Source organism: Gavia stellata, chromosome 1, assembly GCF_030936135.1.
Source record: "Gavia stellata isolate bGavSte3 chromosome 1, bGavSte3.hap2, whole genome shotgun sequence".
Lineage (NCBI taxonomy): Eukaryota > Metazoa > Chordata > Aves > Gaviiformes > Gaviidae > Gavia > Gavia stellata.
Window position 1 is genome coordinate 32269812 of NC_082594.1, and position 111672 is coordinate 32381483.

At 41.0% G+C, this 111672-nt stretch overlaps 3 protein-coding genes across 5 annotated transcripts in view; all 3 read left to right on the top strand.

The window, feature by feature from the left end:
* The window catches only part of LCP1 (lymphocyte cytosolic protein 1), a 21272-nt gene extending 15470 nt beyond the window's left edge, over positions 1–5802 (top strand). For both annotated transcript variants that reach the window (XM_059835958.1, XM_059835967.1), the window contains exons 13-15: positions 1–119; positions 2764–2888; positions 4325–5802. The exon at positions 1–119 is cut by the window's left edge and continues 5 nt beyond it. In XM_059835958.1, the coding sequence (XP_059691941.1) occupies positions 1–119; positions 2764–2888; positions 4325–4457 (377 nt within the window). In that variant the 3' untranslated portion in view covers positions 4458–5802. The remainder of the gene's footprint in view (positions 120–2763; positions 2889–4324) is intronic.
* An 11693-nt stretch (positions 5803–17495) lies between these two features.
* CPB2 (carboxypeptidase B2) lies at positions 17496–35558 on the top strand. The gene is made up of 11 exons (XM_009812616.2): positions 17496–17566; positions 21457–21532; positions 24166–24290; positions 24382–24490; positions 25023–25124; positions 25681–25785; positions 28373–28489; positions 29475–29565; positions 33089–33291; positions 35162–35246; positions 35374–35558. The coding sequence occupies exons 1-11, from the start codon at positions 17496–17498 to the stop codon at positions 35556–35558; spliced, it is 1269 nt and encodes a 422-aa protein (XP_009810918.1).
* Positions 35559–37069: 1511 nt separating this feature from the next.
* On the top strand, positions 37070–85518 carry ZC3H13 (zinc finger CCCH-type containing 13). 2 transcript variants are annotated; one of them, XM_059822655.1, is made up of 19 exons: positions 37070–37093; positions 43058–43183; positions 43622–43731; positions 49083–49194; positions 55820–55928; positions 58201–58340; positions 59086–59246; positions 60563–60760; positions 66091–66401; positions 67462–67926; positions 68900–69082; positions 72232–72775; positions 73777–73880; positions 74233–75252; positions 76328–76837; positions 79818–79964; positions 80861–81061; positions 84266–84429; positions 85028–85518. In XM_059822655.1, the coding sequence occupies exons 2-19, from the start codon at positions 43067–43069 to the stop codon at positions 85196–85198; spliced, it is 4767 nt and encodes a 1588-aa protein (XP_059678638.1). In that variant the 5' UTR covers positions 37070–37093; positions 43058–43066; the 3' UTR covers positions 85199–85518. The 2 variants fall into 2 exon arrangements, with proteins under 2 accessions (XP_059678638.1, XP_009812645.2); XM_009814343.2 differs by lacking the exons at positions 37070–37093; positions 43058–43183; positions 43622–43731 and adding an exon at positions 62161–62334 and having other exon boundaries at positions 49089–49194; positions 79815–79970.
* Positions 85519–111672: the final 26154 nt, after the last annotated feature.

The following is a 111672-nucleotide window of genomic DNA, read 5'->3' on the forward strand; positions in this document are numbered from 1 at the left end:
CCCTGAATATCCTTGAAGACATTGGTGGTGGAGAGAAGGTCAATGATGAAATCATTGTCGGCTGGGTCAATGAAACACTGACTGCAGCCGGGAAGGATTCAGCTATCTCCAGTTTCAAGGTATATATTTTTGTTAGAAGTCTCTGCTTAGGAATATCTTATTCAGTGTGTTTGTCTGTATGTTATATATGTTGGCTGTATATAGAATCATAGAATCATAGAATCATGGAATCATAGAATTGTTTAGGTTGGAAAAGACCTTTAAAATCATCAAGTCCAACCATAAAACTAACCCTGCCAAGTCCACCACTAAACCATGTCCCTAACAGCCTCATCCACACGTCTTTTAAATACTTCCAGGGGTGGTGACTCAACCACCTCCCTGGGCAGCCTGTTCCAGTGTCTGACAACCCTTTCCATGAAGAAGTTTTTCCTAACATCCAGTCTAAACCTCCCCTGGCACAACTTGCGGCCATTTCCTCTTGTCCTGTCACTTGTCACTTGGGAGAAGAGACCAACACCCACCTCTCTGCAACCCCCTTTCAGGTAATTGTAGAGAGCGATAAGGTCACCCCTCAGCTTTCTCTTCTCCAGACTGAACAACCCCAGTTCCCTCAGCCGCTCCTCACAAGACTTGTGCTCCAGACCCCTCACCAGCTTTGTCGCCCTTCTCTGGACACACTCCAGCACCTCAGTGTCCTTCTTGTAGTGAGGGGCCCAAAACTGAACACAGTGTTCAAGGTGCGGCCTCACCAGCGCCGAGTACAGGGGCACGATCACCTCCCTGCTCCTGCTGGCCACACTATTTCTGATACAGGCCAGGATGCCGTTGGCCTTCTTGGCCACCTGGGCACACTGCTGGCTCATATTCAGCCGGCCGTCGACCAACACCCCCAGGTCCTTTCTGCAGGGCAACTTTCCAGCCACTCGTCCCCAAGCCTGTAGCGTTGCATGGGGTTGTTGTGACCAAAGTGCAGGACCCGGCACTTGGCCTTGTTGAACTTCATACAATTGGCCTGGGCCCATCGATCCAGCCTGTCCAGATCCCTCTGCAGAGCCTTCCCACCCTCGAGCAGATCAACACTCCCGCCCAACTTGGTGTTGTCTGCAAACTTGCTGAGGGAGCACTCAATCCCCTCATCCAGATCATCAATAAATATATTAAACAAGACCAGCCCCAACACTGAGCCCTGGGGGACTCCGCTTGTGACCGGCCGCCAACTGGATTTCACTCCATTCACCACGACTCTCTGGGCTCGGCCATCCAGCCAGTTTTTTACCCAGCGAAGAGTGCACCTGTCTGAGCCATAAGCAGTCAGTTTGTCCAGGAGAATGCTGTGGGAAACAGTGTCAAAGGCTTTACTAAAGTCTAGGTAGACTATATCCACAGCCTTTCCCTCATTCACTAAGCGGGTCACCTGGTCATAGAAAGAGATTAGGTTAGTCAGGCAGGACCTGCCTTTCATAAACCCACGCTGACTGGGCCTGATCACCTGATTGTCCTGTACGTGCCGCGTGATGGCACTCAAGGTGATCTGCTCCATAACCTTCCCCGGCACCGAGGTCAGACTGACAGGCCTGTAGTTCCCCGGATCCTCCTTCCGGCCCTTCTTGAAGAAGGGCATCACATTTGTTAACCTCCAGTCCACTGGGACCTCCCCGGTTAGGCAGGGCTGCTGGTAGATGATGGAAAGTGCCTTGGTGAGCACTTCCTCCAGCTCCCTCAGTACCCTTGGGTGGATCCCATCCTGTCCCATAGACTTGTGGGTGTCTAAGTGGTGTAGCAGGTCGCTAACCATTTCCCGTTGGCTTGTGGAGACTTCATTCTGCTCCCCAGCCCTGTCTTCCAGCTCAGGGGCTTGGATACCCAGAGAACAACTGTTCTTACTATTAAAGACTGAGGCAAAGACGGCATTAGGTGTCTCAGCCTTATATAGCCGTATATAGACCTGTATATGCATATACGTGCACATACTACGTTATGATATAATTAACTACACAGTTTGATTATTTTTTATTCTCTTTTAAAGGCATGTTCAGATATACAGATTTTATTCAAGGGGCTTTATTATGAGAAGGTAACAGAAAAATGATATAAACATAACAGGAAACACCTTGAATGCCAGTTTGACACAGGAAATCAAAGTACGGAACCAGGAATGATGACTGGAATTAAGCAAGAACTGCTGTGCTGTTGGTTATTAAACAACAGCAATTACAAATGACAGTATTAAAAAGAACAACAGCAATATGTTTATAACCCGGTAGTACCATTCAGGGGTACCTTGCCCTATTTTGCAAGGTACCATATAAATACAGAGACGGACCAATTTCAGAGAGCTTCCAATTTTGCTAACGCATCTGCAACACTTCCTAAGCTGGGGAACACTCAGTGGATGGAAATCAGCAGTTTGCACCAGGTGAGGACAGATCCATCAGACTTTACATAATGAGCTCAGGAGTCACACAGCTGGTCCCCCTCGCACCTCCCATCAGTAGACGTGTATCAGTGTCATCTGCCCACAGGAGGCAAATTCACTAGCCCAGCACATTTTGCTTTAATGATGTCTCAACCACTGGGGGGAAAAAAAATCCTTGAAAGGGTTCTTAGTCTGCCTTAGATGAAAAATGATGCTAAGCAGCCCTTTGTGAAGATCTAAATGGTATTTGACTGAGCTGTCCCTTGCTCTTGAGCCTAGACTCTGGCTTTGTGGGAGATCTGTCACCCTGTTCTTGCATCTAATTGTATTTTTCATCTGTGCAGGACAGCAAAATCAGCACCAGCATGCCAGTCCTGGATCTCATTGATGCCATTCAACCAGGATCAATCAAATATGACCTCCTGAAAACAGAGGACCTGAATGATGAGGAGAAACTAAACAATGCTAAGTACGTTCGTGCCAAGTGACATTTAACACAAGTTACCGGCTCAGGCTTGCCCGACTCTGTCTTTGAAAACTGCTCTGCTATCATTCTCATCTGGCACAACCTCAACTGAGAAATACCTCCAGAGTTAGAAGCATGAGGCTAGGAGTTAGGCAGTAAAAAAGACTATTAATGGAAATGAAGTGTGTAATGTTGTAATTCGTGTTTTATAATTCCCTTGAAGGGATCAAAATCACTTGGCTTCACAAGCTCCTATTTTCTCTTATTAAATTTAAAATTCTTTCAGAGATCAGGGAACAATGCCAACAATAGTGAGCCATGGAAACCAGTGATTAGAGGTCATGATACTTCTTTAGTCACATACAGGTGGAACAAGGGCATATTTAAGAGAGAAGGGGGAGGACAGGATTCATGCCTGAAAAAATGGTTTTATGGATGTGGGTATTGATTTTTTTTTTCCTGAGTGCAAACCATTTCCTAGCAGAGAGCCAATCCTGGGGGCATCCCCCTTTCCTTTCAGAGTTATACCGATCACCTTCTGGTCTGATCATCAGTTTAGCTTCTCCTTTGCTATGTGGCAACTACAAAAGAGAAAAGGATGACTGTAAGGCAATCAGAGCTGCCATCACTTTCATAAAGACTTTTTCGACCGTTCTTTTTCCCTTCCATTTCCTACCATCTGTTCTCTTTCTTTCCTTAAAATTCTGTGTGCTTCTCTCCATACTTAATTTCTTCATCTCTCTGCTGATGTTTTCCTCTTTTCCTCTCCCGTTCTTCCCCACACCCAACATGTTTCTCTGCATTTTGGGGATAATTTCACAAATGTATGTGCTCTGCAGTGGGAAGAACCCGGGATTTTCTAGCTTTTTTCATGACAATATAGAGAGAAGAGACACTCACTGGAGAACAGCCAGTAGCCATGCAACAGTGCACTTTGAGCAGTGAGATGGGAAGGTCAGCTTGCAAATTCAGGGTATGACTCAGGCAGAAGAGAAGTCCCTGAATGTTGATTTCCAACAACACTGATCTCCACTAACATCAGCCTTCTGCTTTCCAACCTTGTGAATTTGTTTATGTGCAAAGACTGAGTCACAGAGTTTGAGGGGGAGCAAGACCAGAATGGCTGGTTGTAAGGATAATCTTTCAGGGGATGGGAGACTAAGTGTTTCGAGCCAGAGTTCGACCTGCAGTCTCCCATGCTGCAGGTAATCAGTGCTCTAACCATCAGGGAACACACTGTCCCTTTTACTAGAAATATAGTTCTCTATGAACCTGTCTCATACATTCCTATAGAAAAGTTTAATTTTGATGAATCAGTAAGAAAGTTCCCAACCCACTCTGGTACTGATCATGTAAAAAACTTCTTAATAGAGGGAAAATTAATGCTACTGCACTAATTTATTTCTTTGTTTGTTTGTTTTTTTCACCCTGCAATGCAGATATGCCATCTCTATGGCAAGAAAAATTGGAGCAAGAGTCTATGCCCTTCCAGAAGACCTGGTTGAAGTAAAACCCAAAATGGTCATGACAGTGTTTGCTTGCCTTATGGGAAAAGGCATGAAGAAAGTTTAAAGCACAAAAGACTTGTACTGATGCCTGGTATTCACCCTTTTGATTCCCTCAAACTGGATGCTCTTCTCCGTACCAAGGAAATATGCAGGGTGCTCATGCTTTTAAGGCATGAATATTATACACAGTTCCAGATCATAGAAAAGTTGTGTATCCACGTGTATCCAGGAAATGTTTTGTTTTGAACAGTAATATGGGCTTGATTTCTTTGCCTTATTTTCCACTTCGCTAGATATAACCATTTCATATTCCTGAATAAGTTTTCAATAGTGAGGCCTATACATATCCTTTTATTAATAGATACTAGACTTATCTCTCAGAGGTGACCTGAGAGATCTTTGTCTTGGGAGGTACAGACAGCTTTTAGGATTATGAAATGTTATATACTGCTTCTGCCTGAAATTGTCTTCATGCTTCTCGTAGCATTTCTGCCATACTTTCCTTCAGTTTGCACCTGGGACAACAAAAGGGGTTCCCCCAAGCCAATGCAAGTATTAGTGACTATATTTTCGGAACGGTAGGATCCTTTTAGGAAATTCTTGTGGACTGAGAGAAGTGTTTGGGGTCTGCTATGTGTTGCTGGTATATGAACTGAGCAGTACCTTTCCCTGCAAGTTATGCCTCTGCCATCAGTGGCATTACTCACAGAGTACGTTACTACTCACTGGAAAAAATGTACCGTAACGTGGTCCTCCAAGAGCGTCCAAACTCTGGAACCTTTGCAAGAAATGCTCTCCAAAGGATAATTCATTTATATGTCATAATACACTTAAAATATAAGCAGGTTGCAAAGCATGATAGAAATGAAAACCATGTTAAAGAAACTAACGGGATACACTCAGTTAGTAGCAATAAGATACAAGTGAACCGAAGGGACACAGAATGACATATTTATGTAGTGAATAAAAATTAAATTCTGTTACCTTTACAGAGTTGCACTCAAAGGGCTGTGGCCCTGATTCACGAGAGCATTTCAATGTGTGCTTGCATATGAAGCACAACTAAAATGCTTCCCTGAACCCAGGCTGGGATCCTTGATGGAGCTAAATCAGCATAGCTTTGCAGCTAACAAGGCGCTGTCCATTTGCCTCAGTCAAGGACCTAGCCCTGTCTGCAGATAATCAGTGGGATATATTTGCACTGAATCTCTTCCTTGGCATGAGTCATTTACTGTTCTGGCCTTTACGTGGAATTTACTGTGGTGAAATGCAGAAGGAGGGAATTTTGCCTTAATGCAATCCCATTGACACTGTCTCAGTTCCCTCCCTCTCCCCCTCCCTCGCCTCCAGCCCCTTCAGAATTGCCTTAATAAAGAACCAATATTCAATGATGCAAGAAGTCTCTCCAAATAAAAAATTCTATACAGCCAAATGTGTAATCTTTGCTTTTAGTAATGCATGTGCTAATGGGGAAGCGTGTATCATATAGCTCAAATAGGGACAGATTTTAAAAAAAAAACCACTGTGTGCTTGCTAAGGATGTGTCTTCCATATTGTTATTGAAACCGCAGATTGCAGAAAGTGGGAAGAATTATTTCCTAGGTTTTTTCTTTACATGCCACTCTGAGATAAGACAGGACACTGTGCTGGCTGGACCTGCAGCCTGACCCGGTACAATTTTCCCCATTCAGCGCAATACCTGTCATCCTCTTCCTTTGCTCATATACACATAACCTTTGCTTTTTTATGTATTCTGCAAATGTGCCACTGGGTTTTTGTACCAAAGGTCAGATCCTGTTCCTGATCAGATCTGGCTGCCCCGTTCCTCTCATGAACGAATGTATTTAATAGAGGGTGGGAAGGGTACAGTGTCCTAAGATCCCTCCCGTCTGGTCATAATATTTCCCAGTGCTGGCAGAGGAGGAGAACATCTCGAGTGTTAGACAATGGAGATGTCACCCCAGCTTATTGCCCAGCAAGGGGGAGTTACCAGAACATGACCCCTATGCTGTTCCTCCTCTTTTCAGGTGTAGGACCCACTGTTGCTATACAAGAGGGGCAGCACTGAAAAGGCAGCTGCTCTTCCCTTATGTTGTTTGACTTGGGAGTCTAGCACAGGTAAACCAGAGAGAGGAAACTGCAGGCAGTTCCTTCGGGTGGGATGACCGTGTATTTTGTGTGTGCTGCACGCATGCGTATATGTTCACAAACTGCAGGGGCCATTTTCAGCTGGATAGACAGTGTAGATCTGAAAGGGCCAAGTAATCCTGCCTGAAGACAGCCCTGCTCCAGGTTCCCTGTCTCAGGGAGATGCCCTCACCCCAGACTCAGGGGTGGACATGAGGGATGAAGTAGATGACAGAAGGGAGATGGTAGCAGCACCCAGGGACACACACACACACGCTTTTCCCTTGGTCCCAAATGAATGCTGGCACTTGCCATCCTCAGAGAGAAGATGGGATTTTCAGGCATTTTCCATTCACCAGCCCTGAGCAACTCAGTTTTTTGCAGGGGAGAGGATTTTTAGAGGAGCCTGCTGAGGGAGGCAGGGAGAGGAAGCGTTCACACATCATGCATGTCCCATAGGCAAGACGTAGGACTTCTGTGGCCCTGGAGATCGAAACCTGCCTCTAGCTCAGGCTCTGGAGAGGGGCCAGTTGATGTACGCTGTTATTCGAAGCACGTTTTGTGAAAGGGGCTTCTTTTCCTCTTCCTTAGCATCCCAGCACTGGAGCCAGGCACCCTGCCATACAGCCCTCCCCGTTGCTAGTCCCCTGCCCCCAGGCTGCATTTTGGGGCACTATCTCTGAACCCCAACCTGCAGCTCTGCACCAGCAGTGAGCCCTGGCACCAGCCCTGGCACCAGTGCAGCAGGGAGAGCTAACCACGAGATGGCAGTCACTCTATCTGGAGTTTTAGAGGCTGGCATGTGTGAGCTCCGAAAATGCTCTCCTCTGGGAAATGGAAAAAAATTGGGATATTTAACTCTAGGCAAAATGCTAGCACCTGTCAGTGTGCAAAAGGGAATAGGCAGGGATACTGTAGTAAATGCCTTACCAGATCTTCATCCCTATCTCTATTATCTTCCATGGAAAATAAAGCTGTTATGGACCCGAAGGTGTGGGAATAGCCACATTCTGGTACAGGACTATAAACATTTTCACTTTTCAATGCACCAGTGTTTTAATTGGGTATTCTTGGTTTTTTGTTGGACTTGAGGTTTTGCTTTCATGAGCTGGTAATAGTAACCTGTAATAAAGCTCCCAGAAATTGCTGAAGGGGTTAAAACCATGACAAACATCACAAAAACACAGGATCTGGCATTTTTTGCTGTTGCTTTTCTCCAACTTTTTCCATCACTCTTAGAGAAAGCAGCTGTCTTTAGGATTCATTCCCAAATCAAGCTGGCTTTGTAAGCACTTCCATTATTGATTTTCATTGCACAATTAATCATAATTTTCAAGGCTTCAAAAAGGCTTAGACATTCATATGAATAAAAATAAAGCATCAGCAGTTAGACTAACTAGGAGAAAAAACCATGAGGGCAATCAATCCACATGCGTCAGGGAACAGTCTGATCACCAGATGGACTCAGAAGGAAATATTCCCCCATAGTGTAATAGACCATAATTAGGTGCATCATGAGGATTTTACACCTTCTTGTAAATCATCTATCCTGGCTAGAAATCATCTGTCCAGGCTTTAGAAAAGGGATAGCAAGCAGTATAGCTGACTGCTGTGCTTTTGTACAGAAAAAGTCATGTTCTACTTCCTCCAGAGATGGAATTGAACCAAAAACCCAACCTGACATCACTCCTTCTTCCAAGTGCAGCTTAATTCTGCTGTAAGCCTGATCATAAACTTCAGGTCTTGGTGTCCATTGCTGCCTAACCATGCAGCAGCTTCGATTTGGCTCCTGCTTGGAAAAGAGGACCCTGTCTTTGGTAGACGGCTGCAAAAAACACACAAGCAGCACTGGTCCTACAGCAAGTACTCAGCTACCGCTGCTTTCAGCGTGATGGAGAAATGGATCCTGGTGCCTCCCCGATCTTGCAAACCCATTTGTTGAGTTGCTGCTGAGACTCTCCAGCTCCCTATCTTCTGCCACTTCTGGCAGCCTCCTCCACCATCTGGAGAATGGACTTGTCAAGAATTTGGGAGCATTTTCCGCCAAGCTGCTCAGCCACTTTAAGTCCAATACTTTTCAGGCAAGCAGACAAAGCGAGCAGCAAGAGAGTAGCATCACTGAATGCCTGAGCCTCACTGCCTGCTGTGTGGTGAGCAACGTCAGAGTTAAAATTTATACACAAACCTAAGAAGCTGTTCAGTAAGCAAGTCAGTAAACAGGGGAGCTCTGTGCACTGGTAAGGTGATAGACTTTATATAGCTTATTGCAGGCAAACTGTGAATTAGGACCAAAATAACGTAATAGCGTTCTCATTTTGTTCATATATTTTACATATATCAGTGCTCGGTGGCAGTCCTCTTCGGCCACCAGGAAAACCATGTTGTTCTCCTGATGGTTCATTTGCTGCTCAGGAAGTAACACACAACTCTGAAGTAAAATTACTATTTTTAAAGGGTTGTTTTTCATCACACCTTACTTACTTTTTGTGCCCTGATCACTTTTTAAAGGTAACAGTATCTTACAGAAAACCTAACTTGCTCCCAGGGTGCAAGCTACTATTGCTATTACAGATCCATGATAAATTGTCCAAAGCTAAGAAGGGCCAGAATTCCCACAGGCCATGTGCTCACAGGTCTGAAATTTGTGAAAAGGGCAGAAAGCTACATAACAGGTCATGCATATAAGCACTGAACTCCCACAGGGCAAGCACTCATTTAGTGCACGTGTTAAGGATCTAAAGGAATACAGCAATGAATATCTGTCAACACACAAAGCATGGGAAGAAACCCCACACATCCACCTGGGAAATCTCCTAGGAGGTGACTGACGTGCAGAGAGCTGCTTTGATTCACGCAGGCAGAAAAGCAATGTCCCATTGCCAGGCACCTCTGGCAGCCTATGAAGTTGTGCTGGCTCTTCAATGCAGTTAAGCAAACCGGACACCTCAGAGCACGTGTTGGTTTGTCACTGAAGTGGGGAGATGTCTTCTGACCAGCCTCTCAGTAAGATGTCCTCCCTTGATTTTGTAGCCCTGAAGCAGAACACCCTGCACGTCTGAGAGGTGGTGGATAAGCTTTAGGTGCATCAACCTCTCCCTGCCTTCTCCTCAAGCCCAGTGTGTGCTTGGGTGCTGGTGAAATAGTCCTGTGGTTAAGTAACGTGCCAGTGAAAGGGTCAATCAGCCACATCAGTGAAAAGTAATAGAGATCTCTGAGGAGGGGTGCAGGCCTTCACCACCAGCCCTACCTCCACTGCTTGCTGTGCTGTCAAATTCACATTAGGGAAACATGGCTGCAGTGCCCCGTAATGCTTCAGTCACAATCCTTCTCAGACCAACATGGGGTGATGCTGCCCGTGAGGTGCTCAGACCTTGCAGAACAGTCAAATGCCTCTAGAAACTTCCCAAATTCACTGCTGGAGCCAAATTCTAGGAATATAGGTTCTGCTAATTGTAGAGGTTGTGAACTGTGCTAATGGGACCTGTACTGTCAGAAACCTCCTTGGCTTGCCAAGCTTTACCACATGTGGGAACAACCTACTAATACAGGTTCAGCCTCTGCTGACCTGGTGGCATCCATTCGGGAGCACCTGGAGGCTTTGAGCTTAGTAGAGGAACAAATTCTCATAAGGTCGTTTCACTCCACACTTCTCATACAAGCTCTGGGCAGGGGTATACCCAGCACTGTGACATAAATCCCTCTCTAACCTACAGTGATCTCCTAAAGGTCTGGAAATGACACCCCAAAGAGGAATCGCAGGGCTCTCGGAGCATGGTCCTTGGGCGCAGATTGCAGAAGCTTTCGGCACAGATGCCCTCAGCTGCCAGAGCAGTCGCACCATGCTGGGCTGGAGCAGCCATACAATGGTGTCACTGCTTTGCTGGGGGTCTGCAACCGCGAGTACACTGAGAGTATACTGTAGGAAAGCTCACCTCTCCCCTTCCCCATCACTGGATGGATAGAAGAAAAGTCAAGTGCCTACTTGGATGCATTTGTACAAGAGCTGTTCCACTGGGACAGTGATGAGTCTCTCCGCAATGTGGATCTGCTTGCGCAGACTGATGGTCAGCATGGGCTGACCTCTCCGAGGTGGGGACCACACCAGCTGAGAGGGGTGAACGAAAGGGGGCAGGAGCTTTTCTCCATGGAGCTTCTCTTCACCAGCATCCTAAAACAGGTCCCAGCATCCTCCAAATAGGTCCCAGCATCCTCCAAAAGCTCAAAGGACAGGCCCACTCTTCTAACCTCTGCCAGATGCCATGCAAGCAATGTGAGCAAGTGCAAGCAGTGCACAGAAGAGCAGCAAATACTGTTGATGCACTCAAAGACAGGCAGAATGCATCACTACTCCAGGGCTAATTGCATTCTTGATATCTACATACATACCTATGTACATAGAGAGTGGGACAGGTGTGCATCCATTCGCTTGCACCTTAGCCAATGTGTGCTCTCTGTAGGTGGTACTTGGAGCACCTTTCTCAAGTGCTCAGTAGCTCTGCCGGGAGTGCTCCTGTGGCTCCCTTTGATATCCTCTGTTTAACAAAGTTAAACTTGCTTTGCAAGTGCTCCTTGTTAAGATACTGGCAAATAAATCAATATCTATTGACAATAAGAAAACATGAGTCACTTGGACAACATGTTGTTTGGGTGGGAGTTGCTAACAGACCTTCAGGAAACAGAGCTCATGAGGAAAGTGTTTAACCGGTACAGACACCTCCTCACCTCCCCAAAACAGCACACAGACTACAGCATCTTTCTCTCTGCTGACCCTGGAAAGCTGAACAGCAAGGAGAGTAGAATAAAAAATTAATAAAGTAGGTTAGCATAACTGAGCACTCAAAAACGAGAGTGAACATGTATTTTCAGCCTCTGCTCATACCTATCAGCCATGATTGAAACATACTGCCTGTACAGCACTCACCCAGGGATGAGAGGTCTGTTTCTTCCCAGGTTAACCCATCATCTTCTAGCACGGATAGCACCTGATTTTGGTATTTGGTAATGACATGAGAGAGAAATGCCAGAACCACAGAAATTTAGACATAGTCCAGATTTCCCCCTCCTGGTGGTTTCATGGGCTGCAAAATTGTTTCCAGAATGAAATGACAGAGGTTGGTGACATTGACCATGTATGTAAATGATCACAGTGTCCTACGGAGATTAATTGGTTCATGAATAAAGATGAGGAGCTGAGGTGTGCAGGGAGAAATCATTTATCAATTATATGCCTTGGAAAACTGAAAGATGATGCGGCCTTAACGGCTGAATGGGTTTGAAAGGGACACTTGTAAATTGAGTTCTAATTCTGTTCTGCTGCATTCATAATAAAGAACTGTTAAACTAATTGCATACTGTGTGGTTCATGAACAATGGCACTCAGCTGCATCGCACAGCAAGCAACAGAGATCAGAGTTTAGTTAGATTTTAGTCGTCCTTTGCCTCATGTAGGAAGGATGCTAACCAGTTCCCTTTGGCCTCATCAGTAGTGATAACGCACAACAAAAAGGGCAAGAGTCTGTAAATATTTTTCAGGAGACTAATTTTGCATTTGAACCTGAATTTAAATAACCAAGAAGGACAGCACAGACTCACTTGGCTTTTATGCTCTGCTTCAGTCACATGGATCCATTGGAGTGATTACCCATCCCTGGAGGGACTCCTTGCTGATTAACTGGAAAAAAGAGGATTCTGGAGGATCAAAACAATAGCAGAATACGCTAATCCCAAACAGGGAAAAGGATCTGAGGGATGTGGCTGCTGATAACAGCTGACCTCCCCTCCTCCTGCTCTTTCTGTGTGCTTGTTAAGAGGTTTACTGTTATTGACAGACAGTACCAACCTAGCATGGGCTCTGGCACATACTGAAATACAGACTCAGATCTGAGAATCTCGTTGCAGAATGAGGCTTGTTATTTAAAATCTTGCTGCTGGATACTGTGCAAGCCCCAGGATCAAAGAGGACAGCCACACTTGGGTCCTGGCTGAGTTTAGAGGAAATCTCGTGACACTTGGTTGCCGAAAGCCAAGGCTACCAGTAATGGGAGTCACTGGAGATTACTCAGCAGCACACTGCAACTGCTTGAGACCGTTTGGCTGCAGCAGTTCAAGCAGTTCCTCCTTTGACTTGTTATATCTGACCACTTTCTGTGGTCTGGCTCTCCTCCTTTGACTTGTTATATCTGACCACTTTCTGTGGTCTGGCTCTCCTTCACCAGCAAGAGCAGCTACAGGAGCCCAGCACAATGGCCGGGCACAGCTGAGCATCTCAGAGTCTGCTGGTGCAGGGGGTGCTTGAGCAATGATACCCTGACTTAGCTGGGACACAGGTGCCTGGCCGATTCTGCTGCCACCTTTTTGGGCACTGACATCTTAACCCACCACACAAAGATGTGCCAGAGCCTGGTCTGGGTGAGGTACACCACCTATGCAACACCGGGAGGGCACGGGTGTTACTACATGTCAATGTGGAGGAGGAGGGGAGAGACAGCAGGTTCAGCCAAGAGTGGAAATACCTCTTTAGAATTGCCTTTAAAGTGTGATTATACTTTAAAAAGTGATGTAGTAATGGCACCAGGAGGCTTTATATAGTGTCAGTCCTAATTCCCATATCCGTGGTCTTCAACAAAGAAATCAAGAGACTACTTTGTTAATTATTTGCACTAAAAACTAGGACCTGATCATCCCTTTTTAAATAAAAGCCCATGTATGTCTCAAAGATACTCTAAAAGTTAACAGAAACCAACACAGATCAAACTGTCTGCCATTACTGCAAGGCTTCTGACCATATCTGCTACAGTAAAACTTGCAGGCACCAGTTCAGCATAGCCCATCGTCTACTCAGTGTAGAAGTAATAATTAATCCAGACGCAGCAAAACCTTTGAACTTAGCCAGAATTTTCGACCAAGCAGCTCTTCATCAGGGAATGATGATTTATCAAAAGCAAAAAGGGTTGCTGGAAAGGCTCAGTTCTGATGAATTTCCCAATTACAGAAATATACATTTGTTCAAGAAAGGAAGCTTTCAAACGGCTGAAATCTCCCCTTGCAACAGCTCCTAAATTCAATCTTACTTCCTCCAGGTCTTAAAAAAATGCATAGAAATGTGAGTTAATTTTCAATAAAATTAAGAAAAAGCTTTTAAAAGTAAAAATCAAAAAACAGTTGACATTATCAAAATGAAATATTTTGATTAACCCAATTGTTTTTACAGTTGCCTTTCACGGTGTTTTTTAAGATGGCATTTTTCTTCCCAGCTTAGCTGGGAAATTCTTCCCAGGTTCTCAGACATTCTCAGAAAGGTTAAGAAACAATTTACTGTTGTAGGTAGAGCAAGTATTTCTTAATTTATGACTTTTGTTGCCCAGAACACAGCAAATTGCTTCTGACCATAACAAGCACCTGAAGTGTCCAAGCTGAGGGAGGGAGGTAGACAGTATCCATAGGATTCACTGGAAGAAACACAGCCTCCTACCTCTGAGCAAGTCATCCCAGCTCCAGTGGCCATCGGTAGGACCAGGCATTTCATTACCCTCCGAGATGTCTACAGGAGGTCACAGATGAATTGCTCCCAACAAGTGCCCATTTCTCTGCAGTGCCTATGCAAGCAGCACGAGATGGCTCGCTCAGGTATAGTGGTCTGCACTGGGAAGGGCTAATGTTAGAGGAGACGATTCTCTCCTCCTAACTGGATGAGACGAGCAGATAGGGGGAATGTCAACATAAGTCAAAGGACAAATGATAACCCCTAATAGCTGGGTGGAAGCAGGGAAGTTAATGCTTAAGTTTGGTGTCTAAATACATTCCCATCCCTTTCTGTTATGTCAGTAGTTTTTTTTTTACTGATGTTCTGCCTGGGCAGGGCTAAAGCGTGCCTCAGCAGCTCACAAGGCTTTGAGGGTAATCAATGTATAGCTGGTTGCTCATTAGAGCAAACCACAGCAACGCAGTATAAATAGATCATATTAGAAAAGGAAATCTGACCGACTTGGAGACTGAACTGTCATGGAAATTGGTTTTGTGTGTGAAACGTGTGTTATACAGTAGAACTATCTTTGCAATGGGAGGCTCCATGCCTTCAAAAATCAGCCCACTTCACGGAGGTGCTTACTGACCAGGAACCTCACTTTAGGCACCCAGATCCGAACAGCTTGGCGGCTGCTGGTGAGGTGGTGGTGCTGGGATGGAGCTAGGGGCTGTAGTGGGTGTGGAGCTGCCATTTAGTCACCCAAGGACGGTGACCAGTGACATTGGTTTTGAACACTGTGCGTGACCTTGTTCCTGAGACAGGCTGTGTAAGCGGAGGAGGATGTAGTCTGCGTTGTCTGTTTAGAGACTAATGGAAGGGAAAAAAGCTGAAAGATGATTGATCCAAATAAGCAATGTCCAGCACATGCTTGAAAGGCAATGGGTTTGTGTCCTACCTTGAGCCATGAGACCTCTGAGGCTTTCAGACACGCAAAAGGCGTGGGGATATACATCTCTGCCTCCTGGTCAGCCACATCTTCTATTTTATTTTTTGTTTATTTTTTTTTATCTTTAATCCTACATTTACTTTTCTGTTTATTGTGTTTTAACCTGTGCAATGCCTTAACCACCACAAGACTCTGGTTTGCCCTTCCCTCAGAATTTCCTCTAGTGCCTTTAGTTTCCCCAAACACCAATTTTTTTGTTTTTTGTGTGTGAAATATTTCCAGTGGATATCAGAAACAAAAAAGCATGTAGGAAAAAGGCAGTTTTCAAACAGTGTGTGGACCATCTCTTTGCAGACGAGCCACAGAACCCACATACAATCAACATACAAAAATGTCTGACACCTACCATTTGACCAAAACTTTCTTTTCAGGTAGAAAGCCGGAAGTGTTCCCTTTACCCATTTAATTAACACTTTAAGACATCAAGAAATATGATCCTTTTCTTTCCTTTGTTACCAGCAACTCCACTCCATCAGCTTTTCAATCTCCTCTGTTACACCTCTCTCAGTAGATCCAAGTTTTCTTTATATCTGTGCATCAGACATTTCCAGACAAAAGCGTGCCTGGATGACCAAGTTTTTTATTCTCTGTTGGCAGCTTCCTTTTGCCTACATGAGGGAAGGGCATCTGAACCATCAGTTTAAAAATCAACCCCTGGGGCAGAGAGCTGCCCACTGCCCTTGCCGGGAATGGCCTCTGTACCTGACCAGAACTTCCTCTTTGTTTGATCAACATCTGGAAAAGATAAAATAGGAACTAAAAAATCTAGGTAAGGTGTCAGTGGTTTAGCTTCCTATCAGCCTTTTTTTTTTTCTTTCCCTTTGGTGTCCAGTTTATGCTCAACTCCAGTTTGAGGATTTTCAGTGTTTGCATATTTTCACAAAGACAGTAACAGCAGGTTACTCATTGGGGAGCGTTATTCACCTCTGCTGACTTCAGCCATCTAAAACTTATCTGTCTGGCTTCTTAGGGCAGGTCTGCCTTCCTAAATAAAAACCAGCCAGGACTGAATTTGAGCTCTGAAGCCCCAACTGCCTGCCTAACTGGAGCACTGGCTCTGATCCGGACCACCCCAGAGCTCTTTCAGAGAAGGTTGGTGGATGCAGCTGAGTCCATGTTACCAAACGTTAGCTCCAAGGCTTGCTCCCAGGCATTTTTCACCCACTTGTATAGCTATATGCCTAAGCTACACCTACAGCATCAAATAATTTTGTTCCCCCATTTACTCCCAGGTCTTGGCTCCCTGGTGTCCCCATTGCACGTACGTTGATCCACTCCTCAGTCCTCTTCTGGAATGAACTCCCTGTGGAACAAAACCATGTTGTGTTTCTGGGGACCACTCACCTGAAAAACCTTTTGTATCAGACAGCATGGATGAAACTGCCCCAGGTTTGGTTCCCTCATTCTGCACCTACATGACATGCTCAGCCAAAAGCTTAACATTAGGGTGGGTCTGATGCTGGAGATGTAAATGAGCAGTTCTCCTCTGCATGAGGCTGCCATGGGGTCTTCTCTAACCTGTGCCATGACTTGAACCGCTATGTTGGTGCATGGAAGAAGAGGACTTGGACCACGTACTAAGCCTGCCGTGTCCCAGCCAAGTTGAATTTACTGTTCAAGCACAGAACGTATATGGAGATCATCTGTTCTGGACATGTCAAATTCATTCAGCTTTTCAACATGTCCTGTCTGGACAACCGTGGATAGAAATATGGGAGGAAAATCTTGGGGCATGCAAAACTTAATAATAATGTGATGAAGAATCACTGGTACTTTTTCTTGAAAAGCTAACCCAGTGTGGCATGTGGCAAATACATGTATGTCAGAACATCACAGAAAAGAGGGCATGGAGCAACACAAGCAATCTGAAGTCCTTGGACGGGTCGGGTGTTAACCAAAGAGGTAGAGGCCAGCTGTGGAGGATGGAGACCCAGTCGATATGTTCCATTCTGAACTAGAGGAACAGCCCTCAATAGCAAGAGTATCACGTCCCACTTGCTCCTTGTATTCTCCGCAAGCAAATGCCAGCAAAATAAGCTTTCCTGCTCAGGATTTTTCCATTTGGACTTAATTACCTTACTCCCACTCTTCTCACCCACCTTCACACTTGGCTGTGATGTGCTATAGGAGTGCTGAATGCAGAGCATGCTGATGGGCCTCCGTAAATACTACAGGATCACAAAAACTTTGCGCTTGGTGTTCTTTCTTATGTCTGTGGTTTGTAGCATTATGAAATGACACAAAGGCTGAGATGACTAAGTGACTTGTCAATATGAAAATGTCCAAAATGCACCTTATCCTTTCGTGGATGGGCGACATTAATATGAGAAGGACCTCCCCAGCGAGCTCTGTCATATTGACTTAGCCACCAGGAGCTTGGGGTTGAGGCGAGAGAGAGTATTAAATTTTAACCATTCTTTAAATAACATTTTTGAAATCAATAATGTGGGTCCTGAACCCTTGGCTTTCCAATTGCATTTGGTTTCATTGTGGATGCTGTGAAGATGAAGTTTTACCTGCTCTTTTTTACCCTATTTATCCGGATTCAAGAGAAGCATGTCTTCACTCTTCCAAGGTAAATATCTGATGGTGCTACTAGGCTTTTAGTGTGTGGTGAGTGGGACAGGGAAAGTATTGAAGAAAAATAACTCAAAGTTGCAGAAGAAAACATTTGGCAAAGGTTGACATTTATTTATTGCTCTTGTAATTGGATATGTGGTTCAATTTAACATATAGATGGTGGAGGAAATGAAATTATTCTAAGTCTTCTTTGCATCCATAAATCCTATGTTTTTAATCATATTAAAACTATTCTTTTCGGTCTAAGTGCAAATCAATTCTGTTCATTCAGTGCTTTTGAATGCCAATAAAGGGCATTCTGAAACATAATGGGAAAAAATAATTTGCTTCATTTGCCTTAAAACAAGACCTTAAATGAATTACTTCTTAAGGTAGAGAGAGAAACCATTTCAGAAAGTACTAACAATCTGTTTTCTTTCTAAAGTAGCTTTTATGATTGTTTTCCCAGTCATAAATCATTTTTGAATAACCATTTGGTATTTGTACAATGTTTCAGAAGCAGCTTTATTGTTACGTATCGATAAACTTCAGAAATGCCCTGAAACCAAATGCTTTGTTACAACATGAGAACATATGTCAGAGATGAAGACAGCCAAAGTGCTTTTATTTTGTACATGTACAGCTGCTTTAAAAACCTGAAATGTTTTAATAGTAGAACTAAAAGGATAAGCCCCTCATGTGGTGATATTAAGCAAGATGAACAACCTACAGGAATCATGATTAAACACAGCCTGCTCCCAGGACTGAAACATCTACACAAATACTAGTGAATTATGTCTCACAGCCCTTCTACGACTCCGCACCACAAGCCAGTGGGCAGACCTGTGACAGGTGAACACCTCTTGAGTTCATGCCTTAAAAAAAGGATCTTTCATCTCCATCTGTGTTGCAATCATATTTTGTTGTGGATTGCTATGGAAGTGTGAGGGTTAAAGTAGGGGGACAGTTAAACATGTTTTTAGGTGAATTCAGTGCAGCAATATTGCTCTGTGCTACTTGAAGGTTCATTTATTTCATGTTTAAATATCTGACTCTTACAGAAGAATATGGCATTTCCCACTGGAAAGCATGAGTCTAACCCTCCCAGCCCCGGTTACGAAAATAGCTGAAATAATAATGAGATTTTAAAGGTGACATATTATAACTGACTTTTTACTTTTATTTGAGTGCTAGTGTTGGAGGGTTTAACCGTCATGTATTAAAGCTTCCCTTTGCAAGGTTATAGTGTGATTGCTGCATCTGAACTGCTAAGAAAAATACCAAACATTGTTGGACTTGCTGATAAGACTGGAAAGACACCTAGCTCACTTGTAGGGAAAGGGTAAGGCTGGAGGCTGTTTGAGAGCCAGCAAGGTGGGAGAAAAGAGAGGCCACAGGCAGACGTCTGTGCTCCAGGCAGACGAACAGCTTACATGGTCCAGGAGAACAGGAGAAGATGCTGGCAGCACTCCTCTAGTGACACTACCTGCTAGACGCAGGGTAAGACATTCAGCCGGAGACAAGTAGGCAGGCCTTCCTGCTGGAGATGTTAGTCAGAAAGAACATGCAAGGTTTAAATTAAGCTAGGCTATGAGGACAGAGAGACACATCCATGGTTTTTTTGTGGGCCTGTGTGATATGTGATGCTGACGACCTTCCTAGTGACTGAGAAATGCAATGGAGAGGAAGGATGAAAAGACTGAGATGCCTCCAGAGAGCCGGCACTCATTTATGTATACCTGTGAGATGGTGGCCAGGGTCCCTGAATGGGATTCATCTGACTACCTGGGATTTCTACACAGTTCTGAATGGGAACAAGTCCCCTTCACCTTCCTGTACAGCTAGTGGAGAAAAATATGTGTATTTAGGTTACAATTCGTTCCAGTTTAGCACAGTTTAGCAAATTAGCTCAGGTTAACTGGGCCCTGAAAGTGCCTGTTTATTTATTAAGAGAATAACTAGCTCAGATGAAGATATCAAAACCTTCTAAAATGAACTGTAAAGCATCCCACTCACTCTGACATAGCTACAGGATAAGACCTGAGCATTGTAGTGTGGGGATGGCAGCTGGACTTCTATTTACCCAGAAGTAAAAGGGAGAGGAAAAGGAGATGGGGAACAGTGATAAAGTCCAGTGGGACCCTGGCAGAAAGTTGGAGGAGGGGAATAAGAGGGATCCTTTTAAGGACAAACTCAAAGAGCAACCAGGGAAGCAGGGCATGAGGACAGAAAGTTAAAGAAAAGAAGTGTGTTCAAGATGAATATGTTCAGCCATACCAGGGCAGCAGGCAGGGCAGGAAGAGGCAGAGGGTTGTTTCTGAGATTGGTATAAAGGTAATAATTAGAGCTTTTGTCTGGGTGTTTTCTAAAAGGACTGGGGCAGAAGACAGATGAAAGAGGGTATAATGCGAAATTGAAGCAGAGGAACTGAGAAGCCCAACGACTACAATTTCGGCTGTTAATACTACCCCTGTTAAACTTGACTACAAGAGCAAGGGCAGAACTTGGATCAGCTTGTTCAGTGTATTCAGGTCCTACCAACAAGAGCTATAGAGGAATCGCTGCTAGCTACCACCTGTCCAGTACTTATCACACTCAGCTGAAATATCTGTGCAACAAATGGTGGGGTGAAAAGTCTTCCCTGGAAACGAGAAGGCAAATTAACTTTTAAAGTAGCCCCAAACACACACTTTGGAGTGCACTTGCCTAAAGAAATAGGCAAACTGCCAACCCTGCCTATCCCTGATTGCTTTTTGATGTTCTGTCAAATGAGGTTGGAGGCAAAAATAGGGCTGGCATATTGTTGGTTCTGCGTGAGAAACAACAGTGATTGCTTGGAGCCTGGCTAAAAGTAGAAAAGATGAATCACCTGGTTGCCAGATGCTGTCAGACCTCAGTTTGAAATCAGTCACAACAACGAGTTGTGACAATCATGTTACGCAGCTTGAAAACACTAGTTTTGAGAGCCCTGCCTGTTTCCTGTTCTGAAAAGTCTTTGCAGACAGGGTTGGCAGGGACTTCCACAGTACCTGGGTTATGCACTGCCACCAACTCCACACAATTAGAGGGCCGAGAGCCACTCCAGCCCAGAAAATGGAAATAGGGGTCTGACATTCTCCTGAGCCTCCTCCTTCTACACACACAAATTATTTTCATTATCTATCCAATGCAATTTTGAACTACATGGCTTGCAGGGCACTGAAGATCAGGTCTGGATTTACAATGCAAAGTATTCTTTCTTTCCAGAAAGTGAATTTCACTTCTGTCACCGATGGTGGGGTCAGGCATGGAGCAGCTGGGAAACACCATCTCTCATGTACAGCGTGTCTGGACCATGGGTTTCAAGTAGAAGGGGAATATAATTTACCAGGCAGGGAGGGGGAGGACAGTGGTATGGACGAACTGAAACCATACCTGGCAGAGGGACAGAAATGAGGAGATCAGAAAAACTGAACTGGAGTAGGAATGATGACGATAAGAGCCTCTGCACATCTACAGAACATCACGTTTGGCTTTTGCCAGACTGGGAGGGCTCATGTCTCTGCTGAACAGTGACTCAGACCGAGAAACTCAAGGGAGAACAGGAGCGCTGTCTTCCTGGTCTAGGCTAGTTTTCCACTGGTGCTCCAGCACTCCATATTAGCTGGTGCCAGCTTGCAGGAGCGATCACAGAGTCCAGCAGTAGATATTGGTTACCAAAGCCCCGCACCACCTCTTTCACAGATTTTACTGATTGGAAGAAGCAGAGGCTGGAATAGGGCTCAGCATCTTCACTATAGAATCTTCTCTGAGGTCACGGCAGCCAAGCCAGGGAAGACGAGAAAGGCCGAGCCTGCTTCTCTACTTTTGTGTGACCTAGAGTAGTTCCAAGTACCTGTGCTTTAACAAAATACCCTTGTTTTTCAGGGACGAAGTTTTGTGGGCTCTCCCACAAACACAGAAACAGGTTGAAGTCCTTCAGGATTTACTGAACACCACCGAGGTAAACAGATCCCTCTGTCTCTCTGGTCTCTAGGCCAAATTCTTCCCCGAAGTGCACTAATACTATTTCCCCCCCTGGAGAAAGATTTAGCCCGCTTTCCTTCATTTGTCCGAATACAGCAACTCAGAAAACGCTTGGTTTTCATTGCTCCAATACCTTCTGATTTACATCAGAAGACCCCTCCTTCACAAGATTATAGTAGTTTCTGCAATTGATTTTGTGTATTAAGACACTCCACAATTGGCAAAGCACCAACACACAGCAAGTAGAAATACATTTGCTAGGGAACTTCAGCACTTTAAACCAATGCAATCTTGACCTATATGATTTGAACATCAGGACTGGATTTTTGTGGTATTTTTCTTAAGGCAGCATTTAGAAAATAAAAATCTCTTAAGCAAAACTTTTTTTTTTAAATTATTTCTATCTTTCATTAAAGAATAAAGTATTTAATTAAAATGAGGCATCTCTTCCTCTTCAAAAGCATTTGCCCAATCACACTCTCCAGTTTGAAACCAACACTCTGCAACAAAGGTGTAACCATTCCCTCAACCAACATAATTTATAGGATGATTGAGGATGTGTCTCAGATGACTGAGAGCTTTTAATGGTGCCTATGCCCAGTCTTTCTCTGTCTTTCTTAGCTCCTATTCATTTTACGCCCACCCCAAAATCCTACTAGTCTTCTGCTATCCCTACTAGCATCTTCTGATCCTTCCCTTCAATTCTCACACACCTTGATAACCTTCCTTGCTCCTTTCTACCTCCACAAGTCAACTCACATATCCATCTGCTTTGCTGTACCAAAATAAATCTCCCCTCCTCCATCTGTTCCTCACCACTGTCATTCTTCACTTTCTTGAACACAGGAGCCCCAAGAAGTCATGAAGAACAACTGCAGTACATTCAGTGTAGAGAGAGCATGCGGTGGTTTCTACCAAGTCACTTACATGAATACGCAAACTGAGCACTTTTCAAAGGTTATAAACTGGCCATTTTTTCCCCATGACTATAAATCGGGCAAGTTATAAGAAGAAAAGGGAAAGGGAATGGGAAAGGGAAAGGGAAAGGGAAGACACAAACAGTACCTCCCAATGGATTTTAATGGTTACAATCTAGAAAAAAGAAGCAACTGAAAACTAGCAACTTACAAGAACAATTATCAGGCTAATTATAGGTGCTACTCCTGCAAAAGTTGGAAAGCAAAAACCTAAAACAAAGGAAATGCTTTGTTATTACAACACAAACATTGCATGTAGCATCCAGTGGAAGACTCAGACACAGGAACACCTACAACAAAGTCTTTTGTAGCTGCCCCTGGGGCAGTATTGACCATTGCTGATGATGGGTAAAGAGATCAATAATTACATACATCATCAAAGTTTCCCATTTACCCCCATTCATTGCTCCTCTGCCACCTCAGCTGTGTCAATCCAGAGCTCCTTAGTTTTCCTTACTCTCAATGCGAAGAATGCCTGCACCAAAGAGAAACTAAATCTGAGCTGGTGCACATCAGTGCAGACAGCAGGCTAGCCAGGGCAACAGGGAAATCAGTGCTGGGGAGCTAAGCATCCAGCTTGCTTCTTGGATGGGTTTTCCAAACAATGCTGAGCCATGCGATGCTGTCGCTACCCTGCCAATAATGTCTGAGATGGCTACACTTAGACTAGCTCAGTGATTTGTATAGCACATTACAGTAATATATACAGGGGCCAAACGTTTTACCATTTATTGCTCCAAAGTCTTGATTAAAAGCATGGATGACTTTTCAGTATGATTTTGCAGATACGTTCTCTCTGAGAAATGAGTGAGGTAAACAGTTGAGGGCTGATACATGCCTGGAAACATGGTGCCTAAGTTGAATATAATATTCCTGGTGCAACTGCATCAGAAAGGGAAAAAATAAACCCTATTGTCTGGCGACTCCATGCTGTATGTCTTCAAAAATGCATCCAAGAATTATGTTGACCTTTTTCATATTGTAAATTCATGCCTAATTTTCTGCTTACTGTCACCCCTACATCTTTTGGTATTATTGGTTCTAAAGTTTCAGTCTTTTACTGAATATGTTGGCTTTTGATTTTATTATTGTAAAAGATTTAATTTTACCAAGAAGAATCTAATTTTCTTGTTTTCCTCCCATTTCTAATCTCTGTATTGCTGCTTCAACTTGACTTATATTCAAACCCCTTCTGGCATTTATTTCCTTCGTGATCAAAGTCATCAGCGAATACAATAACTACAAAGACTGGTCTGATCTTCATTAATTCTCCAAATACCCTCAGGGAAAATAACTCTCAGCAGACTTCAAAACACGTAACATAATAACCAGCTAAACATATCTATTATACTAGAAATACTATCTCAGAAAAGGTTATGTTCCTGTCTTTGTTCCTGATTTATGAATTTATGTGCAGAAGTCATTATAAACATTCCTTAAATACATATGTTTCATTTCCAGCAGTAGCACAATGCTGTAACACAACACAGGGAACATTAAACTGCTTGTTACAACTGGTCTCTTAAATTGAAAACATACGCTTTGATTCTTTTCAAAATACTTATTAAATGTTAGCAAGGATATTTCTTCTTTCCTCAGTAAAAAAAATAAAATGCTTTTGGAAACTTTACAGGTCCTTCTCTGGCAACCCGTTGTGGTTGAAAACATCAAGAAGAACAGAGAAGTCCATTTCTATGTCAGGGCATCCAGCATAAATAGCATAAAAGCTCAGTTAAGGCAACTGACCATCCAACACAAGTACGTATTTATTATTTGTTGTCATGAATGTTTCTGTAAAGTTGTTTGTCATTTATTTAACAGGAGGTTGTGTTCTTTCTTTGTTGTTCAGAGTCTTGATGGGAGATGTTCAAGGACTTATTGAAAAACAGACTATCAATGACACAGTCAACCCACGCAGATCTTCATCATATTATGAAAACTACCATTCAATGAAAGAAGTAAGACATTTTTGTTGTAATCCTCTGTAGATTCAAGGGGCGAAATTTGTCTCAGGTTGAGAATGGAGATAGGGAAAGAAATCATCAACAGGCAAATAATTACCATTGTGTTGCTCAACCACTGACAGTTGTATTTACTGTAATGCCTTCATAGAGAAAGAAAGAAACACCAGACAAAATCTCTCATATGTATGTTGCCTCAAACTGCCACTCAAATGCAGACAATACAGAAGCAAAATGAAGTCGCAATACAACATATAAATATTTAAAACATGAAATTAATAGCAATTTAACCAAATAGAACTAAAGAGGAATTTCAGGGCTATACTTAGACTGTGTTGTGACTGTGTCTTACTGTTTGTTTTAAGAGAAGTTAGAGTCAGGCAAGCGGTAAGTGGGCTGAATTGCTGGTTTTTCTTTCCCATCAGCTAAAGAGGATTTTGGGAGGAAGAAAGAATTTAAGTCTAGACCACTTTCAGGGATGAAGGAAAACAATAGGAAGAAGATCTATTTACTAACTTCATCCTTGCAGATATATCATTGGATGGAAGAAGTAGTGAAAGTCCATTCTGACCTCCTCCAGAAAATATATATTGGATCATCATATGAAAAACGACCACTTTATGTTCTGAAGGTACAGCTGTGACTTACTGCAAAAACTTTCCATGTACTAATGTAAGCAAGTGATGGGGTTTGGCCAGAACACTTTCCTAAACCTATACTTCTATGCATATTTCTGTGGTTTTTAGAAGTCTCCAGAGTTCTTCTAGTAAGATGCATTACTTTTGCAAAGGCGTTTGACCACTTTAGGTGCCTTGTTGGGTCACAAAGAAGTTACCATATCTAGGCCACCATCCAAAGGCATGAAATACTGGCACGGTAGATACCCTCCTCTGTTGACTATGAAGCTAGTCTAGTTTGTTGCCCTGCATAGTTGGTGATCTACTCACTTGACCTCAGGTCTTGCTGTAGTCTTGGTGTCTATGTTACAAGCTTTCTGCAAGCAGTCTGAATATGGCTCTCTGACTGTATGCAAACGTAACTGATAGTAGTATCCTGGCCCAGGATCAGTCTAAGTTCTCCCTACAAGACAGGTGCTTCTTCTTCCATCTTGGTTACCCTTTTCACTTCCACTTTTCTGTGGTACACTTTACAATGGCGACATTTTAATGCAATTTCTCTTTTGTCAGCTTTCTAAAAGCCCGGAAAAATCCAAAAGTGCCATATGGATTGACTGTGGTATCCACGCTAGAGAATGGATTTCTCCTGCTTTTTGCCTGTGGTTCATAGGCCATGTGAGTAGATAATCACATCTGATTACCATTTTCAAGGCAAAGCAAAAAATCTTGATTCCATTTACCTTCTCTGTCCAATTGCGCTCTAAGCTCCATAAAGTCTTAATCCATTTACTTCCACAACACCAACACATGAGATTTATGTTGAAGCTGCATACGTAGCAGTGACTGTGTATGCATGTATGTGTGTGTCAGTAGATGGAGGGGTCTGTGTGTAAGAGAGACAGAAACTCATATGGATCAAATGCAAAAGAGCTCTGATGTATTCTCAAGTATGAAAGACACTTCAAAGTATGTGCAGCAAATTCAACAGAGACTTTTACAGTTATGAACAGTCAGGGATGTAGAGGGCATGCCAGGAAAAGCAAGTATCTGGCAATCTACTAGGGCTATGTCTGTACTGCCACATGGATCCAAGGAATGATCTTGGCTCTGGGTCACGCAGCACACGGTGGCTCATACCCGTATTACTCCAGCTGGCACTGCCTGGCGTAGAACAGAGGACACCCAGAGCGAGCTCAAGCTGTCCTACAACCCTTGGCTCTTCCCTAAGTGTCTTCCTAGAGCAATAGGTACCCCACACTTGCCAGCTCCAGGCATTGCATAGCTCCACACCAGCATGCACACCAGCAATCTCTACTTAGCACTTGCTGTGATGTGTCACCTGCTGCTGCGTCTGCTGCTACTGCTCCTCCGCCTCCTGCCTCTGTATTTTCTATTTGTGCTCCTGCTTTTTTCTGGATCTGCGTCATTCAGAGAATGAGGCCACACAAGACACCTTCTTCTGAAGGTATCATCCCTGCTAGAGACACCCTCATTTCAGACCTCCAGAACATGACCAACAACTGCCAGCCACACGCATTGTACCAGTCCATGGAAACTAGTAAACCACTGATGAGATGAGGCTGTAGTATGGGCTTAGCCCGACCAGCCTTGACGTGCAGCTGCAGACCAGTGGTCACATCTGATCTTTAATATCTTTACTATCTATACCGCTCAGGACAGTGAACAAAGGTACGCCAAAAGATACAACATCCATGGTTTGCACCTGGATCTTAACATATGTTGCCTTGGTCTTTTTGAATTTAAGGCATCTCTGCTCAACTCATTCTGCTGAGATGCTGGCCCAGTTCCTAGCATGGACCGGGAAAAGGCTCCTAAGGCCTTTCTGGCCCAGACAAGTCTGCCCAGCTTGCTCAGTTAATGTCCTGAGATATTATTTATTGCTACTTTTTCACAAAAGCAAAGTTCACAGTAAAAATAAGCTAGATAAGAGTGAGACTTCGCAATCACCAGTAGTGTAGCCGGAGAAACAACATAGATGAGTCCTTGAAACATGAATTATGGTTTGGCCGTGATGAACTAAATTATCATAATGATAATAATAACAAAAAATGTGTTTATTCCTGTCCTCAGTCACAACTATAAAACCTCAGTGACTGTAACATTTGAAAGGAGATTGTAGGAGTTAGGAACAGATACAGCTGAATGTACCTTGTGACCCACTGATAATCCCAGCCTTCAAGGTTCCCTTGGAGAGAAATGCATTTGCCCTTTTCATGCTGCTCCAAATAATTACCAGCTGTGCTGTCACTTTGCCAGTGACATGCCCCTGCAGCATTTTTCAGAAGTAACAAGCTGAACATTTAGGTTCTCCATGCCCTTGATCTAATTTACATGTTTTAAATTCAAATTTTATTTCTCTATCTCTTCATGAAGTAACATTTTAAAATCTGACACTAACACATGTCTGCACACACACATTAAAATCACTAGCTCTCTCTAGCAAATCCTAGGCATTCTTTATAATGGGTCCACTCTTTATCATTTAATTTTGTTGTTAAGATTGTAGAAAGATTGACATTTCTCATTTAGTCAGAGAAAGTCCATTGCCTGAGGAAAACTAGGAAGAATTTAAAATGAAAGAAGGTGGTTTAAGTAAGGCATAAAGAAAAAAAAAAAGATATGATTAAGGACATCATAGTCTATTCTAATAGTAACAAAACCACTTATCTTGGTTAAAATTTATCCCTGTGTTGTGGACCAACAACCAGGTTAGGTATCACTAAAGCCTTCAAAATAGGCTGTGAGGCAAAATTAGCAACGTGGATCTTACCGGCGCTTGGCATACAAGTGCATTGAACTCGTAATGCAACCAGAAGAAACAATGTTAAAGCACAGCAGCCATTTGAAATGTTACTTGTTATTTTTGGGCTTGCTTTATTTTATGCTACTTTTGTGGTATTTTGGGTCGGAGGGAGGGTTCCTGTCATTTATACAGGAAGCAAAAGCTCAGACCTTCTTATTAATAGGCTTCAACTCTATCTCATGACCACCCGTTACCATTAAAGGAGTGCAGTGTATCTGACCCACTGTACCAGTTTGATTCCTACCCCTCTCCCTGGCACTTCTAACCAAAAAGCTCCTTTGCTATTTAGCAATTTCTGTGATGTGATGCGCCTCTATCAGAAGGTAGACTGGTCTGATATTGCACAATTATTTTACATACACCATCAGGTGCCTTTCTAGGAAGATAACAAAACCACTATTACAAATGCTTTTAATAAGTTTCCCCTGTGCTTTATAGGCAATCCGCATGCGTGAGAGAGATCAGACCATGACAACGCTTCTGGAGCACTTTGATTTCTACGTCATGCCTGTGATGAATGTGGATGGCTATGAGTACACGTGGAGCCATCCCTCTGTACGTAGAGCTTTTCTGACAGGCTGTGCAACATACTGATGTGCTATTTATGGGAACTATCAGTGTGCATGCTTAGGGCATAATTTCCGTCCTAGAACTGCATGCCCCAAACTCTTAATCTGTGCTTGGAATTTCTGCATCTCTGTCCTATTTAAACCACAACAAATACTGCAACTAATTGGCATTTGACCCACAGTACCTTTGTGTCTTTCAAGCTGCTGGAAACGCATTTGCAAACGACAGACTCTTATCCTGGGATTTTAATACTTCCAGATGTCAGGGAATGCCTGCGTCAGCCTGCAGCAGCAAGGTTACAAATACTGGCACAACCCAGCATAAGCTGAATAGTGTGCTGCATCACACAGAGCGCAGCCAGTAACTCCCTTCTTCCTCCTGCAAGGTAGCCCCATTCTCTGAGTACTTTTTGTTTCAGATAAATGAAGGTACAACAGGTGTCTTTTGTCCAGGATTTTATTTATCAGTTGGAGATTCCAAGCCGTTGAGATTGTTCTTTGATTTTTAGATCCTTCACTCAAGTTAAAAAAAATCTCCTCCACTCTTTTACTCATTCAATCTTCAACCCAGCTCTGCTCACATTTGGATAACTATGCATATACACCTCAACAGCTGCACACCAAACTTCCAATTTTGCACATGCTGCCAGCAATGCCTACAGAAAGGTTGGACTTGGACTCCTAAACTCACATACCTGGCCAAACTGTATGTTTTCTCCCCTCCTTCCACAGTCCACATCCTTTGAAATCAGACAAAATGTGACCACTTCTTACTCTACCCAACATTTCCTTGTATCATCCAGCCTCGCTGGCAATTGGATTGTGGTTTTATGATCTTCCTCTGTCTTTTGCCTCTTCATTGGCACGACCTGTAGAGGCACAAGTGGGAAGTCACATTTAACTAACCAGTGCGATGGTGCATGGCTTTTCTCAGCTTTTTCCCTGAATGTGGCTTGTGTGTCTTTCCATAGAATCGGCTGTGGAGAAAGAGCCGCTCATCGCATGGTAACAGCAAGTGCATCGGTACTGACATGAACAGGAATTTTGATGCGCACTGGTGTGGTATGACATACTTTCCTTCCTATTATACCCCTGCCTCACTTTTAGCCTTTAAAATTCTTTATTTTGAAAACATTTTCATTTACCATTTCACAAAGTTGATATCAAGACAAATGCAGCTGAATATCTGTTATGAACCGGTGAACACTTCACCAACTTGAGACACTTTTTGTTGGGACTCAGGCTTTTTCCTCCCCAGATGCCACACCGGGGACTAACCTCTTTCCAGCACAATGACAAGAGAGAGGGGGACCAGGACCCTGGATCCTGCCCCTTGCATCACACCATAACACACCTGGTGTAGGCTGTTGGTGGGAAGGAAGAAAGAGGGAAGAGGTGGCCTTTGCCATGTCACCCAAGGCCTGTTGCACCATCCAGTTGAGTAGATGCTCCACCATGTTGTATGAAGTGCTCACCTCAGTCATCCTTCAGTAATGCCTAGCTGACCAAGATTTTTTGGTTCTCAGTGTTTGTTGTCAAGGCTTTATCACATTTAGTTACCTGCAGGCATGTTAGTACATGACAGGTTTTTAATAGTCTGCAGAATAGCTATCTTAAAATTAACCCTACAGATCAGATCTGGCTTCACTCAGTACTGACACTAATGTCCTATATGACTTTCAGTCACTTTAGTCCATTGCTAAACTGGGAATAAAGATGTTTATTTAACATCCATGGCTATGAAATGGAGAAAAGCATACATTTTTCCAGGCACAAAATTATGAAGATAGGGGCCAAATACATAGATTTAAAAGTGATATTCAGTATAAATACGTCATAAAAACAGAACTTGGAGAACTCTGAAGGAGTAACAACAAAAAACTATGTGATACAGATACTAGTTTCAGGGAAAGGTTATGTAACGTAGTGCATTCAACTTGTCAAGCACTTTTGGTGGTGAACAACTTCTGAAGCAGAGAAATGATTCTACTGTACAAAGAGCAGAAGAATACAGGTAGATTAGAAAGTGCTTCCTCTCTAAGTCAGTCTTTGGACAAAATGTACACCTTCTTACAGGGCAAAACCACAACACCTTAGTTGAGTAACTGGGGAAGTATTCATACTGTTTTCAGCCATGCTACGCTCCTCTCTTAGATATGGTTGAAAACATAGAAGAGAGAAGCCTCAGCACCTTGCAGGGTCATTGGAGAGAAAAAACTGTACAGATGAATCTAAGCACCGAAGTCAGGTGCTTATAACAACTTAAACAGATGATCATAAGGATCTTCATAGGTTTCTACTTCTTTTAGTTATATGCTGAAAAACAAAATCCTGTTTTTCTTAGTTAGCATAAAAATATTGTTTATACTGATTCCAATACATTAGCAACTGATCGGAATGGTTGAACAGATTTGATCCATAACATATTAACTGTAGAATCTCCATTATTGCTGTAGCTGTGTGAAACACCAGGAGTTCAACAGGATCCTCAGAAGAACCAAGCTGGAGCTTTATCACTTTGCAATACTGTTGTAATTATTATTAGCTGTGTCAATTGAATACAATAACACAATTGTGTTCATGGGAAATTATCACAAATTCATGGGAACCTGCAATTTAATCTTTACTCACACACTTTCAAACAGAGAAGAGTTCTTGTCAGGGGTGCCAAATGTTCAGACTTCCACTGGCTTCACATTTGCTTGTGAATACACTTTGTGCCACTGCAAAATTCCAGGTTTTAGGTCTACACATTTAATGAGAAATGTACTGCTATGTTTACCTGTTCTTCTTCAGCTGCTCAGATAACACCTTTATGAACTTTATGAGCAAAGCCTTCATGGTTTAGCAAAGTATATTTTAGCAAAGTATATTTTAGCAAAATATACTAAATGCACTGATACCTTACGCTTTTCCTTTATACCAATAAAAAGCAAAATTACTCCACTAAAAGCAATGCACTAACTTGGAATTTGCTCTGTGGAACTAATTTTTTCTCCACATTTTCTGTATCGTTTCCTTAGCTGGTTTCCTCAGTATAATCAAGAATTTAGGAAAGCAGACAGAACGTTCATCCAAGATTTCCAGCCAACAGATTCTTCATTGCCTTTTTCCTTGGACAGTACTCACTTCTGTGCAAAACAGAACAGTGTAAAATTTAACATCCTCATTTTGCCACTTTTGCTTGTTTTCACATAGATGCCAGGAATTGTTTGTGTTTTCATGTGCATGAATTTTCATGGACTGTCTGTGAAATGACCCTTGATTCAGAAACATTAAGGCTTATACGTATATCCCAGAACATAAGCATACCACAGCCTGCTCTGCCGCAGTACCCTTGTTTCTGACCTCCCAGCCTCCTGCATCTCCCAGACTCTGTGTCTCTGTCGCCACTTCTCCCCCACAGCCTGCTCTCTTCACTACATTATTTCTGCTTCTTCTGCTGTGTCATGTAAGGGTGTAGGCCATCTGAGGATTTATTTTCAGCCATTGATATTATAAAGAGGATTGCAGTATCTGTGGAACAGTCGAATTCATGAAAATACAGGTTTATTCTTAACATTGACAGACAGGTACACCATATCACCTCGTCTTTCTGTCTACCACAACTACACTTCACCCAAATACACCTGTATGGAGCCTTGCAACTTTTAATTAACTAAAACATATATATCTCTCTCAAAATTTTTAAGTGTTTTTCGGGTCCAGATATGCTCCCCACTACTTTGTGGCTTGCTATAGATCTTTCCTAGATATCACTGGTACCAGAAGATGTTTCCTTCTCTCTTGTACTGTATGATAATAGCTTGTGTTGCTTCTACAGGGCTGCTACTCTGCAGATGTAACTCGCATTATTGATTTCTGGAAGATGGACATCTGTTAAAGTGTCCCAATGCCCAGGGATGAAGAAAGTCTTGTGGGTGTTAAAGTACTCAGTGAGCTTTATTCCTGCATAAGATTTCAGAATAAAATGTCCATTTGAACTACAAAGAGTAGCAAAGGGGAAAATCCACAAAATTTATTAAGACATGAAGAGCTGACATTTAACACTAAAGATCCTGGCTGCTTCCAGAAAGTTATTTGGTCTTATTCTGAAGATTGCAAAAATGGTGAATTCTAGTTGTCTTCTCGGTAACTTGTCCCAGTGCCTAGTTTTCCTCATTCCTAAAAACCACCATTTTGATTTGTGTTTCTTCGACTTCCAATTGGCAGTTTGTTTTCCCCTGAGATTAAATAAGCACTTAGAACTGCCTTTTTCCTGCAGTACTTCAGATTTTAAGAGGGACCTCACAATCTTGTTCTTGATTAATTTAAATGGAGCATATTCAGCCTCTCCTCTAAAACTTTTTATCCAGCCTTTGAATATTTTTTTTCCTTCACCTTCTCCAATTTTTTTCAAGGGTATAGTAGGTGAGAAATCCTAATAGGCTCGCGCTGATTTCTACAAGCATGAGAGTTCTTTCAATAGCATGGCAGAGTCCACGATTTCTTGTGTATTAGCATCATGCTCTGCTCTTTCATTAAATGAACAGAAATACAGAAGGGAAGAAGTTAAGGAGTAACACCGTGCGCTTTTTTGTTACAGGGGAAGGAGCATCTCCCTATGAATGTCATGAGATATACTGTGGACCTTACCCAGAGTCTGAGCCTGAAGTGAAAGCAGTGGCTCGCTTTGTCAGAGATCACAAAGACATCATTAAAGCCTACATAACCATGCACTCTTACTCCCAGATGGTATTGTTTCCATATTCTTACACTATGGACAAAAGCAAAGACCATGACGAGCTGGTAAGTCTCTCCATTTCCTCAAGTTTCACATTCATTTCAGAATTTCCTACCCTGCTTGGTTAGGCTTGTAATAAGGGAGTCACAGTGCTCTGAGGATCAAGAATTAGGAAATGAGATTTCTCTTGATGTTCTTAAGAACTTAAAGAAGTCTGGGCTGGTCTAGCAGTGTGTAAGTCAGCAAGCTTCTTCTGAAGACTACGGAAAATTGAAAATATTTATTTCAGATTGATAACACACCAACAACCCCTGATATGCTGAAGATGCTGCTAAAAGAGCAGAGTCTCGGTTTTTTGGACACCTTGAAAAGACATTTGTGCAAAATCCTGATTATGTTGTATGGTTTACACAAACTCTGAAATTACTTGGGTGTGTAACTCTGAAAAATACCCTCCACATAGCTAAGCAATGAGGTATTCTGGTGGACACTTGCTATTTTTATTAAGGTTTTTGCTAGAGATACTTACTTAAAATGGTCCTAATGGTAGGATGGAAAACATATCCTGCTCATGTAGAATTTTACATTCTTGAGCCACCAAATCACACAGTAAAAACTCTCCTAGAAGACAGGCAGAGTTCAAAACAGAAAAAGTCGCCACTGCTTTTTCCCACTGACCATAAAACTCTGGGTTTGTCTGGATCTGGAAAGGATATCCAGGCTAAAATGGGATTTGCTAACACAGAGTAATCAAGTCCTACGAGTAGGTGGACAGCTTAGTCATATTCTTCTTATGTAAAGACATAAAATTCCCTACAGCAAGGAAGTGCCTTTCCTGCACTTCCTAGCCCACTTTTGGTGTTTCCTAAGCTCCAAGCGCTGAGGCAACAAATTCTTTTATTTGCAACAAGGGCTCCTGTCTAGCAGTAAGAAAGGAGCAGAAATCATTTAAAGGTGACCAGAAAGCAGGTTTGCAGGATTTGGGATTTGCCATATGGGAATACAGCACATGTCTGAAGTGGACAGGTCATTTCATATGCTATATGACATAAGGACAGACAGTAAGAGAGTTTATAAAGATACAGGCTTGACATTTGCACACACTGCTGTCATTTTTACCGCTTTTCAATTTCATGCATCTCCCATGTCACTTAACATATTTTATTTTCAAAAACCTTAGTTTAAAAAACATTTTATTTTAAAAAATGAATGTTGCATAGATAAGAGGACTGTAAAAAGTACACGATCAATGCATTGGAAGCATCCTACTTCATTAAACGAAACCCCAGACAGTCCAATATAGCATTTCCATTGGTAACTAGTGCCAGTGTCTTCAGACGAAGAAATGAAAAAAAATCCAGTAATGTAAATACAGAACAAGCTAACTCCAAACAACATATATTCTTATGCTATCTTGGTTACTGTTTAATTTCCTGAAACAAACTTTTATATACTGCAATAAAAAAAGATGCTTTGTTGTGAGTGAACAGTAATAATGCATTTGTGACTCCTTCCCTGTAAAGCAGAGAGAGATGCACTAATGCTGGGCATTTAAGTCATCTTCAGGGCTTAAGAGTAGAATTCCCTCAAGGATAACATTTTTCTGCTGTTTTGGTCAATACTACAAAAATCAGCAATGACTTAAATACTGTGGTGGAAAGGGAAAAACATGAGACAAGTGGGAACAAATGGTTTGACAACAGTTTGCTGCCTGAAGTGGTGGTAAGGTGCCATGTATATTTTTTATCTAGCTACAGCAGAAATGCAATCTGTAGCATGGGCACATGCTGAAAATTTTAACCACATTCTGTGGGGTTTCTAGAGCCTTTTATAAGAGTATTTAACTAATGCGAGATCCAGAGCACAGTGTAAGTAAAGTACAGATTAACTATCATCACAAGGCTATAAAGCTAATAATGTTTTGTTTAATTTCAGGAAAGTCTGGCAAAGAAAGCAGCTACAGCTATAAAGAGGACAACAAAGAAAACTTACAGACTTGGTGCTGGTGCACAAACAATTTGTAAGTATGACTTTACTACAACAATGGGCATGACAGCATATCATTGCTAGTATCAAAAGACAGCTTTTGAACAGAAAACTGAAGTTCTGATTTCAGGTAACTTACCTATTTTCCCTTCCTCACATAGATTTAGCTCCTGGAGGTTCAGATGACTGGGCTTACGATCTTGGCATTAAATATTCTTTTACCATTGAGCTTCGGGACACCGGAACTTACGGATTTTTGCTTCCTCCACAAGAAATTAAACCAACTTGCTTAGAAGCACTTTCTGCTGTGAAAGAGATTTCTCAACACATTCTTCAAAATTTGTAATGTTGAATATAACGTATTCCAGCATGATTGCACTTAGCTCAAATAATAATAAAAAATTTTGCTGCTTTATTACAATTGTTTTCATATAGGCAAAAAAAAAAAAGAACGAACTGCAACTCCTATACTTCATTTCAGAATACATCAATCAGTTTTATTCAACCATACTTACATACCTATACCTACAAGGGTAGTTCAGTCCACTACTCTGACTGACATGTGGCATGCTGGGCAGACCCCATTCGAGCTATTACAGGATTTCCTTACAAGAAAACAACCCTATTTATCATCTCCAATGTCAAACAGAAAGGATGCTCACATGAGAACTTCTTGCTGCACATTTAGATAAAGGCAATGACATACAGGTGGCCAAATCATTGATAGCCAAGTGAGAGCTGCCTACAGGCTCCTCCACTACAACTAGCTGTGTAAGTTTATTTATCTTGCGGCCAAGGGCTTGTGCAGCACAAAATAGGCCTGAAGAATTTATACCAAGGCCTGTAGCGACAGGACAAGGGGCAATGGTTTTTGATTGGAAGAGGGTAGGTTTAGATTGGACATAAGGAAAAAATTTTTTACGATGAGGGTGGTGAACACTGGCACAGTTTGCCCAGAGAGGTGGTAGATGCCCAGACCCTGGAAACATTCAAGGTCAGGTTGGACGGGGCTCTGACCAACCTGATCTAGTGCAAGATGTCCCTGCCCCTGACAGAGAAGTTGGACTAGATGATCTTAAAGGTCCTTTCGGACCCAAGCCATTCTCTGATTCTTTCTTGCACCTCAGCCACACTGTTTATCATCCCCACAATCCTGATCGGCCCAGGCCAAGAAACTGGACTGCCCAACCCACGGAGTCCGGGCAAACGCCTGGGGCATGCCCTGAGCTCCCGGTCAACCCACCGACGGGCCGGCCTGCCCGAAGTCCCGTGAAAAGGCGCGGGCCGGGCTGGCGGGCAGGCAGCTCCCGCCCGGGGCGGCCGGCCCGCCTTCCCCACCCTCTCCCAACATGGCGGCGCTGCCGCTTCCGCCCGCCCGGCCCGGCCCGGCCCGCTGCCGCTGCCCTCCCCCTTTGACGTCATCACCAGCGGCGGCGCGGCGGGTGGCGCGAGGGCCGCCGGGAAGGGTGCGCGCGGCTGTGGTGGTAGCGGTTACCCAGCGGCCCTGGCGCGCGGGAGCAGGGTGGGAGCGGCGTGCGCCGTTCGATTGCGGGAGCGGGTGGCGCTCCTCGTTTTCCTCTCCGTGTCGCTCCGCGCTCAGGCCCGGGAGGACGGACTCCCCCCTCGCCCCCTCCCACCCTCTCCGCCCCGGGCGGCGGCGGAGGAGGCGGCGGGGAGCGGCGCGGCAGCGGAAGGAGCAGGTGAGTGCGGCCGGGGGCGCGGAGGGTGGGGGAGGGGAGGGCCGTGAGGGGGAGGAGAGGCGGGAGAGGGCGGGCCGGGCCGGGCCGGGCCTCCGCGCCCCCTTTCCCTCGCTCCGCCCTGGCCCGGGAGACCGGGGGCGACGGGGCTCGGGGGCGCTCGGCCTTCGGAGCTGCGCCGCGGGTAAGGGCCGCGCTTCCGCCCGCGCCGGCAGCCCAGCATGGTGCGAGGCTTGGGAGGCACCCTGGAGGAGGGTCCCCGAGGAGGGTGGCGCGGCCGGGAGGGCTGGGGGCGGCCCGCCGGGGGGCCACGGGTGAGTGCCTGGCGGTGCCGGCCATCCAGCCGTTTGCTCGGGGTGCAGTTCCATCAGTCGGTGGCCGTACTGGAGCCTGCCTCCCAGATACTTGTATCTTCCCTGTTCGTGGGTTTTTTTCCACTTCAATGGGGCTCTTCTCCCGCTTTCTGGCAGTAAAATAGTTTCTGCTTTATGCGCATAGAGGAACTACTAAATTCCCTCGTATAAATTCACTCATCACCATTTCTTTAGATAGCGGCTACAGCTAACTCCCATCTCTTCCAGAACTTGTAGACTGGGCATGTTGGGTTAGTGTTATGGGTGATCTGCTTACCTCCTCACCTTTGACTTCTCTGCTGGCTTCTCACTCCACCATTGATTTCTTGTCAACCTTCTGCAAGACTGTTTGAAGAACAGGTTTTGACAGATAGTGGGTTAGCAACCAGGACCTTACAGCATCTTACTCTGGCGGTGAAACACAGTGCCTTTGTGCAGACAGGAGTGGACAGACTCAGCCCGTGAACTGCGTGTATCTGAAAACCATGGAAGTGTGGCTATACGTGTCTGTGCCCGAGATAATACGCCCCGCTTCTCAGCATGTTTGCTTGAGTGTGACAACATGCTCATGTAGTGATCCAGTTTACAGATTGGAGATAACATGTATCCAACAAACTTGATATGAAGGCACAGTGAGCTTGGATCTGTCCGCACCAATCTGTGTAGAATGTCCCTTAGTCTGGTAAAACATCTTCTTTGAGTGTGAGGACTTCGTTAAACAAGATATGGAATACTGTATACTTTCTTTTGTGATATTGGGGTCTGATTTTTTACTTTATTTATTTACATGTAGAAAGCCAACCATGATTTTATACTTGTGAAAACATAATTAGCAGTTGCTTATCACTAATGGAGAAATACCATATGTTAAATTACAGGGATAGGTTCAAGTTAATATGGTGATGGGTTAACAGCATGGAGTTTTTAAATTAAACTTGGAATAATTTCTAGTTTTCTGTCAAACAGGCTTCTTTGTGTGAGTTGGAGTGCTAGACTGACATCACGTGAATGTGCAACCAGTATTTGACTACTTTTTTGAAAGTTAGTTAACAACGCATTTTACTGTTTTTAGCATTATTTTTAGGTAGTAAACCTGTGGAGCTCCTTCAAATATCGCTATTTTATTAGTACTGTGACATGGAAACATTAACATTGTAATGAGAATCAAAACCTTTTCAGGCTAAAGCTCTTCATTTGGAAAAGTGAAGGGGAGCACTGACATTTTCCTCTTTCCAAGCTGTTATTTAGTTGCCAACAGGTATTTAGTTTATCCTAGAGTGTTTATAATCAGTTTGTATCTGAACTTCTGTAGGATTTTAAAATTAAAATTTTGCTTGTTATTTTAAATGGCATATTATTTATCACTTCACAGGTAGGATTTTCTTAAGCGACGTAATGTTTAGCCTGTGTGTGGTGTGCACGTATGCATGCACAGACATTGACATGCTTACTAGTGATGTCTTGGACTTCTTAAAGAGAATTTTATCTCCTTATAGTTTTTTGTGAACTTTTGCTTTTATTCTGTTACATCTCAGTGTCTAGTTTTCCTGTAGAAGCAGGATTAATTTTTGCAGAGGACTGGATTAGGTTTTTCTATAAGAAAAGCGGGTGTTTCAGATGTGTTTCTCTTGATGGTGGCTTATGTAATATCATACTTCTATTGAAGAAAAATGTTAAGCGTGCCTGACATAAAAATGTAGAAGTACTGGTAATAAAAATACAGAATTTCACTGAATATTGTGTCAATCATATCATACTTCATTGATTTCGGTTACTTGCTTAGTGCCCACTAGGTATACTCCTCTGAAGGCTGTCTACATTTTAGATTTATTCATGTAGTAACACCCTGAGATATATTTTACTTCAAATGATAGTATAATTAATGTCATTAACAGATTGTCTCTCACCCTGGAAAAGTTGCCTCATTTAAAGAATAACATAGAATAACATCTGTGAGTGAGTTACCGTAGTGTTAAAATATTTCTAATTTATTATTAAAGATTCCCCTGGATCTTATTTATATACGGAAAAGTGATACTTTACAGTTAAAACCTTAGCTATAGAATTTATTTTAGGAGTATAAAGTTAATTTCACGTAGTGGTAGCAAGCTGTTTCAGAAGTTGCAGACACTGCAATGCCCTTAAGTAGATTTAGTAATGCAATGTCGTACCTGAAGTAGAGAGGTACAGCATTTTCTACTTTGAAACTTTTTTTAACAAAAATCATGCTAGTAATTATTTGAAATGTTGAAATATGAGTGTTTAAAGCTCAGTCCACACTGATACTCAGTGCTGTCTAATCCATGTGAGTGTTTGATAAGGAGATGGTAGTTCAGAGACACAGGAATTTGATGGAAAGGAAAATCATTGCACTGGCCATCAGTGTGGGATTGATAGCAGGTGTGCGATCATCAAGGGTAAAGCAGTGTAAGATGAAAATGTGGGAGAATTGAGCAAGTTATGGGAGTTTTTATGGGATGTCCCATTTAAATTGTTCTTGATAATCCATTAATTTGCAGTCTGAAAAATCTGGAAATGAAACACTTAATTTTTTTTTCCCTTCACAGTACTTGTTTATAAGCAAGGACGCTTGTCAGTAATATAAAACTGCTGTTATGCATCTGAGATTTCAACTGCAATATTGTTTTAATAGTGTCTTTATTTATACAACTTGCTTGGTCTTTGAAGAATGAAAGTGGGAGTGACTGCATACTCAGATACAGTCTCTCAAATGTAATGTTTGACATAGTGAAAATTCCTCAGTTTGTCTCTGAATAATGTGTCTGGACTCTAGTCCTGCAACCTGTATAACAGCTATAGGTGCTTAACAGTGAAATTTCATGCAGTTCTGGTTTCAGGAGTGAGAGCCTCATGTGGTAATATGTACCTACAGAAAGTAATATGCTGTGCAGTCACAGCATGCTGTTTTTGTTTGCTTGGAATGATTTCTCATGAAATATCTCTTCTGTTAATAAAGTATCTGTTTTTAATTGCAAACTGGTGGATATGGGCCAGAATGTAAGGACAGAATTGATAGAATGCCACCTGAAATAGTACGTTTTTTCTTTTCACATTCCAAGTTTTTATTTTATTTAAAATAGTGGTTTTACAGACCTTGGAAGATTCAGGGTTAGATGGTGTTATCTTAATTTCCTTTTAGGAAATTATTGGCCAAAATATAGGGAAGTAGGTAGTTGGAATGAAATAATCTGTTCAGTTATGATGATGTTACCCCCTTCATCCTCTCCATGTTTCTAACTATCCTTTTAAGCCTAGGCATCATCATAACTTCCTACAGAAGGTAATTAATTCCAAGAGGGTACTATTTGCTGGGTAAAAAGTAACATTTAAAAAAAGACTTTTTGCCTCTGTTTCTTTGAAAATAGAAGAGCATTCAAATTAAGAGGCAAAATGAATGTAAATTTTTTTGTATTTGTATACTGCTATCATGTCAGTGTGTACTGTACTTATGTATTAGATGCACTCATTTTATCTGTCCTTCATGTGTTGAACCCTGTCCCTATGCCATTGCCAGTGCCGTTCTTCTAACCTTTTTTGTTTCAGATATGGCTCTTTTTACTGTAAATATTTAAACCAAATTCAGTATTTGGTATATGATCGCCTTATTAAAAATGCTTTTGCATATGTCAGTCAATTTTTGTATCTTCTATTAAAGGGTGTAGCTGCATGAAACCTTACAAATTCAGTGGGTTTTTTTCTGAAATACAGTGGGAAACAGTCCTGAAATAGAAGGGTGCTCAGCTAGGTGAGAGGTGGTATTGTTTTGCTTTCTAACTTTAATGGTTTATCCTGTCAGACTTTATAACTACTGCTGCACATTGAGCTGTCCACAATGACTCCTAATTATTTTTCTCAGAAGACTGGACTAATTTGAACTCATCAAGTATTTAGATAAAATCATTTCTCTTTGTGTGCATTACATTATATTTATTTGCATTTCATCTGCTGCTGTATTACTCAATTTTCTAACTCGGTTAGATCTTTCTGGAAATCTCTATTCTCCACAGTTTTCACTAACCCAAATAATTTCCTACTACTGGCAAATTCTACTATTTCACTGTCTGCTTCCACTAATTGATGTTAACCATTGTTTTTAATGTCTGGTATACGCCTCATGGTTAACTTCTACCCTCTCTGAGCATCTCAGTTAATGTCTTGGTTATCTGAACCTTACTTGTGAGATAAAATTCTTCAGATAATCAAAGGCTTAGAGAAGCAGTCACTAGAGCCAAGCTGAGAAATACCTCAGGTACATAGCGCAAGCTTTCTTTCTTCTGTTGTTTATAAAGAAGCTAAAGACTTTAGCAAGAGCTTCCGCACAGACTTTTGTTTGTAGAAAGTGCACAGGTGTCAGACTTCTGGGGATGTCTTGTCATTGAAGTATTCAGATAATGGAAGTTTCACCAAGGTTTAAGGCAGAAAACCAGGTATTATGAAAGTATCAAGTGTAAAATATGTTACAGCAGTATTACGTTTTATGTACATTTGTCCACATTCATACATTATACATTTATTTTCCTGTAGAATGGAACCTTACAATCTGAGTGCTATGGGAACATATTGCTGATCAAATCAGTGAAAATTTGTATTAATTCAGTCTGGTGTGGGTTAGTTTAAATTTGTATTACTCTGACTTTATGGAGGAGCTTTTCGTCATTTGTAACTTGTTTGTATATGAGAAATCAGCTTAAGTGTGTGTGTTCTAAATGCAGTGACATGTAGATAGGAGCAGAAGAGACAACAGAATGGTAGATTAGTGTTTGGCTAAACATGTTATATTGACTAATGAGCTCTAAAATGGCACTTTGCAATACAACAAAGAGTTGGGTTTTTAAGCTGTATATAAATTGTCCAGCATCTGGCAGATTTTCCCAAATTGATTTTTTCTGTGTTGATCAAGTAGCACTTAAAGAATGGACAGTAGTTTTTGGAGCTCATTTCGCCCTTTTTCTACAACCTGTCTCAGTGTCCAATATATATCTTCCTTTTTTTAATATGGTTTTCTTTCTATATTCAATAACTCCTTCCTTTATCAGGTAAGATAAATTGTGACCTCTTATTTATCAAACTTATTCTGTATTTGCTTCAAAATCTGTTTTTCATAATGAAAAGGAGTTACTTCTTGAGAAGCTTAAGAAGTGTATCACTGTTGTAGGTTTTTTGGGGTTTTTTTGGGTTTTTTTTTTCCCCCTAAACTCAGGTGGTTTCAAATAGTTGTAGAATACAAACCAGTAACAAACACAGACTGTGGATGATACCAAGGTTGTTTTCAATAGGTTGTCACACACAACAAAGGGGGGAAAAAATGGAGCTCTTGTTTTGGACATTTGTTTCTAAAAATGGGAGCTGTTTGTAGTGGTCAGAACCTGTTTCTGAGAGGTTGGTGAAGTAACACTAAAGGTTCTTTTCACTTGAAGTCACTTGAGTTGATGCACAAAAAGTACATGATGAAGGAAAGCATCTATTCTGTGTGGTGTTCGCTACCTAAATGAATAACATATCATATGATCTTTCCCAAAGGGATGCTGAAGAATCCAAAGCAAGTCATAAAATAAAATGAAAAATTGTCATTACTGGTGTTCAGCTGACTAGTTCAAATCAGAGGCATTCCTTGTTATTAGATACATTTCATTCATTTATGACTTCTTTTTCTTTCTTCATCACCTCTGCAGCAACTCTTACAACGTATATCATACTATTTTATTCATGTGAGTTCAGCGTCAATAGCCCCAAACTGAAGGATTTTACAGTTTTGCTTTTTTTTTTGGTTGAAGTAGTACAAAATGTCAAAAATTAGAAGGAAGGTCACAGTGGAAAATACCAAGACCATATCCGATAGCACATCCCGAAGACCCAGTGTGTTTGAAAGGCTTGGACCCAGCACTGGAAGTACTGCAGAGGTGAGTTGTAAAAGTGTTCTTCTTTTCCTCCCCACCCCAGCATCTTCTTTTCCAGGATTTAGGTGGTGGGAAAGAGTAGCTCACAAGTACCAAATTCTCAGATGTCACTGATGTTAGTAAAGGTGAAAAGAACTCCTTAACGTATGGACGTTCAACATACTAATACTAGAATTTTCAAATAACGTGTGTTGTCGCAGCTTCTGGAGAGGTGCAGTAGTACTGTACATATTAATAGTATTTCCACCAACCTAAATTTTTCTCTGCCAGACCTGATGCTCATTGTTGAATTTTTTTTTTTAATTAGTTATTATTACTGGTGGACAGAAATTACAGATAAATGGGAGTTAATGTGGAGTCATTTGTTTGTTCTGCCACACTCACACCAATGGTATTTCCAGAAATGAGTGTGAAATTCACCCAGTAATGTCTGTCTCTTAGACACAGTGCCGTAACTGGCTGAAGACTGGCAACTGCCTCTATGGGAACACATGTAGATTCGTACATGGCCCTTCACCACGAGGTAAAGGCTATAGCAGCAGTTATAGAAGGTAAATCAAGAACTCACTTTGAATTCTTCACGTGCTGTAGGAAAATAGCTTTTGCAACTATGTCTTCTGTTTTTTGGGTTTTTTTTTTAAAGTGAAATGCTGTGGTGTGCCTAATGGTATGTTTGATCGATAACTAATTGCGTTGTGAAGCTGCTCAAAACAATTAATTTTGCAACCTGCAGTGGGTGTTCCTAGGATTTTTGTGTGTATGTAGCTTTACAAAATGAATGGAATCCACTGGATGCAGATTAACTTCTTATATTACTTGAAATGGGAAGTTCAAGTACTTTAATACATTATTTTTTGGGGCCTAGTGTCACTGCAGCTTCTGATGTGCCTTTCTGTCCTTTCCTGAAATGCTGTTTTGCAACTACTTACAGCCGTACTCACATACTTGCAGCCCTTCTGCTTTCGCTATATTGTTTGATGAATAAGGTGTCTATCCTTTCTCTCCTGTTGTGAGTAAACACGTCTCTTCAAAACATAGTTTTGTGACTTTATCTGTCAGATATAGAACAGATATCCTGTATCATAGGAAGAGATCCAAAAAGTTACCTCATTTTTCAGAAAACAATATTTTTTTATCTGCCTCTTCATATGTTACTGTAATTTAAAAATATTTTTTTGACTGTCCTTTGTGTGGCGTAACACCTTACTTAATTGAAACTAAATGTGGCAGTAAGTTTGTAATATTCTTGCTATAAAGGACAAAAAGATAGTACAGTTTTAGCATAGTACCTCTTTGTATGAAGGCTTCACATTTTACAAACAACTGTGCTTCATAATGCTACAGTAATACCAATGTTACCTCTAGATTATGGATGGGCACACTGAAGCATCGAAGTGTAAAGCAACAACAGGAAGGTTGGCATGAGGTTAGAGTTCCGTTTCTGATTCTTTTTCCTATTCCTGTGGCATACTCTCAGGATGATCTTGACTTTGCTTGTTTGATCTTCTGTTGCTTCTGAGGTGGTAGCAGCTGGGATGCAAAATATATCACTGAGTTTAACGTTTCTTCCGTTGTGTAAAAGATTTTACTCTGTTCTGTACTGAATGTTCCAAATGGGAAAAGGAGTGATTTACTGGTAGAGATTAAATTTAAAAACTGTTAGTATGCCACTTTCTCCTTGATTTCAGTGTTTGGAACACTCAGTGCATAGTTCTGCTTGGTTGTTTGCAGAAAAGTCACATTTCTTTTAATGATTAAAGCTTTGTTTCTGCTTTACTCTCACCACTGACATTTAAGAACAATGTTGATTTATTTCTTTTTATTACTAACTGTTTTTTACTAGGACTATATGAAAAAGTCAAAGGACAGATCTTGCTGCTTATTTGATACATTCAATGTTTAATAAAGATGTTCTTAAAAATAAAAAGGGGGAGGAAGCCCCTACTTACCCACCCACACACACCAAAACAGACAAATGAAAAAAGCATACTTGTCTTCAGAAGTTTCTACTGATAGCTCTTGACTAGGCACAGGGAAAGCTGTTTTATGTAAGTAATGAAGTGTTGGCATTTTCATGCCATTTAGCATTACAGAGATTTTTACAAAAGTTATCCAGGTATTTTGAATCCAATTTTACTGGCTTCTTGCAAGCCAAGCTAATGCTGCTTCCACATCAGTTCAGTTCAAGCAGTATTCTTGTTAAACTATCTGGTACAACGTAATGGTGGTGTGTCTACGTGTGTCTTTTGTCTGCTTTGCAAGCAGTTTGGTAGGACAAAGCACATCTTACTGCCTTTCTGTCTTGCCCCTCCAATTTCATACCTGTCTTAATTAAATCTCATTGTTAATGGTTTTATGACCATAATGCCTCCCATAGTTCAGAACATCACCAGACAGCAGGAGAACTTGACTCTAAAGCGTGAAAAAGACTCTTAAATCTAGTTTCATTATAACTCTGTTTCAGCATTAATGCTGTGTCTCACAGCATGAATTTTAATCTTGCTTTTATAAAAATAAAACCTAGCATGTTTTTACATATAAAGCTTTCCTGATGATGATATTAAGAATTCAGTAATAGACCTGCCAGTCTTCCAGGCATCTGAAGTAAGGAGAAGCTAACGAGGAAAGAGCTGTGTGTAAACATGCTACCCCATAAGGAATTTTGCTCTCTTGCACCACTCATAGATTGTTGGCTAGTTGCTTGGCAGCTTCCTGCTGGTTCTCTTATACTATTAGGATCTGTGCCATTGTAGTGTCCCTCTCTTAGCCTGTCTGATCCTCTTCATTTTGGATCATTACACGGGATTTAAAAACCAAACCAGCAGTAATATTAAGTAAGAACGTATGGATTTTGCAAGATTCAAACATTGTTGTATGGGAAACTGAAAAACGGGACAATGTTTCATGAGCATTCAATTATAATACATACATTATACACTAATAATAGTCATCTGCATATACACACACATGTGCATGCACACGCATGCACAGATATTCTTAGATAGGTGTGTTGTAATGTGCGCCTGTTGTTACAGAGTTGTTCCTGATGTTATAAGAGGTACAGAAGTAAATGGAGGCGCTGTTATGAATGTGCATTTCCTAACTAAGCCGCTGAATATGGCGAACTGAACTGTTGCAGGAAGTAGTGCTTTTTAAAATCACTTAACTGCACTGCTTAAAATTTGAAAAGAATAAATTCTTTATTTTAGGCCTTATTTAAAGGATCGGCCCATCACAAAATATTAAGTCATTAAAGAGAAATTTTTCATTGAGTAGTTTTCTTCTTTTGTTCTTCAGGGATAATGCAATGGAGCCTTTTGTGTGTAAGGTTCTTCCATTTGCAGTCTAGCCACATTATCTTAACTACAATTTTACTGCTACAGTTTATCTGTTGAAATTCAGCAGTGTTCATTACCTGGAATAACCAAAGGCCCCCTTTGGAGGGGAGGAAAAAAAAGTTATCTAGAAAAGAAGCCATTGTGTAAAAATTAAAATTGTAGGACATCTGAAAGAAAAGTCAGCTGGTAGGCCAGCTTGTTTTTCTGTGGGTTAAGCAAAAGTATCTGAAAACAGTCACATCTTCCTGAGTAATCATTTCTTAAATATTTGAAAAATTTTCAATCTTATTTTATTTGACTTTGGGGGGTGATTATGATGTTTTTTGGGGAGGAGGGGTAGGATGGTTACCACGAGTTTGCTTCTGTGTTCTCCTAAAGCTGAAATTAAAAAAAAAAAACCAAACCAACAAAACAAAAAACCACCAACAAACCCCAACCCTGAAACTATAGCTTTTTTCATTTCTGTAATCTTTAAGTAGATTTGAATAATGTTTTAACAAAATAAGTTTTTTTCTTCCCTCCTATACTGAAAAAAGTATTAACTGAGGGTGAAATGGTTTGAATGTTTTTTCACTCCAGCATATAACTTTAAAGAAAAAAAAAAGTATTAAAATATCAGATGTGTCTCTAGAAGTACATGAGCTGCATTCAGTGTAAGTTTTCTTGCTCTCTCCTTCAGCTACTGTTTTTTTTCTTGAAATTGCTCCTTTTGAGGAACAATGTCCCTAGTACATTATCTATAATATTTTTGGTTTTTAAATTAATTTTCAGTTTCACAAATCCAAATCCTTCGTGCCATAGCTGAAGTATTATTAAAAATTAAGGCATTAAATTGCCACTTTAATGTTGAAAAACAGTTCATTTGTTGAGGTAGCTGATGGTTGGAATGCTTCAGAGAGTTTTGGTAATGCAAAGGAATTATCTTTCTAAGATGGGGGAGGGGAAAAAAAAAAAACCTTGAATCATAACCTTTGCTAAAGCCAGACACTTTAAAGATGATATAATCATGCATGCAAAGAAGATAACTTGTTTATATTTGTATGCTGGATATTATTTGATCCTTCTTAGTGCTGAAAGAAGCAGCATGCTACTGTTTTGTACCTTTCGTCTCATCTAGAGTGACGTTTATTTACAACTTCATGAAGAATTAAATGCATTTAAAAATCAGAGCAGTCACTGGTCTTTTTCTTCTTAGATCCTAAGGCACTTAAATATAGGTAACATTGCAAAAGAGGAAGTGGAAACCAATTACTGTTTTTCAAGTAGCACAGGTTGAAAATTAAATCATACTAATTTAGATTTTTGTATGCATAATCTGTGAAAGACAGTTTACCCTTTGTGAATTATGTGACAGAGGAAGGGTGGGAGGAACAACGCTTTCTAAATGGAACCCCTAATTCAGTCTGAAAAACAAAACAAATGCAAATGTCATTATTCAGATAATAACTTCTAATCAACTAAGGCAGCATCAGTATCTTTTTATGATTCTTTAGTGTAAACTGATGGGTACAGATCCAGTACTTTTCGTACAACCATTTCACAGAAGAATCGGTAATTACGGCTAACAGCCATCACAGAAGTACCAAACTCAGTATCAAGCAAAATTTATATGAAGAAAAAATCAGTTTTCTTTAACTGAAAGATCATTTGAAGCAGCTCCTACATCCCCTTTGCTTAGGAACTTGTTTAAATGCAAGGGTTGTTCTCTTTTAATCCATAAGGGATAAATGAACTTGTGAATCCACGCTAAGAGGTGACAAAATTATATAGATGTCTTGTAGTGCTGAAGGATGTTCCCCCTCCCTTCCCACATCACAGTAATAACTTTTACAGAAAATATACCTTAAAGTTGCATGACTAGTAGAGTTCATAAATATTTTGTGATTAAATAATGAAATAATTATGTTACTGCAAGATGGAAAATGGAGGACACCTCCAAGAGTGAATTTCTGGTGCATTGTCTTGCAACAGTATTTTGTTGTGCTGCAGTCTCGCCAAGGTTGTGGGAGGATGGCACCTAGGTCAGATTATCTCCCCTTGTGGACTTCATCTGTATTCGGAGTTGTGCTTCTGTGTGACTGTCATTGCTAGTCTACAGTAGTTTGACTCTGCATTAATTTTACTTTCATATATATATATATATATATATAAAATATACATTAAAATTGGTGCAGCTTAAAATATGGAGAAGGCTAAAGATATCTCTAAAGACTTGGTAGGAGTGATTGTGAAGCACATTTGCATGATGGTCAGAAAAAGAAGATTTGTTCTGGATAGGATCACCTGAAGCTGATCTAGGGTAGTAACTGAGCCATGCCATATATACATACAAGCAATTTTTCTTCTTAGAGTCAAGTCTTCCTTGATGTTCTGAAAGAGTTTTTGGGTTTTTTTAGAATGCTTAAGCCCATTAGAACTCAGTATTTTTTTATTCATCCACTTTTGCTTCTGGGTGGGAGGTTTAGATCTTTCTGTAAATACTAATAAAAAAGAAATTAGACAGATTGTATTCCTTTAAAAATAATCCCATAGAACTGGTTATATTATGTTTCTGTATTATACAGGTCACCAGAAAGACCCACTGGAGATCTTCGGGAAAGAATGAAGAACAAACGTCAAGACATTGAAGCAGAGCCACAGAAACGAAGTACAGAGGAATCGTCCTCTCCTGTTAGGGTAAGAATGGAGTTTGCAGAACTCCAGAATCCCTCAGTAGCACTTGGGCAGTGTGTCCTAGAAACCTGATTGTGGTGACTTGTAATATTTAAAATGTTTTAATGACTTGATCATTTTGTACAAAGTATGTGGCGATTTTATTATGAAGTGTCTTAACAAATGTACTATTTTGCAGTTTTGTAGCACTTCCTGATCCTTTGATTCCCAAAGATTTTATAAATTCTGCAGACTAAAATATGTTATAAATACTGATAAACAGGTATTTAATAAGAGTACAGACTCTTTGATTATTACCAAGAAAGTGTATTAACCATTGTTCCAATCATCCACTGTTTTTCCCCTGACACTTATTTGTATCCATTGTTTACATGCATCCTGACTCCAGTTGTTCATCCCAAATTTGCTTTTGATGAGACCATGCAGTTACTGTTGTGCTAGTTCATTTCACCTTCCTCCTCACATACTCATCAGCCATCCCAACTGCTCACTTTTGGATTTTGCAAAAAATTCATTCATTATCGTTCTTATTTTCTAAGCATCTTTCTGCAACCCTATACCCTTCAAATATCAGAAGTTACTTATTTTTAAATTGTGTTGTCTGTTCCTGATGTTACAAACAAGTAGGGGCAGAGTTGGTAGTGTGACCCTGCACCTGTGTTACAATAACACCAGTGTATTCCTGCGTCATGTTTTTTAAGACCATCTTCATATGAATAATGATTAAAAGTTTTTATTTGTGAAAAATCAGTTTTGCTTCTGCAGGTATTAACAGCATTCTTTTTTTTCCTCTCGGTCTGTTCCTACTTGCTGTGTAAAATGAATTTTTATGTCAGGTGTAAAGAAATCAACAGCAGCTGCTATCATTAAATTAACAGAATGGCTTACTTTCCAATCACGTTTTCAGTTGCTGTTAATTTGTGTAAGCTTTCAATCTTTTTACTCATTTATTTAAATGTGTTTATTTTCTAATAGTTTGAATAAACTGTTCAGTTATTGAGTACATGGTTGGTGGGAAAAGTGTTTTTTCCAACCGTTATTAAAAATTTACTGTAACTTCTCTTCTGGTACAACTCTAATTTTGATGTAATTCTTACTTTTGGTTAGTTAACCCTGCTTTTTATAGTGTTCTATTAATGTAATAATAAAATACTCTTGAACAACTAAACCCCAAGTAAAGGTGAACTGGAAGCAGGAATCAAAAGGAATTGGAGTAAAGTACCAAAGAATTATTTACAGGATAAGCACACTGCAGAGAAAAAAATACTCTGCTTCAATCTCGTAAAACAGAAGGCTGAGGAAACTACTGAGCTTTTGTATTAGTTGCATGGAGGCAACTCTCAAAATATGGGATATCCAAAGAAAATATTCTGGAACAAATAGATGAAGAGGGACAGTCGTCAAGAGTTGCATTGCAGAGAACGAGGATATCTAAAAGAACAGAAGACTGAAGTGACTGAACAGCTAACAAAAATCTTGCTCCATCCTTAGAGCTACTATTATGGTGGAGATCCATTATCTGACGTTTCTATCTCTTATTAAAGCTTTTGGGATAACAGAGGAGCTGGATAAGAAATCTTAACCTTGTTTTGAAATAACAAAAAGTAGCTTGTTCCATAAAAAGTTTTATAATTGTGTTTTTAAAAAAAAAAAAGCAAGCAGCACTGTCCCCACAGACAAAATTTGTGCTTCACTAGTCTACTAGCCTGAAACTTTAACAGAGACTGGTGGCTAAGAGAGAACTGTCTGATACAGGTGAAACCTTAAATAGCTTCTTTTGAAACAAGGCTTTTGAGGCATATAGATAGTAAAAGGATAGCAGGTATAATATTGTCAGGTTTAGAAGCCAGCTAAGGGGAAAATTGTAGATTAATTTCAAATGATGAAGTTACAGAGGATGCTATGGTGCTTCATCTAAAGAGCTATAACTTTTTAAGAATGCGGAAAAAATGTTGGACATCCCAAATGTCAAACTTTGCAGAAGATACGAAAGCAGTAGTTGAGATTACTAAAGTCTGAGGAATGCCATAGGGGTTGGGGAAGGATAGTTTTTGGCAGTACAATGGCAGCTGGAAGTTGGTGGGGGCAAGTGCGAGGTAATGCACAATGGAGAAAGTATTTAAAACAAAAAATCATGGATTACTTTTAAAATATTAACTGAAACCATCCAGTAGAGAAATAAGTTATTGTGGACAGCTCAATGAAACCATCTGTTCAAAGTGCAGTCACAGTTGCAGAAGCAAACACTCAGGTATATAAAAATGGAATAGAAAATGATCAATATTATGCTGTAGAAATGGTCCAGTTTTATTTGAAATGCTGTTTGGTTGTGGTCACCTGTATGCAAGAAAATACAGTCAAAGGTCTTTTTGAAGTGGGCAAGGAGGCGAGAAAGAGACTGGAGAGAAGAAAGGATATGTGGCGAATGCATATAATGTATGGTTGAGAGAATGTAAATTACATGCGTCATATTCATACTCTATCCCAGTAGAAAGAGTGGCAAATTTGAAAATGACAAGGGGAAATGCTATTTACGTTATATATGACAATTCTACCTGATTGCCAGAAGATACAGTCAAAAAACCTGAATAGGTTCCACAAAAAGTTGAGACAGTATAACCAGTATAAAATCTTTTTAGAAGAGATTTCTTGTTCTTTGCAGACATAAGATAACTAGTACAATCTTTATGTATTTAGGAAGAAACTTCCTATATGGACAGCTTATAGAATATATCCCTTATTATTTCTTCATGTCTTGTACTATTATTTTCAGAGACAGTATGCTGTGTTACATGGACAACTACATTGAACTCAGTTGTTTCTGTGTTTCTCAGATTTGTGTTTGGGATTATTTCAGCACTGTATGTTAGTGTATCAATTATTATACAAATAATTAGATAAGGTTCCTGCTGTTACTGTATTTAGCTGGAAAATTTTATGTTGAATTTTTCTTTATATTATGAGAAGACAGTTACGTTGGAATATATGAAGTATTATCTAAAGTGTTACCTGGGACGTGTGTGTGATTTGGGAGAAGCAGTGGGAAGAACTTAATGTACATTTAGGAAAGGTTTTTGTAAGGAATGTGTATTACTTGTTTCATATCTGTGCTTTTTGTCACTGTGGTGTTTGAATATCTCCACTGGAAACAGAAGTCGGCATTGTCTTCCATCTCTGAAATGGAAACAATACCGGTTCATTTCAGGGAAACTTCAGATTCATTTTCTTGTATGTTGGTGTAGTGTGCTAGTAGTTTACACTATAAAGGTATTATACCTAGAGCAAAATAGTACTGTGCTTGCCCAAAATATTCTAGCTGTAATACATGTTAGCTGATTCTAGATTTAAAGGAACCTGTGCTTTTGAATTAGTTTATATTGCTGCTACATGTACATATGCTGGTAAGGCTGAAACTGAAGATTCTGCCTTGTAAGAACTGTAGGTTGTAAGAGTCTTACAAATATTCTGTCCATAGGTGTTGGCAAAATAACACTTCTTGGCTAGAAGCATGTTTTGCAGACTGGATGAGTCCTTTTGTGCTTGGCCAAGCTCTTATGGCTTTAGTGGGAAATTTATTCAAGTAGGCATTAAGTCTTGTGCTGTAGAGTGCTGATCATATGTTATGGGGTGTGGACCTTCAACTTAAGTAGACATTAAATTAAATAAAATCTCACAGAATTCAGCCATAATGTCATATTTTTTTTCCTTAAGTAGCATTTCTCCTGAACATCAACATTAAACTGTAATCATCTATCCAACACATGTAAATAGTTTAACTGTGAGCAGACACCTGAAAACAGCATAGACAAAGTCTACTAAGTTGTTGTTTCCTCTTAGGACAATCGACAATAGGGTTTTTTTTAGTAAATAATTATATTATTATGAAAGTTTGTTTCTTGTCTAGTAAATGGCATTTTTTCAGAGTCTGCAGAGAAATAGTATACAAGTGTGGCTGAAGTGGATACAGCATCTTCAAGTACAAGTGAAAGACATGCCATTGCCCTTTAGGAGCTTGACTTATTTTATTCTTGGCTTATTAAAAAAAAAAACCTGTGTAAAGTACAAGAGGGTCTATAAGGGTATGAAGTAAATACTCCCCATAGTATGAGGAAATTAAATACATTGTAAATGGAACAAGTACAATAAAAGGAATATGTTGAAGACTTTTCAATGAGAAAATTCAAATATGTGTTCTAAACAATCATAACTTAAATTCTTGATTTGTGTGCCCCAGGAAAATATACTCACTTTCTAAACTGAGATTTGTTTTTCAAGATGCAATGTTACCAGAATTTTTTTTCCTGACAACTAAACTGAAGTCATTTAGTGTATGAACGGGCTCGGATCAAGTTGTCCTGACTTGTAAAACAGCATGCTTGCATAAAAATTGTCTATTCCCTTCCCCTGTATGCAGTAATTCAATAAAATTCCTTTCATAGATGTTTTTGTTCTCAGTTCTTCTGTAGAAGTATGGTTGTGCCACTACTGAATCTCTCCACTGAAAGGAGAAAATACAGGCTGTTTCAAGATGCTTGTGTTTCATTGTAAGTTTGGAGATGTAGGCGAGATACATATAGGTTGTGTAGTATTTTTAACAGGGGTTGTTAAATTGGTCTTGAAGCATTCTGACTTATCTGCATGTTCTCTGCTGACAAGTTATTTGGGGAATTGGCTTGGAGAATTTTTTTGAAATCAGTATATAGAGGATGTCCTAACATGCGTATTTCAGTTTGCTAGTAACAAAGAGTGTTGAATTAATAGAAACTAGTATTTGTATTTAAGAAATTATGTTCATTGTTTGTTTATATTGTAGCGATTAGTTGGAGTATATAGCAGAAGTACACAGCTTAATAGAACAGATGCAGCCTTCAAGGAGGGCAGTCTAGAAAAATTAAGATACTCCAGGAAAAAAGAAGAATGTTTGCAGGAGGGGCTTGTTGATAAAGTTACAGATTTTCAGATCTCATCAGAGTAATTTGCTTTTAAAGTAACTGGCTTTGGAGCGTAGTACAATTCTTGCTCTTAGACTGAAATGCCTTTATTGCATGTTGTGATGATGACTTAGTTGATGTAGACTTGTCTGCAGCTGATGTCAGCAATCAACACGACTTGATAGGTTAGGATCTTGTGCATCGTTTTAGAGATCCTGTCATGAAATGGAGAATTCTACAAGCTGCTTTGACTTAAACATGACACAAATTAGTTCTTTAATGTGAAGTTCCTTTGTGTTATCTAGTGACCGGTCAGTTTTTTCCAAACCTAAGGCTTTGAGTATGATATACCAAATGCATCAAGATGAGAGGCTTGGAGATAACTGCTTTGAAGCATCTGTTTTAGTTCACTAGGTAGAATAAATGCAGTATTTGTTCTGTCATCATTTACATCATTAAACTAGAGATAAGATTTTTACATTGTTAGTAATTAAAAAGGAGTAGTTGAATTTTACCCACTTGGGAGTGACTATCCACAATGTTATGTTATTTCCTACTGTGTTTTCTAAGTTGATGTTAAGGATTTAAATTAAGTCAAGATCTAAGTCCCAGTAAGGAATAGCTAGAGAAATTGTCAGGCATCTCGTTTTCTTGGCATAAAGACAAAGGTTCCTACATATCAACACTGAAGAATCCCCAAAAGACAAAAGAAGGCACTATGGGAGGTGAGAACAAAAGGGATATGGGACAGACTTTCATTATTTGCTCTTTCTGGTTTCCTACTTAATAAATTAACCTGAGATACTTCTAAGCTTGAATGTTCTTTTTCTGCAAATAGTGAAAAATCTTTGTCCTGTACTCCACTTGAGCTCAGGTGGATTATTTAGAGAAAGTCAATTCAGCAGAGGCAATGATGCAGCTATGCAGATTTACTACTGGAATTTAGCAGGGGGAGGAGAGCAGCACAGGTTCAGTTGCCTTTTGAAATTATCTTCTTTCCTGTAAGAATAGGCTCTGGCTTCCTTAGGTGTCCCCAGGGCCATCTGCCACATGCAAAATGGGTGCTACTGCAATAGTTAGACTTGTCTAATACCTCGGGGCCAGTGAAAGTTCAAATGTAAAGCTATCAACAAAACTTGATCCCAGGGTGTTGCTTTAGACTTTTTTCCTTCCTTCTGCCAGTCAAGGGTCTCTGGTTTTTTTAATTTTTTATCTCCCCCCATTCTTTATCCTCTGGAGAGTTAAATGGTTCAGCTTCTGAGGCTCATCTGCCTTGCCTATAAATATTCTTATTTACAGCTGAGAGCTCTCACTCAAGCTGTTAAAATTATACTCTTTAAATGTTCATTAAACTTCTGGTCTTAAGAACCTGATCTGTTCTTTCGGTTCCGTTTTAAACTATTCTTGGATACACGCTCAATTCTTGCCCTTCCTTTAAACCTTCTTATTTTATGAATCCTTTCTTCTCTTTTCCCCATCTGCTATTTGCATACTGATTATATGAAATTGCATTAGAACATGTTGCCTGTGGAGTCTCTGCTTATTTAAGAAGGTATTTGTTCAACAGGCTAAAGGGGAAAATGCTTTTTGTACTATAAAAAAGAAACAGCCAAAAAACCATGTAAAATATACCTGCTTCTTCAGGCTTCTTTTAAAATAAAGTTGTTTACTCTAATGCGGCATCTTTCCCTTTATAGAAAGAGTCTTCACGAGGAAGACATAGAGAAAAGGAGGATATCAAAATTACAAAGGAGAGAACACCAGAAAGTGAAGAGGAAAATGGGGATTGGGAAACAAATAGAGAAGGTAAGTATCATTAAACTAATGGTCCCCCTACAGCTCAAAGAGTTGCAAGATTACTGGGCTGTATGTAAAGCAGAACGCTTAAAGATTTGGTCTCTAAGCAGAATACTTTTATGCCGTAGCCATTAATATTTATTTTTGGAGGAGAGCAAAGAAGCAATCTGCGTTGGACTGCTACAATGTTAAAACCAACTTACTTTAAAAACACATGCTTTTTTTTTTCTTTTTTGACTCCTCAGACAACAAGGAACTTGGCTGTAGGCTACTCCGTGGCTGAACCTTTCACATTTAGATCACTAGTTGAATCCTAGTTACATCCAAAGTAATTTTGAAACTGGTCAGAGCATAACTCCTTTGAATTCAAGTCAGCAGGTTTTTGTTGCGTAATTTGTAATGGTGTGAACTGTCTCATTAACAAGGGCTCCATTAGAATGTATAATAACAGCTGAAGTTAGCAATGGGTGGACTATTTATATACTGAAAACACTCGAAGAGTGGTAAGAGTCTTGCATTACCTTCTGTAGTCATTTTTGTTTGGGTGGGGTTGGGGTTTTTTTTGTTTGATTGGGGGTTTTTTAATGGTTAAAAGGTGATTTCATTGTCCTTGTTGATAATACTCATCTGTTTAATATGTGGACAGTTGAGGAAAAGATTGTCTTTGTTTTCTGCTCTCCCTCCCGAGTTTCACTTTCATTAGAGACCAAATTCACCTGACAGTGAAATTATGGCAGTTTCTAATGAACTGTGCTGTTTATGTAGTTTTTTAAGTGTCACTGTTTCAGAAGTAGTTACAATATTGCAAGAGAAGATGGGATCCTGATCCATTCTGAATGAATTCAGATATAATGAATGTATTTTCAGTACAGTATACTACAAGTTGTTTGTGAGATGGAGCTCCTCTGTAAATTTCATTAAGTAGGTGGCTTTTCTATAGGATGTGCTATAAGTGTTGCAAATATTGTTTTGCTGTGTCTTAAGCACAATACATGAATAGAAAAGTAGCCATAATGTATTTTCACTCCTTTCTAAATTTCTGTTTTCGGCGTGGTTTAAAAAACATTGACCTATGACACGTGTGCATGGAAATAGACTCTAAGTCAAAAGAGTAGACTCTAAGTCAAGAGTTTGGAACATAAAAACCTCAAGTTCTATATAAATATATAGTATGAATGTCATAAGTCTTAGACACTGAGGCTTTCAGGTTGAGAATTATGATTTTTTTTCAAAACAGTGTTGATCATAGTTATGTGGATGAAGTAATATTACTGCCTGTTAAGTTATAGTGAGTGCTATATAAGCAGACAGATGGACTGGGAAAGAACCTATGCTGTTAGGAACTGCACGTCTCTAAGCTGTTCCCATGCATTCATGACACATGAAGGGAATTTGTAGACTGCGTTTAGTTATTGCAAAACCTTTTGTATAGTTCCTGTGTGTAGGAAGGGGAGTGAAAGCTAATGACTTTTTAATGAAGTCATCTTTTCTCTGACAGTTATTTTCCTAAACTGCTTTTTGAGCCTTAGACTTAAATAGCCATGAACAAAATAAGAAATGTAAACAGAGCGAGTAAAACTGCTTTAATTTTCAGTAAGATTTCAGTTGCAAGGCCTGAAGCATGTGATATTAACTAGCCATGACTTAATGAAATAGTGAGAGAAATAACACCTTTTCTGATGCGAAAACCAAACAGTAATAATGTTTTAAAAGCAGAAATAAACTCTTGAAGTGTGCATTTATCCAGTGAAGGAGGTCATATAGACCTTTACTTTTATTTTAAAATCAATTTGTAGATGTAATTAAATAAGTGTATCAGTTGATTTGTGGGATACTCTATTAAACAAAATCCTCTAGTATCATCTATTACTATTCAAATCCATTTCATGTGAGATTTCCCAATTAAGTAGTGCTCTGCACATTTTTTGGTCTTTGTGAAGACGCATGCTTTCATTTTTTTGTTGTTGTTTAAATATAAATAAATGGTTTACTGGGTTTCCCGTGCTATCTCAGCTTAATAATTGATGCAAGTCTCTGAAAGAAGTAAAGTTGTTTTTATAATGAAGCTTAAGAACTTAACTGCAGGTTGTATGGAACTAACTAGAGTTCTTTCATGTTTACACACATAATTGGAGAAGATATTTGGCTTAGCTTCATTGATCCATTTATGCAGTGCTTAAAAGTCACAGAAATATTTATGCTTGGCATCCAGTACGCTAAATATTATTGTTTATTTCATATGTAATTTTTTACTAATCTATTTACTTTTTTTTAAATAAAGACTCTGATAATGGAGATGTTAATTATGATTATGATCACGAGCTGTCTTTGGAAATGAAACGCCAAAAGATTCAGAGAGAACTCATGAAGTTGGAACAGGAAAACATGGAGAAACGAGAGGAAATAGTCATTAAAAAAGAGGTTTGTGTTACATAAATGTGAAATTAAAAAAATAAGTCATCAGCCACTTCATAGGCTTCTAATTGTTTCCTGGAAGACTTCAGCTTTCTGGGCTACAAACGCACTATTGTGTTACATAGTAGTAAATAACTGGCATGTGTATAACTTAGTGAGTCGGTTATTAGTTGTGAATATCTGGTCAGTCATCCAGCACCATAACCAAATTTTCTGCTTTATGAAGTCAGCTATTAAATGAGTAGGATTTAGTGCATTTTAATGATATAAAACTATTAAGACCTTTAACAGAGAAGACATGCAGAAGAAAACCCAAGGCATTTGCCAAGCTCCTTTTCCAACATGTCTTGTAGTAACAGAGTAAAGTAGACTGACAGAGGCAAAGTTGTAAGTGTTAGAAGCCCTAAAATTTTGGGGAAGATTAAAAAAAAAAAAAGGCCTGAAAGGAGGTATTTCTTTTTCAGACAAACTTGAGTGCTAACTGGGAACGTACTGATTTTAAACTTTTAGTTACAGTTTTTGTAATGTATTACAGGGTGCGTCATCACCTCTTCCCCCACCCTTTTTCTGTCATCTTCCTTTTATGGTATTTTTTGAAAAAATGTGTTTAGTTTATTTGAGGTAGATGCGTATGTAGTTAAGGTCTCAGATGTAGACTGTTACGGAAATTACATATTTGACACATATATCAGCATACAGGTAAGCTTTTGAGCATCAGTTTCTTATCAGTTAATATATTCTTTTCCTCAAGATTTCTCCAGAGGTGGGTAGATCTAAATTATCACCATCGCCATCACCAAGAAAGTCTAGCAAATCTCCAAAACGAAGATCCAGTCCCAAATCATCATCTTCAGCTAGTAAGAAAGAGAAGAAAGCATCTACCGTATCTTCCCCACTTTTGGATCAGCAGAGGTCAGTATGTAGATGTGTCTTGTGAGAAAGTGAGAACAGATAATGACGCTGATTTTTATTACTGGGGTTTTCATAATTAATAAGGTTTTTCATTTTCCTTGCTTTCAGGACTTTTGATTATTTAACTTTAGGGGAAGGTCTCTAAATTGTGCGCTGTGAATCATCATCTGCAGAAAATTGTTACACGCATGTATTTGTCAGTTGATTTAATGGTTTACTATCAGTTCTTTTCTCTGTGAATGTCCAGAGTCTCTGGGAGGTGATAAGGAAATATAAAACATTAAAAAGTGTGAAGCAGTTTTATTTGAGATGCTGCAGCCTATGAAGTAGCTCCTTTAGACTGAAGTGAAATGTTTAAAATTTGACCAACTGCACAGTCTGTTGGTACTGCATATTGCTGTTCAGCACATAATGTTTGACTTTCAAGGCAGGGAATTTCTCAGAATTCAGGAGGGGAAAAGAAGTAGGGGATGTGGGGGAGGGGAAAAAAGTAAGGACAAGCTATGTGAAAATCACAGGAAGTTCAAACTGGGCACCTTGCCACAAAAAGTCAGAAACAGGTTTTGCAGACTTCAGTTCTTGCTGGCTGCACGATGTTTTGAATCACTGTTTGCAGCTTTTAGATAGGAAAGAAATTACTGCAACAGTATAAGCAGACACATCTGTATTTACTAAACAAAAATCCCCTTTAAAATAGGGACAAAACAATGTTGTTGCTACTACGAGAATGTACAGCATGGGCTAGTATGCTACTGACATTCAGTATGCAGTGATACCTGGTTTATAGGGTTTATGTCAGTGGTAGTTTATATGGAAAAATATATACTATTTCATATTGTGAGATGCATATACAAAAATATTTGGATGCTTTATTCTGCGTCAGGTAGTTAACATTAGATCGAAGGCATGAGTTGTTGAAGTCATTCTGTGTATGTGATTGGGGTATTGCATTGCAGACATGGGAGTCTAAACAGACAAGGTACTCTGTATAGAGAGTTCTGGTCCTCTGATGTGTGCAGTTCATGCAAGGACATTTTAACTTGGAAAATTGGTTCTGTCTGAATGGGAGCAATTGCTATTTTTGTTCACTTGCTTCAGAAATAGAGGTTATAAATGAAAGAGCTCAATGTGAATTTTTACCAACTGCATTCACCCTTCAGTCAAGTGCAATTATTGAGCACTGCTTGCTAATGGAGTGGTGAATCCTATCCTAAAGCTTCAAGGCCCTTTAGGTTACAACTTTCCTGCCAACATATGAGAAATCATCATTTGAAATAGTTGGCAGTCTTTCATTTTTTTTTTCCCCTCCTCTCTAGGAGTTCTAAAAGTAACCAGAGTAAAAAGAAAGGTCCTCGTACCCCTAGTCCTCCTCCTCCAGTACAAGAGGAAACTCCCCTGGGGAAAAAACACAAAGAAAAACATAAAGCAAAAGAACGTTCAGAAGAAAAGGCGAGGGAGGTAAAAGAGAGAGGGCGTGACTTTGAAAGGCACAAGGAGAAAAAAGAGAAGCAGAGGTAAGATACATTGCATTATTAACTTTTAACATTAATGTAACCTTGCTTTTAAAGTTATCTTTTATAGAACACTGAATAATAAGGGATTTTTACCTGCTTTGCCAACAACCTTTTCAGTACTCATTAACTATTTTAAGTGGTTATATAGATGGATTGATAGACTATAACTAACAGATTGGTAGGTTTTAATTACATAACTTAATAAGATTGTAAAATGCCCTTTTGAAAGACTCATTACTTTTCAGTAAGTTGGACCTTCACCAATGGAGCAATTCATTTGCCAAAAATCTTTGTCAAAGTCGTTTGCTTGTCTGCTTGCCTGCTCTTCTGAAATCTTAGAGGACTAATATCTTTCTAAATTGGTAGTGGCACGTTTAAACTTTCCCTAATCTTCAGTAGCTTAAAAGTATTTTTGAAGTAGTCAAAGACTACTGCAATTTTAGAATTACTTTACTTTTGTGTATATATGTATCTCAAGTGGTGGACTAATATGACTATTCGCGTTATTTTCTGAAGCATAGGTGTCCATTTAAGTTGCAAAATATAACATCTGCATTTTTAAGTCCTGTATTGCCTTGATGAAAATAAGATACATGTTCGTAAGTGTTTACTTTGTAACTGGCATAGCAAAGACCATAGGGGTGGAAGACCAGTGCATTGTGTATTTTAAATTGATTAAATAAATTACACCATTCTTACTCTAAAATATATTATTTCCCTCATGCTTGCACACTCCATTACTGGAAGAAGGTCGTAAGCAGTAGAAAAGAACATTCTAGGTAGTGCTGAAAGGATCAAGAGAGTACTTGACTTATCGTTGTACTATAATCAGTATTGCTGCGGTGACTACAGCCTTTTATTTCAGTGTTGGATTTCTTTCTTTTTTTTCATAAATAATAAAAATCAAGAAATAATGTCAAATCTTCATGAGGTACAGTAAGTTAAATAGTTGAAGCTTCTGACAGATCTTTCGTTCATTTGCAACTGTGATTAGTGTTTGAAAATGTCTGTGAGCTTGAGGCTTCTTAAATAAAGTTCTGACATTACAGAACTTTTTAAATAGGGTAGCAAGATAATTCTCCATTGATAGGAATTCGGTTTCACCACCACATGAAATATTAGGGAAAATTACAAGAAAATATTTTTGCTTTTACCATATTCTAGTTTTGTATTTTACAGGCCAGGGATTAGCATGAAATTTAGTTCATATCTTGCATTCTTGAGTTTTGCTAGCTTAAGGTAATTTCGTATATGAAATTATAGATGGAACAAATGATTCTATAAGATAGCTCTTGATCTTGTAAGGCACAAGGTTCTGTCTTGGAGTTGTTTGTAATTTCTTAGAAATGCACTGATGCCATGTTATACCTGTTAAACAAGCTGCTATTTATGTTTCCCAGGGATCCCTCTGAAAGTTCCCATAGACAGAAGCGTTCTCCTAGTCCTGCAGATCATTCTGGCAGTAATTCTTCCCCTTCCAGGGAGTATTCACCACCTGCTGCAAGGCGAAGACAAACCTCCCGAGCTCCAGCCAAGTCAACCACTCACAAACATAACTTCTCACCCTCTCGCAGGTGGGAGGTCAATTGTATGGATTTTATTTCCATGAAAAGTTCCAGTTTAGAAACTTCCTTTGTTGGTTTGACTACTTGTTCATATGTGTCTGTTCTGGGTATGTGTGTGCCTCAAACACTTGAGCTCTGAGACTTTTTTTTGCCAAGTTCCTACATTGAGAGTACCTGTCATGTCAAGAACACAAGCCATGGTGCAGGCTTCCATTTATCAGTTCCTCTCAAATGTTTTGGCTTCAGGTGGAACTTCAGAAGTCTGATATAAGACATAGTCAGTCTGTGATCCTTTGGGAACTCTTTTTTTCTTCCTCACCTTTCCCCTTCTTAAAAAGTAGAAAATGTGAGAAGTCCTCCTATCTTGGAGGTGGGGAAGGAGCAGAGTTTCTCTGTTCTGAAATGGGTAAGGTGGTACACAGATCCTGGCTCTACACATCTTTCCTGAAAAGCAAGCATGACTGGCTAAACACTATGATACGAGGACAATTTCAGAGACCCTTCTTGCAGAAAGCTTCAGGGAAGATATCATCCTGCTAGTTCTAGGGACCTTAGAAAAAAAATCTTTTACTACCCTTTAAAAAGAAAGGAGGAGGCTTCTTTCTTTGGTCTGAAGGAGTCTGTAAGCTTAGGTTTAGAATGACAGGGCTAAATACTGTTGCAGTCCTGTGTTTGTGTAATGGAGAGGGAGGCATACTTATTTTCTGCACTTCTGTTGAAGGTTGGTGGGAACACACCAGATGTCATAACTGCATGGTGATAAAACAAGCAGAATAAAATCCATCCATTCAGCAATCCTCAGCAAGCTCTTTTGCTGCTGTGGTGACTCAGTTCAGCTGGAACAATGTTGTATTGTATTAAGCTAGATGTCGCTGATGGACATTTTCTCTAAATTGGATTTTTTATAGGGAAGGGAGTAGAACAGCCCATTCCCCCTGCAGCTGGCAGTAGTAAGGAGACTGAAAAATACCTTTTCAGTACCCTTTTCCCCATTTTTTTCTAACCTACTCCAGTATTTTGCTCATCACTGCCTGCTTGGGGGTTCTATGCAGACATATCAAGTGTTGTGCAAGGGAATGTTAGGCAGGGAAAATAAATGGGCCTTCTGCTAGAAGCAGGGAAGGATATTTGAAATCGTTTTTTTGTCTCCAAACCATTGATAGCCTTCCATGCAAGCCAATTTTGGTAACCCGTGTGTTTCATAATAATGGTTTAATGGTGAAAAGTAAATGTAGTCTTAGTTTAAAGACAGTAGGTCATGAAATTATATTAGATTGTCAGTCATTTCTGATCCTGACAGAATTTTACTTTGAGTGCTTTGAAAATTTTACTACTAATTCCAGGCCATTTGTTTCATTGGTATATGATAATGTCTAGAAATTGTCATCTTGGAGGCATTCAGGCTACTTGTTTCCTCAGGAATAGTCATTGGTCAGACCTTCCCTCTTGTGATGGAAAGCTGTGGCAAGCGTGAGTATATATCTATGGAGACAGAAAAACTGAGTTTCCTCTTCCCTGCCATCCATGAGGAATATCTACTGGTAGCATGCACAAGGGGACCTTGAGGCTTTTTAATTTTCTAGACAAAAGAAGCTCTGCATAAACATCTTGGAGGTCAGACTGTGTGTAGAAGTTACAGGCACCCCTAAGCCACATCAGGAGCACATCAGCTGGATCCCATGCACTTCCAGGTCTTCAAGGAGATACAGAATCTTAGTCTGTGTCCAAATATTCTCTGGCATTGATCATCATAAACACATCTCAGTGGTATAGTGTTCAGACCTGGCAATATCTGAGTGTACAAGCTTACAGACACAGTCTGAATTAAATCAAAAAACCAGATACAGCCTGTTCTTCAGAATGTCCTAGTTAAGTGTGTTCCAAAGGCTGGTTTTACTTATTTTTCTATCTCACCCCTTTCTGCCACTTTTCTGGGCATATTTTCTAGTAGAGATAAAGTGGCTCGGTTCAAGTATTGTTTCAGCCTGTCCTGCAAAAATTGTGTTTGACTTCTGTCAATTAACAAGTCTGAATTACCTCAACAATCAAACCAAGATGCTTCCTTTAGTGAATATATCTGGTTCTGTGATGGAATCTGGCTGTAAAACCACAATCTTCGTGAGATTGATCCTCTGGTAATCAGCATACTACTCCATGGGGCTCTGAAGACAGTTTTCTTGAGTCACTGACATTGACTAGAAGGAAGGATGAAATGCTGATATTAACAAAAGATTTCCACCATGTTGTCTTTTATCCAAAAAGGACTTCCTTACAGACTTGAGTTCCTGCCTCAGATTGCCAGTGATTTCACTTTGCATTCCGTTCCCAAAGCTTTTGCTGCTTGGATGCTGAGTCATTGCTCTGTGTTCTTGAGATGAGGAGAATCTTTTTGACTCCAGACTTTGGGTCTTTAAGAAGCCTTAGCCAGGAGATCCACTGCTGAGTAGCACTGGCTGGGCAACTGTCCATTTGGCTCTTGGATAGTGTCATGACAGGCTGTAAGCCTGCTAACCTGAATTATTCCAGAGCTCATTCTCTTCAGAGCCCAACTGACATCAGCTATCTCACTGAGAAGAGTTTGTTGTGACTTTTGCAAGATATTCAGTGAAAGCTGTGTTACATATATATCTTTACCAACTGCTGGGCTATTGCAGAAGATTGCAGGGAGGTACTACTGCGTTTGGTAAAGTAGCCCCTTATTTGTGAGTCACCTGAAACTGAGAGCTTCATCTGTATGATCTGGATGTTTATTTGAAGTCACCAACACTATACGGACATTCAAAAGCGAGAACTAAATTACTTAATTTTAAGTGGGATTTTTGAAGATGTATTGTCCATGTGTGGTTTTTCTGACTCCTGCTCTTCTCTTTGGAGTCTCTGGAATTTTCTGAAGTGAAAGGGAGTTGCGAGTTAAGGGCAATGCACATTTTGTGGGAAAAGATACTTGCAAGTTGCTTTGATGCTGATAAGGGAAAAAAACCACTACTGAGCTCAAAGGCTTGAAGCTTGTGTTTGTCCACGTTAGGCTGTGCATGGGATAATGTATTATGAGGAAATTTGTTTACTGTTGTGTAAATGATCTTTAGTTAAGTGATGGGATTTTGACGATGAGAGACGCTTTGTATACTTCTTCTTATTATATTAGATATGAGTTTTCCCTGTTTGTGTAAACTTTCATGTTTGCTAAAATTTTAAGTAGATATGCATATGGGTTTTCAGGATCCAGGCCTAAATTGTTTAAAGATCAATGCTTATAATAAAAGAAAGACGTTTTAAGTGCATGAGAAGGAGACACTGTTGCTTTCTAAAAAAATTGAATGCTGTTGAAAACAAAAGAAGAAAAATTCCCTTTCAGTAACACTGTGTAAAAGTTACCTGTCTAATTTTACCATGAACTCCAAAAAGCATTTTATATTGAAGAAAACAATTGTTCTTGCTTTGGGGGTGGGTGGGGAACATCATGTTTTTTTCTGACTCCTGCCTCCTTTCCTCCAGGAAAGCATTCTGGTAGCTGTGTAATATAGTTTATTTAATATCCAAGAATAAATTGTCCAATCAAAATTATAACCATTTAAAGAGAAGCATACTTTGAAAGGATATCGTTGGTACCCTTGAGGGAAAGCTAGTTTGATATTTTATAGAAGTGGCACTTACTTTCAGCAGACAGAGGGTAGAGAATGCACAAATTATGGGTATGGTAGGGTATGGTAAGAACCTTTCAAATCAAGTTATTACATGTGTGCCTGTTCTAACTCTTCCTTGCAGGTCTGCTTCCCCATCAGGTCACCATCATTCTCCCATATCGTCCAGACATCACTCCTCTTCATCACAGTCAGGGTCCTCTGTTCAAAGACATTCTCCTTCCCCACACCGCAAAAGAACTCCTTCTCCATCCTATCAAAGGACAGCTTCCCCGCCTGCAAGGCGATCATCTTCTCCCTATCCCCCACATTCTTCCTCTTCTCCTCAGAGGAAGCGAAGCCCTTCGAGACACCGATCTCCTGGAAGAGAAAAGGGAAGACATGATCGTGATCGGACTTCACAGTCTCATGATAGACGCCATGAAAGGCGGGATGGTATGAATAAAAAATAGCTATTCAGAATACTTTTTATTTGTTTGCAAATTGCATTTTGAAACTTGATTTTCAAATTGTGGCATTGTCTGCACCTGTCCCAATGGCTAGGGGGTGAAGAAAATACTGGCTGTATTATTATTCCTGTGCTGGTGGTGCTGTTTTCAGGGACTGTGCAATGGGGTATTCCTGATAGGACTGCTTATGTACGCTCAGCTGATTGTAAAGATCCTGTAGGCATCTGTCTAGGTGTTTCTTGTGTAATGCAATGGTGGTGTCAGTAGGTAAGTGATCTTCTCTTGGTATCAGGCATATACTAGTGGATCATCTGAGTGACAGCAGGATACTTGTAAGTAACTGTTACTCTTTTCTGTGAGGTGTCCAAATGCTAATCCAGTCCTCTCCAATTACTCTGTCTATTGTCTTTTTAATTGACATTAAGTGAGGTGTATGCAAAGAAACAGTTATTCCCTCTGGAAATCCGTAAAGCTGGTTGAGCAGTTTGTGATGGGCAAACATGCTCTTTCTCTCAAGAGACAGATTACAAAGAGTACATATGTCAGCTTTTTTTAGACTGGCTGTAAACTTACCTTCTTGTAGCAGTAACATTATAAATACGTAATATAAAAAAAAAAGGAAAAAGACTTTAGCAGGGCACTGAGGTCTTAAAAGCAAGTGGTCTTAAATATAGCACAGATTTCCTGAAAATATGTGTATGTGGAGAAAAAAAGGAATCTGATTGGAGGAGAAATGATCCTACCTTAAAATTATTGAAGTATGCTTGCTCTCTAATGTTTGAAATTGATTTATTATACTTATTGTCTTTTGAACAGGTAAATATTTGTAAAGTACAGATTCAGATTCACAAAAAGATCTTTAAAGCTCACTGAATGTATAGGTAGATACCCAACATGATCTTTTCCTACTTACATATTAATTTTTATTTTCTGTTTGTATGTCAGAAGTATATTTTTGACTGTATTATTTTAGTGTTATTTGTGTGCTAAATTTTTGCTTGCTCTGATTAAGCTAGGTGTATAACATTCTTTCAAACATTTTACAGAAACTAGAGGGAAAAGGGAAAAAGAAAGAGAAACAAGAGACGATCGTGATTATGACCAGGAGCAGAGTACCTCCAGAGATCATAGAGATGACAGAGAATCTCGTGATGGAAGAGATCGGAGGGAGACAAGAGAAAACAGAGATCGGAGGGAACCAAGGGAATCCAGAGACACCCGAGACTCCAGAGATACAAGGGATTATAGCAGAGATACAAAAGATAGTCGTGATCAGAGAGACTCGCGCTCCACACGAGATTCCCATGACTACAGAGACAGAGAGAGTCGCGATACCCATAAAAAGGATGATCAGTATCAGGAGGACTCGCGCAGCTATGGAAGATCCCATGGTAGAGAAGAGAGCTCTCGTGCTGAAACAAGGAATGACTCCAGAAGTGACTCCAGAAATGAAAGCAGAAGTGATAGAACTGGCAGAAGTCGAGGCAGAGGTCCAGAATTATCTGACAAGGGTATTGCGTGATTTAAAAAATCAATAAGTGTCCCTGTCATTGGAGATTGAATATTGACATTCATACTATCTTTTGATATTTGATATGGAAGTGCTGCCAAATAGTTCATGCTTTTAAAGCTATGTTCAATTCTATTGTCGTTAAATTAGAACAGTTGCTTAAATTTATAGCACTTTGGTGTTCTCCATTCATTAAAGTTGGCATAACATTGGTATTCTGCCATCCCATTTTAAAACAAACCCTAACCTTTACATCACTCTATTTAATGTTTCTGCAACCCTAGGTTTTCCCATGGGCTACAAACACAAGAGGCTGATGTGTAGTGGAAGATTCGTAGGGGGCAGTGTGTCTCAAAGTACTGGGCAGCAGGTTTTTTATTTTCTCTCAAAAGGAACTGCATGTCTTAGGTACCTGAAGCTATCTTTCACCTCCCCACCCTTCCTGATTGACCAAAAAAAGTGGGATTTTAACCTTTGGCAGTATTTTTGAAAGGCTGATGCACTTTATAGAACAGCTTCACTTACCACCTTTTAATCATCTGTAGTAAATATATTTTGGCTTTCTTGGGCTTATTGTGATGTTTTCATTAGGAAAATGCCATACAGTTTTTACAGGAAAAAAATATTTCTGCTTTCTCTGCTTATTCCTGCTGCACTGTCTGTAAGTTTACATCCTACTCAGAACAAATGTGAACTGGCTTTTGGACTGTTACATTCCTGGTCAGGAGACCTCATGCTATGACCAGTGGATGGCGATTTAGAAAGTCTTGAGTTTGCAGTTTGAAAACAATAACTTTACAATTAAAATGTGAAATTTGAGAGTTGTTGGTTAAGTAGAGCTTGACACTACAATTTCTATTTCCATGAACAGTTAATTCAAGTTTATTAAAAGTCACTACTTTAGTTGGTATAAAATATCAGTGGATTTCATTACATGTGGAAACTCATCTTTTGTATTGATACATCTCTATTAGGAAGTCGGGGGACCAGAGGATCCCAGGTTGATGGTCACAGCAGTAGTGGAAACTACCATGACAGCTGGGAATCAAGGAGTAGCTACCCTGATCGGGATCGCTATGATAGTCGAGAACAAGCAAGGGATTCCTCCTTTGAAAGAAGACATGGTGAACGGGACAGGCGTGACAACAGAGAAAGAGGTATTTTAATGTATATTTTTACACATACATATGTAGTCAAATACGTATGTATGTGTCTCCTTTTTTTTCCTTTTTCCACGTCCATAACACTAATTCATAAATAACTCATTTGACATGGCACACTGACACTAGTCCTATCCTTGAAGTAAGTTAGCTTTTGTAGCAAGGTCTCTCATTGGCAGTGTATGCATGAATGCTATGCCCTTTCTCCCTTCCTGTGGCTGGATTTTGGCACCTGCATTTTTTATTCATCCAAGTAGTCTTTAAACAAACTAAACTTCTTCAAGAGATTTCATTGTACAACTTCAATATAAAAAGTTTTTTCTGCCTCTTCCTCCACTTCAGGTACGTACACATGTGAGCTTAGAGTCATGACTGCATTTCATTACTGGTTCTGTTTGTCTGTATAGAAACATAGTACTTTTTCACTGTAAATTAGTTGAGCATGTTTTGGGGAAGGCCTGGCTACTAGACTGACCAACTTACTGATGACTACTACTACTAAAACAAGTGACAATTTAAATTTCCCAGGCAATAAATTTTTGAATTAACCATAAATTTAATATTGATGAATGCTTTGTTGTGGTCGATAATAATTGGCTATTAAGTGTTGGCACAGATACCAGTAGTCATAGAAAGAGTATTCAAGACTTTTCTTTTAGACATGGTATGCAGAATGGCACACTTCTGCACCTGAAAGAGTAGTGTGTTGTCTCTAAGGAATTTAGTACCAACTTTCACTCTGGAAAATATTTGTATTGCTCACCAATTAAGAGAACAGGAGGTGTCAGGCAAATGAAAATAGCATGGAAATTAAATGAGGAGCTGTGAGGAATAACTGTAAAATTACAGTGGCTTTTTTTTCCCTCTTGAGTTTTGATTTGGAGGTGACAGATATGTTCTAACTGTTGTTTAACTTCGGTTTTTCAAAGAGGTGTTTTGTATGTTACTTTGTGAGGTGCTCTTTGGTCCATTGAAATGTATATTATTGCTTGTTCTTGTGACAGGTTCTGCTTTAGATTCTGTCTCATCTTCAAGGCAGGACTTCAACAAACCTAATCTCCAGGCTTCCTTTTTCTTGTCAGCTGAAAAATCCTGCAGTCTGAATGTGTCCTGGGGGTTGGCTTTTGCAGACTAGCTTTCATCTTTTCTACCTCCCCACCCCCAATAAATCCTAGATACTTTATAATGTAATTTGTGCTTTTCATATCATACAGAGTACTTAATAAATTAAGAAAAAAATTTAAAAAAAAAAAAAAAAAAACCAGAAAAAAAAACCCTTGGAAGTAAAAATATGTCATCACAACAAAATAGATTTCCAGAAGGGAAGTTACTTTGAAAGGGTTGTGTTTCCCTTTGGGGGGAAAAAATGTAAAGAGCTTGAATGGAGATAAGATTTGCTGTTTTCTTCCTTAAAAATGTAGATCTCTTTTTGTAATAGTAAATCCTCCTCAGAGTTAGAATTCAAGACATAGTTTCCATAATTAGACCACAGTTTTAACATTGTCGTTCAGGGAAAAATGGAGATAGATTTTTGGTTGGTACTTAGTTCTATGATATGTAAGGAATCTTAGTATGGTTTTAAAATGTAAGCTTGCAAATTTGGGCTGTCTTTGTTCAACTAAAGCAAATATGTAGGTGTTCCAAACAAGCACTGGAACAGTGCTTCAAATAATGAAATCACATAAGAACTGCTGACTATCCATGTTCAATTATCTAATACACTTCCAGTATCTTGATTCATGTAAGAGTTTCATGTAGATGTTTTTTCACCAAAACTGACATAACAAACACAAGTTACAGAACTTCTGTATAAAATCTAATACTTAGTATGCACAATAAATCGTATTATAATGTTATAGGCACTGTTAAAAGAATGTGAAACCTGTTCATGGAACCAATTGCATGGACTGATGTTTTGCCTTTTTAAAAAAAGAAGTGTTACATCCGTGGCAGAAATGTCACTCAAGTTTGCTTTTAATTTTACCTGGTAACAGGGGAGCATTAAGTCATTGTTAATTCACTCAGAGATGAAAATTGATTAAACTGATGGAAATGCATGTTTTATTGATTTAGTCCTGTTCAAACTCTGCTGTAAATTGAGACAAGGGGCGAGCAGGCAAAGTGCACTTTCAGCCCCAGAGTAATGGACTGAAAAATACCAACCTCTGTTCGTGCCATTTTTTGCTCTTTTGTATAGTGCTTTTAATATATGTTGTGGAAAAACAGTTTTATTGATTTGTTGTGATTCAAATACTACTAACATCAGCATAGAAATTGTTATAAAGTGGTCAAAATTTATAGAAATATTTAAAAACAATCCAAAATATAACTAACAAAATGCAGCTAAGTCTGTAGAGGGTAAATGCCATTAGATAAATCAGGTTTCACTGTCGTTCTGGATCAGTCATTTTCTATATAAATTTAGTTTTCTCCATGACGCTAATCCACTGTCTGAGCGTGGAAAAACTCAGCTTCTAAAACTGTAAGGCTCTGCAGGGAATACATATGGAAACTTCCAGCAGTTCTGCTTCCTGTATTGCATCATTGCCTCTCCCTTTCTCATGGATTTGGTTATGTATTTCTGTGCAGGGTTCTCTTCTTCTGTGATGAGACAGGATAGTATTTCTTATTTTGCAGTAACTTTTACTATGTATTACAAATAGTGTGAGTTCTTGTAAAGCCCATGACTCTTAACAGTTTGAGGAAATAAAATTTTTGTACAAAAGTCTTAACATTTCATTTTCATATGTATGTCATTCAGAACTTTTTCAAGACCTTATACCAGATTTTGAATCATTGAGTAATGCAATAGTAATAGCTAAGCTGGGAGGCATAGAATTATCTTTTGAAGCCATTCAGAAAAATCTGGTAGAAAATAAAATTTTTGTAGTAACTTTTGGCTAAAATAAGGAAAGCCCACTCCCTAAATATTGAAAAAATCTTTCAAAATTAGGATTGCTTTTTGTCTTTTTCCCTCCCTAAAGAGAATTTCCATCTTTTCATTTAATGCAAACCAATGCTGCTTTTCATTTAATGCAAACCAATGTCTAGATTGTCAAAACTAAAGCTCTTGTGTTTTTACCGGTGTAGTGGAAGTTGTGTATGTCCCTTTAGCACTTGGTAATCAAACCTGCCTCTCTTCACAGATCAGAGAGCAAGCTCACCAGTACGACATCAAGGACGAAGCGATGACCTTGAACGTGATGAAAGAAGAGAAGAGCGAAGGGTAGATCGGTCTGATGATAGGAGAGATGAAAGGGCCCGGGAGAGAGAGCGAGAAAGGGAGAGGGACCGAGAGCGGGAAAGAGAGAGAGACCGGGAAAGAGAAAGAGAGAAGGAAAGAGAGTTGGAACGAGATCGTGCTCGGGAACGGGAAAGGGAGAGAGAGCGGGACAAAGACAGGGACCGTGAGCGTGACCGAGACAGGGACCATGACAGGGAAAGGGAACGGGAGAGGGAGAGGGAGAAGGAGCGAGAGCGAGAACGGGAGGAACGAGAAAGGGAGCGGGAGCGTGAAAGAGATCGAGAGCGGGAACGAGAAAGGGAGAGAGGTCGGGACAGGGATAAAGAAAGAGACCGCCAGAGAGACTGGGATGACAAAGAAAAAGGAAGGGAAGACCGTAGGGATAAGAGAGAAGATATCCGAGAAGAAAGAAGTTCAAGAGATGTCCATGAGGAAAGAAAATCCAAGTGAGTTGATCTGAGTGTTACTTTGGTAAAAAAAAAAAAAAGGGTAGTCTTTTACTGTTGATTTCAGCAAGTTAGTAAGCAGGGGAGTATCATAAGAAGAAAGATACCCTGTTTATGCAGACACCCAGTCTTGACCCATGTCTCCCCTGCATCTGTGTGGCACATACTGGTGGCCACAAAACCAGTACTAGGCTAGTGAAGTTAAACTCATGCTTTGTTAGTGCAGAATCATGGAACTACTCAGGAACTAACAATTGAGTCAGACCATGTAATTTTCCTTTCTAAGTATACTTGCGTTGCCTTGTCTTTAATAACGCAGGCATTCTTGGAAGCATAATAGCGGACTGTGGTACCTTTTGAAGCCTGGCAAGTCAGATAGCAGCTAACAAGGTCAGGGTTCATGACTTTGTTTATTAAATTTCTGTGGAACATACATTATCCTTTGCACTACTAAATTTTCAATACCACAAAGCATTTTCATTTAGTACAATAAAATTCTCATTGTTCTGTCAATAATAAGCAAAACAGTGTTGCCCTGAATGGCTGCTTTGCTTGGAAGTAATTAGTAGCTTTTGTGTGAGACAATTGTGCATTCCTATCTAGTACATCTAGTACAGGCTCTCCCCCATCCCATTGGGGGAGAACTGAGCAAGCCTCTAGGTGGGTGTTTAGCTACCAGCTGGGGTCAACCCACTGCAAGGATTATTGCCACATGAAAAAATTTATCATAATAGTCTTTCATAACCTTTTGCTAAAAAGATAGTTGTCTTAAGTGTTAGAGTTTTAGTTTAAGGTATCTTACATATGATCAGTTTTCTGATCATACTTGAGGTTTTGGAATAACAACTTAGAAAACTACAGAACTTCCTGGCATCCTTAAATGTTTTGTTTTCTTTATGAAGTGCTTAGACTTCAGGGTTTGCATTGATGATAAACTCAATTGTTGAGTGTTTTCTTTAAAGAATCCTGAAGAAATTCAATTGTACATATTTGTTCTGCAGGAAGCGTCACAGAAATGAAAGCAGTCCAAGTCCTCGTCAGTCACCCAAACGTCGCCGTGAGCACTCTCCTGATAGTGATGCTTACAACAGTGGAGACGATAAAAGTAAGTAGTAGTTAGCTATCTCTGCAGCAGGATCCAGCTTACCCTCTGCCTATAGAAATAACTTGCAATCTTAAATAGAAAAAGCATGGGGCAAGCTTTTATAAGTGTCCTCCTGCCCTTATTTTTATAAGCAACACCATTTTTCTTAATCTATAAGTTTGTTGTTTAAGATGCATGTTTACCAAAATGGAAACAGTCTATTGCTGCTGCAGCAGTAGGAAAACTTAAGAAATGTAACTGAAATAATGGGTTATTTGTTTTGATTGACACTTTTTGACATGCACAAGATACCAAATGTTCACCTGTTCCCCTTCCTAAACAATACAAGTACCTCCTTTTTTCTGTTTTGTAGATGAAAAGCACAGACTTCTGAGCCAGGTTGTGCGGCCACAGGAATCCCGGTCACTGAGCCCCTCTCATGTTACAGAAGAGCGGCAAAGTCGCTGGAAAGAAGAAGAGCGAAAATCAGACAGAAAGGAAAGTTCCCGGCGTTACGAAGAACCAGACTTTAAAGAGAGGATTTCTTCAGCAGATAAGCAAAGAGAGCAACCAGATGCTTCAGAAGGCTCCCGGTCCAGGGTTCAGGAAAATCTTGGACACCGTCCGTCTGAAGAAAGAGATGCTTCTGATAGAATGCATGATGACAGCAAGAAGAAGTCTAAAGTACAGAAAAAGGCCACAAAGAAGAAGAAAGATGATGACAGTGGGGCGGAAAGGTATGCTAATGAATCAACGGCTGAGGAAAGCCAGGTCTTTTCACCCAAGAAAGGTCAAAAAAAGAAAAATGTGGAGAAAAAGCGGAAGAGGTCTAAGGGTGATTCTGAAGTTTCTGATGAAGAAATTGTTCCACATCATAAAAAGAAGAAAGGCCCAAGAACCCCCCCCGTAACAAAAGAAGAATTGGTTGAAGCACCACCTGAGAAATCTGTGGCAGAAGTCCCCCAAAAAAGAGAAGACACAACATTTAGTGACTGGTCAGATGAAGATGTTCCTGAACGGGGTGACATTGTTGTTCCAGAAAGAAGTACTGAGGACTCCCATAGAAAAAGTCACAGGACAAGGGGTGAAAAGGTGGAAGCCCCCCATGTTACTATAGATGATGGATCACACCGTAAACCTGTGGATCAGAAGCGCAGCAGCAGCCTTGGTAGCAATCGGAGCCATGCCTCAAGCAGACTTAGATCCCCTTCCAATGACTCAGCTCATCGCAGTGGAGATGACCAGACTGGACGGAAGAGAATCCTGCACAGTAGCTCTAGAGATAGGGATAGGGACAGGGACAGAGAGAAGAAAAGCTTAGAAATCACTGGGGAACGGAAGTCCAGAATCGATCAGTTGAAACGAGGGGAACCCAGTCGCAGCACATCTTCAGGTAATTAGATACATTTTAGTGAGACTGACCTATTATTCTGTATAAAAGTGCAAAGGTACAAATCCCAAATCATTCTTGCATGGCTGTATGCTCTTTTCATTTGTAATTAGTGCAAAGGGAGAGGGAAGTGCTCTCTGCCATTCACTGTAAAACTAGAGTGAATTAAGATTCCTGCAAGTGTTACCATATTTGAAAAGCTGATCTTCAGTGGGCAGGTTTACCACTTTGTTTACACCAAAACATTCAGTCAGATTCAGTTCATGCTGGCTGGGGAATAAAGTAATTTGTAGGACAGAAGAAACTCAAAGAGAAAATGCTTTTGCTAACAGAACGTTGAGGTAGTTTTATCACCTAAATAATGTTCTTAAATTCATTATTAACATCCGTTTTGATACAGAAATTCTGAAATCTGTGCAAAATTAAAATGTCTCTTCTCTCTGGGAGAGGTCCATTATCATCTCAGGTGCTGTGTTCACTGAGGTAAATTGTCATGGTTCCTGTTAGGTGTACTTTTAATGCATATGGAAGTCATTTTTGTTGCAAATCAAAATAATCACAATGGACTTGTTTTATTTGTGTAGTTCCTGTTTAAAAAAAAAAAAAAACACAAAAATGGGTAAAATGTTTTAAAATTTAAACAGCATCAGTAGGAAAAGATCTTCCTCCTAAAGCACTTCAGTTCTCTGTTCTCCTCATGGTTGCATGTCTGAAATTATTTTTCTGAATTTACCATTTACTAGCCGAGGCATTCCTAGCTTTTAGAAGACATGTTTTGAAGATTCTGAATTTTGAGATGGTTCCTTCCCCCCGCCCCTTGCCTAAATTTCTGAGTTAAAATGATGTACCTTCAGTTTGGCTTCTGTCACAGTAGAAAGTAGCCACTAAAAAGGGGGGAAATACCTGATGTTTTTAAGTAAGGTTAAATCTATAAGCAGTCTGAAGGCATTATTAATTTGAACATGATGCTTTTGAGAAGTACATTTTCATACCAGAATCTTTAAAATGCTTTGGTCTAGTAAAATGGTATTACATTTATGTGCTGTAGTCATGCATATATTTAAAATATTTTCTTCAGATCGTCAAGATTCCAGAAGCCACAGTTCAAGAAGAAGTTCTCCTGAATCAGATCGTCAAGTCCATTCCAGATCTGGGTCCTTTGATAGCAGGGAAAGGCTTCAGGAGCGAGATCGACATGAACATGATCGAGAACGAGAGAGAGACAGAAGAGAGGGAAGACAGAGAGACTGGGACCGAGATGTTGACAAAGACTGGCCGCGGAGCAGGGAACGAGAGAGACTCCGGGAACGAGAGAGGGAGAGGGAGAAAAGACGGGAGCTGGACAGAGAGAGAGACAGACAACTACCCGATACTGCTGAAAGAGAGAGGGAGAGAACTCTTGACATTTCTTCTCAAAAAGAATCAACAAAACACAGTGAAACAAAACTGGACAGAGATCACGAAAAGGAATTTGATGGTGTTTGTCGTGATTCAGTGGCTTCAGAGAAGGAAAGAGCAGACAAAGATTTAGGACCTTTACAAGGTTTTGAAGACGGAAATGAGGCTGAAAAGGTAGAGAGTTTAGAAGGTGAGATGTTCTGGGAAAGAACCTGGACTGTTAAGTATTTTATTCTTTCCCTTTTTGTATAGTGCTGAACTGAGCTATATTAGAATAATTTTCTACTGAAAGGTGTATTGGCTCCAGCTTGTCTATTGTGGAACCAGACACAATGAGAATTCTGATGAGCATCTTCTTAGTGTTAATTGTGTTAGTGTTATTTGTTAATTTCTAAAGAAGTCTTGAGGCAAAGAAGCATAAATGATCTGAGGTACAATTTCACCAAGGTGTAACATTTCTGAATAGGTCATTTGCTAAAGAATAACACCAACATTTGATTGCCTTGTTATATCATTTTAAGATCTATTTCTTAGTTTGGAAGTGACAGGTAATGAGTGAAAAAAAATGAGTGTTGACTTGGAACTGTTCTTTGGGGTTTTTTTCTGCAGAGCCCAATTATCATAGAAATTATTGTCTGATGAGTAGGTGAAACATATGTATGGCTTGGCACAACAGTCCAAAAATGTCTTTCCTGAGGTAATCTTATTAAATGTGGCTTCAGTTTGCTGGCTCTGATGGTGCTGGGGGAAACGTGCTTAGGATTAATAAATAAAGTAAGTAAGGGGCAAACACTGACAAATTCTTAGGAGTTTGTCACATGGATTAGACAGCTTGAGCTTTGCATGGATAGGGAGTTTGGGAAGTACTTATAACCTATATGGGCAATGTAAAAGAAGCAAGAGTCTAAATCCAGAGTAACTGGTGCACCTTATGGTTATGTTCAGTAAGTTGGGTTTTTTTGGTGATTGCAGTAGTTTTCTTCTCTAATATCTGTTGAGAGGAAAAAAGGCATTGTAGGATTTGGGATTTTTGGATGGTAAGGCCTGAAGTCCATAGTCTTCAGAAGCAGAAAAAGAAACAAGTGAATTCAGCTTCTGTAGTTTTACACAAGATAACAGGACATTGTCTCATCATATTTGCATTCTTAATAAGAATTAGCTGTAGTGTTCATTGTTAATTTGGGCAGTTAAATCAAATGTTGTCTGGAGAGAATGTTGAGGAATATTTATTATTATTTCTTGACCTGATTACTCACAAAGTGGTCATTAGGGTTGACTTGTACAAGTGAGAAAATTCCATTTAAGGAAATTATCTGTGGAGTGGAAGTACTTGTCAAATATAGTATTTGGAGTGAGCATGGGAAAGTCTGCTCTGTCTTGCTGTAATGGACAGAATTCAGGGATTTTTAAGCTAGAGGAAGGAATGGTGCAATAAATCCGAAAGTACAATGTGGTAACTTCACCAAAGAGTTGGTGAAAGGCTATTTCTAGGTACATTATCTGTTTCCAAGAGGGTACCTGTAACTAAACAGGCTGTGCATGTTAAATGTGTTCTTAGGTCTAGCCTTTCAGCAGACTTCTTGTGTTTTAATATGTATTCTTTTGTGTATTTTTCAAAGGTTGTTCTAAATTCTCTGAAAGTTACAATCTGTAGGAAGTTGTGGTATACTTAGGATTAATTTTTTAGAAAAATAATTGTCTTTTGTAAAATACTAAATGGCATTCCATTTTATTAAAGCATACTATATATAGCATGTTTATGATTTTCTAAGGTTTAGTGTACTTTACTGTCTTTCATTACTTTATTGCTCCTCTTTACATTGCTCCTTTTAGCTGACTAGTGTGTCATGTTTTTAATGCAGAATTAATATAAAAGTACATTTCTGCAAAAAAGCAGTAAAGGTAGCAATCAGACTGTGATCTAGAAATTATCAAACTTTGATTTGAAATTAAAAATTGAGAAGGTGAACTTTTTTAATCATTTATTGAGAACTATGGATGATTATTTTTAATTGCTTCATACACTAATATTTTTAATGGTTAATCGGTGCTGTCCAAGCACGTGTTTGTGGTGAGCTAGTGGGTCTGGTAGATTGGTGTGGATGCAGAAGATGGATCAGTGAATATTTAAGTCAGCGAATATTTAAAATCATAAGACACAAACTGAAATCTAGTACAGATCGCCTTATTTTGCTTTTAAAAAGGAAAAACTTTTTAGAAAACTAAATACAGTTTCCAAATCTGATGATGTTAATGAGCTATCTTTTATTTACTTGGACAGATTACTGTAGTATATTGTCTAACAAAATGTGTGAGGATATAATTACTAAATTATTGTAATGTCTTGAACCTTAATGCGTTTGCTTTAGGATTGAGCTCAAATAATGCCCACAATGCTATATGCTTCCTCCAAAGCACTGCCAGGTGGTCCAAGTAGTTAATTTACACTCTGCTAGCATGTCTTTTACTTGCTTTTTCCATGCTGATTTTTAGGTTAGTTGAGGTGATTTTTTTTTTTTATTTTTATTCCCCCTATGTAGCTCTTACAAAGGCAAGCAAAAAAAAAATTGTTTACAGATACAGCAGAGGTATTTCTATATGCATAAAGTACATGGATGGATAGGAGTGTAACAACAATGGAAGAAGTTTGGCATGGCTTTCTAAAAGCTGCTCTTGTGTCTTCCACAGAGAGTCTAAAACTCTGTGAATAATTGCTTCATTCAGGATATCTTGCACCTTGTTGTATTTTGGGGGTTTGTTACTTCTTTCTCTTGTAGAGCCTTTGGACTGAATCCTGGGTTTGGATTCACGTGCAAAAGCATCTGAAAGACTTTGTGGCACTAACTTAGATTTGTATTATTAACTACATATCAGATATCAGATAATCAACATATGTTTCTTCCGAATACGGCCTTCTATGTGGAGTTTGACAAATATTGCACCAAAAAAAAAGACTGAGATAATGTAAAATTCAAACTGCCGCATTGTGTGTGGGAGAAATAACCTCTCTATTTCCATAAGTTAATACCTGTTTTCCTGTTGAATATACTTGTCCCCAAAACCTAACAGTTTAGTTTGCTGAACCTCTTCGTTTTCAGGCTGCTTAAAGCATGTTTAGAAAACAAGAATGATTGCTTTAAAGCTACAGTATGTATCTGTCTCGGTAGGAGGAGAAGATGAAGCAAAGATTGATGATGTGCAGTCACTGGGGTCTGGTGCTGGAGAATACGAGCCAATCAGTGATGATGAACTGGATGAAATTCTGGCAGGTGATGCTGAAAAGCGGGAAGATCAACAGGAGGATGAGAAGATGCCTGGTAAAAGTATAGCAAAACCCCTTTATGATTATTTGAATATAAAGATTAGATCAGTTTGCATCGAATGCTATTGTGATGTGGACAGTATTTCTGAATTAGGAATGCAGTTTGTATGCTCTTCAGTATTTCTCATTTGTTCTGTAATAGTCAGGTAAGCCTGAGAAGTATAGACGTAAGTAAAGAGTACCAGGAGCTGTATTGTGAAGTAATAAGGGTAAGCTTTTTGGTTTTACAAATATGTTTTCATTGATCCCATTTGGTTTTGATCAGTATTTGGAACTGACATTTTTATGAACAGATTTTATCCGTGCTTGAATGCTTCCCAAATGCACTGGGAAGCATGGAATCTTGTACTTGTTCTAAGTTCAGTTGGGTCATCTGGGCTATATGATCAGTGTTCATATCTTCTCTGATAAACATACCAGACAAACACAGTTGTATGGTTATTCAATAAATAGTGTATCTCTCCTTTGAAAAACATCCAGCATCCAGAGTTGAAATACTAGCTTTTTAAGCGTTTAATTTGGATCTGTCACAGCACGTTTAGTTGTACTGTGACTTTTGTGAATGCGTAAGCAATGTGTCCAAATGGCTGGCTAGGCAGGGTCCGAGCAGCCTTTCACAAAGGGGTTGCAATAAAAATGAAGCAGAATATTAGGGGTGCGTTTTTTAATCCAAGTACCTTTATACTTGTATGTTGCTTTTTTCCACCAATCTAAATGAGTTTTGATGTTCTTACTTGAAGTGTCCAAGAATCTGCCTTTGAGATCTGCAAAACAATGTTTGTCTAATATATATTGCTTTTAGGAGACGGGTATGTACACAGCATGTGAAATTAATCAACTGTGGTAAGGGATGATGATGTGATAATTCATTATCTGTTAATGTTTTTGCAGATCCTGTGGATGTTATAGATGTAGATTGGTCCAGTCTTATGCCAAAGCAGCCAAAAGAACCACGGGAGCCTGGGGCTGCGCTCTTAAAATTCACACCAGGTGCTGTTATGTTGAGAGTTGGCATTTCGAAGCGATTGGCAGGACCAGAACTCTTCACCAAAATTAAAGAGACTTGCCAGAGAGTGTTAGAAAAACCTAAAGGTAATTGTTTCTGCAGGGATTAAACTGTCTTTTGTACTTAGTGAAAGTCCTTATGAAATGTGCATTAGTTCATTATTTTAGGTTTCATGACCATAGAAAGTGTATAATTGGTATTGTGTGAAAATTACAGGAATGTAATACAGCTACATGTCAATCAAATTACTGTTTTCATTCTGACAGTGGTGAGGAGGTCTTGAATAATAGCCTAGGCAGAATTTTTCATCCTAGTGGAATATTCTTTTTGTGAGACCATTCATGCTTTCCTAGCCTAAAGTGTGTCAGCAGTCTTTTGGAGAGCTAATTATCCTCTGCAGTGAATTAGCAGTAACATTGTGAGAAAGAAATAAATAAGATTTCTTATTTCCTCTGAAGGTCCTCTGCATGTACTCTTATTTTCTTTCTGAGGATCCTCTCCAGAATGCATAGATAGAGGAGTTTTGGGGTCAGAATGAAGAAACTAAGTGAAATTTGAATATTATATCTCTGCTAGAAGTAGGAAATTAAATAATACACAAGTCTGGCATTTGGACAAAGTGTGTGGCATAAGACATGCATGATAGATGGGATGTGCATGAACTATACCAGTGCTGTTTACTACAATTCTGTAGTGTAAGCAGGGCTTCTGCATGAGAGAGAATACTGATTTTTCTCTTCGGCATCCTGGGAACCAGTTGAGCTGCTTGCAACAACTTGCATGGTAGAATTGGTTTTTTAGCACTATGGAATATTTGCTTTCTATAAGATCTCTATGGAAATCATTCCAGGATCTAAATGTGAGAAGATTATGGCTTATAAATAATAGTATCTGCAGAGCCCCTGTTTTTAGGGAATAGCAGATTTTTCTCTTTTTTTTTTTACTCTGTAAATTCTAGTTCTTAATTTGAAACAATACTTTCTAATTCTTTGCGACATTATTCTTTATGCAGTTGTCTTGTTAATCTCCATCAATGTCCATGCTTGATTGAGTCTTTTAAATTGTATAACTATTAATCGTGGGCTGTTGCTACTGCTTCTACTTTTTTTTAAGTCAAATTAAATGCAAACATTTTAATGCATCATAGATAGTATAATTTGAGGTGTGTACTTGGTAAACACTGTAAATGTCCCACTGCAATATTTGCAGCTCTTTCTATGCAGTATTAGCTTTCTTCTAGTTTAAAAAAAAAAATCTTGGCTCTTATGCTTAAGAATACACATAACCGATGTAATTGATGCAATATTGAGTCTTCCTGAGTTTGCAAACTGTCTGATACAGTAAAGGTCTGAACTACGTCTCTCTCCCTGTAAGCTTTACTTTTGCTGTATGCTTCAATGCTTCTTACCAGGAATTCCTTGCAACAGGAACTGCAGTGCAGAATCACTCCACCTGGCTATTTAAAATGATACCCAAAATAACCTCAGCAGTCCTTGCATGCTTCTCTAGAAATAAAGACAAAGTCCATAGTGATAATAGGAAGCTCTGCAGCACTGCCTCTGAGCTATCTTAAGTGTACTCGGATTCAGCAGAACTTTGCTCTGGAGAGGAAAGGGGATTGAAGTGCCTCCGTTGATTTCCCTTTGGTGTGCGCAGTCTCTCACGCATCCAAGTTGCTACATGTGGAACTGCCAGTAGGCTTTCAAGTGTGTGCATTTCCTTTGTAATCTGCTAGGTGAAGGTTCCTTGTATAGTGATTACACAGCCACAGCACATAATCTAAAATAAGGCATAAATATGGTTCCCTGAAAAGTGAATGAATTTGAGCTAGATATTCAGTGTGCGTTATGGTGAAAATGTAGTGTTTTCACTTAGGACTTCTTCATGGCGGTATAATTTGTTTCCCTGTTTTATTCCTGAGTTTGGTGTTCTCTTCTTTGTTCTTATTGTGGAGGAAAAGTTTCTGGTAATACACTGTAATGCAGGAATAAAGGAAACAATAACTTGTTTCAGGGATTATTTTTTTAAAATTAATTTTCTTTGGAAACAAAATTCTGTAGTATGTGATGGAATTGAGATTTGTAGCTGACTTACCCTCTATCTGTTATATGCAATTGTTTCTTCTAAGGATATGGACATGCTTAGTTGCTAGATATGTTCAGCATCTGGCAGCTAGGCAGACTCTACAAGCTGTCAGTGTTACCTTTGAAGTGGCCTTTTTCTGTCTTGTCACTTATGTGTGTTGTTGATTGTCTGTTGAGGTTGTCTTGATGACTTCAGTGCAAGTCTCTAACCTGCCCTTGATTTCATGTAATTTTTTTGTTTCGTTTCACCTTGTTTAAAAACTAGTCTTATTCAGCTTCATCCAAATTTTCTCAGTGGTTTAAAAATGCATCTTTGTTCTCCTCTGTGTGCATTCTGCCAAACTGCTGTAGCAGTCTTTGCTTTTAGCTGCTACATTTTCCCCAGGTTTGCTGGTGTCTCTAGTTAGGTGTTAGATTCTCTGCTAAACACCAAACGTTTTATTATATAGAGGTGGCTGAATTGGACTTAGCTACATACCTTAACTTTTTTTTTTCCCCAATTATATCATAATCATCCTGTTTATTGTAAAGGGGTTATAAATCAATGCGCTGCAGTCCAGCCATGTGCACTCTTTTTGTCTTTGCATTTTGTAGAAACAGACTTGTTGCAGAACAAGACTCACCTCGGGATCCATCTTTGGTTAAAGTGGTTAAAGTGTTCTAGCTGTGCGCTGTTTCTTCTGATAAATGTATTAAAGGACTAGTCTTGCCACTTTGAGTACCACTAACAAATGCTTTAGATGAACTGGTAGGAGGGGGTAGTTCATTAGTGTCTGTTGACTTGTTCTACAGGTTCATCCACCGTGGATAAAAGAATTTTTTTACATAGTCATATTTTACTTCTGCATAGCCATTCCAACTGTGTGTTGACACTGGTACAGTTATCTGATGTCTTGCAGAGAAGTGAAACTTAGACCACTTTCTGATTAATGCTAGTAGTAAACACCTTTTGTCACACATCTGACCATAAATGATTGCTCTCTCAATATGACTTGCCTGTGCTGAAGCTACATGCAAAGGATACCCATCCTTCCCTTTAAGTGGTGAAGGATTTATATTTTTTTATAAACTGCAATATCCTTTTTTTTGCAAACCTTGATATTGTTTAGAAGGCAGAAATACAAATAGTAAATTTCATATTACTGTATATTGCTGTTCAAAAATATGCTGTATACGTTGATCTTTGCAAATATCATTTCTTTCTAGATGCAGAAAACCTTTTTGAACATGAACTGGGGGCCTTGAACATGGCTGCACTTCTACGAAAAGAAGAGAGAGCAGGTCTTCTCAGTAATCTGGGTCCTTGCTGTAAAGCGCTGTGCTTTCGAAGGGATTCTGCAATTCGTAAGCAGCTAATGAAGAATGAAAAGGCAAGTGGTTCATTTACAGCCCTTGGTCAAAATGTGGAAACACAGATTCCACTATGCAAAGTATTTCTCTAGGGAGATGATTTCTGTGTTTATTGTTCTGGAGTCCTTAAAATAATGGAGAACAGACTTTAAATTAAAGATGTTGTAGGGTGTTTGGTTTTTACTTAGGATGAGAGAGTAATTGAAGATTGAGACTAGAGGTAGGTGCTGTTTCTCATTTTGGGGTTTAAATTCTGGAGATACTTTTTCTATATTTAGAGAATACATAATAAAAATAATTGGTTAAAATACATTTCCAAAGGCAATTGTTGAAAAATTCTCCTGCTCAAGATTTCATATACTTTTATAAGAATTATAAGTTTCTGTTCTTCCAAGTTAAAATTGAAAGAAAAAAATATTTTAGCCTTTTTTTGCACTACAGTAGGTTTTATGATCTTGCATGCTAATAGAAAAATCATTAATTCTCAAAGTCTTTTCTAGTGAATATGTATGATTAAACCTCTAATTATTGAGAGCACTTGAGGTTAATTTCTCAGCTTGCATGTTAAAAGCCACTGTTTTCAGTTCTTTCTTTATTTTTCATTTTTAATTTCAAAAGGGTGCAACAAAACAAACTTATACAAATTCTGCAGCAATGGACAGCGACTTGTTACGGTTGAGTCTACGGTTATTCAAGCGAAAGACTGTGTGCCAAGTTCCTGGGCAGGAAAAGACAGAGGATAGTAAAATTCCGCAACCGGCTATCCAGCAAGAAGTTTGTGTGTCTTGAGTGAATGACTGCGGTGGCACTTTCTAGTCGATTTCCCACTACCAGTGTTGGTATTGATGTTTCAAACTGGTTGGTTGGAAGGCAGCTGTAGAAGATGGAAGAAAATACTCCATTTGTACACAGATAAGAATTACTGGGTTTGGATGTGAATAGAAGGGGTTAAAAATCAAGACTTCTGTGTGAAGTTCTCTACAAGTTTTATAATACTGAATCTTGCAGTGTAACATAAACCTGTTTTATGGTGCATCAAGTGTAATAATGTGAACATGTCTGGTTTTAGCAGTTTATAACACCACCTGATATTAAACTGAAGAAAACTGTCTGCGTATCTTTTTCCTCATTATAAATGGGTTTTTCCACCACCACCCTGGTCCCTCAGTACATGTCTGGAATTTGTTAAATAGCTTGCTTCCTGGGAGTCTGCCTACCTCCACTTTCCAAATCCCTTTCTTACCACAGCAGCCTCTGGTATGGATCTGGATTTGGACAAAACTCTAGCTCTTTTCCATCTCTAGCATAGGTTTCCTCTGATGATTTCTGGATGCAAAAATCCAGTCTAGTCATTTAAGGTTCCCCTTCTTCTTGATGAAAAGAAGTTAAAAAAAAAAAAAAAACAAACTTCCAGGAAGTGATTTATGACCAGTTTTAGATGCCTATATTTATGAGACTGACAGCATTTTGGAAATACCTTCTGCTTACAAAGGAGGGGCTAGTGTGTATATTTTACATTCTGTTAAGTATCAGGGCATATCAATCCCATGCAGCAACCTGAGGCTGTTTAACACTTGATGAGTTTCAGGAGTTTTCGGATGTTAGTAGTAAAGGCAGTGAGCAGTGTTTTGCTGGGTGTTACAGATTTCAGGGGCCTGATTAGAGTCTTGTCAAGCCTGGACTCAATTTTGTAAGAATTGTTTTCAGTTTGAGAAGTTAGTATCTTGTGTTGGATCTTTTGGATTATACCAGTCGGGTACGTTTAGGTAGTCTGTGGAGGCCTCCATGTGAAACTGAGACTTCTAAAACTTCAGATTAAGTCTCTGTATACACGTCTCTACTTTTCCTGGGTTTAAACCTGAACTGTTGCTTTGACTTCTGCTTGTGGAGAGTGGGAAAGAAATCCACAGTTTAACCTTGATACTGGGTTGCTGCAAAGCAACTTGTTTTCATTGTTCTTGTTCAGGTTGAAAATGAGTTACGAACCACTAAATTTTTTGACAGTTTATATTAGTTTCTTATCCTTTTTCTCCTCTTGGAACCAGCACACTGAGGTGGGATGTTGACTGCACAGTTTAACAGCATGTCTGTCTCACATCTCTTGTGATTACTGACAGTAGTATTGGCTTCAAGCAAAGGCCTAAATATGAATAGCAATTCAGTTCAAATACAAAGCTTTCTTACTATAATGCTTTCCTATAATGCCAAGTACATAAGCAGTCAGTAAAATGTTCTTATATTATGGTTAAAGAATTGTTGTTAAAGAAAATGTGAGGGGGTTTTATTTATATTTTTGTAAGTGCCCACACACTAGTGTATATGTACTTGTATCAAATATAAATGATGTGAGAAACTTCTACCATTTGTTTAATTCTTATTAAAACTATGTGATCCAGGCAAAACTTTACCTTGTTGAACATTTTTAAGGGTCTTGGTGACTATTATTTCTAATGTCATCGGTGATTTTTATATACGCTTATAAAAAATAGTGTGTCTTTTTAAACACACTAGTACTTTAACCTGAGCAAGAGTTAACAAACCTGTTCTATTCAGCATTTAAATGCATTCTCACATATTTTATAGCTACAATAATGCTGCCTTTAAGCGGAAGGTATTAGATCATTGCTTTCAATTATGTTAAAGCCTATTTTAATCTCCGTCTCTAAAAGACATAAAAATGTTTGATAGCTAGAAACAGCCTTGTCTAAGACTGCAGTACACAAAATAGATTCACTGTGTACCATTTAATTACACCGTGCTTGCTTTAAACACTCTTCCTGTAAAACATTCAGGGTGTGTATATGCACTTAGTTTGCAGAAGAATATTTCACATTACCCTAGAAAATGCAAAATAAAATAGGCTTGATGGGCTACTATAAGTATCTTGTGAAGTGCTAGTGTCCCATTAAAGGTCAAAGCCTGTGCTGACCTGTACCATCATTTGTTGGACTTACACAAAAAAGGTGCTGAAGTTGTCTCTGACACACCTTTGGTTTGATTTGATTTGCAGTGCTTATGAGTGCAGGAGTATATTGTGGTACTGGCAGAAAACATGCCTGTTTCTGTGGGAAGCACTAAGATTTTTCAAGCAATTCCTCTCTCACCTGGCAGGAGTTACTGTGCAGGTGGAGCCCAGCAAGTGTGAGGTTCCTGTGTATGAATATTTTTGGTCTCCATAATTTTAACATAAAATAGTGTTTAGTTTGCAGGTATTCTCTCTGACAGGGAATGCAAGTTATAAAGCTGTCTTCAGGTAGTTTTACAAAAACTTTAGGAAAAGGACATTTGCTCACATACCGATTTCAAAAAAAGGCATGAAACTTGTCTGAATGGGAGAACTTGCTTTAGGACCTTCCATGCCCTTCCCTGTGTTGGTCATCACTTTCTTGATGTTGTCTGCCAGCCCTTTTACCCTATCTTTTCATTTTGTGTGGAAAAAGAGTAGATGGAAGAATTTTAGTCCAGTTCTCATCTTGCAAGGCTCCAGCAGTGATACACAGGAGCCTGAAACGTTTCAGGCAGCTGTGTGAGGACAGGGCTGAACGTGTGCCTCAGATGCCCTCGTGTGCTCAAGCCCCAAGTCTGAAAATGTGGAGAAGCTTCTATCGCTACTCGATTTCTCTGTTTATGCTGTGGCAGCAACTTTAAAAGCGGTCCCTGTACCAAAGTAGAGATGTCAGTCCTTTCTGCTGCTAAGCCCATGCTGTGCCTGGCTGGATGATAAATTAGTTTTAGGCGTCCCTGAAGTGCAGTCTAGAACGTGGAGCCGCAGAAGAACAAGCTGCTGCGTGTGCTGGTAGGATGAGGCAGGCTTTCACCCAGGTGAAAACACCATACCCAGCTCTTGCAGCCATAACAGATTTGCAGACAGAGCAGATTTTTAGAGGCTCGAGACACAAATGGGGCTATGACCTGTGTCTTGGGATATTGTCACGTTCATTAGCTCAAATAGTACTTTCAGGCTATTACCGCTTCAGCTCCTGGAGCGAGAGACAGATTTTAACAGTGGGCCATCTGCGCAGTGTATTCAAAAGACAGTATTAAGAGTTCAGATAATTTTACTAAAGTAAGGCTTTTGTTTGAATTGCCTTGATGTAGTTGCGTTCTCCCTTTTCCGCTGTAGGGACGTCCTTCAGCAGAGAGCAGGCTGGCTGGAGCTGCTCTGCCCATACAAGGCATGGCACATGATATATGTGCAATTCAAACAGCTGCGACCAGCTTAAAAAGTTCAGGAACCGCCTTTGTTTTGTAGTAACGGTCAAAAGTCTGTTTTTCAAAGGGTCTTCGTTCAGCAGGTTTTTTTACTGTACAGGTTTTCACCGTAATGCTAAGGGGAAACCCAAGGAGATGTTACAAAATGCTTGGTCTCGGCACACGCATTATATAGTTTTGCGGGCAGTGCAGTAGAGGAATTTTTTTTTAATGCGATATCAGGAGACAGCTTGAGAATTCCAAATGTACTGTTATAATAATAATAATAATAAAAAGCTCTAAACTAAGCCCTAAACTCAGAAGTAAAGCAATGTGGCCAAGCATCAAGATGCAAGGGGTTTCTTAAACCAAACTGACCTCTTAAGAATTTGGAAATTTGTCCCATCAAAATCAATAAAGGAGTCCAAATGCACGGGGAGAGAAGTGCTAAAAAGCAAAATAGCTAAAGTTTTTTGGAAGAAGAGAGTCTTTTCTAAAGAACAGCCAGTTTCATAGCCTCTGCCCTATCGGTAGGGATCAATAGATGGAAGAGGGAATATAAGTGCATTCTGGGGAAGTTTAATTTCCTGATAACAGCTTTTGGTGTCAGGGATACACCTACCACAGGTTTGTTTTTTCCTTAGTAATGAATTCAAGCTATTATCTTTAAAGACTGAAGCGACAGAAGACGTGCTAGAACAAACTGCTGCATTACAAAGCAATGGGCTTTTAAGTGTATGCTCATGTGTGAAAGTGTTGTGTTGATTGCGAACATGCAGTTCCCAAACAAGAGGAATGATTGAAGTAACAGGTAGCGGCCGGGGATTTTAAGAAAGCTTGCAGTTTTGGGGGCAATGGAAGATGATCTTTTCCATCTACTTCATGATTAAATTTTCTGTTTGAATATATTATGCATATGAGGCATGCTTGGGACACTGTGTGGAAAGTACTTGAGGAAGGGAGTGGTAGAAATGGGACTATGAGTAGTATAAGTTGTGGTTGTCACCCTGGGAGTGAGGCTTCACACGTCTAAAAGCCAGGAGCTCGCTCATCAGAGTGATGGAGACAGAAAGATCTAGGTGTGCCAAATGAGCACAGGATGCACTGGTGAAAGTGTCCTGGAAACAGGCACTGTAGCCCTAACATGGCTCCAGATGGGTGTTTCCAGCAGGGAGAGGAGTGGTTTTACAACTCTCTGTAGTACCTGCGATTTCTCACCTGGTCTCTCCTGGTCTGATCCCCTATGCTCGCAGAAGTTGGATTCAACCTACAGACACAGGGAGCCCTGAAAGTGAGGAGAGGCATGGATTATGATTGCTGTCTCCTAAAAACCCAGGAAAGTGAGAAAAGGGGAGAACAAACTGAAGAAGGTCAGCAAAAGACCAGGTGAGCCTAAGCTGCCCGTATATACTTTCAAGATGGATACTGGAAACCCCCTAAGTACCTGAATAGGTGCATGCAAGATTTACCTTCTCTTCAAGATGCAAAGGTGCTTTGTGTCAGCATGAAACCTACAGTTTCCTCCATCTTAGACATCATTCCTGTGTCTGCACCTTGTATGCTCACAGAAATCGTGTTAGCAAGGGGTTTCACAGGACTTTTGAAATGTCTCGCACAAGGTTACTAGAAAAAATTAAGCTGTAGCAAGTGAAGGATAAAGAAATGACATGAATTAAAGATTAGCTGGGAAACAGAAGGTAAAACAGAGGATTAAATGACCACATCTCATCACAAACAGTTCACATTGGTGACCTCCCTGTACATTTGTGATTTGGAAAGGAGTTGACTGAGAAGGAAGATGAGAAAATTTGCAAATCACAGTTAAAACTGGAGAAAAACCCACGGAGATGCATTTGCTGCCATGTGGCCCATTCATTTAGCTCATTTCAAGTCCTTCTGTGAGTCAGCATCAAGATGTGCAAATTGACACAACACTGAAGGGGAAAATTTAATCAACTTCTGTAACTTACAGTGTCATAAGTTAGCAATATCAGTGCCAGCAGTTCGCGGAAAACTTCAATCTTACGTAGGCGTGCGTAAAGCCAAAAATAGAAGAATACACAGAAAAGATGATGTACGCAAAGGTAGAAACCGCGCTATGAGTAGGCTCCTAATGCAAGAAAGCTTATTGCAAAACAGGTGAAAACTCGGGGAAGGCACAAAAGATTTCATATCAAAGTTAGTAAAATTCTTGGGACCGTGTCCTTAGAAAGGAAAGGAGTAATAGTAGTTATGATTAAAATATATGAAAGAGTGGTCCAGGAAAAGAAGGACGGAAGATAGTTTTGTTCCTGCTCTTTGTGACAGAGCTCAGTCATAATTCAGTAGAATTAAAGAGTGGCAGAACTGAACAATAAAACAGAAATTCTTGTTTTCCTCACAGCGGCTAATTAGGCTTAGAGTTCAAGCTGTAGGACATTGCAGAAGCTAAAACTTCACAAGATTTCCGAAAGGATTGAGCATCCTGTGAGTACATACAGTTGTTCCTGGGAGGTAAACCCAGACTGTGTGTATAACAGCTTATATTATGTGAATTTATACACAATGGGGAAGGCTCTCGGGCACTACGAGCGCCTGCTACCCAGCAGTTCGTTTCTGTGTGAGCAAGCTGTCCTAGTTCCTGAAATGGGATGGTTGCCTGTTGGGAAAAGCCCCTGGCCCATCTGCCAAATCACACAGGGGATTTGCGTAGGGAGAATTCAGGTTGGGACGGGCCAGGTTCAGTCACGCAGTCATTCAGACTCAGACAATCCCATTCCCATGCTCGGGAACCGTCCTGGGCGTGTTTGAATCTTGCAGGGTGTCATATGTGTGGGCTTAAACAGCTCACCTCTTGGAGACAGTAAGACCTGCTGAGAAGGTTACATCAGCCGGTGTCTAACTCTGGTAGAAATTAGGAGACCCCATCTGATGACTTTTGAATTTTCCTTTGAGGTGTCTGGTTAGGACCACTGTAAGAGAGAGATAAATTGACAGATAACACGCCTGATTGCAGCATTTTTCCTGCACGATCTGAATTTTTTTTTCTTTATGCAAAAGGCTTTCTTGCCAGCTTATCCAAAAGCAAGTTGCCCAAATAATAAATGCACTGTTAAATTCACACTTAGCAGCAACTATTCTGTTCTCCACTTTCCCTTAGCAGTGGTACCCCTCTTTGCAAATCTCATCTGATGCATGAACTGTCAAAATATAAATGGGCAACTGTGACTTCTCCACTGTCTGCTCTGGAATGATAGCATAATCTATTTGCTGTATTCATCCCTTTAATTTCCATTTTTATTGCTATAATCTAACCCACTTTTTTTTTCTTTCTTGGTGCACAAATTATAGACAGTCTTGCCTATTCATCAGTAGACTTTAAAGCGTGTGCGGTGTGTGATGCACGATTCTACCTTGTTGTTTGATCTAGTTAACGCCGCATTCATAACTATACATAAAAAATGGGGAGTGCTTCTGATGACAGCTTAGCATAAATCACGGCATCCTCTGACCCAGGTGGAAGCATGGAATCTTAGCAGATCTGAAGCTTAAAAAGACTGATAAACACCGCTTTTAAAGCGTTTCTAAACCTATGAAAAACAGAGCTGTTCTGTTCATTGTACATGTTTGAATGGGCACATAAGCCTTTTCCTGGAGCGCAGGACCGATGGCATCACCATCTACGTGGAAATGTCATCACAGGAGCACTGCATAACCACCAGGTTTGTTCATAAGGAAACGCTCAAATTAGGGTCCCACTTCAGCACCATTTTAGGAAAAGCAATTTAATACTGCTCAAATACCATAGGAGCATAAAACAGTCTGATTTTGCATTAAATTGCTGGAGCCTATAATAAAATGTACCAGCTAGTTAATAAATAAGGCAACTGGATAGAGAATTTCGGAGTCAGACTTTTTTTTTTTTCTGGCAACAGGCATATATCAGTTCCAGCCTCAGCTCAGCCATGCACATCTGGATAGAAAGGAAAGATCGTGTTTATGTATGGGAGATTCAACTCTAATTTTCACCTGTATAAACCAATGTGAACGGTGAAGAGAATGACATGATTAAATTGATATACTACCAAAGTGATAAATCCAGTATCTGGAAAGATACTTTTCTTCCCTGCTTGCTTCTGAACTGTAGAAATTGGTTTTCAGCTCTTCACCCGAGAACAACAGAGGAGGATTTATCAAGTGGTGTGGGTTTTTTTCCTTAGAAATATTGTGTGTTGCTCTAAAAGTAGCTAATCACTGTTGTATTGATTTGTGTATCAAAAAAGGAATATTAGGTAAAGAGCAGGAGTTTCCTTGGCTTTTCTCCCTGGTAGTTACTGAAATACATATACATGGGTTTCACTACAGTTTCCAGGGGCTAATTTGTCTGGTCTGGCCACAGGACAGAGCAAAGAGTGGGCAGCCATCTGCCTTAGACTTGCATTAACACAGGCAGTGGAGTTTCTGCCACCATGCAGAAGCGTGTCCAGAGTTGGGTGCCTCCACGCTGGCCTCGGTGCCGTGGAGGGGTCCGTGGGCTCAGCGTGCTGCTCCCAGCCATGCGCGTGGGAGACGGGGAGGCTCCACTGAGGAGTATCAATGTGTTGGCCACTGCCCTGTGGCTGATCACACCTCAGGCAGAGCCTGTGGGCAGAGGTGTCCTGACTCTTTGAAATATGCATCTTTAGGAGGATTTAAGTGAAGTCATTGTTTTTAAGCAGGGCATAAAAGCACAAGGTCTGCAGCTCCAAAAGAGATATTTTTTTTCTGGAGACATAGTAACGTACTTTAATCTGATAAATGCTGACATTGTCCCATAAAGGGGTGGAGGAGAAGTCAATGTAACCCTAAACTATACTGAATTGTTGGTTTTTTTCCCTCTCCCTTCTGCAAGACTTGGGTAGCTTTGCGAATCCTCACACACTACTGATCAAGAGCTGGGAAAGTTTCTTTGCAGCCTTACAAAAATTAAATTTTATGCAGCTTTTGACCTGGATTAGTGGTGGGCAGGGCAATATATAGCCAGATCCCAATTATTTCTTGGCTGTTGCCCCCAGCCCGCTCCGTCCCTCCGCTGCTGGCACATGCTGCTGCTTGCAGGATGGCAGATCCATGTGGGTTTGCTGGAAAAGGAAGTGTGGAAGGGTTATTAGATAGCAATAGAAAGCTGTTGTAAATAAAAATATTCAAAAAGCCAACAGAAGTCTTCGGTGCATTTAAAAACACATTGTAAGGAATATCGTAAAGACCATTGTAGAGATATAGTTATCTTCAGCATGGCCTTCTTTCTAGTTGAGTCTTAGACCCTCGCTGGTTAGATGACTGGCTTTCTATCTACATGGTTAATTCTGCTTTTTTGTGGATAACTCTTTATGAACACTGCTCCTATTACAAATCGTGAGGTACAATTTATGTCGGCAGTAAAACCTTTACCAATTGCTAAAACAGTTAACTAGCTCACTAGAACATTCCCTATCACAGATCTAGCCTTAGGAAGTTAACTAACAAACATCTTATTAACCACTGATGAGGAGCTGTTTGGAAGAGATTATTGCTTAATTAATCTTTGTACTGAGATAATAAGAGTGTTAAATGGGCCTCTCTCTTGAATTGTGTTGTTAATACAGATTGCAGGTTCCCTCAGGGGGAAATCTGAGACCAACATGACATTAAAGTTAGCCATCCAACAAAGAAGATATTTTAGGCATTAAAAATAACAAAGCCAAACATCTTCATTAATAATGTCATAAGATTCAGTGGCTGTGTGCATATGAGTGAGTGTACGTGCATGTATGAATTACTGTGCTCTTTCCTCTTCTGGTAAGAAAGCTATATCAAAAATCTTATTTAGATTCAGCGTTTTACATCACTGTTCTGTTGCGGCATGAATTAAACTTGTCACACTTATCTGTAGTAAGCAGGTTACCCTGATCGGGAAGGCAGAATCTGAAGCAAACTCTAATGTCATCTGCTTATCCTAAAAAGACAAACAAGATCAAAAATCTCTTCATATTGATGAGTTGAATAAACTTTCTGCTTGATACAATTTGATGCAACAGTAAAAGGCAGTGACCAGATTGCCCTTGTGCTTCATGGCATTTTTAGTAGTAAGCGCTCAGGTCTTAGCCATGAAGCAAGGTGCCCATACTTAGTATTAAATCTTCATTTTGAAAGGCATTTTCATCCCCTGCACGAGAAGCTACCTACTGTCTTCAACTCCCTTTTAACATACATGTTACATCTTTTGCGGGAAGAGAAAGATGCCATAAAAAGAAAGGTTGGAAAGGAATAACTCGCCCTTGAATGTTTGGTGTTAGTAATTCAGAAGGGATATTGGTTTGTCTCTACACTCACTTGCATACCAGTCCCTGTCCCTCATGAGACCAACTTCCATCCTTACACCCAACTTGGAGGTATGACTTTGTGTATGCCTGCATCCCATGATCCGAATATTATACTCAATGTGTGATTACATTTATTTTGTATGAAACAATCTCAGAAAGACTAGGTAAAACATTTATGACATGAAAGTAGCAATACGACAAAAATGCATTCATGCATACCCATATTTTTGATGTTAGGGTTTTACCTTGCCTGAATTTTTGCTGGCTTCAGGCTTAATATACTGCACACAGCCCCTCCCACCAAAAGCCTGGATGTATCTAGACAAGATGAAGTCCTTGTTTGCCTGACTCCTCTGTGACTAGCCTTTGATATCTTACAGGTTGAGTCTATGGTCTTTTGCTATGCATACTTGAATATTGATGAGAGGCTTGCACTTAGGGGATGTGGTCATAGTACAGACCATCTCTTAGTGGTCTGTTGACTGGTTTCTCTATGTTGTCCATGTTGTCTCTAATGCATCACATTGAAGCACCAAGGCAAAACCTTCTTGATTAGCATACCCTTGGAGACCTCTAGATATTGCCTCACTTCATTACTACTGCAAAATGATCAATATGCCTCACCAAAATTAACTGTACTTTGGACATCTCCCTTACCTGATTACTGTGCATTTTTTTTTTCCTCAAGGATAATGGAGGTTTGTTCCCAGCCAAGATGTTATCGTGGTTGTAGGCACAGCTGCGGAGTCCCTCTGTGCCTGTGGTCTTTCCAGGAATGGGTCTTAGCTGCTAATCAAAAATAGACTTTGTACATGTGCACGCTATTTGTGTTTGGCAAGTATGAGTTGGAATTCATAAATGGGAAGTGATTGATTAGAATAACATACCCCTGTGCTTTTATAAACATTGGGATGAGGGCTGGAATACCTCACTCCTGACTGTCTACAGCATATGTCCACAAATCAGAGATGTTTTTTTCCCACCCCTCGTTTCATGCTGACCTTTTAATGTACTAGCCGAAGCTAATCTTACGTGTACAACAGCATATTGGCTTGATGTATTTGTTACAGATAATTAATATTGCTCTAGTCAGCCATCTTCTCAATTATTATTTCCAGTTGCTTCATAGTTATTAAACTGTCACATTTTAAGTGTGGACAAGCATCCATGATGATATACAGAGGCCTGTTAAGTGGAAAACTTCTAGGTGCCTTTTTATTACTCAGATCCCCAAGGAATACTGCTGTGGTCATGCTGTCTTCAAATATATGTTTGACCTAAACTTCATATGCACAATTAAAGTTTAGACTAAATATGCGTGTTTTCTCTGCTTATTAAGTGAAACTCTAGACATTAAGAGAACATGAGAGGAGTTTCCACTGATCTCCCAACTAACACAGTGAATTGCTCACACTGGATGCACCTGCCTGCCTCAGCTCCACTCCACTCACCCATGCTGCTGTTTTTCCATATATGCAGTCATAGAAATCCATTTGCATGGAACTACAGCTCTAGTTAAGCCTTTGCATCATAAATCCAGATTCAGTATTATCGGCAGTGCTCCCTGCTGTGCATCAAGGTCCAGTAAACCACTCGTCCATGCTGTGGGTTGGAGGAAACACTGCACGTCCTGTGTCTTCTAGGCTCTTGCTTTCCCTTACACCTTCTTCCATGAGCGATGCCAGGTCCCTCTCGCCACAGCAGAGGCCAGCTGAGCTGTTGCAGTAAGCACAGGAACCCCCTAGATGCGACCCCACTAACTTGTTCGTGTGTTATCCTCAGTAAAATCTCCTTATGAATGCTCTTCTTGCAGGATCCTTTCTGTACAGAAGGAGTTAGATCTCAAGGGAGCGTGAGCTTCGGTGCGGAGGTCTCAGTGACAAGGTCAGAGACCGCAAAACCCCATCCGCCCCAGCTCACCACCCCATCTGTGGTCCTGAGCACTGTCAGCTGGCGCTGAACAGCGAAGAGCGGGAAGGAAAGCTGAAATGAAAAAGCAGGGGGAAAGAGTTGGAATAAATGTCTGAAAAAAGAAGCAAGAGAGTGAGAAAATGACAGAACAGATATTGTTAAATCTCTGTTCATCAGGTAGTAAAAATCTCCCCTCTGCACAAAATAAAGTTGTTTCCTCTCCAGGACAGACCCAGCTGCCAACAAAGTCATGTTGGATTCAGGGATCTGTCTTTTACAAGCTCCATCCCAAGCAAAAAAATATCCTGGCTTTTTTCTGAGAAAAATCTGGACACCAAAAGCGGTCAGGAATCAAGCTAACGATAATCTTCAACTCCAGTAGTCCTCTTTGTCCAGGACAGGGCTCCCCCTTCCCCTCTCTGCTGTCAGACCCTGTTATTTCATTTTCTCTCACAGTCACTCAGGAGACCCTTTTCTTCCCAACCACAGCCCACCGGCTGCAACAGCAGCCCCCCACCCCCTTTCGCCTCTCCTGTTTAGGTACGTTTCCACCACTGCCGCGACCTTCAGAGCTGATGTATGGAGCATCCCTGCAGGATTGTTCTCTCTGACATTGAGTGTGAGGCTGGGCAATAAAACGAGGAATTAGCACGCATTTACATTCTGAAGTTAACGATGAGGAGTGTGAGCCTTCTGAACATCTGTTTCCCCTGTTTTCAAAGGGGCCTTCAATTTACTCCTGGTTCTCATCCACGCGGCTATTACCATTAACCATCAGCCAGCAGCGTCCTAGGTCTGGGGAAGAGAGACTGGGTTGTAGAATAAAAACCCTCTAAATCACGATACATCTTAGTTTTGGGGAGACAATTGTAACAGCCACAGGGTTAGGAAACAGTTGGAGAACTTCTTTGCGGGTGACGAGAGAAACGTGGGGAAAGCTGTGCTGTCCTCAGGTCTGGAGCCGGGCTCGGAGCTGTATAATGAGGAAATTGTTCTGCAAGTGGCTGTGGTCTCTCCCCCAGGGCACCACTGGTCTGTCTCTTCTGCCAGCCTGCTAAGTCCTAGGCTGGTGACTGTCACCCAGGGAAAGAACAAAGCCCTGACCCTAAGGTTAGAGAAAAGCCAGAAAATCCAGAAACTGGCAACTTGCAGGGAAAAAAGAATGAGAGGGAAAAAAAATAGTAAGACACCCCACCCACCCCCCACCCCCCCCAAGGACCAAGTGTGTAAGGAAAAAGAAGTCAGGAGGGATGGATGAAGGGAAACTCTGGGTAATGACCACTGTTTCGAGATGGACTCAGCAGACATAGGAGCAGAATGCTGTTCCCCAGTGAAACACAGACAGGGATGAAGCTACCAAAGATCAGTCATCTCCTGGTCCAGGGTATGAAGGGGGCAAACTGGGCACCTTGGCACCTGGTCAGGGTGTAGAGCAAAACACAGAAGGGACCCCTGAGGACACAATGCCATGTGATGCCATCAGTTTATATCCTGAGGACATCTGGCCAGACAGATGGTCCAAAGAGCAAAACAGGTCCGACATGGACCAAACATGCCACACACGACCATGTTAGCCTAAGAAAGAAGTCAATGGATTGCATTCCAGCCCATCAAAATAGACCTAATAGACTGAACTCCTCAAGTCCAGGGGCAGGTATGAAGAAGGAACAAAGGCCCTCTCTTTCACTATGCTAAACCCCTCTGAACACCAGCCATAACCAAAAGCAGTAACCTTACCAAGGTTCTTATTGACCCTTGGTAAGACACCACAGGAGAAACCACCAGATAAAAAAAGGCCCAACTGATCCCAGGCAAATCTCTGTGTGAGTTATTCCTCATTTTGTTTCACAAAGCTTATATATGGCCAGCAACCCTCTGGACAGTGGCTGATCTTCATTATCATTGTTCATATTTTGGTGCATGGCCTATGTCTCTCAGAGTTAGTGGGATTACAACTAAGCAACGTATGGGTGCTGATAAGGCTCACTGGCACACAGTGATCAAAGCCCCACCTGGAGCCTTATCTGAACATTCCCATGGTCTTGTGCCAGTGGCGAGCGGAGTGGACGGATCCCTAAGCTTGAGCAGCTGGCAGCACGCTGCTCAGTGCAGCCCAGGAGGCTGTTGGTCTTCTTTGCTGCAAGGGCACATTGCTGGTTCATGATCAGCACTTCTTGTCCACCAGAAACCCCAGATCTTTCTTTCAGAGCTGCTTTCCAGCCAGTCAGCCCCCAACATGTACTGGTGCATGGGGTTGCTCCTCCCCATGGGGCAGGACTTAGCATTTCCCTTGCTGAACTCCACAGGGTTGCTGGACCGTGTCCAGAAAAGGGCAACGAAGCTGGTGAGGGGTCTGGAGCACAAGTCTTATGAGGAGCGGCTGAGGGAACTGGGGTTGTTCAGTCTGCAGAAGAGGAGGCTGAGGAGAGACCTTATCGCTCTCTACAACTACCTGAAAGGGGGTTGCAGAGAGATGGGTGTTGGCCTCTTCTCCCAAGTGACTAGCAACAGGACAAGAGGAAATGGCCTCAAGTTGTGCTAGGGGAGGTTTAGACTGGGTATTAGGAAAAATTTCTTCACTGAGAGAGTGGTGAAGCACTGGAACAGACTGCTCGGGGAGGTGGTGGAGTCACCATCCCTGGAGGTGTTCAAGGAACGTGTGGACAAGGCATTGTGGGACATGGTTTAATGGGCATGGTGGTGTTGGTTGATGGTTGGACTTGATGATCTTACAGGTCTTTTCCAACCGTAGCGATTCTGTGATTCTTTGAGGTTCCTGTTGGCCCATTTCTCCACCTTGTCAAGGTTCCTCTGAATGGCAGCACACCTGCCTGCTCCTCTTGTTGCCCTTCATGTCCCTCACCAGATTCAACTCCGGTTGGGCTTTGGCTTTCCTAATCCCATCCCTGCACACTTGGGCAGTGTTTCTATATTCGTCCTGGGTGACCTGATCCTGCTTCCAGGTCTTACATGGTTCCTTGTTAACTTTGAGTAAAATATCGACCCCTCTAATTTTAACCCATAAAAAACAGGGCAAGGGCTGAAAGAACCTAAAGCAGAGCAACACAGCCAACGTCCTATGCTGTATTCAGGTGGTGGACAAAGGGCTTTTCGGGGAGCAAAATGCCCATAGAAAGGGAAGAAGATGGAAGAAAATGCCTGAGTGGACTGTAAAGGCCAGCATAACGAGTGCCAGTATTCCCAGTGCCTCTGCCTTTTGACTTTCAAAGCCTTTTAAGAGGGCACATTGCTCAGCTGTTACACCCCTCCCTGGATTAGTGACGCTGGAAATAGCCTTCACCTCTGAGAGTCCCCCACTTCATTGCCTTTAATAACCTCGTGAAGGATAATGAAGCGTTTTAGGTTTTGTGTCAAGCTGGCTGGTGTGGTGGGGGCAGGACGTGAGGACTTTGGGATGCCCGGGATGCCAAGTTTTCCTGCTTTGGCACTGCTGCTGAGACCCATCTCAGCAGCCACAGTGCAGACCATTTCCTTGCTGGGAAAATGCTTTCCCTGACGCTCTGCCTCACCCCTCACTTCATCGGTCACTGAGGATGTGAGGCGTGGTCAAGGTTTTAAGATGCTGTTGAGAAGGGGCCTGGGGAGGGGGGGTATGAGGGTTCCCAAGGCTCAGCCTTGGGGACAGGGTCGCGCTACTGCAGCAGTGTCACCTAGGAGCCTGGGGAGCTACCCCCATATTTTGTGTCAGTTCTGCGTCCTTTCCCAAATTCTCCCTAGTCCCTTCAGGACTTCCGTGTGGAAATTTGGGGCTGAGGCAGTACGAGGATGCAGGATGGAGGGGGGTCATCTAAGCCTCAAGTCTGCTGCCCACCCACAGGCAGAGCTGGAGGTGGGTTTTAGCATTCTCACTTGTCAAAATCTAAGCCCAGTAATAGCCTGGGGGGGCTTTAAAAGCCTGACACCAAAAGTGGCTTTCATTATGCATCGCACTGCTCGCTGTCATCCAAATGCTGCAATACCCATGCACACCTTAAATTATGGATCTGTGACAGCTGGAGGTGTGGGAAGCCTCTGTGGTTTACCAAATAACAGGGAGAGACAGGAAAATCGACATGTCACACCAGTGTCTGCTGGCAGTCCAACTGATTTAACCAGCTCCACACTTTTTAGCTTATGTGTTGGATTTGCTTGGCTTTTAAAGACAGACAGGCTTTCAGGCTTGCAGCCATTTTCAGCTCAAACAACCCACACCACTCCTGTCCCCATCCTCTTCTGAGACGCTTTTTGGCTGGCACAGATTGTCTGATGAGGATTTGGTTCCAAAATGATGGATGCAAGGTTGCAATAGAGCCTTTTCTTTGTGGCCGTTTCCATTTTAAACAAATTAACCAAGAAACCCCAATTTGCACCCAGGAACACTGATTGCACTAAGTAGCTAATTCTATCAAGTTCCCAGTGACACTTTCTGTCTGTGAGTTTCAGATAAAGACGGGGAGCTAAAGTAGCTTAATGGATTAAAGCAATTGCCTTCCCCACCTAGACACCTCAACTGGAATCGGATTTTGGTGCTCAAGTGAAATTGCTCATTTGCTTCGGGAGAGGGAGGTGGGGACAGATCACCCGAATTACCCTGGCAGCCAAGAGCCCCCGTCTGGCAGCCGAGGGGTGGCCGTCACCCGGACCGGGACCATCAGCGCTGTTAGAGGGGGTGGCCTGCCGATGCACGTGTCTCTGAAAAGTTGTTCCCCTGCCAGATGCTCTCCTCACATGGAATTTCCCCACTGCTAAAAATTTAACCCCCTTTGGCATGGAGCAAGCATCCCTCACAGCAAATGTGGAGAAGCTTGTCCCGCTATTGAATATACCATGGCAAATTATGCCAAATTCTCATTCACTTGGAAAACGGTGTTCAAACTGAGGAGGTACTAAATGATTAACCTTTCCATCAGACCAGGGAGAGGCTCTGGCTGTGAAAGCACCAGTAATTTACCTTCCATTAAGATCCTGCAGCTTCTCATCTATTTGAAGGCTGATAGAAATTGTTTTCTAAATAATAAGGCTTTCCCTGTAAAAAATACCAAAGGTAATGGAAAGATTGAAACAAGTTGAGACATCACCAATCTATATATTCAGTCAATGCCAAATGCTGAGTGCAGTCAATCTGCTTCCCGATACATGTTACTAGGACCATACCAGAAAGCTCAGGAGAATTTCCAGGAATTGCTGCTATTTTAACTAACTTTTTTTTTTTTTTGTAGTTCAGCTTTGAGGTCCAGAAGAGAATAATTGAAAGTTGTCCAAATGACTTGAGAGATCGGTGAAAAATCTTGCAGAGTACCCATGACTTTTCACTTACAGTCTTAGAGCCGCTTCCACAGGAGCAACACAGCTCTCAGGGCTGTTCCTTTCACTCTTCAGGGTGGCCATAATAAAAGTGGACTTTCTTATAGGATCTGTTTGTTTCTGCGTGTAGCTGAGGCCCATCACTCCTTATTTCCCAAGACATCCCAGAGCACCTGAGAAAATGTGCCCTGGAAAGTCACCTCTTCATTGCTGTCTTCTCCAAGGTTGAACATCACAATTTTGCCTGGTGATGGTACGCTGCAATTTTCACAAGGAGAACATTTCTCCAAGAGAGCCAGATTTTGATTAGGAAGAACAGAATCAGTCAAGCTGAATCTGAACAGTGTATGCCCCAGTTTTGCAAACTTCTTTTTTCCCATGTAATATCTAGAAACACAATCTGTGAGAGCAGTAGGGTAGAGAAATCCCTTTCCAACCTGTGCGAACAGAGTCTGATCCCACTCTGCTGGCTGAAGCTCACGTGAAACATATCACAGCCAGCGCTTCACAGGAATGATGCATCTGTGTGACAGAGGAGAGAGACAGAAATACCACTTAATGCCAGATTAATTCAACACGATTTAATAATAAGGAGCAAAGGAACATAGTTGTCATTTCCCATCGGCTTTAAAATGCTTTGTGTTAACCGCGTTTACTCCTCCATCCAGTGTAATCTGTCCATTTAAACCCTCTTGACACGCTCTCTCTGTTATCGTTTCCTACAGATCCCTGTTTTACTGCCCCTCTCTTTTGCCCCAACTTTCATTGAAGTGTGATTGGAGCAGAAAAATGGCCCAAAAGCTGGTGCAGCGGGGGTCCATGTCTCTCTTCTGACATTATTGTCCATTAAGAGTCTAGAAGAAGACTGACCTTGACATAGGACACAGAGTCATCGCCTCTGCCCTGTGCTACATGGTGTAACCATTACTCCCTCTTGTGAGGATGTAGGAGGAAGCCTGCTCTGCAGACTTGATGAAGCGGAAAGTTTTCCTTGCCAATGAAGTGAGCAAAAAAGATGGGAAATTGTTCCTGGGTCCTATCTGCAGGGTTGTTTCTAGACTGCAGCTGGAGCTAATGGGGATTTTTTTTTTCCCCATGGAAGCAGGGACTTGTGTTGTGTTTTTCTCAACTTTCTCCATGAGAAATCCAGAGCTTGAGAAATAGAAACATTTGGGAGTTTCTTGGCAATGAAAACTTTTCAGATCATGAAAAATCACTGAAAGTAGCATGTTCTTGAAAATGTTTATTGAGTGGAAAATCTGGTTTTCACTGGAAAACATCAGGGACAATTTTCTTCTCTGCTCTAGCAGATCGAGTCACACCTGAGCCTGAGCTCCTTTTTTACACTGTTTCATTTCTGTTTATTTTGCCTCCTTCCCCCCAAATGCCCCTCTCCCTCTCTGCCACCGATGGGGACGGTGCCATGGTGGAAGGGTCAGCGCTCCCTGGCTCAGCCCCTGCAGAGGGCTCACAGCATCCTTTAAACGTCCAGGAGACCAGTGGGATTTCATGGCGTTCTTGTGTTTGGGTGAAAACACCCAAACGATTCCCCATTGACTTCTGACTCCAGAAAGCAGGAGGAGGCCAGAGCTGGAGAGGGGAACAGAGCTCTGAAATTTGGGACATGTGGGTTTTCTTCCAGGCTCCTTCCAGGCACTGCCCAGACTTTTTGTGCAGGCAGCAATGGGCCATTCAACCCCCATGTCCATCTGCAGAGGGAGGCTCATGTAATCACTGCCAACCCACTCCCATGCCCTTTCTGTCCCCTGCACTGTCACGTAAAGATCCCAGGGTTCCTCAGCTGAAATACCACGGTGCAACGACAGTATTATTAGGATATGGGTGGATGTCTTACTACTATTTCATTAGCTAGGATCCACGAGCTAAGGAAATTGTTATTTGCCCCAGTCAGCCACGGACTGCTGTTTATTTAGCTTACAAAATGCAAATATGCTGGCAGTCAGAGGGTTAAGAGAAAGCAGCGACTAAGTACTTGTAAATTGATGTAGTGCCCTGAGGGTACCTCTGCTGGTAATAAAGTGCATCTCATAAACAGATCTGACTCTGTGCTACAGTCCAGCAAAGCAAAGTGGAGTGCATCCATCCCAAATTAACCGTAAATGAGACTGACACTCTAACACAAATCGAACACCCCTCAGGGCTCCGCTTACATTAATTACAAAGCCTTGGAAAAAGATCTAGAAAGGCTTTCTCTTCTCCGGGAGAAATTAATTGAAGGGATCTGCAAACAGTGGAAAAATCAGATGGACAAGAAGCAAAAGCCATTTAAATCCTTTTCTTTGCTCACCTTTCTCATGATGAAAACCAGTAATACTAGCAATAGCTGCTAAGTGCGAATTCATCTGGGTGCTGTTTTCCTCCTACACCACTCTCCCTGCCCTGACCTTTGAGGTGGAGAAGTCCATCTCGTCCATGGATGTGGCCACTTCCAGACATGCACGGGAGGCAAGAAATCACCACTCCAAGGCTGATGGTGGGAGGTGAACAGGGCTGCGAGAGAGAAAACCACATCAGGAAAAAGCATGGGCTGGGAAAGGCTGGACTCCTCAAGGGGGTTGAGGACACCCACCTGGGCTGTGAGTGCCCCTACAGCAGAGATTGGCATGCCATGGGTGCTCCCCACCCCTGCCTCACCCTGGAGCACCCAGACCCTCTCTGTACCCAATCTTGCTGCAGGGACGTGCCCCGTGTCCTGGCTGCTGCCATCCCCAAGCCCGCCCCTCTGCCCTCCTGCTGAGGGGCTCCAGCCCCACACAGGCTCGGCCAGGGATCAAAGGGCCAAGTGACACAAGGTGGCCAAGCCTCCTCCAGCAGTGTTTCAGAGGAACCAAAATGTGCTTTTCTTCTTTGATAGAGGGAAATGGATTTAGCACCCAAGATCACCAGAGGGGTCATGTCGTGTCCGCCATCATGACTTTGTCCCACTTGTGCTTGTGCAATGGAGCATCTCACTCTCAGCAGGCACGGCAAAAATGCAGACGAGCTGGCAACCCCCAGGCTGCACACCGGATCAGGGGCTGAATGAGGTTCAGATCCAAAAAACCACAAAAAAATTCCTGATCTGAACTTTGGGACTGCAATTTGTCACAGCTCTTCCTTTCTTGTGGGGCCAGGGTGGGTGGTAGGTGTTCTCTGAGGCAGGACTGCTCCTCTCGAGCTTTGATTCAAAGCCACCGTGCCGGCAGGCAGAGGGGCGAAGGTGCTGCTTTGTGCCTTATCCTCCAGCTCTGCTGCTTTGCCTTTCAGATGCATGGGCATAGTTTATAATCTAATTCCAAAACAAAGGTTGGCATCTATTTTTTATGCTTTGTTAAGTGGCCTGTTTGGATTTTTATGATTCAACTAATATTTGTGGGGTTTTTATTGTGAGCAGCCATCCAAGAGCAACATTAAATAAAAAGTGGAGTCTCTTTATTGATTTGCTTTTAGTTAAAAACAAACACGTCATATATAATCAAGATGTACACTGCTTGTAGATCGTAGAAAGCACAGTTATAAAACCATCAAAAGAAATAATTAAATGGAATATATCACAGCCACCTTTCCGAATCATTCAAACAGGGATGTTACATACATAAAATGCTGATAGTCCTTCTGGCAAACTTTTAATACAATCATTTGGTTTGCACTTTAAATGCCTGGCATATTTTAACCCTGGAGATAAATGAATCTCAGTGGGATTGCTGAGTAATTAAGAAAAGTGTCTCTGATGGGCTTGCTCCATACAGAGAGGTGAAATAACACCGGCACAGTCAGCTGATCATTTGATATCTTTACATTAAAAAAAAAAAAGAAGGCAAACCCTGAGGCGTGCCGTTGTCACGCTGCGCGACAGGGATTGCTTTCAAACAAGTTGGGTTTTCAGCATTAGCTGTATCATGGTTTTATAAATTGCCATTTAAAATGTAAACCAGCGTGCGTTCTGGAAGGAAGCCTCTCGAGACCGCCCAAGCTGGAGCACGATGGCCTCGAGGCCGCAGGTCAGGGCTCATCTGCTCAGTGGGGCGTTCCTTGATCGAGGGCGCTAGCTCCATGGGTAGGTGGCAGTGGTGGAAGGGCTTGGGGAGGAGCGGTTTGCTGCCTGCTAGCTAATTGCTGGCAAAAGACCTGCAGGAGTTGTTTGTTTTCTAGTAATGGGTCAAGATATAGTCAGGATGGTCCTGATAACCTGCTTTTAGGTTTTGTGTTGAGCCATCTGGATGCTCAGTTTTACTGAAGGCTCAGATTTTTGTGGTAAGAAATGCCAAATAAAAATTGAAACACTGAGCCCCCCCAAAAGAAATCAAGCCTTAAATTACTGCCTGACTCTTTGATGTGCCATGATTAGCAACGCGCGCAGTTTCAGTCCCAGTGCTATTACACACAAATCACACTGGGAACTCTCCCTCAGCTATTACTGCTAGCAGAGGGATGTTTTCACATCGAGACGTTTAACTCAAAACAGTCCCTTCTTGGAGAGTAGGCACTGGGAGTTTTCCCTTCAGCGTAAAGTAGAAGAGCTAAATCCCAGGCTGGGAGCTTGCAGCCTTGATCTCTGCTGACTGTGAGGAGGTCAGGCTCTACCCGCCTCTCGGGAGTTCGCTGTATCACAATCAGAAACATGTAGCGTCAGCTGGGATTTTTGTCGACAATATTGCTCTCGGTTTCAACGCGCGTCCTCTGGCATGAAAAGCATTCCAGGAAGAAGGTGGTTGTATCCCCAGAGATGATAACCGATCTCATTATGAAAAACATCAGTTATTCTCTGGAAAACAGACCGGGAATTAAGACATCAGGCAATTAGGACAGTTGCCCCTTTAAATGATTATTTTCGACTAAAAGATGTTATTACTGGCAGAGAGGTGGCTGCAGGAACAGTCCATTTGACAATTGTGTCTGAGAGCAGGGGACAGAAGCGCCTGTTTATTGGCTATATAAATCAAATTAATTTAGTTAAATTTACAAAGGGAGGAAGAAAAGCAATAAGGTCTGTCCTGTGGCTGTGCCCCAAAACAGAGGCAACACTGTCAGTATTAAAACTGCTCTCCCCAGGGAAACCAAGAGTGCGATGTGGCTGCAGGTATTTATTTGGTTGTTGTCATTTCCAGTGCTACATATTTTAAATTTATTTCAAACGCTGTTGAAAACGTATACTGGCAAGAAGCCACCTGCCTAGAGGGACCCGGTGGGGTGACATGCCCACCAGCATGAAGGGGAGTTGTGCCGTCTTTCTACAAGGAAATAGTGAATTAAGGGTTTATAACCAAGGTTAATAACTCCAGATATATCTCCTTCTAGCACACAAGGAAGGTGGATTATTTATTGGCACATGTTCTGGCCTCCTAACTCTCACCTCCTGCCCCTCTCCCCCTGCCCCTCTCCCTCTGCCCCTGTCCACTGCTCTACCAACACCCTCTGCCCTGTCCGTGCAAAGAGGAGGTAAAAAGAGGTCATACTTTGACAACCTTCCCCAGCATTTATCGCCTTGGTATTTGCCATGTTAGTCAAGGCAAGACAGATGTGATGTGGGTCCTGGACATCACAGCCTGCCTCTAGCTCACGAGACTCTGGTCCAGATGCAGAGAAAGAAGCAGTGGCTGCAGGAGGTAGCCCGGAGGGAGCTGGGTGGCTTTCACTGCGCTGGCCAGCTGGTGATGGCAGGCATCGGTCTGCTTTGTCTCTGCTGACTTCAGCGTAATTGCAAGGGTATATTAAGCTGAAGGACAGCCCAAAAATTCATTTCAGGGAGGACTAGCCACCTCTGGTTATTCCTCTTGAGAAGATCCTGAAGGTGAAATAAATGGTTTAAGAGTTACCTGCCTACAAATGCCACCAGTGTCACAAGGGCAGCACATGTCAACATGGGAAGAGGATTTGGTGCTCCAGGTGAGGCCCTTCTTGTTGAGCATCCTTTTTTGTGCACACTTTCTGGGCAGATGAGTCCCTGCACCGTCTCTGATCTAGGTGGGCTCAACCTTAGCTATCTGTGGGCTGAAAAAATGCCACTGCTGCCAGCATGCCTTTGGTGCATGTACAGATGTGAAAGGACATGGTCCAGGCAAGCTGTTACTGGGTGCAGCTCATGAGGGATGGATACATCTGGTGATACACTGGGATGTGGTAATCATCTTAACAGCACTTGGCACTGAGTACTGCCTCCCATTCACGACACTCTGAATCTCTGTGCCATTAGCTAATTGAGCTTCGCAGCAATACCTCAGCAACACTGGCATTGGCAGGCAAGGTTTTCAAATGAGTAAATACAGATTTGGAAAGGCTATGTGTCCCACCTGGCCAGTGGTCATCGGTGGGATCTGCAAGACTTTAGATGGCAGGAGCTGGCGAGACCTTCAGATAGTGGTGGTGGTCCCTGGGCTCATGAGGACCACATAGGAGGCTACTGCTGGGCTCTCTTCCAGAGACTCTCACAAAAAGAGTTTAGAAATTTAGAAAAGTCTGACATTTAGACCTAGTTGGTGCTTGTCCAACCATCCCCTGCCCACATCTGTGTCGGCGAGGGGTATGGCTGGCAATGGGGAGCTCCACTGCCCAAAGCAGGGTGGGAACCGGAGGGGATACAGAGGCTTTTGCACTGGTGTGTACACAGACTAATCTGGGGTCACCTGGGCTCTGGGGCCTTCACTAGGGCCAGGCCAGAGGGATGCCTCAGCCAGGGAGAACAGCATGGGCTGTGCATGTGCCCCTACAGCAGGCAGGACGTCTTTGGTACTTTTGGTACTTTTGGGTGGTGAGTCATCTAACCCGTTTTAGATATCTCCTTCAACCTGAGATGCCCCAGACCTGCTTCCGCCCACTGTCTGTGGAGGCACGTCTGGCTACTTCAGGCATAGGCATCCGCTAGAGGATGATGCGTGCTGCTGCTGATGGCTGGAAAATCCTCAGTGAACATTTCCTAAATCTGCCTCGACCAGATTTTGAGGACAGAAAAGTCCAAGTCCAGGAAAATTTGGCCATAGGACCCAAAGCTCTGAAGCAAGCCTGAATTATTTATCATTCTTGTGACCCAGAAGAGCAGGGACTTCAGTCCATCTTGCTGGATTGTTTGGATACAGCCTTCCACCTCTCCGTTGCGCAGGCCCTCCTCCTCCACGGGGGAGGCAGGAACAGCACGACCTGGTTCAGCAGGGCTCACCTGCGCTCCCAGAAGCTGCTCACACTTTGACGTGAGCACAGCAAGTCCGTCTAGTTCCTGTTACCTGCCTGTCTTTTGCACACCTCCGTGCATGTGTTTCTGTGTCTGTTTGAAAGCAGTTGGACTGAAAAAAAGCCCGATGTGGCTCTGGCAGGCTCCTAGGGAGGCCCCCAGCATCCTGATTACAAATCAGTGCTGGAGCTGAGAGCACACTAAGGAGATTAAAGGATGACACCGGCGCTGCCGCCAGTCTGCGTTGCCGACCGCTGCTTCCCCCAGCTGAGTGCAGCTCTGGGAGCGAAACGCCAGCCCGCAGAGCGTGACCATAGACGGCCTCTCAGGCGGGCTCCACAGCAAATGAGAAACTCTCTGGTCCTTAAAACCTTCTTAGAATTAGATGCTACCTCTGAACAAGCCGCTGCCCAGGATGACGGTAGGAAAGGGAGCCTCCTCCATCCATCACTACTGGCTCCTGGTGCTTTTTCTCTCCAACATAAGGTGACTGAGGCGGCTACAGTCCATCCACCCCGCACCCTGTGCCGGTATGGCCTGGGGCAGCAGGACTCTCCGCTGGGCATCATGTTAGGCTGGCAATTGAAAGCAATACGTCCTTATGGTAATGTGGGCACCAGGCAGCCACTATGAATAGGAAATGATGGCAGTTGCTTTATCTAATAACAGCATGAAAATGTAAAGTGTCTTTATTGAGCTGCTGGCTTGCTGGTGAGAGTTAAAGGAGATGCTCTCTCGGGTATAACATTTGCAGAGAGAAGTGGCATGAGATACTGCCATAAACTCTCCCGTTAATAAGTGAGCAGAGGAAGGGAGAGCATACCAAATGCAGTGGTGTGAAGGCACAGAATTAAGAAGGTAGAGGCAGCAACCTTTTTCTCTAGGCAGCAGATGTCCCCCAAGGAGAAATGAAGAATTCCCCTCTTGACCTAGGGACTAGAAAACTCATGTACTGCTAATAATAATGTAGGAAAGATGTCTTTGAAAGGAATAAAGGAAAAACACCTCTTGCCATATTGGTGTCCTTCAATACCAGAGGGAAATGTAAGTTTCTGCCAAAGGAGGATTAGCAGGAAAAGCCCAGCTCAGCAGCTGTGCATTGACGATGCTCTGCAGGCGGCTACAGGGTGCCAAAATGACTTTTGCCCTGTGACAGATGGGGGAGATGTGGCCCAAGCATGTGAACGACGGCCACGTGCATCCCCTGTTATTCCGGCGGAGGTGTTAGATGTGCAGCGTTGCAAAGTAGCTCTGAGGGCGATGACCGTGTGGCTGAAGGTGAGCCGCTCAGAGCGGGGAGGAAGGCAGGACGGAGGAAATGTCAGGAAGAACCTCAGAATGGTGAATTGGTTCCAGTTCAGCAAATTCCGTTTTCTCCCTAGTTTTGTAAGATCATCTGTGGCATTTATCACTGATATCTTAATTGGCATGTTATTTAACTGCTTTAAAGACTGCTTTTGATAGTTCTTGTCCAATAAAAGCTGTCCTTTTGAGAAAATGAAAATTGTTGAGACGTTTAAGATCAGTTTCTGCTTAAAGCATGCGTACAATTCCAGTGCAGCTACTGCTTATATCTTTGCCTGGAGTCAAAATGGATTTTTGAAAACGTATTTGGCAATGTGGGAATGGGGACCCAAAGGAGCAGACACATCACACCTGTAACCAGTGTGTTGAAATGCAGTAAGTGGGTGCTGTATGGGGGTCTTGGGACACAAAGAACATGGGCAATAAAAAATTTCTCAAAAGCATCACCACGAACGTGAACTCATGCTCTGAGCAGGAGTTACCTTCAGATGCACTGAGCACTCATTTTCATCCTTTTCCACAAGTACTGCTGGCTGGGAGATGCTCCTCAGAAGGTCACATGTAGAAAGCGAGATGGGCTTAGATGAGTACAGGGATTTGGGCACCAGAAAGGTCCCTCGCCAATCCTTGAAGGTGGTCTTTTCTTTGCAAGAACAACAACCCTTTTTGTATACCAGCCCAGTGGCCAAGATGTGTATTTAGGTTGAAGATGTCCCTATGTGCCTGTGGGATCAGGGACACCTATCCTGCCCCCCCGGGAAGGCAGCTGGGTCTCAGGGGGGCTGGACTGCGGCACCACCAGAGCCCCAAGGCTGGATGGATGGCAGGGATGAGGGGTGCCGTCTCTGCTGCCCATGGATGCGGTCGTGCCCCCCAAGCTACGTGTTCAGTTGAGTCAATCAGTCAAATAGAAATAATCCCAGGGGATTTAGGTGGCAATAACCAACATAAACAACAAAAACCTTTTGCTCAGTTAAGGCTCTGATGGCAGAATACTTGCACTGATAACTTGCAGACTGAAATTTTCTGCTATAAAGTGTTTGTGCAGCTACCAACTACAAATCAGG

What these genes read in the sequence shown, in the direction of transcription:
- CPB2 (XM_009812616.2), top strand. Translation starts at nt 17,496, where the DNA reads ATGAAGTTTTACCTGCTCTTTTTTACCCTATTTATCCGGATTCAAGAG. An exon ending in ACACGTGGAGCCATCCCTCT is followed by an intron (nt 28,490 to 29,474) that starts GTACGTAGAGCT and finishes GTCTTTCCATAG; the next exon opens with AATCGGCTGTGGAGAAAGAG. An exon ending in TTTTGATGCGCACTGGTGTG is followed by an intron (nt 29,566 to 33,088) that starts GTATGACATACT and finishes TTTTTGTTACAG; the next exon opens with GGGAAGGAGCATCTCCCTAT.
- ZC3H13 (XM_059822655.1), top strand. Translation starts at nt 43,067, where the DNA reads ATGTCAAAAATTAGAAGGAAGGTCACAGTGGAAAATACCAAGACCATA. An exon ending in GCGTGACAACAGAGAAAGAG is followed by an intron (nt 69,083 to 72,231) that starts GTATTTTAATGT and finishes CTCTCTTCACAG; the next exon opens with ATCAGAGAGCAAGCTCACCA. An exon ending in AGTGTTAGAAAAACCTAAAG is followed by an intron (nt 81,062 to 84,265) that starts GTAATTGTTTCT and finishes ATTTCTTTCTAG; the next exon opens with ATGCAGAAAACCTTTTTGAA.